The following is a 109,910-nucleotide window of genomic DNA, read 5'->3' on the forward strand; positions in this document are numbered from 1 at the left end:
GAGTAACTGTGTGCGTGTGTGCATGCGTGCGTGTACTTGGACTTTGTTAATTTACTTTCTCACATATAATTGCGTAATCATAACTCCGTCGGTCGAACGTACGCATACCGATTTTCAACCATGTGTAACATCAATCAGTATTTATTTCGCGAATAATCGAACCACATTACGTAGAATCTTAGCGTGTTTTCGTCCCTCTGGATATTAAAACCGATAAAAAAAAAAAAGAAAAGAAAAGACGCCTTTATCTCTGTCAATAAAAAAAAAACTGTTCCTAGAACCACCCGTTTTTTTTTTGTGTTTAAGCCTTGGACGTAAGATATATGCACGTAATCTAAAGTGAGTGGATAGAAAAGAAGTTTGCCGACTTTGCGATAAGGAGAACGAAAGTGTTATCCTCTATTCGCTTATTTCTCTTTTTACGAGTGGACATCATCGGTTACTACCAGCTCTGTAACCATCGAATATGCGGCGGTGTCCTATCGCAGACAGTATCAGTTTCCTTACGCGAATTCGGCAGGTTCTGAACCTTAGACTTCGTCCATATATTTTTACGTCCATGATTTAAACGTTATAATCGCCGTCGCACTTCTTTGAAAGTAACACAAGCTGCAACGGAAATGGTTTTTTTTATCTCCATGACAATTTAATTACTTTATCTTATCACGAATTTATGCCACTCGGATATGTGTTATCGGATAAACAATCGGTCGAGTAAATATCAGAGAAAACAAGATTTTTGTATGCGAGCATGAGAAAAATACTCGGAATAGCTTACTGTACTTACCATTCATCTTGCACGTCATCAGAATCTTTAATCGCAAGTTACGCAAGTACGATTGTGACGACTCACGCGAATGATACGGATGTACGATTCAGATAAAGAAGCCTCCGCTTTATTATCACTTTCGGAAGGTCAGATTATCGAGATATTAAAAAATGTAATTTTCCGGATTTTTTTTTTTATTTCCTGAACAGTGTTCCTGTAAATTTTTTCACGTTGATTGATATTAAAAATGCGTTAAAAAATTGCAACTAAATGCGTGAATGTCGATATCAAAATACATCTATCGTTCCTCTCATTTCACTCGAATGGCAGTGACAAAAGAAACGGTTGTCAAAGTTATTCGGGAGGCTGTCGTACATTCAGCCCTAATAAACGTAATCTGTAGTGTTCTGGAATAAGCGATTCGGTTACTAACGGCAGTCTCTGGGACGATCCAATCCAATAAACCAGACGATATCTTTTCTGATAAAGTTCTCGAATGACTTTAACGAACGAGAACAGACGACGAGATGTTAAGCAGGCGTCTAGATCTTGTTTCAAATATGTAACCGCGTTTTTTATTCTTTCGTCAAATAGCATTTTAATTTCGACGGATCTGGAGACTCGTTAGAATCGACTCGCTTATCTCGGGATCCAAATAAGGCTCCGTGAACGGTGGTTGAGATAAACGCCGGATGTTATCATGTTTTCTTCTTTTTGTCCAAATGAAATTTTTATTAAACACGGTTCTTCTGTAACATCGAGGACGAATTATAACATAAATAATCATCGTCGATCAGTATCACTTTTTCGCGCTCAACAATGAGTCTATTAGTAACACTGGAAGATAGTAGACTTGGCGACTCAAGGGTGGGGAACGGAGGGTGGCGGCAGCGGTGGTGATAGTGGTCTTTCTCTGCTCCCTCGGCTAGGTGCATCTACCTTTCTCTCGCTCTCTCATACATCTCCTCTCACACGCCTTTTTTTTTTTTCTTTTTCATTTTCGCTCCCTTTTTCGCTCGCTCGTTTTCATGTATTATCTCGCATAATATTCCGAATAATTTCCGTTCACTCAGCTACACAAGGTTTTGGTATACAACAATACCTTACCTAGATCTAGCCTAAATTGTATTTATCGTAGCGTGAAGCATCGTGGTGGTATGTACATACATCGCACGCGCGCGTACAACTATAATTAAATTCCGGGTTTTCCGTTTCTTCCTTTTTGCCTTTGACTCTCCGATACGGTTCCCGATATACCGTACACGTATTAAAATATACAACGGACAGAAATAGAGGGAAGAAGGGTAGTTGGCGGTAAAATGTGTCTAGCGTGCCTGCATTTTCTCGAGCGTAAAGTGAAGACGAGAATCGCTCCCTCATTGCGAAGCGGAAAACAAGATAAAAAAAAATTTAAAAAAAAAAAAAAAAGAAGAGGCAAACGAATCATCACCACCGCTCCCCAGCTCGTTCGTGCATGGTCTTCCGTCTTTCTTATTTCTTTTTAGCGACGCGAGTTTCCAGAAAATTGAAATTTCTCTTCCATGTTCGTTATCGCTTGTTCTTCGTTCTCGACGATGACAGTCGAGAAGGCTATTGTTTCCGATGATACTTCGTGGCATACACGTACAGATGTATTTCCAGAACGAGAGCGGCAGTTCAAGCAAACAATGACTCCTACAATTTCTTCCGTTTAACAAGATGTTCAATGGAGTTTAACAATCTCGACAATTTATTTCTTTTCTCTTTTTCTTTCTACTGGAAATACATCTGTATCATTGGGCTTGCTTGCACTTGTTTTTTAATAGAAAATATTGCGCAGTCGAAAATGGCAAGCGGGCGCTTTGGTGTCATATATTTTTAAAATTCGGTTAAAAAAAAAAAAAAAAAAAAAAAAAAGATTTGTATCCGAACGTAATTGTGGGAGAAGAGTTGACGACGGTCAATCGAAAAGCCGTGTGCGTACAAGGGGTATAATTGTCGGCTCCCAAAAGACAATCTACCCCAGGACTGCACATGTCCATCTGTTGACTACAGTTCCACGTGAAATGTGTACACGTGCGATCAGTTCATTTCGAAGAGCGCGAGGTAGCGCGAAGCTTATAATTTAACGCGAATTTCTACGCCAAACGCCCGCTCGCCTACTGAACGAACTTAATGGAATGTACAAATTATCCTCCGTTTACATGTCATTATCAGCGTACATAACTTCTCTCAGATGATCATTGATTTTGCCATACGATATTGTATATCTCTCACGCTCTCTTTCTCTCTAAATATGTGTACTGATGTATCTACTGGTACGTACGATATTTCGTCGGTTTTATACAAGCTTCACATATACCCGTTACTCCATTGACATACGACGTTTTTTTTTTTTTCTCCGTGATGGAAACAATGCGGAATTAAAATCGTGCAATTAAACGAGTGTCGGCCGCTGGCCTTTGCGGCTTTGACAACCCGGTTAGGTAGATCATTCTTTTTTAATTCCCCTGCCTTGTCCGCCGTGCAACGTATCGTTGTCCATGAATAACCGTGAAAATGTGAGATCCCGCCGTGTCCAGCAGCCTCTCCCAATTGACTTAATACTATCGTGTGTACCTGTTGATCAACTACTCGCATTCATACTTTTTTTTTCTTTTTTTTTTTTGGTTTTACTAAAATTTCATACACCACATCACTCTTCGTCTATTAGTTTCTAGTTGCACAATCTCCGTTCACGCGAGATCTTATTCGGTGCATTTTCACATTCTCTCGCTCGCTCGCTCTCTTTCTCTCTGCTAATTTTTGCCGTTTTATCACGAGCAATTTACACGTCGCTTACTCTTACATATTTCTATTCAGATGATATAATTTTGTTTCTTTAGTTCTCTTTTGTTCTTTTGTGTGATTCCTAATCGCGTACCTGCCTTTTCGCGATTTTGCATTTATAATATATTTATATATAATATATATGCATATATATATATATATATAAATAAAATTGTGCTAGATATTCTTTTATCAATAACATATTTTCCTTTATACACTCATAGAGCCGATTACTTTAACTGGTAATTCAATGTTGTACTAAGCTATAAATGATTACTATACAGTGAAAGAGAAATGTTCGACAATGGGATTAACACAGGAGATCTTTTTCTCTAAATATGTATATGTATTTCCCTGTCGATCTTTACTTTCCACGCTTTTTTCGCTCTTTTTTTTCCACTATACATTCATTGTTTTCATACACTGCAGCGTCAAAATGCGCCGTTACGCGTCCAGTGTCGCGAAAGAAAAGAAATTGGCCGCACTTGTCAATCGCAGCACCTTTGATATAATCATGCAATCTGTATGACAATAATGCATGGCGTGGTTAAATGTTCGTACGCTAAACAGATCAATCTTTCTTTCTTTTTTTTTTTTTTTAGTATAATATTACAGGGGGACGCGCAGAGATGAGCCGAGATGGTAATTAGATTAGGTATGCATGGAGTAACGTGATTAAGTAAAATATGTCGAAACAAATTTTGCAGCATAATAGTAGTCGGGGAGCGCTGTTGCTTGCAGGCGACATGTCTTGCATGGAGCCATGGCAGGTAGTAGGATGCCTCTACTGACCGTTTACTTGGTGTACAAGTAGATGGCGACGATCAGGCCGTAAAGACCCAATACTTCGGCGAAGATCAAAATTAAAATCATGCCGACGAAGAGACGAGGCTGCTGGGCGGTTCCTCTCACACCGGCGTCACCAACAATGCCGATGGCAAAGCCGGCTGCTAGACCGGAGAAGCCTACAGCTAAACCAGCACCTAAGTGGGTGAAACCACTATGCGAAAGAAAAATATCTTTGTTAATTACAAGAAGGTTTCTATTGCAAACTAGATGCGTTTAAAATTCTTTTGTCATTAATTAATGTAATTATAACCGTGTTTGCATCGTGTAAAAAGTACATACCTGTAAAGATCATATTTAGGGGCCCTCCCAAGACTGCCGGCAATAAGTACAGCCACTACAAGGCCGTAAATGGCAATAATACCTGCCATGACAACGGGAATGATGGATTTCATGATTAATTCTGGCCTCATCACAGACATCGCTGCGATGCCTGTGCCAGCTTTTGCTGTGCCATACGCTGCTCCAAGAGCTGTAAAACAAAATTAATAATTAGTTACAAATCATTAACCCCACAACATGAAATTAAAGAGAATTATATTCCGCTTTACGTATACGTACATATCTAAATCAGTGTCTGAGTTCTATATTCAGAGCTGGTGATAATCAATTACATAAAATTTTTAACAGTTTATTTTTACCTCTTGTTAAACAAAGAACGTTAAATATAATGATAATTCGACATTTTTAGGAGATTAAAATAAAGGAAAGCTATGATCTTCCTTTATCATAAAGTTAGAAAATAATTTTCTAATAAACATTTGCTATCTTCCAAAGTAAATATTCAAATGAGATTATCAGTACGAAACACGTGACGCGAAGAATCTTTCGACTCCGACGAGGAGATCGTAATAAAAGCTGCTGCGTTGTAGAGCAATTTTCTCCTTGGGGAAAAAAAATGAGAAAGAAAAAAAAAAAAAGGGAAAAAGAATTGCGAACCGTCGCGTACCTTTCAGACGCACGGTATAATTCGGCGGTTTCAGTCAGCCGTCGAGAGCGTGCCACGAGGATTATCGATCGAGCTCGTCGTGGGACGCAGTCCCAACGAAGAGACGAACAAAAATAATTCTTATCCCAGATCATTTTCTCGCTTTTCGCGAACGAGAAATGCTCGAAAATCCGAGTGCGAATCCAAGCGAGCGGAAATCGTCGCAGGTGTTCTCGTAGATCAAGTACACACCGGGTGTCACCCAGCCTGGGCTGGAAATCGCAGTCACATGATTCTCACGTTGGCAGTCACATGACAATCGAACAAGTCCCATCTCGTGAGTAGGGGGGCGTGGCTGGGAGAGGCGGTCATGTAATTCTTTTTTCTTTCTTTTTTTTTTTTTCCTTTTCCTGTTCGTCTCGTCTCGTACCTTTGGCCCTAATGCTCTGCTCTAATTACGTCGCGGTCACGAATCGCTTAATTAATCGTTTTACCGCGGACCTTATCGCGTGCGAACATATGCGCGTCTTATCGTATATAAATAAACACCTCGGGAGTCGCTGGTGGCCGGTCGATTTTGCCTGGCCTGCGGGAGGCGTAAATCAAACAAGTGGGCTCTTATTTTGGGATTGATTTCCCTTAGCGAAGGTTCTCCTTCGCGGAGAACGAAAAGAGAAAAGCTTGCGAGTTGCGGCTCGGTAAGGAGGCAAATGTCTGTGATAGTCGCGGATTGATTGCCAAATCGGTCCGCGATCATCAATTTGTATGCCTCGGAGCACGAAAATTCGTTCCTCGCATAAAATCAGTTGGGAAAGAAACGAGCGAAACCGATCAAGCTGAAGCTGGATACCAGGACGATCGACAGTTCTCGTTGATAGCTTTGATCAAGTATTCTTCGGAGAAACAAAACGGAGAGAATCGCGATCATCGGCGCCTCGTGATCTCGGGCTTTCGTCGGGGAAAAGGCCACGGGCGCACACGGGAAAAGGCATTCGTATTGATCTTCCCAACGGGTAAAAGCGACGCTCGCGGCGACGGCGGCGACGAAGGTGGCGGCGGCTCCCGGGGGGTGACCGTTTACCGCGAATTCGGGGAAAATCGTTAATTGTAAATCGATAGGCGCGTCGAGAGGCGCATTCGTTCCTCGCGGGTAACTTTCCTGCATGCACCAGGTGAGCCGAGCGAAGCGCGCGACGAGCAAAGACAATTTCTCAATAATTCACGTCGTAACGTTGAATTAAAAAAAAAGAAGAAAAAAAAAAGATGTTTTTTTCCGCAAAAGCACGAAGGGGCGAGGTGCAGAAGGTGCAGGCGAGGTGCAAGAGCCAGTCAGCAGCGGCGTGACGAAGAAACGCGTCTCGTGACACGCACGAGGCGCACGCCCGCCTCACGTACGTTCGTCCGTTCTCCGTCTGTCCGTCTGTCTTTCCCGTTCCGTCGCTTTCCCGAGGCTCGTGAAATTCCCGCGACCGCCGCTCGCCCGAGGTCAGCATTACGAAATAGCTGCGCCCGGATCCGGCGGCGGCTATTCCGCGCTAATTCGCGAATAAAACACTCCGCGGCGAGCTTCTTGGAAGGTCTTTCCTCGGGAACTGCCAAATCCGTGGGCTGCGCGAGCCGCACGAAAGAGCTCGAGGGCTAAAAGAGAAGAGAACGTAAAGAGAAAGCGAGAAAGAGGCGAAAATAGGCGACGTCGAGAACGAAATTATACGAAAGCAAATAGTTGAACGGGAGCCGATTCTCGAGATAAGATAACAGTTGAAGATCTGGTCGTCGGCGACTCCCGTTCGCGAACGGGCATCGTCGTCGTCGCTGGTCACGCGTTTCGGCGCGGCACATGACGTCGCCGCCACCCGCCGCCGACGCTGTTCGCTCGCGGAAAAAAAAACGGGTGCCTTCCGCACCGTTCTTCTTCTCGCGCGGGGAAGAGGATCGATAATCCGCGCGCGCCGCACCGTTCGAACACTCGCTTTTCCTCCGTCTTCATGCCGCATGAAGAAAATGGCGTGAGGGGACGACGACGTTCGGCGCCGCCGTGTCCACGGCGACGACGTCGAGGTACCCCGAACGTCGACGAGGAAAGCGCGATAGAAAAAGCAGGCCCGGTTGCCCTTCGCCGCCGAACATTGCGGACGAACGGCACGCGTCGTCCGCACGGGACGAACGGGCAAACGGGCGAGCTGGATCACGAGGTGGCAGGCAGAAACTTACCAGAAAATACGATGGCAGAGGCGGCGCCCATTACGCCGAAGAACGGCGAGTACACCGGGGCTTCTTCCGTACTCATCGTGGCTTAGGTATATCGGGTCACGGAGTTCGGCTCGACCGCGGGGGTATTTACAGGTTGCACCGGGGGGTGGTTGTACGGTCGCACGGGATCGTCGAGCGTCGTGCGATCTTCACGTCACTCACGTCGCTAAACTAGTGGCCCACTGTCAAATATGGCCTACCGAAGCACAGTGGCACGGGTCATGTGACGAGCGCGACGAGCGACGAGCGAGCGGTGGAAGTGGCGAGAGCCACCGCGGGGTGTCGCGTCCGCTCGGCGATAATTGGGTAGGCGGAGGCCCCGTCGACAAATCGCATCGTGCGTTTCAATCATGGTCCGTTGACGTTGGACCCGACGATTGGCCCGAGTGCAACGCGCATCGGCAGCGCGTCACTCGAACCAACTCTGACATCACCGGCACGCGAGCGCGTGACATGCGTCTTCCGCTCGACCAGCCGTCTTGCTGCTTCGTTGTCTCGTGTGGAGTTTTTATAAACGACTCCGTTTTAACGAGGCACGTTGCGCGATACGTCTTTCGCTACCACCCGACGATGTTCGCTCGACGTGCCGCGAATCTGTCGTTTCCGATAAACCTGCTGACTGGCACATTGACTCGAGGTGGTTCAACCGCCCGTGTCAGCCGAATCGTTAAAGATCAGGGTGGACGCCCCATACGATGATTCAGATAAAGAACTGGAAAGAAATTAATTATGCCAACGCGTTAAATCGTCTTTGTATTTATGAGAGAAAATATTTTATTGTAATACTTTTATTATAGTATTTCATATAATGATAATACTATCGCTGCGTTATTCGACTCTCGTCGAAAATTGTGCCGCGGCCTTGACTTCAATTACTCCGTTTACCGAAAAAAAAAACTCAAACTTTTTCGACGTGAGTCCCACTTTCCTTATTTTTATGTTTGAAACCTGAAATTAAATAGAAGTTTTTTGAATTTTTGTAATTGCAATTCTCGGAATAGAATTACGCCTTTTAAGGCATTTTTCTGATACTTTGATTAATAAATTCTTCAGATTTCGCGTATCTGCAATTTGAACCTTTGGACTTAAAGAAATCGATATCTTTGAAGACTGTTCTCAGAATCAGTAGTATAATTGTACAGTCCTATTTTACACTGTATTTAATATACTAAGATCGAGATGAAAAGTAAAATAAATGCTCTTACTTATATAGATTTCCTTCTATCAGATAGTTCTAAAACTTTTTTTCAATTGCGAATCACATGTCGCTTAATGTAGCTCGAGATACATGTTTGTAACGTCTTTACTATTATCCATCGTCGTTCGCTACATAAAACTTTTTGATGTATACATGGAGAGGTGTGGACGGTATTTCTCTACAGACGTAACATGACTAGTCGTCCTAGACGCGTAAATATGAAACTCTATATAGGATCACTGGAAGAACCTTTGGCTTCGCTCGTAACTTTCCTTATTAATATTTCACAACTATAGTCTTTCAGCTTGAACAACGACATGCTCTTCCCGATATGAATCAGTCGCCGACCAACAGCTTCTGACACAAGTATATATTAAAACAGTGCCGAACTCGATCTGAAAATTCCGCTCACTTCTTGGATTTAAGATTAATTTCTGTATAAGTGTCGGTAAAACTTGCAGCTCGAAAGTCATCTCGTCGCCGCAATGCCGACATTTGCCGATGCAACCACTTAGGGGATATAATAGCAATGGTGTAGAATTATCCCTTGAATAGCTGAAAGAATTAAAAAAGAAACACATGTAATATATAAAATATAAGAAACAATTTTTTTTTTTAAATTATAGATTACATATATCGCTAAAGATTTTACCGTAACAATTGTCCAGGATTTCTCTGTATTCTGCAAAGAAAATTATGGAACATTTCGTCACCGTGTTTAGGAACACTTTTTTCATATTTTTCTATGTCGGTTTCAATAGTTTTAGGATTTCCGGAATCCGGCATAAATTTGGTTGATGCGTCTGGATTGCTGTGCTGATATTCGACCAGCAAATCTCGAACGTGTTGGGATACGTCTGTGCTGCAATCCTCCTCGTCGACCGAAAGGAATATTTCGACGAATGAGTACTTAGTTTCTGCGTTCATAATTTGCAGCGGTAACGGTGTTACTTCGTGTAGTAAACTAACTAAATCGCATTGCGGCCGTGTTGGGGTGTCAATACACACGACTTCGCTTTCGTCTCCGTCAATTTCTGCTGAAGCTTGAGGAGAGTCTAAACGACCTACAGCACCGCCGCTAACTGGAGAATCTACACTGGCTGGACTGAAATATTTAAAACAAAACGAGATATATACATACTTTTTTTTTTACTATACTTTACAGACAAGTTGGCGCATGATATACACAAACCTGTTTGCGTTTGGATCATCCACACGCAACATTGACAATTCCTCTCGTATACCTTGGTCTATCTCATTATGCAGAGAAAAGTGGAATTGTAGCGGATCATTTTCTAACATGTTATTCCCATTTTGTTCCGATGCGTTATCATTTACATTATCCCCCCAGTCATCCGCATCTGACAACCAAGCTGTTGTGGATGGAACATTGACGCTCCCAGAATCCAGCACACTCGTTGCCTCGTCCTCTAAATGCTGTATTCTCAGGCACGTCCAGCTCTCATTTTGATTCCAGCAGTTCGAATTGATGCATGCGAATATGTATAACGTTCGATGATACTTTGAATTATCTAGTGGAGCATACAGTTGAAGCGCCAAGAGCTGATACAAGCCGCAGAGTCTGCATTGTGGCGACGATAGAGTATTCTTTCCATGACAGTTCTTGAAAAAAAAAAAAATGTATTAATTATTGAATGTATTAGATAAAGAATATATTACGTGCACAATTAAATATATGCTAAATTTGTTTCGACTCTAATTGATATTTTAAACGTACACGTGAAATAATATTGTTTATAATGACAGAATATTTTATATATAATTCGAGCCGATACTTTGCTGAACGTTTGGCTAGCGATTGCAAGCCGACCTAATAAAAAATGAGAAAACACGATGGAGGAAACAGTGATTTTCGCGAGGGTGTCTACTCACCGGATACCCGCCGATCTTGTTTGTCGCAAAGTTTAGCAACGATCGGTGCTTGTCGGTCACGTACTCGTCCTCGTATCCGAGATATACCTTCGTGCGATTATCGCAAGCCATTTAAGCCATTCGATCGGAGCTCTACATTGGAAGACCACGGATACGGAGCGAGGAACACCTGTACTGTATTCTCGTTTTACGTACGATCAGGACAGCTGACACGCATCAGTAACGCTCGACGCGTGCGCCTTTCTCAGTTTGCGCGTCTCCTTTATCGATTTTTTTGGACCTACCAGCGGTGGTCATCAGACACTGCTAAAATATTCTTGTTTCTTCGTGAGCTTTCCAACTGAAGAAAACCGCCTTCTGTCATTGAGCTCCCGACTTCTCCGAGCAAGCAGCATTGCCACGTGCACGTGCATTCGTAATAAAAATATCTGCGTCCCACTTTGCATCTCCTCTAGCTAACATAAGACAAATATATGTTTGGATGATGAAGAAAGAAAGAGAAGAGAGGAACACAGTGTAAAAAGAGCAATTCAAATAAAATTTTAGAGATCCTATAACTAGTTTTTTTACGTATGTGTATTAAACATTAAGGATAAAAAATGATCGTCAAGTTAGTATAACGCAAGTCTTTATTTTACACATTATTGTAAAAAAATAAAAGTCTACCAATACGTTTGCTTATCGTTAAATATCATTTTTACTATTTTTTGACTAATCAGTCTCATAGTATGAGTAGGTACCACAGATGTATATAAAACGCAAAGTATATTGTCACCATGTTTCACAGCATGACATTTGTGATATTCAGAACACAAATACGTTTCCTTCGCCCCGATAAATTTCCAAGTATCAGCAGCTGTGTTCTCGTCATTGCTTTCTTCGTGCTCGGTCGTAAGATCGAAAGTTTCGACTGCTTGATGATAAAATGTTCGTAAAATATCTAATATATGCGATCCTGTCGCACGATTTTTCGCGCACTGCGAGTTTCTACCGAGCACGAATTTTTCTATCTTGTAATTTGCCAACAGAAACCTGAAATATTCCCAACACGTTGTATTAATACAATGAAACAATTGTGCTGATAAAAACTTTCTTATTTCAATTACCCAAGGGTTTCATTGTCTAAGGAAATCGACGTAGGTAAATTTCGCGGATAACCCTGTTCCACAGTACATAATGTGTCCATGTTACTTTTCCAGCATTGAACTGCAAACTTCTCAATTTCTGTTAACTCTGGATTTGGCCCACACAACGCCAGAACTTCTACATGATTAATTAGAGTTACAGACACTAATCGAAAAGCTACCTAAACAGACAATTGTAAATTATGCCTAAATGTGAAAAATAAACTCATACAACTCTGATTGTATACTGAAAAGAAGATATGGCGTTTGCTGCGGCGACGGCAGCTAGCGAACGCGATTTTAGCGTCGTGTGCGTCGAGTTTCACATGTGCCGCATGTATTATATACCGCGCCGGCCGGATTGCCGAAGACTGATTTTTCCCCCGTTCTCTCATTCTTTGCTTCTGCCGCCTTGGGTTACGTACGCTAGCCGCTGTCGCCGCAGAAAACGCCATATCTGTTCTTCGGTGTACTTATTTTTATTTTCAGATTATCTTATTTTTTATTAAAAAATTTTTTATATAATTTAATAAAAAAAAAAAAAAATTTTAATAATATACATTTCTGTAGAAGCATACTTACATTGGGACTTTTATATGGTAAAAATACTGGAATGTCCCGTGTAGTGCAAATACTCTCTGTAACAATGGCTATTGTTAATAATTTTCGTTCTACAGGATCTAGTGACCACCAGGCTTCAGTGGCAGCTGCTACACAACCATGCACCAAAATACACCCATACATTGAGTCCAGGCATTCCATAAATCCTTCTAAACAAGTCTTGAATACATATTTATTAAGTATTATGTATAACTTTGTATCACATTTAAACAAAAAAATTTTAATACCTGAAGCAAATGATTTTCTGAAGATATAATGCATTCAGTCATATTAATCATATCAGTTTTTGTAGAAATTTTATCCCCTATGTTTAAACAGTCCATTAGTCTATCAATGATAGGAGTAGATAGACGTAAGTCCTTCTTGAGCCTCTCTATATTCTTAGTGTTTTTTATTTCATCAACACCAGTAAAAAGAACCATTGCGCCAAAAGTAGCATCTAAAAATTTGTTTAGCACATTTTTTGTTACTCCACTTGCAATTGCTATCAATATGATACACTGCTCAAATTCTTTCCATAGCACTGTCACATCTGGCAGATCTGTGCAGAGAAGAGAAATATCGTGCGATTTCAAGAACATGTGAACTCCATTGAGGGATGCAATTTTTGAGAACGTCATCTGCAAACAATTTTTAATTCTTAAGTTGCCTGATTTTTGTGCAAATATCTTTGTAAATATGTTTAAAAATATTCATATTTATTTCGATCTTTACCGTGTCGCTATCTCCTTTTTGGCGTGAAAACAAAGGAATTCCTCCCGAAGAGGTCAAGCACATAATATGTGCTGACATTCTTGCTCAAATTCCAATATTGCATTTAATACACTTGTATTATATTATTAATATTATTAATATCCTTGAACGTTTCAAAATTACACAAAGGCAAGTGGTTTAAGCGCGTCGAACGAATATAATTCTAATAATATCGATAATTTGTAAACTTTTTTTTTTAATGCACAATTTAAAAAATTAAAATAACAATCGGGTAAACAACAAAGGGGTAAAGAGCTACAAAATGATCACGATGCACAAAAATATGTAGTGAAGAACGTCGCGTGATAAAATAGCAATCAATTTTGGAGTTGGCGGATTGGTCAGAGCCGACGCGTGCAACGCAAGAGGCGGGTGAACAAGCGAATGAGTGATCCAATCCAAAATGGTCAGCAATGTTCGCGCCGGTTCCCGCTCTAGCGGACCTCGTCCGCGGTGAGCGAGCGGTATTCGGCATTCGGCGTCCAGCGGACTCCAGCGTAGTAACGTTGTGTTTCACGACGTCATGGATACGGTTTGGTATTGTTCGTTGATCGGATTGTTTGCCGACGTAGACGCGACAATGAGATGCAACTGATCGCGTCGCGGTGTCACAGGCATCGCGTTGAGTGTCGTCATCTATTTTATATGCCGTAAAGTTAACCATTGCCTGTCAGTCTTTTACCGGTTTCGATGCAGCTAGAAAGAGCAGGTACAGAACTGATTTCTTGCACGAGAAAATAAATTTTATTAATTAATTTTTTCCTTTTTCCATTGACGTTTAATGTACTGTTTTAGATTATTAATACTGTAATATATTCAGGAATTTCAAAATGGCGATGGCCTGCTAATGATCACTAATGAGAATACAATACTGTGTCAGAGAGACAGATGTAAGAGAGTAAGAAGAAAAAAGAAACGCGTGAACTTTTAATTTTGCTTAACACCAAAAATAATTATCTCTAATTTAAAACGCAACTGTCTTGGAGAAACTTGTAATTTATTATCCTTTGGAGAAAAGATTGTTTATATAAGAGATAAACAAGAGATATCAAGATTTCTTATCATGTGAGATTGGGGGTTGAATTTTACCTCATGTCACTTGATATTTAAAATGAATCTGGTGGTTGGATGTGTCAAAACAATAAAAAAGTGACAGAATTGAGTTCTGAGTGACATGTAAATCTTGACATTAATAAATATTGAGTACAGTAACAAGTTTACAAAGGTGCATCATGTTAGAAGACAAGATGGAACTTAACATTGAATTTGTTGATATGTTGGAGAACAGACGAAAAGATTGCGATTTATTTTGGGCAACGCGTCCTATGAATCCATTACTACCTCATATGTTGCCACCAGAATCAATCTACAACAGGGAAAAAATTATACAAGCTGTTTTACATGATCAACAAGTCAGATCTGCCATTGACATGATAGTAAAGACAACAGGTGTTAGGATTAAAGATGTCGAAAATAACGCCAATATCATGATAAATGAAATGGCTAGTAAAGCAGATCTGGCGACAGTTCGTTGGCTAGGTACACTTTTAATAAATTTTTTATTATTTTTTTTTTTTTTTTATATTAATAAATTTTTTTTTTTATTTTAATATTTATTTATATTAGTAAATTTGTTCGTTATTAAATGTCTTACATTTGTGCGCTTGATTTCAGGTATTTTTATTACAAAAGCCATGAAAAGGATGTTTTCAAAAATATATATAAACGAGTCCACCCTTGTTAACTTAAAGAAGGAAACACAGATATCTCAAGTACAGTACATTTATGTGCCATCGCACAGAAGTTACATGGACTTCATTCTCCTGTCGTACATCCTTTTTTCTTACGATATGGCGCTACCAAACATCGCGGCTGGCATGGATTTTTATAATATGAAAATTGTGGGAGAATTGCTGCGAAAAACCGGAGCGTTTTATATTCGACGTAGTTTTTCTAATGATATATTGTACAAGCAAATTTTCCGATCGTATGTTAACACTATTGTCAACCACAGCGATAGGGCTATCGAGTTTTTTGTCGAGGGTACGCGGAGTCGCAGCCAGAAAAGCACAATGCCAAAATATGGTAGGCGTGAAACAAGTTTTTTAATCGTTTTGAGTTATGAGTAAGTACCAAGTCTCACATCATTTTTCCACAGGTCTTTTGTCCATCATTGTAGAAAGTTTACTTCAAGGTGATGTACCTGATATACATTTTATACCTATGAGTATTAATTATGAACGACCACCAGAAGAATTATTGTTCGTTTACGAAATGCTGGGAGTACCGAAGCCAAAAGAAAGTACGAGCGGATTGTTTCGATCGCTCTCGATTCTACAGAAACCTTTCTCTCATGGACGTATTTTCTTTAACATCGGGGAACCTATACATGCTAGTAGATTCATAGATAGATCGTATCGCCAAACAAAAGTTCTACAGCCTTCTTTCAAGGTTCCATCACTCGTTGTAGAGAATATAGCATATCTTATAATAGAATCACACAAGAAAAATACAGTACTTATGCCGATCAATATTATCGCCTTACTTCTCAACGAGAGAATTCAGACGAAGCCGAAGGAGCCATATACGCTTGATTCATTAATAACAGATTATCGATGGTTAAAAAATTTCGTTATTGGATCATTGAATGCCTTAATGTGCGAAACTGAAACGTAAGTATTGATATCTAATTTTGACAACATGTATCTTGGAATTTAAATATAAGTAAATTTTAATAAAATATTAATTATTCTAAATTTTATTTATATATAAATACACATAAATTACTACTATTTCAATCTTTTTCAGAATATATTATATGATTTATTTGTTACAGTTCTGATAACGATAAAATTAAGCAAGAAATATTAGAATCCTTAAAACCGCACGATGAATTTCTAATGTTTGATTCATCAAACGTATTAAAAATCAAACAAAGGCATAAAGGAACGAAACAAATAAATTATTCAAACATCAAAGGATATCCTTTATCTGAACGAACTTTACAAATAGCAGTACCGGCCATTAATATTGCAATTTATATAAATCCGACTTTGACTTTTTTGGTGCAAGCTGCTCTCATTACTGCAACAATAGAAAACAATGGCACTCAAATCGGTAATGCAAATACAAATAGCAATATATATTTTTATTTATTTAACGATTCATAATGAGATACAAAAAATAATTGGGGAATGCGATAATAATTTTATCAGTCTTATGTTTCATTTGCAGATACAGCCTTGGAACGATATGAATTATTGAGAAGATTGTTTAGCATAGAATTTGTGATGCGTCCGATTGAAGATAAAGCTTTAATTAAAGCAGAATGGGAAAAATCATTAAATATATTGCTATCACAGAATTGTTTGCATACAGCGAATGACTTAATTTTTATAGGAAATAACACCAAATTGTTTTCCATTTTGCATAATGTTATATTACCTTTTGTAGATGTTGTGTACGTAATGTGTATTTTGTTATCTGAGGTAAGAAATTTATCTAAAAAAAACTATATTTAAATGAGATCTAGAGATTAAAATAATCTAGCTGATACGTTTTCTTTCCTTTGTAGTGGACTGAAAGAACGTCGTCAGTTGAACTCACAGATCGGACAATTCTCGTTGAAATGCAGAAAGAAGTAGAAAGATTGTTGTTCGAGACTAAGGATTGGTGCCAACATCCCTACTGCTTATCTCTCGATCTGTATAATACGACATGGTCTAGTTTATTATCGGAAGATATCATCGCATATCAGAAACATCTCAATACGTATCAAACGGATAAAGCAAAATTGGCGCGTCTTATCAGTATATTACGAGAGTTACCATTACGACGTCCCACGGAAAGCTACGTCGATGCGTTACCTTTAGTTATTTCAGCATCATCGATGGATGTACAAGCTAAGTTGTAACAATGGTTTATGAATTTAATACATCGAGACTAACAATATTTAAAATGGCGCTAATTATCAATTGATTTTAACTGCGAGATATAGTCGTTGATATATCGTTGGTGCATTTCATTTTAATTGAGACTATAGGATATGCTATTATCAGTAGACAAAATCAGGAAAGGGGTAATCTTATGTGAAAAAAATGGAGATAAAAAATATTCAAACTATATTTTTTTACATGAGGCTTTGTTTTCATAGCAGCAAAAAATAAATTGCTAATATATGTAGTTATAAGTTCTCAAGTTCTTTAATTCTTTTAAATTCGAAGTTTATTTTATTGGAGATAAAGCTTCATATGAAAAAATCTTTGTGTCCTATATTTTTTATCTACTTTTCATAGAATTACCTATTTTCCAGCTGTTTCCATCACCAGTATCGGGCTGTTTAATGATATAGTTTAAAGATCAGGAATGAAATTATTAATGTTGTCAAGTATCCTAGCGGTGTCGTCATCGAGATCGATAGATCTTTTTCTTTTGCCGAGAAATACTGTATTGGCGGTTGTAGTAGTCGTGGGCATGTTCATATTTCGGAGAAGAAGCTACAATAATTTTATTATCAGTAATATATATACCAAAAAAGAGTGCAATTTTATATAGCTAGTATTTATCACTGTCTCAAGAGATATTCCTTACCATGACTAATCGAACAAGGTAAACTGCAAATGTGAGAAACGATATGGCCATCAGTGTGCCTTCGATCGAAGGGAATCCTACGGAATGATCGTGCTCCTCGTGTTCGTCGTGCCCGTAATATTCGACACCTCTTACTTTGCGGCTCGGTGCCATAGCAGTGGTAAGGCGAGATTCTGTTTACGAATAAGATTACGAATATTATATGAGAACTGCGATAATGTATAAGATAAGAAGCGAACAGGACAAAATTTTACCTATTTCTGACATCAACGTTTTCTCAAACGTTTTAAGAAAGTGAAGTTTTCCCTCGTACGTCGGTGACTGCGATTGTAAAGTACGATGAACACTTTTAAGTATGTCTATGGGTAAGTACTGGAATATACCGTCGTTCTGCTTCGACGTATCATTTTCATATCTATCTTGCGTCGTTTTCTCTTTAGTATTTGGTGATGGTTGTGTTGTGAGTATATTAATCGTTGTACCTTTTGTTGGTGATATTATATCGTCTTTGTTATTTAATTTATCCTAAAATATTAACATATCTACAGTTTGAATAAAATTGTTTTATTTGTACGTTTTTTTTAATTATATTTCTACTGTTTATCCATTATCCATCTGTTACCTCAGTTTCAGTATCGGTGATCATTGTGATGTGAGTTGTATCGATGTCCATGAAACTGTCTGCGATTTGATCGGGAAATAAGTTTGTCGGTGCTGTCGACACCGAGAAGGAATTTATCTTTTTAATCTCCGTTTTTTTATTATTCATCACATGCGTGGCTTTAGTTGGATCACGATAAGTTTGGCTGTTGTTGAGTTGTCCAGTGGGAAAGCTAATGGTATCGGCGTCACCTCGTCTGAACTTATAAAACTGATCATGTTGCACAGAAGGTATCCTTGAAGAGTAACAGAAGAACATTGTTAATCTAGAGTAATTCAGAGAATGTGATGTAATTAACTTGCCTGTAGATCTTGGTGTCGTCTGAAAACTGCGGCATATCCACCCATTCTGCCACATTAACGTTTAGGAAAAATGTAATGGTATACAGAGCGCAAAACGCGTTGTGCACAAACATAGTTAAGCGTGATGTTATTTATTGCCGTACGCTATTCCACAAATGATTAGTAAGGTGCGTCTCATTCTCGGCGAGCGGGGTCTCTGATCGAGTAATACACACGAACTTTTCTAGTCCCTTCTGTATATACATCTGCAATTCGGAAACTGTCCTGTGGCTAGACATGCCGCAGGGGACACGCGCTAGAGGACACCATTATTTCCAGCAGAGATGTTCTGTTAGGATTAAAGAGAACGAAACGGCTGATGATGCTCACGCGTTGGGAACGGTTGTTACAGAAAAGGCCGCTTCCTTATGTCTCTTTCTTTTCTGTCATTTATCTCGCGTGACGCTAATTCAATTTGTCACGACTTGTCTTTCGGTCGCGACGATGATGGCGACGCGATACGATTTTCCAGGAAGAGATTTCAGAGAAGACGCATTTAGCGGGATATAAAGAAACGGAGCGTGTTACGTTTTAAATGAGATAAGGCAAATTTCGAGTTTATTGGTACCATTTTCAGATAGAAGGCTTAGAACGACATTGTACAAATTAAATATCAAAACTCACGTGGCACTGAAAAGCCATGGTAGTCTCTTCCACTCAATCTAACACATTGCGAAGAGACACGCATATATGAATCAGGTTGTCGCTTTGTTACTGCTACGGCAAAAATTAATATATAAATTCGGACTTTCACCTGATTTTGTGGTAATGTGATGTTTCTCTCCCTTTTTTTTTTTTTTTTTTTAGTATCATGTGATGTAACGTATTAATTAGTATATCCTCATACATCGCTGTGTCGATTTAGACATTTTTTTAATATGCAAAAATAATCCTAAAATATGGAGTAAACTGTAAGTAAAATTTGCGTGCAGTTACGTAAGAGTCAATAAAACTCCTTTTAAGTATCAACATTACTTATATCCTGCCTTCCAACCGCGAACGCGTAAAAGCATAAGATTAGCGCGATAATAAGTACAAGACATTACAATAATAGCATTTGTTCCTACGTTAGAGTATCTTTCTCCTTTTTATGCAAGAAGAACATTTAAATGCCTGGCATTAAATGCGTCGAGTATTGTAAATGCGTTCTTAATGAGCGCGAACCTGGTCGCGCTCGCACGACTTAAATATTACATTTGTTTAGCGTAATTGAACTCTTAAGTATATAGATGCATAATATGCGTAAGACATTGATCTACGATATTCTCTACAGATGAGATACGATAAACTTTTAAAAGTTATTATAAAATATAACAATTACAACGCTTGTTGGATGCGCGCGCGCTCTTATATCTCTTATATTACAAGTATATCGATTATGTTTATCGTCATTTTACATTATGGTGTTTTCATCAGATATATTTACTTTAATTGTTTTTATGGAATGTAAAAATCGCACTATTATGTCGTACGGTATAAAATGAAATAATTTTCTACCTTACTATTTATAAAGGTTGTTCAATTATAGGCCGTATTTTTAAGGGTATAATGCCAATTTACGTTCCATTGCGTATCCAACTATTCGGAGTCGAATATATTCTCTCTATAATAATTATTAAATATAGAAATATTTCCTTTCGGAAAAATTGCATCTTATCTTTGTTCAGTTATTTAACTATGAAATATTTTGAATATTATTATTTGAATAAATTAATTATTAAGCTGATGCAAGTTTTGTCATTTAAAAAAATTAAATTTTATTGTAAATTAAGTTATTAATTGAAGTTCTTTAAAGACGTTCAAAAAAATTGATCTCATTGGAAGAAGTTGAAATTGATTATTATATTTAATAAAAATAGCTTCGAGATAATGCAGTTTAGTTTCCGAGTCTTTTTAACAGAGTAACAAAACTTTTTTTTCTTGCACCATCTCAATAATTTTAATAAGTTTTGCACGCATATAATAATACTAATTTCTAGCTTTCTAATCTAAGTCAACCTCATTTATCATATTGACTACTGACACAATCATCGTTTCATGCCATCGATAAGCAGATTTTAGAAAAAGCGTAATGTAATCGCCACATTTAAGTATCCCTTTCATTCGACAATACATTTTAAAATTGTATAATCGTAAAGAAAAATATTTAACATATCCCTTTTTAAAGCTATAAAGTTTAGATTATTAATATAGAGATTCGTCAATTACAGTTAACGAAAATTGAGATACCATATCACCGTTTTACATTTCTTACGATATATTAAATTAATATATTTTTTACACTTTAAATTAACATATATATTATGATTATATTTTCTTTATATAAAGCATTTATCTCTTAAAAGAAACGCTTATAAACTTTAAAATATACCTATATAAAACAAATTTTAAGCTTTTAAAGATCTTTAAAAATTTCGATAGAATTTTTTTTTCATAATATCAAATTCTCGTCATCTTTCTTCTCAAGTATTTAAAACAGATCAAAATTATAACAATATAACATTACATAAAGATTAACGTTATAAAAATTTGTTTAACTATTAAAATTATATTGTCATATAAATTGTTTGATCGATATTAACTCAATATTTGATGTGCTAGTATAAAGATATAACATCAGTGGTTTTCTACTTTTATGCCCATAAAACATTGAAAATTGAGATTCAGAATAATAATTTGCGTATAATTTTGTTTTAAAATATTTAAATAACTTATAGATCAGTTATATATTCATTATTAATTTGTTATAAGAATTAATATAGATAAAGTTTTCAATTAAATTTCTTGATTTTAAATTGTAAGATTTAGTTAGTACGTACGAATAAGTTTAAATTATTGTTACATGTTAAAAAACAAATGTCCATAAAATATACAGTCACCTCAAAAAGAGTATGATAAAAATCAATAATAAATTTATAAAACACTTTAAATGCTTTATAAAATAACATTATTTTAAATATAATCTAAAATTAAAGCAATAAAAATGTCCATAAAACTTAATTTTAACGTAGTTTAAATAGCTTACATAGAGAAGATCTCTACAAATAAAACCTGAAGTAAATATTTAAAATGGAGTTTAATTAGGTAAGTACTAAACAGCTGCGGTATTTCAACCTAAATGTTTTACGAACAAAAATACTGCTCGTAGAGCATTTTTTACATAGCATTTATATGCTTATTACTATAAGTATCAATATATCGCGAATCAAAATTTTTTTGTGCTAGGACCATTTTATGGGAATGTTAACGTTATGGAAGCTTTCTGAATGTTATTTTCAATAATATTAAATATTTCAGAGAAGGTAGCAATATCCCGAAATAAAACTTCAGAATATTGATATCGATTCCATTCTAAAATGGAAAACGATATATTCAGAATATTGGCCGAAAGACAAAGTTGTATTAGTTTTTACGTACTTTTACTGAGTCAGGCACGAATAAACCGCCGTAGAGTAGCTCGAGCATATCGGGCCCAGCCTTTGTGCAGTGACAAGGAAGTCGGTAATGCCTCGATGTTCAAAACAGGCGAACAGTTCTGTCATGTCTCTTGATTATTATACGCCATCCAACGTGCGTCGTCGCTTTCATGAGTCAAGTAGCGATAGCCAATTTTCTGCTCCAATTTTCTTAAATCGCACCACGTTTGATAATCCTTAAAAATTTTTTTTTATAATTAAATAAAGATAATGATAAAATAAAGATAAGTAAATAAAATACCAAATTTATATTTACTTGTAACCACGCATGTTGCAAGCTTTTGTCTACAGTGTATCTCTTTCTCTGCTTAACTTGCAGAAGATTATTAATCAAATCAATAGCTGAAAGATGAAGAAATAACATGAAAAATTGTATAAAGATTTATTTTATAAAGAAACAATAAAAATTATAATTACCATCGCTTGAAATTTCTTTCCACGGCGTTGGCGGATACATAAAGGCGGCATTTTGAATCTGTTCATTAATATCCTCTTCCTCGTTAAAAGGAAAGGTGCCACTTAATGACACGTATATAATTACACCAACGCTCCACATGTCTAAAGATCGATTATAGCCTTTATTTCGCAAGACTTCCGGGGCTAGATACGCCGGCGTGCCGACGACGCTTCTTCGGAAGCTCTTCTCGCCGATTATCCGCGCGAATCCGAAATCACATAATTTCACCTGCGTAAAGTCCGTATCACTGCTCAGTAAGACGTTTTCTGGTTTCAGATCGCAGTGCACGATGTTCTTGCTGTGAAGATGTTTCAACGCAACCAGAATTTGAGTTACAAGGAACTTGGTTATTCTTTCGCTAAGTCGTCCCTTTTCAGAGCTTAAGATCATTTCTAGCATATCGCCTTTTAGTTTCTCCATCACCACGAATATCCGCTCCGGTGTCTCAAACATACGATCTAGATTCACTACTCCGCTATGCGACAGATTTTGCAGGATGGCTACTTCGTTTTTCAATTGGGCCTCTTGCTTGGTGGGAAAACGTAGTTTATCGATGACTTTGATGGCAACCGCACGACCACTTTTGCGATGAACACCTCCATAAACTATGCCAAATTGTCCAGATCCTAAAACCTCATCCGGGAAAATCTGATATAATTGTGACATATCAGTAACGTTTTCTTCAGGTTCAGTAGGTTCGGCAGATTCTTCTTGACCTGTAATATGAATATAATATTTCTCGTATCAATTATATATATATAAATTATATTTTAATATACTTTTAAATACTACAGTAATTAAATAATTAAAAAAAATTTAATTTAAAACAATAAAAGAAAAAAATCTTGTGTTATTATTTTGCACGAGGGGATACAGTAACAAACTAAATATACATACTATTTGACACAGTTACAGGCATAAGTGCTTGTCTAATAGTAGTTTCCCACGATCTAGCTATGTGAGCTCCGATACCACTTTCGGGAGGAGAGACTTGGCCGCAATTATCACCATATGATGGATCCTCTCCGACATAGTAATCGGCATTGGCAGTTTTTAGTTCAAAGCAATGCATTATATCTACAATATATAAATTAGGCAGAATGTGATAAATTCAACTGAGAAAAGCTCGAGTTTAACATTTGTCTTAAAAAAAAAAAAAAAAAAAAAAGAAAGAAAGAAAGAAAACTGCACTAAAAAGATTTTGTAATTACAAACAAAAACGTACATGAACGAGGCGTTTTAGCAGTTTCAATTGCTGTAATGTCAGACAATGGTATTTCCTTGTAATATTTCGAACCATTTTCACTTTGAAATAGCGTTATAGACTTCGTATCAAGCCGCCAATAATGTTTCTTTCTCTGAAAAGTTTTATAAATAATTTATTCGAATATGTAAATTACACTCGTATTCAACAAGTAATAATTTAAATATTTAGAAAATTTACAACAATACTATAAATACTTACAATTGGATCACGGTTTGTAAAATGCACCATCCAACCTTCTTTTAATACTTTAGATCCACGTTTTTTAGTATGTTTCACACTTTGTACTATCCGCATTAATGGAATGTTGTTACTTGGAGTAGAATTACAGCTATTTTTTTAAATAAAATTGTATTAGAAAAATATTAATCTTTACACAAAATAAAAATAAGATTTGAAAATATGGTTATTATAATAGAAACTTACCTTGATGGCCGTGATTTCTGATATTCATCATTAACAACGTCATCATTACATCGTGCATGGTCCTGCAAGTACGTATTTTCAATATTAAAAAGCATTATTTTGTGACTTTATTAACATTTGTAGAAAAGAAAATAAAAACTTACTACATAATCGCTGGGTATTTTATTCTCGTTATTTGTAAATGACGCGTTTTGTACTAGAGGCGATGATTCTGTGTCACTGTCAGCATCGGCTTCTTCGCTCTTAATATCACATTTGGTTTCTAGCTCACTGCCAACTCCGCTATCTGTGTATTCGCCTATAGAAACATTTTTAATTTGTTACATTATAGTATATACACGAAATTGTAAATAAATTGTTAAAAATTTGTATATAAAAATTCTTTCTACCTATATTATCTCGTGGATTTTCTCCAGTGCAGTCTTTTGGTATTTTATCCATACATTTTTTGTGCGTATTGTATTGACAATCTTTACACTGAAGGCCTTGCTTAAATATACCCTTTAGCAACTTTTTACAGTGTCCACATACAGTCGGACGTGTGTACGTGTGTACTACGAAAGTGTGCGGAATTTTTATTCGCGATGCGAGCTCTCGCTCAACCCAAACAGGCCGTCCTCCTAATATTGGCGAAGAGGACTGTTTTGGTGCCATTATACTCGGTATTGCCTACAAGATAGCATACATTTTATTCATACACACGAAGAAATTCGTAAATAAAAAAGAATAAGAAAAATATCAACCGTATTTATTGATTGTTTTTTAAATGAATACATTAAATCAAAAGCAAACGGTATACTTTCGCTCATACCAATGTACTATTATTTTGGCTCGTATTAAGTGTGCTATTTGAACTGTGATTATCGTCGGTATTGCTGGTCAGACTGCTAGTGGAACCCTGACTTGGCGATCTCGGCACATTTAGCATAGCCGAACTACGGCGTCTTTGACTTGCATCGGCTTGCGAACAGTTATTCGGTACTTTAATGACGCATCTTTTGTGATAGTTCATACCGCATCCTACAAAGTTATATGAAAGTTGTATTATTATCGAATAGCAAAGGTCCATTTAATGAAACGAGCATTTACAAATGTGGTGAAAGTTTCGGAGCATTTATTACGACTTTACCTTCGCATTTGAGACCCTGTCGGACCAGCCCAAATAGCATTTCGCCGCAAAAATCGCAGAATGTTGGTACTTTGTAGGAATGTACTGCTAAGGCATGAGGTCGAATGGGAATGTATTCATTTGGCACTTGTGCTGAAATATCAAAACGAGTTTTTTTTTTTTATAATTACACGTATCGCATGACGTGTCGTTGCGTCATTAGGAGCTTCTCTTACCAGTCAAAACGATTTCTATCAGTGTCTCATCAACTACTTCTGTAGCATTTGTGACCAACTGCAAAACATTTGTGGAATTGTAATCGTGCTTGAATAAAATTAATCTCTCAAACAGATGATTCAGTCCGTGTTCTGGACACTTGGTGTTTATAAAATCACAGGCGAGATCTTTCAGGGCCTTAAGAGTAAGCGTACTGCTGTCAACTGTGACAGTGTCACGTATCAGACCAAATTGGAATAAAAATGTAACTTCTGTCCCCTCCATGGTGCTTTGTGGCTTTTTTCCTGTAATGTATACATGAATCTGTAGATGTGCAAATTATTCACTGCTAATAACATTAAGAGTTAATATACTTTAACTGGGTTTGAGTTGTCACCTTAATTATCAATAAACAGTTAGGAAACTTTAATAGTTCTTCTCTTCAATGTATAAGGACATGTGTAACATACATTTAAGATTAAAAAACCAGAAAGTAAAGGCTTGTTTGAGAGCAAGATACATTTTGCAGAAAAGATATAAATAAATGTTATAAGTTTTACATAAAAAAACATCTGAAACAATCAATGAAAAACACATACATTTGGAAGATTATAAAAATAACCGAATAAATGAATTTAATTATAGTTGCGTTAAAAAATAATTAAATCACTCATTATCCTCTTTCTCTCTCTTTCTCTTCTCCGTAATGCCAAAGAATCATTTGCAGAGAAGGCTTTCACTCGCAATTTCCGTGCTGGTTCTTTCCCATGCCAGTGAATCATTCATCGTGCTACTCGAGCTTCCCGGTCGCGACGATGCCGAGTGACACGAAACGTTTCGCAGAGCAGTCTTAAAATGTTCTGATATTTTTACTAACGAAAAGTATTCTCGATAACGGCGGCTTATCCGGCACGGCAAGAGTTTCGTCATCGACCTGTGCAACACACGCCCGGTACGAATTCTCGCGAAGAAAGAGTAACGAGAGAAAGAGAGAAAAAGAGAGAGAGAGAGTCTGAGAGAAAGAGAGGGACCGAGGGAGTGAGAAAGAGAGAGGAATAGCGTAAAACGACAAAGAGTTGCGCGCACACGGACGTACTTTCCAGGGGGCAATCGACACCTTACGTACTTCCTCGTGCGCTCAGTCGGATGCGCCCAGGCTCCGGCTCCGGGATGCTGCGATTCCGCAAAGACCGCGCGTGCCCGTACGTCTCACCTCACCTCAGGAGCGCGACGGCATAATTGACAGAACGGATCGCGAGCGAGTCTGCGGCGTCACCACCGTTGTACGCGGCGTCAAGTCCATGCCTGACACACATTCGCCGATGACATTTTACAGTTATCTCCAGGTGGCCGACCCACCTTGGCGCGATGCCCACTCCGCCGGACTCGAGCACACACGGACACGAGAGGCCCAGTTGTCCGCACAGTTATCCGCTGCGGCGGTAGCCTCACTTCCGGCGAGGGAAAAGGAGGTGAGAGGGAAAGAGGCCCCTCGGTATAAATATAATTAATACTATGTCAATGATTTAGAAATAAGGTGAATTTCGTTGAAATTATATTAAAAAAAAATTTGCCTGACTTGACGCGTTGACATATACTACTGAAAAAAAAACCGGTCCAATTTACCAGTTGAGTCGTACTATTCCGCTCGAGTTGTTGATGGTGGCGGTTCATAGTAGTTGTTCTCGTAACTAAAAGAAAATTTTTATTATTTGATTGATTCACATTATACTCAAGATTACCATCGACACCGGCAAGTTACGATAATGATGAGAATCTATCGGCGCGTCAAACGTTTAATTTTTTAATTGCATACCTCGAGACAATCAAACGATTTTTTTTTTATTTAACGTGCAATAAATGAGCTAGCCCTTGTATTAACGAGTAATTTTTTTTTTTTTTTAGTTTATTTAGACAAACCACGTGGCAAGAGCGCGAATGCGCATGAGTCGTTTCGAAACCTGGCCTCTCAGCTGCCGACGCTGCCGTATGTGGAGATTGTGGAGCATGTGGAGTGGCGATTGTTGTTAACGTTCGTCGACACGCTGAGCTTTACTTCTATCTTGTCTCGAAGAAAAAGATCATAGAAGGACAATGGCACTCGAACTCGTTCTCAATTCGGCTCGTCCTTCGCTAGGTAAAATCTGGATTGATTGCATTCGACGTCACTTCCATCGTTTTTAATTTTTAGAAAATACTTTACAATGCTCTCTTGAAACAGAGAATACAAGCGACTGTTAAAACACATGGCTCTTTCCCTTTTTAATTAATTTTGGAGCTGCTTTCAGCTCCTTTGGAGTTTGTATTGTTTTAATTTAATATTTTTATCGGATTACGTCATGTCAGGTTAAGTCGTATGTGCTCCGATCAATTATCCCAGATGTTTTCTTACATACAATAAACAAAGACCATATAATAGTACTATGCAATAAGCGCGTATTAAGCATGACGTAAAAATATACAACAAAGTTACTCAGAACCAAATAATACTTGTTCAATAATGTCATCTAAATGTAATCTACATGCTGCATGATGCAACTTTGCTCCCCCTTTTTTTTTTTTTTTTACATACTATATTTAGCTCGTATAATTTAAGAAATTTAATATAATTATTACTTAATAATACAGACGAAGAAAATTTTTGTCTTTGTTATTTATCTGTGTGTTAAACTTTGTACAGATGTACTGGTAGTAGCTGAAGTAATTAAATCTGAAAACAATCAAGATATAATAATATCGTGGAATAAGAAAATTGGAACTTTGAAAGAAAGTGGAAGCAGAAATTGGAATGAGAATTTGAACGTTTGCTTGTATGATAAGGAGAAAAAAGTGTTGGGAGAAGGTAATAATGAGATCAGTCGATATTTGGCAAGGACCATAAATCCTGCACTTTATGGTATGTAATCTATAAATTTTTTTATGTGATTACTCAAGTTTAGAGTATCTTGCAACTGTAATTGCTAATATTAAATGTAGTTTTTTTTTCTATTAAAAAATTAAATATTTAAGATATATTCTGTTGAATTACATTATTTTTGTATAATTATTAGGTGGTATTTGTCCTCATCAGAGAACAGAAATCGACCATTGGATGTCTTATGCTCTGATACTGCAAACGAAACAAGGAGACAATACTTTATTGGATTATCTGAATAATATGCTGATAGTACGGACATGGCTAGTCGGCAATAGATTAACATTGGCTGATATTCATGTATTCACAGTTTTACATGACACAGAATATTTAAAACAGCATTCAGAGGATCGTTATGTCATTACTAGATGGTACAAGCATGTGGAATCACTTCCGGTTGTCAAGAACGCATTATCAATGATTGCAAATAATTGTCCTTTATCGAAATCGTTGTATCCTTCGAAACCAAAGGATACAAATTTGTTACAAGAAGAAAAGTCTGCTATCAAACAAACGAAAACGAGAAAACAAGAGGGCAAGTTTATTGATCTACCTGGAGCAGAAATGGGCAAAGTAAAGTATAATGAGAAGTAAATTACTTCGATTTTTAAATTCTTATAATGTTTTATAATTTGTTACCTATTATTTGTAGGTGGTGGTAAGATTCCCACCGGAAGCAAGTGGCTATTTGCACATTGGTCATGCTAAAGCAGCTCTTTTAAATCAGTATTATGCCGAGGCTTTTCAAGGACAACTTATTATGAGATTTGACGACACAAATCCAGCAAAAGAAACAGTAGAATTTGAGGAAGCTATATTGGAAGATTTAAGATTACTGCAAATTAAACCTGATCGTTTTACGCATACCTCAGATTATTTTGAGAAATTATTAGAGTATTGTACTACATTAATTAAGAATGGAAAGGCTTACGTAGATGGTACTCCGGCAAATCTCATGAAAGAACAGCGAGATCAAAGATTGAAATCTTCATATCGAGATAATGGTAAGTAAATATAAAAAAAAAAACAACATTTTTCTATCTTGATTGATTATAGTAATAATATTCTGCTTTTACAGCTGTTAAAGATAATCTCGCATTGTGGGAAGAAATGAAACGTGGTACCGAAGAAGGCCAAAAGTATTGTGTTAGAGCAAAGATCGATTATCAGTCGGCAAACGGATGTATGCGAGATCCAACAATTTATCGTTGTAAACCAGAAACTCATCCACGCACTGGAAATAATTACAAGTATTTATATTTTAAATATAATTATTTTAATAAAATATATATTAACTCATTGTTTAAAAGATTTAATAAGAATTTATAACAATTATTATGTATAAATTTTAATAATAGTAATATTAATATATAATATAAGCTGTGGTATAGATTAAACATCGTAATCTAGAATTATTGCTATTATCTATTAGGGTGTATCCTACATATGATTTTGCCTGTCCAATTGTTGACGCTATTGAGAATGTTACTCATACTTTGCGCACGACGGAATATCATGATAGAGATGATCAATTTTATTGGATTATTGAAGCTTTGGAATTACGTCGCCCATATATTTGGGAATATTCACGATTAAACATGACTCACACGGTTCTATCTAAACGAAAGTTAACATGGTTCGTAAATGAAGGCCTAGTCGACGGATGGGACGATCCACGTTTTCCGACAGTGAGAGGTATTTTGAGACGAGGAATGACAGTCGAAGGTCTGAAACAATTTATTATTGCACAAGGTAGTTCCAGATCGGTAGTTTTTATGGAGTGGGACAAAATATGGTCTTTTAATAAGAAAGTCATCGATCCAGTCGCGATTAGGTAATAAAAATGTGATTAAAAATTTGATACTTAAACCCTGTATCGATATCTTGTAAATATTTCATTTTTAGGTATACTGCATTGGATTACAATGAAATGATACCGGTTAATGTAGTAAATGCTAAGGAAGAGTGGTTAAATGTGCAAAATCATCCCAAAGATTCGTCAAAAGGTACTAAACGAGTACGAGTGGGCCCTAAAATATTAATTGAAAAAGAGGATGCTGAAAGATTAATTGAAGGACAGAACGCAACGTTTATTAATTGGGGTAATTTAATGATATCAAAAATAAATAAGAAATCTGGCAATGTAATAAATGTAGAAGCACGATTAAATCTGGAGGACAAAAATTACAAAAACACCTTGAAGATTACATGGCTGGCTGAATCGTTATCCAAATCTGATCCAAACATCAATGAATCAGATCCAATAAAATGCTATGCTGTTTACTTTGAACATATTATAAGCGTGCCAGTTTTGGGCAAAGATGACGATTTTAAAAATTTCGTTAACAAGGAAACAAGAGTAAAGAATTTTATCTACAATCAAGTAAACTGACAATTATAATATACATTACTAACAGCATATAAACATTTTTATTTCAGAAAGAAGTTCGAATGTTAGGTGAAGTAGAATTAAAACGTGTAAAAAAAGGAGAGATTATTCAACTGCAAAGGAAAGGATTTTTCATTTGTGATGTTCCGTATGCCGATATTAGTCCTTATTCATCTCGAGAACAACCTGTTATACTGTTCCATATACCCGACGGACATGCGACACCATCTTCTGTGGCGCCTGCAGTATCATGTAATCAACAGGTAAGATCAATATATCTTTGAATAAATATTATATGGTACATTATTATAAATTATATTTAATTTGTATTTCGCCTAAATAATGAACGATTGCGTTTGATTTATTTCATTAATAAAGATTAGTACTCCAAAAAAAGATAGTACAAAAGCAGAGACGATATCTGATGCAATAAAAAACCAAGGTGACAAGGTGCGAAATCTAAAAAGCTCAAAAGCTGACAAAAGTATTATTGATCAAGAAGTGAAGGCTCTCTTAGACCTAAAAAGTCAATATAAAAATGCGACTGGTCAAGATTGGAAACCAGGCAATACTACGGTTAGTGCTCAAAAAGAGACAAAAACAGAAAATAAAAATATTGCAAAAGCGGAGAAGATAGGCGAAGCAATAAACAAGCAAGGTGATAAGGTGCGTAATCTAAAAAGCTCAAAAGCCGACAAGAGTATTATTGATCAAGAAGTAAAAGCTCTTTTAGATTTAAAAAGTCAATATAAAAATGCGACTGGTCAAGATTGGAAACCAGGTAACACTACAACTGTTAGTACTCAAAAAGAAACAAAATCAGAGAACAAAGAACTTGTAAAAGCAGAGAAAATATCTGAAGAAATAAAGAAACAAGGTGACAAGGTACGAAATTTAAAAACTGCAAAAGCTGACAAGAGTATTATTGATCAAGAAGTGAAGGCTCTTTTAGATTTGAAAAGTCAATATAAAGATGCGACTGGTCAAGATTGGAAACCAGGTAACACTACAACTGTTAGTACTCAAAAGGAAACAAAATTAGAGAACAAAGAACTTGGAAAAGCAGAGAAAATATCTGAAGAAATAAAGAAACAAGGTGACAAAGTACGAAATTTAAAAACTGCAAAAGCTGACAAGAGTATTATTGATCAAGAAGTGAAGGCTCTTTTAGATTTGAAAAGTCAATATAAAGATGCGACTGGTCAAGATTGGAAACCAGGTAACACTACAACTGTTAGTACTCAAAAGGAAACAAAATCAGAGAACAAAGAACTTGCAAAAGCGAAGAAAATATCTGACGAAATAAAGAAACAGGGTGACAAGGTACGAAATTTAAAAACTGCAAAAGCTGACAAGAGTATTATTGACCAAGAAGTGAAGGCTCTTTTAGATTTGAAAACTCAATATAAAGATGCGACTGGTCAAGATTGGAAACCTGCAAATTCAGAGACAGCATCGAAAAGAGAAAAACGAAATTCTCCTAAGCCCGGAAAAACGTCAGAAAATGAAATCGCGAAAAGTGCGGACAAGAAAGACGTAGATACAAGTAAGACTGGAACGAGATTAGGGCTCGAGGCTAAAAAGGAGGAGAATTTCTTCGATTGGTACTCGCAAGTCATCACAAAAAGTGGAATGATCGAATATTACGATGTGTCAGGATGTTACATTCTTCGACCTTGGAGTTTCTCAATTTGGAAAATAATAAAAGAATATATCGAGAAAGACATAACGGCGCTCGGTGTTCAAGAATGCTACTTTCCGATTTTTGTTACTCGTGCCGTATTAGAAAAAGAAAAGGCGCATGTAACAGACTTCGCGCCGGAAGTCGCGTGGGTAACGAAATGTGGAGAAAGCGATTTGGCGGAACCCGTGGCTATACGACCCACCTCGGAGACTGTTATGTATCCAGCATATGCTAAATGGTTGAGATCGGACACCGAATTACCGCTTCGGCTTAATCAATGGAACAACGTAGTGGTAACTATTAATAGATCGGCTATTTTCTTTGCCCTAGTTTACTTTACGCTTCATTTCATTTATATGTTATTTATATACTTACAGAGATGGGAATTTAAAGATCCCAAACCTTTTCTACGTACCAGAGAATTTTTGTGGCAAGAAGGTCATAGCGCATTTGCTACTAAAGCAGAAGCGGAGGAGGAAGTGCTCATCATTTTAGATTTGTACGCTAGAGTTTATGAGGAATTATTAGCGGTGCCCGTTATTAAAGGTCGCAAGACTGAAAAGGAGAAATTTGCGGGTGGCGATTATACCACTACTGTTGAAGCGTATATTTCAACCAACGGTCGTGCGATACAAGGAGCAACGAGCCATCATCTCGGACAAAACTTTTCGAAAATGTTCAATATCCAGGTGGAAGGCATCGCGGACGGAGATGAAAAGACATTTGTCTACCAAAACTCATGGGGCTTAACTACACGAACTATTGGAGTCATGATAATGGTTATTACTGTCATAATACGTATACATATATATCACACATTACTGCGTAAGTTGTGAACTTTTCTAATGAACATATATTTATTTAGATACACGGAGATGATCAAGGTTTAGTGTTACCTCCAAATGTGGCACCTATACAAGTTATTGTGATTCCCTGCGGTGTAGTCGCAAGCATGTCTGAATCAAAGAAAAAGGAACTTCTAATTCAATGCAACTCGCTGGTCGAGCAATTGAGTAAAAAGGGTAATTTTAGAGTAAAGGGTGATTTTAGAAGCAATCGAACACCTGGATGGAAATTCAACCACTGGGAATTAAAAGGCGTGCCAATAAGAATAGAATTTGGTCCGAGGGATATGGACAAAAATGAAGTAACGCTTGTTCGAAGGGATAATTTTCAGCGTGTGGTTGTCAAAAAAGACGATGTGATTACATCGGTAACTTCACTGTTGAAACAAGTGCAAAACGATTTGCTATTAAAGTACATAAACATTTATACAAATTTTGTGTAACCGATAATATTCTTAATAATGTATACGATTAATAACATGCAATTTTATTTATTATGTAGAGCGACGAGCAAGTTGTACGATCATATTAAACTAGTAGAAAAATGGAGTGATTTCAATGCTGAGCTCGATAAGAAGAATTTATTGTTGTCACCTTTTTGTGGAGAACCGTCATGTGAGGACAAGATTAAAGAAGATAGTGTGAGGTAATATTTCTTTTTGTACATGAAATAATATTTTGTATAGTTTGAACTAATATTAAGTTAAATAAATTTTTAAATAGCTTTTTTTTTAATCGTGAAATATAAATATATACGTTTATGATTAATTGCAGCGAAAACACGGACACCGGAACATTAAGCATGGGTGCCAAGAGTTTGTGTATACCCTTTAAAAATCTCACAGTAACAAAACCACTCAGCGAAGTAAAATGTATTCACCATAGTTGCAAAAACAAGCCGACGTGTTATACACTTTTTGGACGTAGTTACTAAATTACGCATAAAAGTAGGTTTATATATATATCATATTTAATAAATTTATTGCGATTTTTATATGTGAATAATATAAAATTTATAATTTAAAATTGTCAATAAATCTTTTTTTTTTTTTTAATTTTTAAAATCTTTATTCTTATACAATATTTATTTTCGTGCAATATTTGTCATTTCTCTGTGGAAATTTATGCAATTAAAAATAACTGCGTCAACGTTTAGAAAGTTTAAAAATATTTTGTCAAATAATGAAATGTATAATATTTAAACGAAATTTATAGCACCATATATTTCATGGAAGATGTTGGAACAATCCATTGAGTATCGTTGAAAAATTGGTTTACAGCTTAGCGACGAGAAACTAAACGCGATTCGCGTAATCGATCTCGAGCGTTGATTGTTTTTCACTTTTCCAAATATAATGGCTGCACTCGGATGAGTCGCGGATTCTTACCTTCCTCCCGTCGCACACCAGGCACAAGCTGGTCCCGGGCTTGTCCAAAATTCTAGTGCTCGTAGCAATTTCAAATGACCGAGCGGATTCACATTGTCGTCGGAAGTCTTAATCCATTAACGAGTGAAGAAAAATTTCTTGGTGAAACCTGTAAGCATCTCTTACGTGTTGGGGAAGAAGAAGGTCGGCTCGACTGATCTATCTTGGAAGACTCAGTGATGAGGGGTCGATAAAAATTTATTGGCATGGCCACGCGACTTAGTCCTCGTAACTCGGAAGTGAACGCTCTTGAGCAGCGAGGCTATCTCATAGGCAAGAAGATAGGACAGGTAGTTCTTTGTTCTATCTTATCTTTTATTTGTATATTTTAACACCTTTAAGTTTTATTCTGTTCTTTTTATTTTTTATTCTTTTTATTTCTTGAACAATTCTCTTCATGTTGCTTGATTTTATTTTTATATAATAATCGAGTCAATTTAATGAAATTATCGTTTTCAGGGATCTTACGCGACAGTTCACGTGGCACATTACATCGATGGAGCGAGTTCCAAGAAGATGCGTCTGGCTTGTAAGATTTTCGATAAAGAAAAAGCACCAAACGATTTCTTGAACAAGTTTTTTCCCCGTGAGCTTGAGATTTTAACAAAGATAGAAAATCCGCATATTATTCAAGTAAGAGTGGCCAGGAAAACGTTCACTTGTCTTCTTCTAATTGATAAAGGAGATTTTTTTTTCTGTTAGAACTTCAAGTTCTTCATGTAAAAAGAAATTGCGTTTTATCATAATAATTAAGTTTATAATAAGAGATTAGTTAGTTTCAATGATTGCAATTAATGATTGTAATTTATAAATTAATTACCTTATGTTTAATTTTGGCGTATTAGTAATTTTAATCGGACCGACCATTCAACTGCAGGTACACAGCATCTTGCAACGCGGCCCGCGTGTTTTTATCTTTATGCGCTACGCTGACAATGGTGATCTCTTGGACTTCGTGAAGAACAACGGCATGGTACCGGAACAGCAGTCGCGGTTGTGGTTTCGTCAGATGTTATCCGGTTTACACTATCTACATTGCAAGAACATCGCCCACCGAGATCTCAAGTGCGAGAACATATTACTCTCGCGGAAGTTTAACGTAAAGCTGGCGGACTTCGGCTTTGCTAGATTTTGTATGGACCACGAGGGCAGACGGGTTCTCAGTCAGACGTACTGCGGCTCAGCGGCTTATGCTGCACCTGAAGTCGTCGCTGGTACTCCGTATAATCCAAAATTGGCAGATGTGTGGTCGCTTGGCATCATTCTTTTTATCATGCTGAACGGAACAATGCCGTTCGACGACGAGAATCCGCGAAAGCTTCTCAAGGACCAGATATCACGCAACTGGGTATTCAGGTCCCGCGTTCGTAACACCGTGTCCACGGTAGCGAAGAATATCGTCCGGCAGATCCTTGAGCCGGACATTACCCTTAGACTCACGCTTGAGAGGGTGCTAGGTCACGAGTGGGTGAGATCGAGGAAAGATAGAACGAACCCCCTCGTCGGAAGATTAGTCCACTCAGCGCCGCCGAGTCATACTCCGGTTATGGCAAATAATATTAATAAGTATAATATTACACGTAGATATCTGATTTTCTAGCTATTTTTTTTTATTTTATAATATATAATACAAGTTAAAATATAATATATTTTAAATGAACAGCCAGGAATCTTAATTGACACTCAATGATCAGATTTTGAATACGTAATAATGGATTTCTCAGCAATTACTACATAAACATTAATTTATTTTTAAATGCACAATTTGTTATATAATTTGTAAAATATTAAGAAATAATTGCAGTTGTTTTATATGAAAATAATTTCGAAGAAGTGTAACGATTGGTCGCTTGTACAATTTTAGATGTGTAGAGACGGTTATCCAGGCGAGTCGGGAGTCGGAAACGTGCCTGTTGTAGCGAAAGCATTACCTACATTCAAAAATTCGGAAAACCAGAATCAATCGCCCTTAAAAATCGTAAATGGCTCGAAGAAAGAGCCACAATTGTCTATCATGGTGGGATAAGAAGACTCACGAAGTTAATCGACAAGATATATAATTAAAAATACAAGAAATTGCAGCCAAAAATGTTAAATAATCATTTTTAGAACGTTTACTATCTTTACTAAGTGCTTTTTAATTTTCTATTGGAATTTGTAATTCACGAACAATGCGAATTTACGTGGATGTTGATAACATATTGTTGCTTAATAAAATTTATATTATTGCAACTGAATATAAATCCCTGTTGAAGTTATGGCAAAAATTGAATTATCTAATGTTAAATATTATTCAATATACAATTTACACTTTTTTAAATACTAGCTACTACAAAGCGCTGTTTTATAATTAATAAATTTTGGTGATGAACTACAGATTGCGGTTAAAGAAATCGATGTCATTGATCTTTCTAACTTAACTCTCTCGACGTTTTTGCGGCAACGGTAGCACTACGAGTTGCATGGTCCCGGATTTTTTTCGGAATTACTAAAATCGATGTCACGTTACTTCGCTCGCAGAGAGCCCAACTCGGAATCGCGGTTTCCACGCGTCCAGATACAGAGCCTAGTCCGTTTGAAGCCAGCGATTCAGCCTGCCGTCGGATAGAAAAGGCCATAGCTACACACTGTCTGTCCTTTATTCTTTCGCGGCATCGCCGGCAGTTATTACAGCTTCTCGGTAACATCGCCGAGTTATAAGATGAGAGCAGAGAGTTGCGAGAGTAATAATTTAGCTGAGAAATACATTAATAAGTTTATTGTACAGTTATTACCTATTAATATACAAAACTATAATCTTTTTTTTGGTTACATACACATATAACGAGATATCTTCTGTGAATGTAATATAACGATATAAGTGATATATTTCTTCTACCTCTAATTACATTAAAATAACAAATAATTTACACGATTCGATCTCTTGCGTTGTGAAGTCGAGTTCTCGGTTAGTATAGCACCTTGTGATACTGACACTCAATATGAGAGGGAGGATTATAAGAAATAAGTTTTTATACAACGTAAAAAGATCATGATAATTTAAAAATTGATTTAAAATTAATGTTTTCAAGATAGGCGTAATGTATAAAGTGTAAATCACCGAAACTACAAATAGTTTTGCGTTATTATTAACAAATTTGTTTTTGTTAAGTAGAGTTATCGAACATTTCTCGATATGTTTCGTAAGTTGTTACTTGTGCGAGCTTGATGTACCTGTTACAAGATTCAATTCTATTTGTTCAATGATAGAGTTTTCTAACTAAAAAAAAATTGCGTATAAAAGTATAATCTTCATTTTTGTAAAAGTATTGCAGATATTATTTACTTATAAAACTGTAAAAATATAAAAAAAAATTATTTTTTCTTTGAAAAGAACATGTGATGATTGTCAAAGTTTTCTTAATAATAAATATATCGGTAAAGATTTTTCAAAAGTAGTCTTCTGCCGAATAAAAATAATTGTGATCGCTAAATAAACTTTTTCGTTTACAAGTAGAAGGGATATAATATTCTATTTACAGCATACAATGTTAAAACACGATAAATACGACCAGATTTAAATATTATATTTTTACAAGTGTTAACCAGCATGCAAAAATTGTTGGTCTTTGAATAGGCATGCAACGAGCTCGATGCATGTAATGTATCGAGCGCATTTCATTGCTTTTCAGAATATGTTAGAATCCGTTTCGCTTTTATATTCGATTAAGCCCATCCACCGGTCAACTTGTGGAACATCTCCTCGTTTAGTGTTTGATTCGCTTCTTTCGAGCGCATCGACAAGAAGATGTAACCCCCTATAAATTCGTGAACAACTTTGCAGTCCGCTGACTGACATTCAAAAATAATATTCTCTTCCTCGAATTGTACCATCATGTGCTTTACTTCCCAATTAACGTTCCATGCCTAAAAAAAAATTTACGTTAATTTATCTACATGAAAACTTATTTTATATATAAAAATGTACAAGTAAATACGCACCTTCATAGTATTATACCTCCAAGTTTTTAGATGATCACCATTGTGAAGGTCCATTCGCATTAACCTATTATTGGCGATACCTAGCAACTCGTCTTTGCTTTTGCCTGTAAATCGTACAATGAAAAGCGAAATTCCGTACTCTGGCAAAGATTGCCAAGCTTTGATATAATTCAACTTCGCTTCGACAAGGTGCAGATCTTTAACATTGGCGTGTGCTTCTAAGATCCTCTGAACCAGCTGCGGGGGAAAAAAGTGTCAAAATGCGTAATTTAAATCATTATTTATTCGAATATAAATGATTTGTTACCTTTCCTTTAAACTTCTTTGCAAATCTCGGCGCGACGTAATCCTCTGGTATAATATCCAAGGCATTCGGATTGATGGCCGGTGCGGGCGCGGGCCTCTGCAGTTGTAGAAAAGCAATGATACTGTTGACTTCACTTTCGTACGACGCATCAGCGAGAGTACGGCCTTTGGCGGCTAATCTACACGCGGCCATCCATTTTGCGTATTGTTGTTCCTAAAATAATAAAGAATTACGGTAGAATTAAAGTTTGAAAAATAGTGCTTGAACGACATGCTACGTTAACATAAGCTGAACTTACGTTGTCGCATCTTATCCACATCTCGGTCATGCCTTCAGCGCTGGGCACTTCCAATCTGATCCCGTAGCGACTTTGCGATAAATGTACGTCTGGCGTGACCTCGCAACCGCGCAAATTGATAACATATACCGGTGATTCTGAACCGCCTGCCTCCTCTCTACTTTTGTAGAGCCTGAGTTGGAGATCGCGACACGTAAACCAATAACGTTTGAAGGCCTTCAATGTGAAACGTTTCGGCTTGAAGAAACGGAGCTCATCGCAGAGCTCGGGCACCTGCGTAATATCGCTGGGCCCGTTGCTGATGTTACTACCCTCCAGAGTTACTTGCAGGTCAGTTAAAGCCGCATCGATGTCGTCCTCGACAGGCGAAGACGCTCCGTTGCTATCGTAGGTGGGCTGCGGCACACTTGCCTGAAGATTCACTTGTACCTGAAACGGAAAGGCATAAGTAATATCGGTTGTCGATTTCTTATTCTTTTTTTTTCTTTCTCTGCTCAACGCTTGTCACGGCGACGAAGAAAGTGAGCGTGTAAGAGGTACAAAACATATTTTGTGGGTCGAGGCAAGATGATCGCATCTTTTCTTGGTCGCGTGACGGCATTGCGGCTGTGGTGGAGCACCGGTTGGGCGAAGCAATCGGTTCAAGGACGCGGCTATTTGCATGTATTATACACCGCGTGGGGTTCCTCCCTCGCGACAGAGCAGCATAAATATATCGAGAGCGGCCAAGAACAAACCGGTACGGTGGGTTGTGCGGATACAAAGAGTGGAAAGAATATCGAAAACCGAGATACAAATGCATCTAATGTCTTTATCCGCCCGCGCAATTTGCAACTGCCATATATTTAATAAGAAAATTTCCATATCACTTTCCGCGTGCACCACGCCTGAGTGTTTATTATCGTTTAATATTTTATATTAGACAGCTTATTTTACAAACGTCTTAAAAGCCTAAACGATATTTGTTAATGGACTGGTAAGACGGAGGTGTTATTTTCATCGGGAACATGATCGTTACCTGAAGCGCCGCAAACATCAACATCTCCTCCTCGGTACAATCGATCTCCTCCGCAAGCAGTTGCCACTTGGCTTGTTCGTAAATCATGTTAATGCGCACCGCATCGGTCTTCGGATTTAAGTCGTAGAAAGAGTAAAATTTGAACTTCAGCCTAAGCGTGTCAAATTCGCGAATGCCTTGCTCCATGATCGACAGGGAGGAGTCCAGCCAGGCGACGTTCATCCTCGCCCTTTCGATTAGGCTTTTCGGCTTGATTAATTTCACTCGTACTTCCGGCGAGATTGACGTCGGACTTTGCGCCAGGGATTCCGTTAGGCCGCCGTTCAACGCTTCGAGGCTCATTGTGCTGTTGTTCGCGTTGAAGGAACCAGTACTGCCGAAGCCGGATGAGTTGTTCCTTTTCCACGTGCCCGTATGCTAAAAATAAGCGTTAAGTTTGTAAAGTGCACAGCAAAACGAATGAAATAAAACAAGTAATTAACGCAATTGATAATTTCATAATTCTACATATCTAGTCGTGTAAAAATATACAATGGAAGCGAAAAGATTGAAAAGTATTTTTTGTACCGAGACGGGAGAGCTGATCGGCGTGCTATGATTTCTATTATTGGGCGTGATCGGCGCGCACATGAACGGGCTCGATTGATCTAAACTTCCCGTGGATCCTCTGGGACTCTGGCTCGCCGGTATGAAGGTATTCGTGTCAGCTGGCCAGTGCCCGTTCTTTTGATTCTCGATTTTCTTCTTGGCCGGTAGATCCTTCAGGTTGTACTTGAGGTGGTTCGGTTCGAGCGGTTTGCAGAACGAAAGCTCCTCCGGGTGTCTGATGCCTGCAATGTAAATTTGTTAATTAGTCCCGCGTTGGTCAAGTCTGCCGATCAAAGAGAAAGATAGACTGGCGCCTTAGCAAAGGCGGCGTAGAAACAATCGCGACATTCATTTTCTATATTTTTACGGGAGTAATTGACGCATCAAGATCGCGTGGAATGCATTGGAGTCTATTTATGAATATGACACCCCGATCGGTGTCCGTTTAGTGATTGGAGCCACCGACGGAATGTGTAAACGGTAGCGAGCTAAATCGGGCGGATCGTCGGGAGCTACGTTACAACGCAACGTTTCCCGAACGCGGAATCGTTTTGGGGTCATCGACGGAACGATAAAGCCTGTATCTCAGGCGGCACTTCCTCCTACTCGCGAGTCAGGTTTTATCCTCGCGGAATTATCGCGTTAACCCACTTCCTTGATTAAAAAGCAAGGCCCGGCAAAATCGACGGTTACGACGACGGTTTGCGCGACCTTCGCGTGACAGAGGCGAGCTTATCGCCTTCCATTTCACGTTGCCGCGCTGCAATATTAATTACCGCTGACACGCTCATCCACTTTCAAGTTGCGATGCGTTTGTAACGACAGAAAGCACTCCCGTCCATTTATCTGTCCCGATAATAAACGCGTAAAGCGCAGATGTACTCCCGGCGCTCTGAGAACGCGACGATTTCGCAATTCGGTGAGATTTCTTGCCCAATCGGCGGCTCGTCATCGAACGAACAACGTAAAGTCATTCGAATAATCATAGAAACGACCAAGCCGCTGTTGCAAAACGAATTACGTAATACCGTGTCGAAATATATGCCCGGAGTATCCCTCGCGTTTTCCTTGACGCGGATTCTCTCCTCGACGCCGAATACACGCCAAATTTTTTTTTTTCTTTTTTTTTTTGAACGTGTCTTTTACAATCTGTAACAAATTGACGTGTGCGACATTCTTTTCAACTCTTTCTCTCGTTCGTTCGAGTTAACGATGGCAGGCCGCCGCGCCAGTTTAATTGACTCGCATCAGGCTCGATTCGAACGCGACTCCTTAAATGGTGTCAATGGATCCGCTGCTCACCGAGTTCCTTGCACAAATTGATGACCGCGTTGAACGTCTTGACGGAAAAGTCGACGCGGCAGTCGAGGCACCGCATGTCCGGCAATTGGACCCTCAGGGTCTTGTGCATCGGAGTGAAGTGCAGGAGCGCGTCCGCCGCCACCCCGTACTGGTCCAGGGTGCTGCGCGTCCTGGTGAGCCAGTGATTCCGCTCCGGCCACCAAAGCGCGTGGTCCGACCAGTCCATCGCGATGTCTGTAACAATAAGAACAAATGGGAAATTAAAAAAAGGACGACGATCGCTCTACTGCACGAAATTCAGAAAGTTTCGTAGAAGTCAACGCCTGATTCTGGACTCGGCACGTTACGCGTGCCGCGTGAAGAACAAATGTATCATCGTCTCCTAATTTCAGAAAATGTCTTAAAGAACTTAACTCTGTACTTAATGCAGCCATTAGATGATATTAATATCCGGCATCTGCGTCGCTATTTTATTCTATTTCAATAATTTTCCGTGCTATTTTCTTTCGTGATTTCGTAAAATTAATTGCGGACACTTAAGTATCAGAACTATCACGTTACACTTGGCAGAATCATCTTGTTTTCACGGAGTGTGGAAACCCCGAGTTTATATCCGTCGGTCGAGGGCGTCTGAAACGGAGAGCACAAGGTTTATGTACGTCCGAGTAAATATACTTAAGGGCTCAGTGGCGAAACCGGGCGCGAAGACGAGGAGGGTGCCGAGTGAATCCAAGGGGTTTTTCGCCCTTGGTCGAAACCGCAGGGACCGCTCTCTCGCACGGCGGGAATGAGACATCCGTCGACGGAATTACGGAGCGGCACCGGGCGTTTACGCTTCGCCGAAAAGTCAATTTTCACAGCTGTTTGCGCGTTTCCTACGAGCTCGGTTTAACGATTTCGGGGTACCGGTGGTCGGATGCGGGTCTCCCCAGGAGGGAGGGCGGGAAGCATCGTTTAAAATCATCATTAAGCCGTGGACATGTGGGACTGCATCGCGCAGGGGGCCGGGACACGAGGGAGATCCCGAAATTGGACACGGATGAGAGGAAACGCGCGTGAGAGCGCAATTACAACCTAATTAGAAAAATTTACACGAAGAACGCCGGTAGACCTCGGAACATTGAATTCGCGGCCGTCGCCGCGGGCCCCGCGAGATCACAATAAAGTTTTATCGTTTCTTTTTTAAATTCGTGTCTTCGCCGGATCTATCGCGATCGCAGCTGCGATCTATAAATATTTCGCGGATCTCGGAACCGCTCGATCGTTAACAGCTTGTTTTTCGTTCGAAGGTAGCCCAGCCACTCCCGGACTCGCCCACGTGTTGAGAAGACGAAGAACAGATTCGCCTCTTGTCGTCTATACCTTTCTGATACCATCTGCGTCTTTTCTCGTTTAGCTGACAACAACGGCACGTGCTATGATAACATATCAACCGCGAGGTCGTGATTTATCGTTACGTGAAACGCGAGCTAGAGAAATATAGTTATGGTTAAAAAAAATAAAAGAATAATAACAGCAACTAGAAGACTGAGAGGAAAGAGCGCTTTACATGCGTATGTATAAAATCATGAAGAAAAAAATTAATACAACTCCTATGACAAATTATTTCTGATAAATTAACGCTCGTTTTCAGTTAATTATGTCGATTAATGCGTAAACAGGGACATTACATCCTCAAGTAAAAGAGCAAGCGGGACAAGCTCGACGTAAGAAAACAGCTGTCGCATAACAATAACTTACCGATGTACTACAAACATTGCGTACCGCTAGGAGCGGCACCGTGACACACAAACGGTTGAAAGCCACGTTTCTACGGTCGACCAGTCGTGTTCCCGTAGCCGGAAATGCGTCGTCGAAACGATGTCGGAATAAAAAAAGAAACGGGGGTGTCGGGGAGTTGAGAGATAACGTCGAGAGATTACGTGGGGAGGAACAAGTGCGAGCCATTAGGTAGCACAATGTGCGTTACTTTAAATAAGTATAAAATAAAGAAAAAAAAAAAAAAAAAAGAGAGAAAGAGTCGGAAGTGAGCAAATAGGTTTGATGAATACGCAATCACGGAGGGTAAAAATGGAGACGCCGCTGAATGCAGATTAGACCATTCGACTCGCGTGTGCGAATTGCTTTCGTGGCACGTTTCGGTAGCAACGACCGCGATATTTGCGCACCGCACCTATTAATACTCTCTTAAGTGTATGACGGGCTTCATACGCGACACCCAACACGTAAAATCTCAAGTACGGAGCAGAGCCCGTCCTGTTCTCGTTACGTCGTCGGAGAACCGCGGGGAAAGAGCTCATCCGGACGCGGTTCACGAGTCGAGTCTAGGTCCACGAGAGGAAGAACCGGTCGGCTTCCCGATACAAGAACCCTATTTTAGCATCTTCGCGTCTGGAGGGTCTGTCGCGAGGGTTCTCGTCAGGAAAATCCGACAGGCGCGCCGACTCCCTGATCTTTTGCCAGAAACGTGACGGATTGCCAAGCCAGACCGCAGAGCGTGGTCTTTTTTCGACAAATTAAATAATTTTGACGGAAAGGGAAAACAACGTGGAAACTGAAACAGGCCGGACGAAAATACGGCGCGGCTTTCTGGCCGACACATGGCCATGGAAGTCTCGTAGGAGGCCGATCCCCGACGGCGGTATTGCGAAGTTGTGTGGACGAACATCCGCTGTGAACGACGAAAGGCTTACGGGGCACGTGCGTCCTGTGTAAACTTCGAAGGAGCGTTTACAAACGCGGCTCGGTGCAAGGAGGGTGGGCTTTAATAAGGGAACAAAGCGGCGTACGCACGTGGCGGCGCCCCAACATCCCCTTTTTCCCTTTCGGCGATGCACGTTGCATAGAAGTCGGGATATAAAATTATGACGCGATAACGAGGCACTTGTAGTGATACGCAATGAAGGAAAGACAGCTGGACTCTCCCTCTTTGCCCCCCCCCCACCCCCTTTCCTTCCTGTTTCTCCTCTTTGCCGCGAATTCCAGCGCGAAATGCGAGAAGCCTCCTCGACATTCCCTGGTCCTCTGCATATTTCGCGTGAAGGGACGCGAGCTATTCAACACCAGAAAAGGGGATTGCAGGGACACGTGCTACCGAGCTTGTCGAGATTGAGAGGAAAGGGGGCAAGATTACCTCAGGGGTGAATCAAGGGGTAAAATGCCGCAGATTCAACGTGGAGCAATTCTGATGTTGCGCGACGCGCGAAGGTGAATTTCACGATAAAAGATTCGACAAATTATCGTAGCACGAAGTTAAGAATTAAAATAAAGCTCAGTCGAGATTTATCAGACAAATGTCAAGTGTGGATAAATTATCTTGATTGATATAAACAAAAAAGAGTAACAAAAAAAAAAATCAGAAGCTTGTATTTGCTATCTGATTTATTTAACAAAGATTTAAATTATATGCTCCATTGGAACGCGAGATACCGATGACTAGCATGTATGATATTACGTGATATCTTGTATCTTATCTTTTATACATTGCTAAAATATCACGTGCTGGATATGTAGAAAAACTACGCGTGTATATAACAATTCGAATAATATTAACGAATGGGATCTATTAATTATTAACTGCAAAATGGAATAGTACAAATTAATGGTAACGCGATTAGTTATGATATAATATCGTGAAATATAACTTTTTCGTGACGCAACAAATCTTCATTCAGCATTTGCGAAAATTCTCTGAGGTATTTTAAGTCCCGCCATATGGTCGAGCAACTTCTTCGCTCGAAGGGAAAGAAATACGAAGACTGAATCCGAGTCTGACTCGCACCCGAACGAAGGCGTTGTCCAAGTACCCCTCGCCACTCGTATTTCTCGTCCCTCTTCACTTCAAAGTCCAGGGCATGCTTCAACGTTGTCGAGCCACCCTCTTACGGTGTACAAAGACGCGAGTATACAAGCAGCAGTAGCCGAAGTATCGTACTGAGACTAGAGTACGGTTTCAGTCCCTTTTGGCTATTCGCCCGATTAACCGCGTCGCTTTCTCTTTGCGATTTTATAAACGCCGGAGCCGCAAGTAGCTATGAAATTGAATCGCGGAATAAAGCCTTGGAATCGGAAAAATAATAACAAAGCATTAAGTATAAAATCTCCAAGTAAAGAGTAATGGCAAACTCGAGGTTTAAAAAATGAGGGGGAAAAAAAACCAGATCTTTTTGCCATCGCTCTTTAATAAATAAATAAAAAAAAAAAAAGGATTATTCCCGCAGCCCTTGTTCGAGAATTTATTAACAAATTGCCTGGACTGGAAACGTAAGTATTAACAATTAACACCCGGGGGTTATTCAGTCGACGGCGAACGAGTGAGATATGCAAATTGGCGAACCTGTTGCGTTGAGTTCTATTTAAATCAAATCCCCCCTTGTATCGCCTTGTAGCATAATCGGATTTTCATGGTGCGAGCGACTGAATTGCGGGGGAACGGAGGGAGTGCAATCGTTTTGATTGATGTTGTGATTACGTCGCCAGTGGCGTAACGGCAGGAATGCGCGATTTTAATAATACCACGATACTTATCGTCTATTCCTGCGACTGTATTATACAACAGTGCTCCATGAAGAGTATACAATAAAATTAATATAAGAAAAATATGTACATATATGTCACGTATAAAAAAAAATTTGATTAACCGTTCTTTTCAACGTAAAAGTAGTAGAAAGATATTAAATTAATTTTATCAAGCTTTCTTTGACCAAATTAATGAACAAAAAGTTAATTACAAGATTCACAGACAAAGTTCCGCTTTGAGGCTGCGTGGAGCACAGAGAACATACGGCGAAGGGAAATTCAAAGACAGAGAGAGAAAAAGAGAAAGAATAAAAAAAAAAAAGCATTTGCTTTCATACGCTCTGGCTTAATTGCTCTAAAATAAGCGCTTACTCAGACGCGACTTCCACTCACTTTAATCCATTTGTAACGTCGCGATACGATGGTCCATATGTACCACTCGTAATTTAATACGAGTGTGAAATGGGAGATCGGCCGCGAAACGGTCAATTTATTTCGTAAAGAGGCGTTGGGAAGGCAACTTCGTGACGGTATTGTGTGCCAGAGATCTATTCGAAAATCTTCATTTAATTCGTTACCCAGATACAATTTCGCATCGTTCGCCGTATACCGTTCGGTTAATCACCACGTAATTCATATTACCTAAATTTTATGATTACTGTCTATTATTCCAGTGCCATTATTTGTCATTATTCTTTATTTAGAAAGGGACCTTTGGTAAATAAAACGAGTGCAAGGTTGAAGCAATTAGTAACAGGATGGTGCCCTGGCGCCGTGAACCAGCGTGCTCGTTCAAGGATTGAAAATGGGCTTTTTACCCACGAGAAATATCATTGTGCGTTCCTGGGAATCGCGTAATCGCACGGCATAACACGCTATGCAATTTTACAAGAGCGACATGCAACGGACGGTCAATTAGACGTAATTACCGCGTAACTGAAAGCAAAACAATCGCGCGGGGGCATATTTTCTTTTGAATTATCTCGCTGATCCGCGGCAGAGTAAAAATTAAACTTAATCAAAATAGAATTAACGTCATTTAATTTGTGATGCAAAATTTATTTTCACTGGATGCAAGCCACGGACTTTCCTATCGTAGACAGAACTTTATTCCGTACGGCTACGTAGTGAGGTGTCACGTGGTATTGATTGATAGCTCAGACGCGTGCAACAGGTGTCCGTTTAATGCAGCTTGCATCATCGTGCATTGAAATTACTATTCATGAAAGTAAAATGCACGGGACAATTCGTTATCAAGGAATAGAAAACGGCTGAAAATTATCTCGATTTATCTCTCGATCTGGATACCCCTAGCTTTCCGGTTAGGCTCAAGGGGATACTATTAAGGCGTTCGAAAGTGAGGTTTTAAGCGCACGTAGGAGTGCAAAGCGAATCCTTTCCTTTCTTGGTATGCTGGAGGTAGGTATCACCGTCATCAAGAGATCTTATGCACGCAACAGGTATCTGATTAAAAATGTTTCCCACGTTTCTTTCCCTGGCACCGTCAGAGACCCGAGATAAGTAAAGGAATAACGGACACGTTCGAATTTACCGGAAGGCACGAGTCTGATAAAAATACACCGCGAGTGTCCCTTCTTCCATTCGCTACGGAGCTTTTTGGACTTAACGCAAGCAGGGTGTGATTCCGAAATCGCGATCGCTGTTCCCCGCATTGAGAACTTTACGAAAGAATCCGGCGCCGCGGCGCGAATCGCGTAACGGCCATTTGTGAATAAAAATAATGAAAAAGGAAAAAGAACGTGTGGCACGACGATGACGCTGCTTGTATAAACTTCCTCCGTGAATGAATATGTATGTTGAATTTAATTACCGCCAAGGCCACGGCAACTGTTTCCATTGCACGCGCCGTCATCTCTATCGTCATTCTTAGATCTCATTCCGACGCCGTTCATTCTTCCAGAGTCTACGCATTGATTAGCGATCAGATTTTTTTTTTAAATAAAAGACGGCAACATCAAAAGCAGTAAAATAGCGCAGCGAAGAAAAGAAATGAAACGGGGTGTAAGTGATCTGTCATTGGCAAAGTTTATAAATAATTTTATAATTATTACGTTCTTTTTGTCAGGAACTCACTCTCGGCATTCAACGTCTACTTAGCAGCATTAAACTCTCTTAATATTTTTTTTTTTTCTTCTCCGGCTCTCCCTGTTAAGTGACGGAGAATGGAAAGCGAGCCCGGACTCGCAGAACGCGGAAGAATATTTTCCAGTGATCGCTATCTAATCGGGATCTGCGCAATAAGATTAAGATATACACAGTAACGTCTGTCTTGCATTAGATATCTAATCGGAGCTCGCGCGTGTTTGTTATTTAAAGTAGGCAGGATCGCCTTTAGCGATCGCGCAAGTAGAATGTTCAAAGATCCGCCCTGTAATTCGCAATATTTCAGCGATAGACAATAATTGAACTTACTGCAAACGTCTTATCGCAAAATGTCAGCAATTCCGACAGGTTTTTCAGCTAATTAACTTGCGTACGTATTTACAGGATTGCTTTAATACTTCGAGATAGGCATTACCAGCGCGATTATGTTTTCCCCTTTACTTCCAAGTTTACAACCTGAAGTTAAGAGAAAATTTATTATTGCTTATAATTCTCGTTAGCGTTAAAGTCGAATAAAACCAGACGAACGTAAAAAGATAATAAAAGCGGCAAAAGTGGTAACGTGCCATTAACGAGCAGAGCAGGAGGGCAGGGATCTTCGATCACGTATGAAAAAGACTACATAATGAAACTTCTGAAGCGTGGGAAGTTACCGGCAGTATGTGGAATCAGGTCAGGAACACTCCTTGCGTTCGATATTCGGTCCTCGTGAAATGATCAATATGTCAGTTTCACGTGAGGCACCCAGGAGGAAAGAGGATAGAAGGAAGAAGAAAGATGTTCGGCATGTGTCAGAAAAAAAAAAAAAAAATCTAATGGGAGATTGCCACTGACGTCTTAAACGAGAATTATGTAACGCCGCCAGATGTTGGCAGACACGGACGCGAAGCGTCGCTGGAAACACACGAGTACCTGGGTGGGAAGATACCAAAAGAGCGAGCGGTGGTGACCGTAGATAACGATGCAAGAACGTATCGATTCTCGCCGACGAAAACGTGGGCCGATATACGCGGGTGTGTCTAACGAATTAGACCAATTGGACTTGGTTATTGCAGAAGGGAACCAAGTTTAAAAAGTAATTCTTCACCGACAATTTATTTTTATTAAATATTACAGAGCGCGCCCGCCTTCGCTCTCGCTTTTTTCTAAAATTGAAAGTTGAAAAATACCGTTTTGCATTTAACAATTTACGGCAACAAACAGTACAGTACGTTTTCGCAATAATTTAGAGAAAATCCAAAAACTCTTTCAAACACGTTTTGGATAAATATTAAAAATTCTGTCAAATCGATTATTTGGCTTCCCGAATAACTGCGTTCGACCCGCGACGTTTCGACGGAGTTCATCGAATGACTCGAATTAATACGCTACTTATTGAATTAATCGCTTCTAATTAAGCCCTCATTCGAGAACGTGCTCGTTTTTCAATTACAATAGACTCAATTGAACTTCTTTTCTGTTCCGAAGTGATCTGTTAACTTTTATCTGAAATATAACTCGGAGTAACCTTTTTATAAGTTGCTTGAAGAAGATACAAAAACTCTATCGGTTCTAAATCCTAAATAGAAGTATCAACGCTGCCATAATTTCTTTGTAGAACATCTGCTCGAGCGGAAACAAAGGGAAACTAAATCGAAATCGTTTATGTTAAGACGCGTGAGTAATAATTACGCTCACGGACTCGATTTTAGATTCAGGTAAGGGACGTTCGTGTACGCGTCGCCCACACGTGCTATCACGAGATGAAAGATTGCAGGAAGTGCTTTTGCATAATCCTATGTATATTGCAGTGACGTACTCATATTCTGCGCTGAACGTAGCGGTCCTCAGAAACCCGCCTCCATAGTGAACGGAAAACTGCTTTACGCAAAAAATGCATTCCATATGTTGTAGCCATACGGTGTGCAACATAAGGAAACGAAGTTAAAGAACTCCGAGACTGCGCGCGTGCCGCAAACGCGTTTAAAAATCTCCAGGGTGTTTTAACGAAATAAGTAGAAACAAATCAGCAGTATTTAAATCCCAAGAGTCGGGATTTAAAATAAAATAAAGCTTTCTTTGAAATGTCTGAACATCTTGATATTTCGTTATTTTTTGTGTTTGCCGCCGCACAATTGTCAGCATGTTAAAATGAGATTCTTTTGTAATAAATAAAACTTTTTCAGGCTCGTCAAAAGAAGTATAATAGCAACGATAGAATTTTACAACGAAGAACTCGTGTGAGCGAATAGCTACACATGTACAATTACACGGATGACGAGGGACGGCGGGAACGGTTGAGAGTGCCGGTCGGAGAGAGAAAGGGACGAGAGGAACGTGTGGAAAAAAAAAAGCAGGAGTCCCACAAAGGGAGGAAGGAAGATGAACGAGGCGGCAAAAGCGAGCGGAGGGCGACATACGGAGGGGGCGGAACAGAGGACAATAAATGTCAGAACAACGACCTCCCGGTGGCTGGGTGGACAGCCTGTCGACCGTCGTAGACAAAATCGCGATACTCGAATTCGAAATTAATGAATCTCGCTCCCGCGGACATTGATGCATTTCTCATAAATAAAATTAATCTAGCTTACGTTCGATAAAAATATGAATGTATGTTTCATCAAAATAAAATATATATATAAAAAAAAAAAAGTTTTGTCTTGGGATTTTATTTCGATTGACAAAATTAATTAACATGGGAGAGTACATCCCTCTAATGGATGCACTAGTTGAGTGACTCTTTGTAAAATACCGCCCCGAGATACGGGAGAGGAGTTTCGTGAGGCGTTAACGAGAATTCGCAGAACGATTGCGAGATAGTTGCGTGACTTTTTCTCTCACAGGCGCGTTTTTTTTTTTTCGTTTTTTGATTTTTCCAAAACCGTCCGAGTGACTCTCGAATGAATATGGCGCCGTATGATAAATTTGGTTTATGGCGTTTGTCGCTCTCCTTTTCTTCGGTCCTTCCCCGGGAAACTGGGTCACAGTAAGTATATTTATAGAAAGGAAGTTCCTGTCGAAGGTGGGGGACGACTAGCAAGTCATGGAGGTGTATTATTGGAGGCTCGTGATAGCAGTCGCGGATCTCTTCTTCAAACAAATTTTCCGAGCCGCGTGCGCCTTAAAAAGGTGACTTGGCAGATGGTAAAAGACTGCTTTAAGAATGTTTCTCCTGCCGTTTATTACACGAGGCTACCGAAATATACTTTCACGATTATCTATTCCTGGCTGTGCACGCACGACGATGTAGACACGTGACTTAATTAGTAGCCGGCGATGATAATCCTCACGCACTTCGATGTAATTCAAATAAATAAAACAGCTCTTTAAAAATCCCGTCTGCGCGTTCGATAAATTCACTTTGAGAAAATTAACAATCCTTTGCTAATATTTTTTCTTTTTATTATATTTACGATCCGTCGGATATCGCGCCCACGATTAAAGCCTATTGTTGAATTTACATTTCTCGTTGCCTGCATGCATTCAGGGTCCTGTGACTATCCTAATCCCTCGACGCACGCGAGAAGGGTCGCACCGCGGGGGTGCGAGGGAATTCGAAGCGCGATCGCGAGACAAATCGATTTCACCCTCGGCTGCGGTCACAAAAGGTATTCCGAGCGGATCGCCGGTGTGCCGAGGAGGGGAGGTCGACCGTTTTCCGCGTGCGAAAGCGAGCGGAAAAGGCGGGGGAGATCGAGGGGGAAAATGTCTGGATAGGGGGACAAGTGCAATTAGTCGTTCCACGGGAAACGCGCGCGGTAATGAGACATAGCCGAGCCGCGTCGAATTCGCGCTTCCGGGATGTAATTCCGGCGCGCCGTTCCTCTTTCCATTCTTTCAAACTTTAAATAAAATAAACTCTCAAGTTTGTCAAATGGCAATGTACTCGCATGTTCATAAAATATTGCGGTAACACGGCCGGACGTTTTTCGCGGTGAAAGAAAAAAAAAAATCGCTCGAATCGCTTTTCTGTGATTTTCGTTGCACGAGGAAACTGCACCTCGAACGCTGACAACGCGCCGTAAAACACGCAGCTCGTAAAGACCCCGCGTAATGTCTCGTAGATAATAATCTAGCCACGAACCAATAAGAGAAAGGGGTTTTAACGTCGCTGAATATACCCGTGCCGCGAAAGTTGGCTCGGGGCTAGAGATCGAAGAGAACGCGATGATCACCATTTACTTTGCCTCCCGATCGACCGATGCTTCAACGCTCCGGTTCCTAATCTCGGTAAATATATTTCCCCGGAAGTCCGCACAGCTATTTTATTCCGGGAATTTTTCAGGCAATCCGTTATCTCGGGCAGTTGATTAAATTTCTCGTCTATCTCGTCACGCTAAGATACATGCTTGCGATAAGTCACGCGTGTGTCGCATCCGACTGCGATAGACGTTTGAAATTTTCATTCTGGAAAGCGCGAAGTAAAAACTGCAATTATGCGGAAGGAAATAATGCGCTTGTGTGCGTACGCAAGGATATCGGTCGCCGTATCAGCTCCGCGTATCCTTTAATTCAACGCCGAGTACTGTCAGCTTCCGCTGATGCGAGATCTTCTCATTCCCCGTAAACGGTGTTTCCGCTGCAGGACTTTGCTGAACTTGTCGCAACTTTACGAATCCTAATACTAGAAGCTGTCGATCGGTGTTTCATATTGGCCGAAGAAAAACGCGTAAAGCGTTTGATAATCGCGCGGCCGACTACTTCCGGAAACAATGATAACACCGTGCGATTGCGTGCATGGCCCCTTTGTTCCCTCCGCGACATTCGATTCAAGATTCCGTGAGTTCGCTGCGAGCGTTTATTAATACGTAGGTCGGCCGCAGTAATTACGCGATACCACTAGCGTTTTTCCATGTGCGCGGCACTCCGATTAATATGAATGGATCCCTTTCATACGAGAACCACGCGTTCCTTAACCGATAAACACTCCGATTCGTGTACGCCGAGAGGCCTCTCTCTCTGTCCGAGACACTTTGATGCCCGCTCTGTGTTTCTGCATCGTATACGAGAAACGACACGTGTAAAGTGGGAGAATAAATTTCAACGGAAACGTGAAATTTAACAAGCACGCGTTAAAAAAAATTTGACGTAATGGAATTTCTAATTAAAGAGTTTCAACGGTTGAATCTAAATAATTGAGAACCAGAGCATTCGACGCTCAGAAGAAGCGCCATGAATGGGCACGAAGGCGTCCGTCCGAGTGAATGGAAAGCGCGAGAGACAAGTTTCGCCCACACATCGGGACCCCATACAGGTAGACGGATAATGTACGCGTCGGTACACCTAGTTACGCGCTAATAGACGCCGCGGATGATGGAAGGAGGCCTTTGTACGGCGAATGTAGGCGAGAGTTCGCCGCGACTAATGAACAATTCATGTGAAACAAAATCGCGGAAATGGCCGAGATAACTTACTGTAATCACGTAGTAAGAAAAGAAATTTATCCGTAAGTCCCAAGCGTATTTTTTTTTTTTTGAGATATTTAAGTGATTTCGCTTTCGCGAACATTGGCGGAAAAAAAAAGATCCCGTAACGAGGAAAACCGTGTTATCACGAGCGAGCGTCTCGACGGTGGATCATTGCGAGGGAATGATTTAGATTGCACGCTAATTACTTTCCGCGAGACAAGGTGAAACCAACAGGTAGCCGCGTTAATGTGAAAGAAGTGTGCGATAAGATAAAGACCAGCAACAGGGCGATAATTGCGAGACATAATATTAGCACAGGCTGATAATTCGCGTACACAAGACTATACTTTCTCTTACTCAAATGCGTCGTTTTCCTCTTCGCGACGACAGATTCGGTCGTCCAAAAATGCCTAAAGCGCGTTGATTTAACAAGGCACTTAATTTTTTACGTTTTAAGTTATTCATTTTAATTAAAAAAAAAAAGAACAACCTAAAATAATTGCCTATATGCATAAATAATACCACGAAATCTTGGAGGTTCTCAGAGATGCTTCTGCCAACGTGATTTGTGAATCTTCGCGCACGGAAACAATTAAAATCTCAGCACGTATAATATATACCCGCGGATTAAGTGTCACGTGAGATTTTCTTTCGCTGTGACGCAATGCGTTAAGCCGCGTCGTTTCCTCGCGCGTTTGCTCGCCCGAGTCGCGGCAGCTATTTTCGCAAGACCGATCCATTACGCGGCGGACGTTACTCCTCAACGTCGACCGTAATGGCACTCCGCGTCGCGGAGTGCATCCGTCGCGCGAGTGCACTTTAAGCGCGAACCGCGGCGGCCGCTTCGCGCGCGATCCGGTATACGTTTCCTTTCCGAGAGATAAAACCACGTCGATCGAGCAGCTCGATCGAATTCGCGTATCGATTCAGGTTTCGCTTGGAACCTCGCGTCTGCCGCAATTGATAGAGAGCGGCGTTCTCCAGATTCCGCGGGGGACGAATGGCAAAATTCGCGGGCTCGTGACGAGGTCAGAGTGCGTCGCGGCCGGCGAAATTATGAAATTCGCGCGGACGAGCAAAATCGACGCGAGTTCCAGGCCTCGGGTGTATATCCGGTGCCAGCAGCGGCAGTTCGGGAGCAAAGGCACCACTGACGTCACCGAGCTATCTTTAAACCCGGTATCGAGTCCAACGTTCTGCACGCACGCACGCACGCACGCACGCAATCGCGTCCCGCGTAAGCGAGCGCGTGAGAGATCAGAAACGGATGCGGCGCGCTGCACCGCGCTGTGTATTCCCGCCAATGCCCGTACAATGTACCATTGTCTCAATCTTCCTTTCTCCTTTCTTCACGTAACGGCGCAATTTCGCGCGCTACTCTACGCACGCAAGCAAGGATAGCTGCATCCTTTCGAGTTAACTCTTGGAAGCGCAGCAACGTTAATTCGTCAATGATATTAAAAGAATAACTTCCGTCAAAAAATAAATCCTCGTAATTCGTATTAAAAAATTACAGTCGTTTTTCATTTTAAATCCCTTTTCTTTTTTTCCCTGTGGCCTTGCACGACTTAAAGACGAACAGTTTTCGTGAACTTTCATATTAAAATTGAAAGAAAGTGATTTCGAGATTTTGAATTTCTGGCCTCGCTGCACGCGCGCAACAATTGGCATAGACGCTGGTAAAAATCGCGAACGTTGAGTCACCGTGCCGTTTTTACTCGCGAAACTTTGGGTCTCGGCGAGCGGTTATTTAACGCGAAAAACAGTCGTGTCGAGTAACAATCGTGACGCAACTGCGCGATCGTACGTCGTAAAGTAAAACGTTAATCCGTCAATTTAAAAAGACGGCAATCGCTATTGCGGAAAACGGTGGGTGACGTAATCGTTTACAAAAAGTAAGCCCGACGAATGCGTCGCGAAATTACATCAAAAACTGGCGCAATTGATAAAATATTTAAGACCATCAAGGAGTTAACCGAAGTTACATGGCAAACGTATCAGATGCTACTTTAATCTTTTAATATAAAAGCTAATTAGAAAAGGACGAGACGAGTTGTTCCGGAAGGCGGAAGTCGGCGAGTCAGCTGGTTTTCTCGGTTAAAAAACCCATGATATGCAGAAATCGCCCCGTACACCGAACGGGAAGGAACATAATGCGGAGTCGTTCGCGTGAGTCATCCTCTTCCTGCTTTTAATGCGATTTCGGCGATCGCGACACGTAACGACCGTCTCGTCGACGTCTAATCGTTTCCACGTTAATCCGCAAGCGGATGCGTTTTGCGACCTGACGCGCGCCGGTCAACCGCAACATTAGCATCCCGGCATCGGTATAATTAGCGGAGTCACGCCGGGATTGCCTACGGATACTCGGCTAAGCGCCTTGCGATCGAAATGCGAGCAACTCCCGGCTGTTTGCTGTATCACTGCAGTCGAGGCCTTTACTCGAGTCTTAATGGACGGACGCCGGATAAAGCGGGATTATGCGACGTACAAACACGATACCATATGACTCAGGGACTCGGGCTCTATTTCAGCGAGCTTCGACCGCGAAACACCGGGAGAATTATTTCTCTCTTATTGATAATGCCTCTAAGGAAAAAAAAAAAACCGTGCACCTCCCTCGGGCCGGGATTAATCGCACCTGCCGAGTGTAATCGGTTTACGCTGATTTCCGCGGGCATCCGCGAGGCAAATTCGCGCGGAGCTCGTGCCCTCGTTCGAATGAAACTCGAGAGTACACATCAAGCCCGTACAGCCGTGGCGATCGCAAAAGAAACGAAGTAACGTCGTGCACGAGCGAGTGCCATCGGCCGGAACGACCACGGTTTGCTGTCGCAACGAACGATCGACCCCGATCGAGATTCGATCGACGCTCTCAAAGCAATAATAATGATAATAGTAACTGGATATACTATGATCCGCCGGCGTGGGAGGCTCGATCATGCTGATCGAGTGCATACCCCAGCGCAAAGTAGACGTTCACGTCGCGATTTTTATCAATATATTTTTGCCAATTGCGGCACGAGAGATACGACGGGGTTTAACTGCCCGCCTGCATTTTCTTTTTTTTCTTTTTTTCTCTTACTTATTTCTGGCTACTTCAAGTCATTGCTCGCGGTAAGGTCAGACTGTTATAGGCCGTATAGCAACGGTTCGATACGTTATGCTTGGCGTCGGGTGCCGAAGCATGTGACAGAAAACACATTCATCGCGTTATTGAACGGCCAACGAACGTCGGCGGTGCGTGCGTGTTGAGGCAAGAATCGATCTATATCTCACGCGCGACTTGGGGCGGCGAAGGATGATCAAGTCGGTCAGGACCCCTATTAAATCATCATCTGATGCGACAGCGCTGTTTACTGCTCGACCGGCGTTTCGTTTTAGAAAATAGATTCGAAGCACGACGCTGCAGCACCGATCTCGGATCACTGGTCACGCGAAGGAACGTGCCTCGAATAATAAACAGTTAACTTTTCTCATCTCGCAATTTTAATATCGGATTAATATTAAATATGTATTTTAAATAAATTCAGCGGTACGAGCACTATTTCTTTGTGCATTAGATTTATCGATCTTCATTATGCGGATACTACTTTATTTTATTTATATATATATATATTTTTTTAATAGGATTTTCGATATCAGGTGGACCAAGGTTACTAGTTTCGGCTGTTGACCGAAGAAGCGCTCTGATAGGCATATCCGTAAATAATCCCATTATTCCATCTCCCAGCTGAATAAGAACGTACGGACGGTCTAATTGAACGGAATGAATTACGGGGATGTCGGTAGTTATTCCATCGAATCAACTAGCAGGACGGTCGACTTTTCGCACATCGGTCCCCTTCGCGATCAACGAAACTGCATGCTCCGCGTATGCACTCTGGCTGGCAAGATAAATGACGGAGATACAAATCGCGGGGTAAATTATTAGCTTACGTTGCTTTCGAGCCCCGCGAGTCGAACCGATTACGAAAGAACTTGCGAATCGATACGAGCGCACGATTCAATTTTATCAAGGATCGCCGCGATAGAATGGCCGTTAGCGTTTACGCCCCTCGATAGATAGTTACAACGTTTAATCAGTCGTGACATAATGAGGAGAATTCCAATGACGCTGGATCGGCATATCGTGCCACCTGCGTTCCACTACTTATGTGTGGGTAATGTACGCGTCTTACTGTTATTTCATAAAAGCGTTTGCCGACGCCGACCTCGATCGGTGATATTTTTTTCCAACGAGCCCGGCGGGACTGATAATAAAGCTCAAATGTCTATCTTACTACATTAACCCAGTTCTGAACCGACGTGTCATTTGCGCGGGCTTTCTGCTAGACTCCTAAAAAATATAATTAAATTAGAAATCACTAATCGCGATTGTTCAACGCAAATTGAGCACGAGAGTTCTTCGGTTCTTTTTTTCTATTTTTTTTTTTTTTTTGTAAATAATATTTTTGAAACGAATACAATTTCTGTTGAGTCCTCGCAACGTCGTTCCCAAGAAAAATTCATAATCATAGGATGTGGGTCAATTGCTCCAAGTATTTCTCGAGACATTAGACGTAAAAAGAAACACATTAACGAGGGTGCGGTCTGTTTGATCTCGTCGTCCTCTAACCTACGCTAAGTGGGATTCTAAGTCGTCCCCGGGAAAAATTTCTATCTGTATCGCGCATATTTCGAGGATAACGATACCGCGTCTTCGATCGTAGCGAAAAGCATGAGTTATTCTGCGAGTGTCGGGTTTTCAGGATATCGCCGTTAAAAAAAAGAAAAAAATAGCTCTACAAGAACGAAAGAATATTAAAATTCTGTCGTATTACTTTTCGAAATATTCGAAAGACTTTTTTTTAAATCGTCTATTTATGCAAGGTTTACGTTTACGGTTGCAAAATTATGTATGAACCGTATCGACGACCGAGGATTTTTACCGCCGCTAAATTCGCATTAATCACTGAGAATTCGCGTCGACTTATAAGGCTCATCCTTCGTGCTGTTAAACCACAATAATGAAGTCACTCGGTCAAGGCTTTTCGAAGTAGCCGTCGTCGCCGTTTCCTCATCCGCTCGGCGCGTGTCGAATCATTCCAGCCTCTCATCGTCGTATCTCGAATATTTTCAGTCCGGAGGATTCCACGACTCTCGGTCACGTACAGAGTGTTCCTCGTACACGAATTATTCGGAAGGAACAACTATTGCGCCATTACCGCGGCATGATTCACTCGCGCGATTACGAAATCAGCACGTTCGTCACGTGGAGCGTGAAATCACGCGTTCACGGTGAAACTATTATTCATTTCCGAATAAAAAAAAAATTCTCGGTTACATGCCCGACGCGTAATTCGAGCTAAATTTAAATTCCTAAAAGTGCCCGTGTTAAAAAATAAAAAAATTCTCCGTTACATGCCCGACGCGTAACTCGAACTAAATTTAAATTTCCAAAAGTGTCCGCGTTGAAAAATAAAAAAATTTTCTAATTAAATTGATATGACATACCCTACATTCCACTTTATCACACGAAGATTTACTATCGAATCGAAGTATATAAATTTTTTTATATAAATAATGGAGAGATATTCGATGATAAACGCGCCTGATGCGTCGATCGTGGCTATTCGAGTGAAGAAATATAATTACTTATCCAGAACATTTCTCGTTTACTCGGCAATCGTTTGCTTACTCCGTCAAGAGAAAAGAATTTCATATAGAATTCTCCTCATGACTCACGATATTAATACGTAAGCGTAGTCGTCACGTTTCAAACGCAGTCGTGCGTCGTTGAAGATTATTATTAAAATAAGATTCATAACATTAACCCCGAATCTAAAAGAAAACGGACACGCAACATTTCCTTCCCTTCGGTTGCGCCGAAGATCAACGCCACTGGACGTAATGGCCAAGATTATTTTCTTTCAGTTGACAATGACGTATATTGAAAGCGACGCGTTTGTTCGTAGTCCAATTGTAATAAAAGCGACACAGTTGATTCTTAACGTCATCTTCAATTAACATGGTCGACGCTAACTGATCGAGTGGAGACCTATCGCAAACCTTAGCGGCGAGTAACAGCTGCGGGCGCGTTATTAGCATATCTTTGTAACGTCGAGATTACCGATGGAATTCAATGCCAATTATCGTCTCGTAGAAACATTCAAACGAATCGGACTTTGAAAGATCAAGGACTCAGGCAAAGGTTATCGCGCGGGAAGAAAAATCTTAGCAGAATACAAATAGCCGATAAATAAATTAAAAAAAAAAGAAAAAAAGTCGAGCATATCACTGAAATATCCGCGTAGCATTTTCAAAGAGCGTTCGGAGAACGGTGGCCTAATCCTCTTAAGTTCCTGCTGAGAAAAGAACGGAATCCTACGATCCAGTATCACGTGCAAACAGAATTAAATCGCTCTGTAATTTACGGGACATCCGCCGCACTCCCACTTTCATTCTCATTTATAATCGAGACGATACGCCGTACGTGCGCGAACAATACGTGATTTCGTCTGTAAAAGTCATAAGTTCTAACAGAAATGACAAACGTTTCCTCTTCCCGTGCCATTTCTCGACCGACGAGACTGCATCTTGCATTGGGAGACAATAAAAATTATTGTTATTCAAAATGCGTCGTGAAAATCGATCGAATTTAAATTAGAAAATCTAAGATCTATCGTATAGGAAGATCGTGACGCTTGCCGAGCGTTTTGCACGACTCGCGCGAAGTACCGTACGGGACAACGTTGTCTTCAAATGGCGAAACAGCCCAGGCCACCGTGGCACGATGCATATTTTCTCGAAGAGAGTCTCGCCATCCGAACCAGTTGAGAAACTATCCGGTTTCGACATATCCGAATCTACCAAAAACTGTATTTTTACTCCAAACGATTTTTTAACTACCTGCGTAAAGTTTTCGAGAAATGAGTAAAAGAATGTGTAAAAATTGTGCAACAATACGGAATCGTACGGTAGTTTTTGCGAAAATAACGTATCGACCTCGTTTGACAATCGCGCAAAGTAGCCGTCGGTATATGAAATTACGGTAATTCGATGCTGCACACGTAATCCGAGCAGATAATTCAGCTTAACAGCTTCGCGGTGAGCCGGCCTTCGGATTCAACCTTCGCCTGCTTGTCGCTTCAACGACGAAGGGAATCCACGTAAAAATTTCGCGCGTGCAATTTCTCCTCTCCTTCCTTTGCGTTTCTCTCGTTCAAGAATCTATCTTAATTACCGTTTAAAGTTAAAAAAAAAAAAAAAAGTTGCGACAACGATGGCTTCATTCTAAAAATGCCTTTTAATTAATTTCGGCGTATTTACGGTCGCATGCCACGAATTTCGAGCCGAGAGTCGCGGTAATCGACGACGAAAAGGAGACGCGCTCCGGACAGCATTGCCCGGGCTTCGGCTTCGACTTCGGCTTCGCGGAAGCGTCGCAAGAAGAATGCAGTCTTGTCGTCGAGTTACTGACGTACGGTACACCGGAGCTCGGGTATCTCGGATTTTTCTCCCTTCGCGACGGCACGAAACCACGTGTCCGGCCGGCGAGCATCAATTACACGAGACTGATTTCGATAACAACCGGGGCACCGAACGAGAACGCTCGTTAAATCCGCGCGGCCGATCCCACTCGGAATTTCAATTATCTCGCGGGGCACGGGCGATCTAATCTTCAGCGTGAAATCATATGAACGCGGAACAATAATGGAGCACAGGCCCGGCCGTAATTAAACACGATAAATTAAATCGCGATAGACATTTCGCGAAATGGGAAATTACCGTTTCGCAGCGCGCCGACGAATGTTGCATAACAAAATATGATACTTCGAAGACTCTTACGCAATGTGTTTACGCATTGTAACGCGGAATTTATGGAATGGACAAATCGGAATAATGGGAGTCGCTAAAAAAGGACAGACCACTCGAGGATCTCGATCCGTAGGCGCGACTCTCGCCGTTATCGTTACTGTAGCTTTATCTGAGTACCTCCTTTTTTTTTTTTTTTTTTTTTTTTTTATTAAGAAACAAGTGTTCGCAATTTAATTTTACACCCGAGAAATTGTTCTTTTAAAAGGGCAATATATCGAGGCATTTTAAAATCGCGGTTGCATTTTCGAGTGCGGTCTTAATTCGTGCAACATTAATCTTTTTTTTTTTCTCTCATCGAATTCTTTCAACGGCCCATACTTTTAAATCTCGAGGTCTTTTTTTTTTTCTTTCTTTTTGACAATGGCACTTGACTAAATATCGCCCAAGTACGCGTGACCTATTGCGACACGTCGGTTTGTGGCTACGTGCACTCCGGGACACCCGGTGTATTTACATAAGGCTCAGCCACACGTAGGCCGGTAATACACGTCGGTCCGGTTCGAAATCGTCTCGAGCGGCGAGACGTGGCCAGGAGAAGAGGAGAACCTGCATCGCCACGCTAACCTGTTGGGTCCAGCGCGGCGGCGAGGCAAAAAAAAAAAAAAAAGAGAGAAAAAAAAAGAAGGTAAGAGGACCAGTCAACAAAAGACATGGCTGCCGGATTTTTCTACCTGACTGTGCGCCATATACGACTGCCCTTTTCCCTTAAAATTCGACTATTTTCCTCGAATTTCTCAAGCCTAAGTAAATGATGTTAATACTACAACCTGAGCGGATATAATGCTAATCAGATGTGGCTCCAAGATAAAATTGACTAATTAATTACGAGAAGATTATTTGATATCGAGAATAAGGTAAATTAACATTGTTCAACTAAAGAATTTTTAGAAATTAATCGGTCGCGAGAAATAAATTTCATTCTTGGCTTACATGCGAGGCTTTTCTTTTCTCGACGACGCCCTTGCGAAAACGATTTCATCCCCCGAGGGTCGTGACGATTTCGCGGAAACGATTGAATAATGCACTCGCACTCGTTACCTCACGTTATAACGTATTCATGAGTCAGCGGTGATCTCCGCGTTATGCAGAGTCGTTAAGGGGATAAAAATTTCAGTCAGCCGGGTAAGAAAACGAGTAATAATCCCTTCAGTCTAAATAATAATTATCCTGCGCGAATAAAAATAAGAAAGAAGTTAAAAAATTATTTTCCTCAGCGAAGTGAGGCCTACCCGAAGCCGGAAAGTGCCGTTCGCTCGCACGGAATGTGCGCATAAACAAAATAAACTGGTTAAATAAAAATCTCGCAGACTAAACACACACCTCACAGTGTCCTTCAAAAATGTTTTATCGTCACAACGTTATCATCGTCGCGCTCTAACGGATCGATTTAGCTCGCCCAAGTATTTTTTTTTTTTTTTTTTTACGCGAAAATGCAAACGAAAGAACATCAGTACTCGCGCGAGATTATCGTTATCTCAAGGGAGAGGGGCGTCGTGCTCGAGATATGACAAGCTGTTCCTTATCTCGCGGCCGTTAGAGGTGAGCGGTGCGCTAAAATATTTCTCTAAGTTTTATTTCTACATATTATTTCATAAAAAAAATTTTTTCTTTTAATAAACGGATGTGTGTTCGCTCGATCTTGTACCGTCGCGTTTCAAGCCCCGCGTGAAAATTACTAGCATTAATTTTCCGCGTCGTTAACAACGGACCACCCAGTATACGGGCGGATACGGGAACCGGCTCGTTCAATCGATCGAAATTGGCTAATTCGACGAGGATAAAACCGTCTGCATCAGCCCGGCTAATTACCTGCACTATGCCGATGCAAGGGCGATCGATGTTTCCAGCCTCGTAAAATTAACCGGTTTGCCAGAAAAATCGCTAATTATCGGCGAAACCCATCGGACTTTTAAGTTAACTACATATTATTTTTGCGCGAGGTTGCAAAATTATAGATAGATCTTTCTTTACCACTTTTCCTCCGTTAAAATAAAAAAATTAATAAATAATTAAAAAAATAATTAAACCAACAATTTGACACTGATTCATAACGATTTGATTTTAATCGAATTTTGATCGCGTGGGACGTTTGATCTTCTGCATCTCTGCGGAGAGACGTTATTCGGAAGCGTCTGAATAAATTCCTTTTTGCATCGAGCGGTTTGTATCGCGGGATCAACATGCCTGCTACGCTACGCAATCAACTCCCGAATAGAACATTAAATTACAGTAACCGAGACAGATTTTAAGAAGTTTTGTGCCTAAAACTGGCACATTAGCCCAGTATATGATCTAAATAAAATCGAGCGGTCAGAGGTCCGTTCGAGGGTTAACGTGCAGCCGCGCGATGCATTGCACAGCGCCATTTTGCCGGCAACTTCAAAATCGGAGTGCCGTCGTCACCTTAGCACCGCCGACAAGTTCAAATTCCACCTGTCACGTCCGAGGTACACGCAAATACGACGTACGCTCCGATGCTAGCGCGCGAGGAACCGGAGGTCGCATTTCGCGCTCTCTCTCGAGCGAGAGGAGACGATGACGAGAGTAGTGGGGAGGGAAAAGAAGAGAAAGAAAGACAGAGAGATACTCACCGAGGTCTTCCACGAGGCGCAGCATGACACCGCCGATGTGCAGCTCGCCCTTGACGCGTAGACTCCTCTCGACCTGCAGATCCGTTACGTAGACGCGCAGCACCCAGCTGCCGTCCACCTCGTGGCCATCCGAGTACATGCCGGAATACATGAGGTCGGTCTCTTCTCCTCCCTTTGCGTGTCCTATGGTCCTCTTCGCCGAACGGCGGATGTCACTGCGGCAGGGAAATCGGTGCGAGGAGGTCCGGTTTCGCGCACACACCACGGCCGCGTTACGGCCGTCACTCGATCGCGCTCGGTCGCCCGAGAGTAAGAGAGAGAGAATCTTCTCGCGCGCGGTTCAACGCCTGGCGAACATGTCGCGCGCGCGAGCACCGTGCTCCGTTTCCTTCCACCGGCTCGGCGACGACGACCGTCGCACGCAACGCACTGCCGCGCGACGACTGCCTTCCCCCCGGATTCGCCTCTGCTGCGGGATACACACGTACGCACGCGGACATACACGCAGTGAACGAACGGCGGTAAGAAACGGAGTTTCGCGCGCGAGCCCACCGGCCGCGTTCGTTCGGAACTGCTCGGAGTAAACTGAGTGGAGTAAAGTTGGCCGTGATCGGACTTGCACGAATCGCGGCGCAATGTGGATCTCGGCCGTGTCCGGTAGTGTTCGGCCGCGCGCGTTGCCGCTCGAATATGAAACGGATTTTGCCCGATTTGGAAACGACGAGGACGGATATTGTCTGAAACCAAGCTGCGACGTATGCGACCAAAAAACGAGAGACTGAGTGACGCACCTGGACCGTTCTCTCGACATTTTTATGAATGTTCTCTCTCTCTCGCTCTTTACATAATTTAAATAATACACTTCATATTGACTACATCTTTTTCTTTTCGGATCGGTTGGATGAGGATGGATTAGTTTTAATTAAAGATTGTTCGTAGAAAAATCGAAAACAATATACAAAAACAATATCGACGGAGTTAAATAAAAACTAGGATTTTAAGTACAAATTAATTGGAATAAAGTATAGGACGCTGCAAAGCTATTTTAAAATTGAAGCACCCCGGCTTTTGTAAAATACCTCAACTGACTTTATTTTCGTAATCTACATTCATAGTACTGTAATGAATGAACGTATACATTCATCCATCCTAATCCAAGGTGAAAAGTGCCACGGTGCCAATGGACTGCGCCCTTCGTAAGTTTCTCCGCGACGAATAAACTCTCTCTTTGATTTCGACATAGAATAAATCGTTGGCCGCGACTAAGTCGCGCTAATCTATTACGAATGTTTTGAATTATTCTAGAAATTCATAAAAATATTCACTTTCGCGTTAAGCATTTACGTTTTGAGGAGGATAAGTGGTCGAGTTCAACATACCACGCTTCGCGAAGAGCACTTTTCACCTGGAACGCAGAGAAACGATACTTGCGCTGTGTTCTGCCGTGCAATTAACGATCGTTTCTATCTAAGAGTACAAGGAAAGAGTACTGCGATTCGTCATGTTACACGCTTACATTTCACGTCGTGCTTTTTTCTTTCTCTCCTACTCTCTCTCTCTCTCTCTATCTCTGACTCTTGTCGTGGTAAAAAAAATAGTTGGTATTAGACGCTGCTTCGTTTAATACCAACGGGTTATTTTCTTTCTTTTTTGTTTCTTACATCGCAGATATTATGTGTTGGACTGAAACATATTAAGGTCACAGCACACCTGGAGGGAATTGAACTTGCAGTCGCTTTACAGTCCGTAAATTCTTTGGTACTTAACACTTTTCAATGTTGTACTCTTAGATACCGCTAATGCGCTGCACAAGTTACTGAATCACAAAACAGAGGCATGCGCGACCTGATTTATTAATTAAGAGAAATAAGGGAAAGAGTCAGTAACTGTTAAAATTAATTACATTATAAACATACGAAGATCAGAGATGATACGCTTAATTAAAAATATTAAGACACCTTGTTATGTGTCACTCCATCGTTCGTTTTTAGCAATGCAATGACATCACGTAATCGCGAGTTATTACAAGATTTTGTAGTTGATTTTTTCCTAACAATTTCGTGACGTCGTTATTTCGCTAAAAATAAGATAGACTGGCACATGAAAAGATACCTTTATCGTTCAACTTCTATTGCACTGACTGATTTCGCGAGCGATAGCATCGACAGCTCCAACTTAATATCTTCCATTTCTTTGTGTATCACAGCCCTCTGTCACTGTGATAAAGAAACTTCAATTAATAGATCAACACTAACGACGACATCGATGCAACCGATCCGATAACTACTCCCGTCAGTTTTTGCGTGCGTGCGTGATCGAAATTCGGGAGCTGTTTGCCCGAATCCGATAATCCATCTACGTTTTTTTTTTTTTTTTTTTTTTTTGCGTAAGCAAAGACAAGTATCACGGGTGTCAGCGAGTAAAGCGGGCTTATAAAGAAACGGAGATGAGGTAACGTTAATTCGACGCTATTACGTCGATCGCATTTCAAGAAACGGTAGTTTAAATCGGACTCGAGCATAATTTATCGTCAATAACATTAATAGTCCTCCGTGTTAGATAATTATAAACATTTAACATGTAGCAGCCGTCATCACGACGTTAGATCTTTCAGGATGCGACAAAACCTGACACCATCGTCTTCTGCGCGCATATTCTCCACGTGTGCAATTTATTGCGCGAGTACAGCCAAAGTACTCAAGAATTATTTGCGGAATATCATATCCTCCTTCTTCACATCTTAAACAGAACAATTATTTTTTAAAAATCTTCGGAATTACGGCTGCTGGTACGATCTTTACACGTTGAGTTGTTTGAAATAATATCTGCAGTACACCGACATCATAGTCGGTGGCGCATCAATTTTATGCAATAATTTCTCCTCGTTTTCGGAGAATTTCTCCAACGATAAACTGTATTCTCTGTCGAAGACACCTGTAACAACAAGAATCACTGTTAGATGAACAATAAATTAAACTTGACAATTATCTGTAGTTAGATTAATCACTTCAGAAAGCATCCTATACATTTTTTTTAGAATTGCTTAAGCAAATTATGTAATGTTTTAATCATGTATATATAGTTTACCTTGGTCAATATTCGTTCTTCCTAATACAGTAAATGCCAGAAACAAGATATCCCTATATATAGAAAACGGATGATCGCCTGTTTGATGTTTACTTCTTTCTAAGGCCACTCTTATTATAGGTTCCGCTAAATCGTTGCAACGAACATACGTTATCACCGTCTGCATTAACCTAAAGCAAGCAAAATATTAACTGTAATTATTTCACATATCAGTTTCTAAAAAAAAAAAAATTATAATAATAATGATTAATTGTTATTTAATGTTCGTTTCTTAATATCTAGAATATATAAGTAATCTTCTTCGTTATTTATATTTATTCACTTTTGAAATTTAGTTACCATTCAGAGATTATTATCCCTGTAGTATAATAGTATAATTAATAATTAAAGGAAAATTAATAAAACTCACGTCCTATCTTCTGTGGAATTCGACTTCCACTGGAGATACATAGGCAAACGATCCATGTGCAATCGATCGTTGTCCCACATGGTTCTGACGCCCACTGATCCTAGAGTTCTTTGAAGTTCTGAGTTTTTATCATTACTTAACCAGAGATCAGGTAGATGACTCGTTAAATTAATTCTTTCGAAGTACCATATTAGATTCCAATACACTATTGGATGTTCTTGAATAAACCTATGCTTAGTAAGACATGCGTCTCCTTCTTGACTCAGTACACTCTCCAATTCTTTTCTCAAAACTAATGGATTTAGATACGGTACGGTTATCGGTTCCAACGATTCTTTTGGTTGATCTAATAATTCTATTAACGCTCCCATTAAAGGATCATTACTTTTCTCGCTTGCTTCACATCTAACGTAAAATAAATATTTTTTTAATGGTAATATTTATTAAAGTCGACATTGATTACGACATAGTTTTTCTCTTAGTTACCTGTAATCTAATATCGTAGCTGTGAGAAGAGGTACAGTGGCTTTGTCGCAATATTGACAGACTGTATTTAAGTTGGAATCTTCTGGTTGCCAACCAGCCATTATCTCCTCGTCGTACAGGATGGCAGCGCAATGATGGCATCTGCTAGCACTGGAAAGCACAAGCTCAATGGCAAGACGTTCCTCTAATTCTCTAGTGCCCTTTGGATAAAGACATTCCGCGAGTTCGTATAATGAACACAAATCTAAATTTCCATCACCTGATTAAGGAAAAAAATTAATACTATAGCATAGCATAATTATATGATATAACTATTAACATTTTTTGTTATATTCTTTACCTGATGCTCTTATCTCATTTCGATCTTGTATGGATCCATCGTTGAGGGAGTCCAGAGACTCGTGAGATATCCCATAAGCAATTTTCTGTTCGCGTTCCTTATTCTTCACCGGTGTACTTGTCGCTGAAATGGCCTCTTTTATTTCATCAAATTTTTTAACTACAGTTGTTGCAGCGGACTTTAAGCTATTCAGACCACCAAGTATTATTTCATTCGATTTTTTTCCTGTTAAACTCGACGGGCTAAAACAAAATAAAAAATTAATAAAAATATAAGAATTAAAAATTTAAACGTACGCGAACGAAGTGTTCCGTGTATTAAAGAAAGACGTATATTTAATACTTCGTAATAATATAGAGATACACAAAGACAGAACGCACATGTCTAATAAGCGTCTAGGCAATTAACATACATTACGTACCTGATATAGCTGGAGAGACTAAGAGATTCAATAAGTTGATTTGATGATATTAAATCCTTATTTTTAGCAAATGCCAATCCACCCGTGGAGTATCGTCTACATTTAACGACAAAACAACAAAAAACAAACTCAAACGCGCATGCAAAAAATAAATAAAATAAAAATAAACTTATATTATTTCTTTAAGAGAAATTAAAAATAATTACGTGAGATACTATATCATTACGGACAATGTGCATATTTTTAAATTAAACATACGCAGATATCTTACCCGAAACTAAGTTTAAGACTAGATCCTAAACTAGAGAGGCTGGATGTTACACTATCCTTATTCTGAGACCAAAGACTGCTTATTTCTAGTCTCTCTTTTTCTCTCTCCTGTTCCCCTTGCTGCGCCACTGAGTGAGGCATCGTCTCACTCCTCTGTAAATGCCCACCCACTGTCATGCCACTTTCATCTACTGCCTGATGAAACGTCGCACTACGTGGGAGGATATTGCTGTAAACACATATTTTATACATTTTCGTATTTAAAATCATATCCAAAAGTCTGCATTTTTTTTTTTTTTTTTGGAGATTACGAAGCATGTTTAATATAATTGGTCTCTGCATAAAGGAAATATTTTTGCTGTTCGATTTGCGATAACTCTTTACAAGTAACTGATAAAACTAATTTAATCTAACCAGTAACAGTCTCTCATTAAAAGTAATTACAAATTATAATTTAATTATTCTCCCTTGAATTAATTTTTAATAAAAAAATTTGTTTTAACTCTAATTTTTTAAATACTACTTCTAAAATTTATTTTTGTTTTTATCTAGATATTTAATTAATTAATTTTTTTTATTCATGCAAAAATACAATACGTAAAATCATACCTTCTAAATAAAAGCGGCCCTCCTGGTCTTTCTTCAGTCGTATTATTTAAAACGGTTAAAGTACTTGTTGAGCAATTTGAATCATTTTCCTCGGAAGGCGACACAATCGGTGTTTCGTCATTAATGAGAGCACCCAATGGGTCATTTTCCGTAACTGGTGTGCGTATGGGACTTTTTAAAGGCGATTCGACACTGCGCGTTAGCCTACATGGAAAATATTACATCTACATAAGCCTATACATGCAAATTAGCATTGTAAAATTCAATACGCAAAGATTAATTACGTAAGATTTGACAATGACAAAATAATCTACACAATAAATACTCGCTTGCATCTACGACTGTAATACTAATTGAAACAATGTATTCTAAACAAGCGACTCCAGCGTACAGGGCAAACCTGAGAGCGACACTAATGTTCAAGAACATATAATAAAATACCTTGGATTACTTGGCGTTTGTTCCAATTCGTCCGACTGTAACATACTTAACGCTGTTTGATCTTTTACTATACTATTTTGACGAAGAAGCTTAGCTTTTAATTCAAGTGATCCGAATCCAGGTAGATCTGACACAGAACTGCCTTTAGTAGCTGTCGAAAAAAAAAATTATTTGAGAATTTATGAAATTTAATTATTTTGTCTAAGAAAATAAACTTACAATCACTATGTGCTGCTTCAGTATCCTGAGAATGGGAACTGTCGAGACTAGACCGAGAGAGCGCGTGTTCCATTTCAGTCTTATCGGTGGTTAAAAAATCTACGTTAGAGCTCAATCGTCTTCTAGCGCTCTTTTTTCCAGCTTTTTTAAATAAAGCTGCACCGACAATAACATTTCGTAATTTGTTCCACATTAACTGACTGGAGTTTGTCATATCGGAAGGCCAAGTTGCCTCGAGAACAGCCTGTAAATTTTATAGAGAACAAAAATTAATTACGATAATTAAATAGCTTTCTATAAATATACGTCTCTTTGTATTGTTGCGTACAGACCTGTCGCCGCGTTCATGTCCGGATCCTCTCTCGGGCGCAACAGTATTATGTTAATTAAAACAAATTGATAATTTACCTTGTTGTAAAATCCGTACGTTAAAGCGTTAGGTTGAACACCACTGCGTTTCATATGGAACAGTAATTTTACAGCTAAAACTGGTTGCCCATACACTCCACAAAGTTGCATCATAGCTCTGTAGCATACCTGAAAAAAAAAGTAACAAATACTCGTTTAAAAATAATTAATTAATTTGTTTTAATATCGAATAGCATATAATAATATGTGTACCTCTTCCATAGGATCCAGTCGTAATTTTTGCATTTTGACTAATATCTCGTAAGCCTGATGTAATACTGCAGCAGGCTGGCTGGCGACTTGTAACATGGCTGGTAAATGCAAAAACCAAAGACTGTGACACGTACCGAGCAAGCATCTGCCCCATCTGTCGGGCATCGCGGCCTGAAAAATAAATATAACATATTAAATATACATATTTGCTTGCAAGAATGTTGTCATGTAGTCATTAAATTAATTTACTTGTTTTCGAGCCATCCTTTGAGCAACTTTGATTTCGTGCTTCGTTCTACGAGCCATAGGGCTCCCAGGTACCATACCAAAGGCACTTAAAGATGGATTTTTTAAACAAAAATTTTTCTGAGGCCTCATTAGATCCGGGTTCAACTTAAACGACTTGTATATTATTGGTGTTTGATTTGTTCCTGCTTCAGGTGGAGGTATAAATACTGTACGTTCACTATGTTGAGATTCGTCCAGTTCCAAAAGAGTTGCTAAAAATTAAGTAAACAATAAAAAAAAACTAATAAACATAAAATTTTATGTGTACACTAATTATATAAAAAAATATAGATTAATTTTATCCGTACCATTTTCATCTTCGATTCGTTCTGTACATTCATCGAAAAATGCTAATCCCGCCATATCCATATCAGAAACAAAACTTCTTTCTTCTATAAACCTATACAATTTTTTAAATTAAAATTAAATTAAGTATGATTACACGTCGTAAAAAAATATTACAATAAAAAAAAATTTACCTGATAAACATTTGCGTTCTGACGAGCATGGTGTAAAACTTAGCGTGAGCTTTATCGCGACTTCTTAAAAACGCTTGAATGTTAAACAAACTTGTTGGATCTGTCGTTCCTACAGTAGGCGCTTTTGTAATCGGTAACAAATAGCCTCGGTACCCTTTAAGAATCGTGGCCATGAATCTTAAGAAAGCGTCCTGTATTTCAAGTTCCAAAGCCTGCTCTTTTCGTTTTTGTTGAAACTCTCTATCCACACTGAAGTCTTCATCTCCTCTATCTAATATACAAATAATAATGTTAATTGTTAAAAGAGAAAGACAAAAAGTGTAAAAAATAACTTAATAATAGCGTACCTTTTTGGGAACAGCTAGTTTTTCCCCACGAAATTATCTTAGAGGATAAGAGCTCCAACCAATTTCTGAGTTGCCTAGCCGCCTTTTTAGGCAATAATTTAACATTTAGATATTTCTTATCATCGCATATCGCAATATTGTTTGTATCTAAATTAACACAGTTAACATCGGAAGGAGGATCGTATAAATCAAAGAACCTTGAATCCACGCCGATTAAGAATGGTAATGGTGCGTGCAATACCTGTAATTTAAATAGTAGATGCCTTTTCATTTTTTCGCAATCGTATAATAAAAAAAACGATATAAATGCAAACTTAATATATTACCTCAGCTAATCCTAAAGGACACAGCGGTATGTAAGGACACTGCCACTTGAAAGGAAACAGAATCATAGCGATGGCTTCGCTCACGGAAGTTAGTACGTCTGGACGTAAAGAGTGAACTAATATTTTTTGTTCCGTCAATATTAATAACAGTATCAATAAACAGTTGTCAGGTCCCAAATTAATCAATAATTGTCTGAAACTTGCGCCTGATCTAGGCAAGGCTAGATCCTCTGGTTGTGTCAAGATCAGTCTATCTTGACTACTGAGCTGCACTAAAATCCGTGGACGTTGCGGACTCGGGAACGGTATGTCGCATAAAAAATATGCGATATATTTTTCAATCGGGACACTTTGCGGCTTGTCATTCACCATACGATGCAAAAACACCAAAAATTTCTCGAACGTATCAAAGAATGGCCAGTGCGATAGTATACATATAGATTTACTAATATTCAACGATTGACTCGCGGGATCTGTGTATTGCAACCTTTCTAGCTCCAATATGTTAAGCTTTTTGAGTACACCGGATCTCTTAAACTTCATTTTCACTTGCGGTTTATCTTTAGTTATTTCCATATTATCTGCTGAAATAGAAAAAACTTTATTATACATATAACAAAAGAAAATATTACAAAACTCTCTTATTTTATTATATCTACGATTTTTTCAGAAAAATTAAAAACAAAGCTAGAATTATGAAATGTATTCATACCACTGTTTTTATTATTCTCAACCGTGTCCATAATCTCTTGACTATTTTTACAGTTTGAAGTATCCGGCTCCATTTGAAGTTCCTCATAAAAAGTTATTGCTGAACCGTAAATTTTTTGAGCAGCATCGGCAACTGTCAAGACGAACGTCGAGAATACGGGCTTAGGTTTACACGCCACTTTAGGCCAGCATTCTATAGTTGCGCCCATTGGTAGGCAAAACATGGCGACAGAATTAGGAAAAACGAAATTATTATAATCCACCGTGGGATATTTATAGAGTATCGTTGGTTTAAATGATACCAAATTGGCGCGATTCATAGATTTCTTATAGCACAAATATACGTCACTGCCCAGCATTCCCTTGTTCAAATTCTTATTAATGACGCAGAACGCGTGTGGCGGGCTCTCTCCTTTATTCGTCAAGATAACACATATGTCTGTGACCACAAGGGAATTACACGGCATCTTTCGACTCGCTCGTCTGTACGTTACAAAAATTTTTGAAGTTGAATTATTCACATTTGCCACATGACCCTTAGGGGTTTCCAACACCATTTCAGCATCTTGCATTATGCGTTCTTTTCCATCGTATATTACACCTGAAAAAGCAAAATAATATTTAGATATAACACAAAAAGCAAACACCAGTAATTTCAACAGCGTTTTAAAACTGATTACATGTTTCACAATATTTGTATATAATCTTAGATTTGAAATTCTTTCTTTCTTACCAATGTCAACTAAGGGAGGCTTATCGCGTCCTCTTCTATAACACAAGTAACACTCGTTTGTTCGTAAGCTTCCATGGTTTAAGTCTGCCGGGAAGCCAGATACAGTGCATTCCAATAGTGTGTAGCCCTCCGGACAGTGTTCTCCCAGTGCGGGAAATATTACGGCAAGATCCGTGATAGGAGGCGGCATGTGCATATCCTTGAGATGAGTGCCCTCCTGGCACCAGTCCTCCAGTTTATCGTTGGTTTCATTATCTTCGCTGAGCTCATCGTCCTGGCCGGGTAGACCGGCGATAACAAAATAATCCGCTACCCGTCTGTCATCCATATTTTCTGAACAGCGCGGACTATCAAAACATCCAAGATCCCGCTGATCAAATCCTGTTTTCGGTATACATTATATCGCAGTTATAGTGAACAGATATATACACATATCAATTCCGATAGCTTCTGTGCATGGCACTGAGCCGATTGCTTCGTAGCTTTTTTTGCCTGTGCGGCGTCTGTGATAACGTGATCTTTCGCGCGAGACTTGTTGTGCTTCCGTTATCTTGCGAGAGACGTAATCCTTCCTCGCAAGCCACAATGGTCCAGGCAGACGACTCTTCGACGCTTCAGACTATACGAAACATAGCCCTGGTTCTATGCTCCTTCCAGGCTTACTATTTTACAAAAATATTGTGACTATCCACCGACGTGTATTCGCCTCGATGCTGAAATATTCCTCGACGCCTGGCCGGCGTTATTGCTTAGACGGGGCTTGACCGAGCCTAAATCTCCCGGGCCGAGAAGGTGCGAAGGGTCGCTACGTCCGGGAAGAGACTGCGCCTCACCGAGTGGACGTCCGCGTGGTTCCTCGCGCGTCGTCGCGCATCCTCCCACCCTAGAGAACTCGCGAGACCGCCGCTTTACCCGTGAATGTCGACGTCCGTTGAAGAGGAGTCGGTCAGTCGTCCTGGCGATTGCATCCCTCCGCGAGGACGTCGGGGCTGCTATCGCGTGTTCCCTCTCTCTTTCCTCCTGCGTTCAAAACGGAGTCATAGGTTAGACGTCACGCACACGCGACGGCGGGCAGTTACACAAGCGCGCTTTGGCGGCGGACGCTGGGTGGCCGTGCTTGCCCCCTCGCCCCCGCAATGCCCCGCGGCGTGTATGTGTGTGTGACGTACCTGCAACGGAATTGCGTTGTTGTTGCGTCGCACCGGAACGCTGGCTGGCTGGCACACATGCAACCCTCGCGCTCTCGCTCCTCCACGCAGGAATCGGTTGTCAGATCATCAGATGGCTATCAGCTATAGTCTCTCCCTCCCCTCCCTCCACGCTCGCGGCCGCCTGGGCAAGATGGCCGACGACCCTGGCGCGGCTCCTTCGAAAGGGCTTCACGGCCCGGAGATCGAGGACGCCAGGAAGTACTTCCGCCTTCTGCGATACGAGCGCGCCTAATCTACGTCCGGAGCTTAAGGTGATGATAGTGTGATTATACTCTCAGCCTCTGCTCGCGATCGCCGCGAGACGCATCGAGCCTTTTTTTTCCCCTCCGCACCTGTTTGTCTCTCCTTGTTTTTATCTCCGTTTTTCTCCCTTTTATCGGGAATGGCAGCTGCCCCCGGGGTCACTCGCATCGCCGCGGATAAAGAGCGAATTAAAGCCTCGTGATTGAGAATTAATCGCGGGTATTTAATATTTGCACGTCGTAATCGGAATAGCATTGAAAATATTGAAATAAATACGTCTTTTTACCGAGAAAGTTAACTTATCGACGACTTGTATTATTAGGTCACTTTCGAAATCCTAGTTTCACCAGAATCCGCTACGAGCCGTCACCTGTACGTATATTGTCTGAAATTGGAGCCTCCAACTTTAGGCAGCGACAGGTGGAGTCATTCGACGTCAGATCAGACGTCTTATCATATTATTTTCTGATTTCTATATATTAACATTTACTTATAATTAGTGTTAGTTTATTTAATTTAATTTTATGTTAATCATTATTAAGTAAGATTTCGTAGATATAGCATTTTAATGTCGATCAGTATTCTTAACGTATTGTAATTTACTGTGGTAGTTGCAATCGTAAATAAGGTTATGTTTAACACAAACCTCGCGGATGTTAACAACTGTTTTTTTTTTTTAACTTGATATTTGAATGTGATTAAATATTTCAATACTTGATGAATGTATTTGTAATTATGGATGTATTTTCAGCCAGCAGAACACGAGAATGGCATCTTCGTGCATGATTTTGCGACGTGGCATTGTGACTTCCTGCGTTCTTAATGGGAAACGGAATTTTCGGAAATTTCTATTGTACGGCAAACGTGGCAGTCGCAATTTCAAAGAGCAACAAGTAAAAAATCCAGATCCTGATATACCAGTAGATAGTAAGTTGTTGCCTTTGATACATAGAATTTTTGCGAGTAAATTATCTTCACGAATGAACAGGATCCATTGCATAGAATTTTATTGCGTAGAATTCTTCGTTTTGTTTTACGGGAGTTGCTCCGATGGTTAATTACCTGAAATTTTAACTAGATTAATGCAAATATATGTATATATAAATTAATACAAAATGTTATACAAAACATGATGATAAATTACAGAAAGAGGCGTCAGAGATATTGGCTATAAAGCTGGCGATAAATTTATTGAAGTACCAGAGATGATTCCTCAATTAATTATTCCTTCACTGGAAGGTTTCAAGCTGAAACCGTATGTGTCGTATAAAGCGGAACGAATTACCGAGCCTGAATTTACTGCTCAGGATTTGTTTGATGTGGTATACTCTAAAAAGATAAAAGAAGACTTTGCAAATGGACAGTTGGACGAAAGTGGAAACCCATTAAATCCAAGTGAATACGAAAAGCTCACGCCGCAACAAGCCAAGGATCAGGCTGGGAAAACAGGCTGTGACCTTTTCGATGAGAAGAAACCCTTGTGAGTTCTAGATATTTTTTTTATTTTTTAATTTATAACGGTAGCTAATATAAGTACAAGTTCTTCCATGGATATGTATTGTCGAATAATAAAGGAAGCTCCTACGAATGCTGGAAACAGGTTAACTAGGTTCTCAATCTGCATATTTTATTTAGAACTCGCATGTATACATATGTCGACAATTTTGCAATTTACAAAAAGTAACTACTTACTATCGTATATGACTGTTGAAGTGATAGTATGTGCGCACTTTGCTAAACAGCATGAGAAACGAAATTTGTTATATTGTATATACGTATAAGCGCGACCTGCTTTCAAGTCGGGTTCTTTCTTAACTCTTTTTCTCTTTTCTTTATGACAAATTGTATTGGCAGTCAGTGCTTGATAGCAAATAATTACTTCCGCAAAACGGATTGTAGTCTTTATCTTTAAACAGATTACATCTTCTAAAACAATAGCTTACATATAAAACAAGTAGTATCACATGTAACTGTCGCTGAATCTTCCGTCGAAGTCGTACAGGTGTGTTTGTATTTTGATGAACAGGCGAAATTAATTTATTGCTACCAGACGCGGTACTGGATTTCTATTTTACGCAATCCAAAGTGTTTACGTGAGTCCAGAAAAGACAGGCATAAGAATTAGCAATAATCGCCGAAATTGATTTTCAATTCCTGAGAGATTCGTGGATACCTCACGTCGATGTCCGTTTGCAGATAGTGGATTTCGTTTGCGATTAGGCTAACTTAATAGTTATGTCTCACTTATTAAAAGACTTTTGAGCGAAGTTTGATTGTTTCCTGTCGGGTAAAAATTGGCGAAAAATTTGAATAGTAAAGTCGTTGTCAGTTGTGCGCGGCCGGTATTGCTTGCTACTGTCTAGATCACTAGGTTCTAATAATATATATACATATATATGTATGTATATATTTATATATATATATATGTATATTGTTTAAAGTGCTGTATTCATATCAAACGTACAAACGGCTTCGTAATCATTATTGTTTCTCGTCAATGTTTCCTAATTAATTAATTATAATTACGCAAAAAGCTCGTAAAATAGAGCTATCGAAATAGAAAATATTCTGCTTGGAAAAAAAGGTCATATTTAGAGGATATTGGTGAATGATTCATGAAAGATACTTGTATAAAAGTAGTGCGGCTGTTAATACAGTGGCTATAAATTTCCTACAAAAAGACAACATATACAAAATTCAGTTAACTTATGGTTATGTAGAAAATGATTACGCAAATGATTTATTTAAACATCTTTACAGAATGCAGCACTTCTGACACATTAACTACTATTTTTTTTTATCGCTAGTATTATTGTTTTTCGTTATTATTTTTTTTTCTCTATTCTCTATGGTCACCATCGTGAAGAGTGGAAGAGGAAAACATTTTTAATTTTGTACAATGGAGAACGTTCATTAAGAAAATGTGAGGTTCTTTCCAGCTCGCGTTGTTTCTCCACTCTTCGATTAAATTAATAGAAAAGCGAAAATGACATAGTACTTGCACTCCGCTGTCGAAACTTTAATTCTATTTCAGTCGCTGTTATTCCTTATCGTTGATATTTTTTTTTGTTTTTTTTTTGTTTCTTTTACCTTATTCTACAACATATTTATAATCTCGTCAACAATTTGAGCATTCGCATTTTCTCTCATTCATTGGCAGTACAGATTATTCTCTAAGGATTTATATCGCGTAAATTCGTAATATTTCGTTATTGGTTTTGTTTGTATGAGCAGTTACAAAATGAACGAGCGCTCTAAGCTTTCTAAGTTTTTGACTTCGATAATTAAAAACTTCATTGACAGTAATTTCGCAGTTCTCGTTCTCTCTTTTCTTCCACCTTTGTCGTGCTCTCAATAGCGGAGTTTACAAAACAAGTCATATGCCACTCGCCTTTCGATGAAACTTGGTGTTTCAGTTTGTTAATTATCAGTCTATGATATAATTGGATATTTGACTGGGTAGATTCAGTCATTTTAATAAGGCAGGTACACGTGTTACTGTATGATAAAGATTTCCCTGCATGAGAATTTTTTCTCGTCATACGTATATTAGTGGTTTCCAGTATGCTCATGCAGGCGTACAGTACAATACCGACATGTGTAACTTCGTGAAATAGTATATTAGCTAACGATTTACATGGAATATTGTACGCGGATTCTTTTAGCGCTTCGATCAAATCCTCGAGTGCCATATCATTTCGGACCAATAGAAGTACAAAATTGCAAATCTTTGGCATTCAGTAACATGTACCATACATCTAACGACGGAGATCTTGAGTATGTAAAGATGTATAATTATCATAGATGAACGAATGCGTTATTAAAGTCTTCGTATATCTTAGCGCTTCTCTATAAAATGCAAAATGATATGCAACTATGTTAATAAAAGTTAACGTGGAAAGACTAGGGAGGGAATACTGCTGATAGAGTTGATATAATAATTCAGCTGGCTTTTCATACGCAAGATCTCGAGGCAATTGCTAATGTGTAACGACAGGGCAGAGACTTATTCCATTGGATCCCCTACATTCTCGAAGATTGTTGAGTGCGGGTTGCTGGTGGCGGGCCATAAGAAACCACCTACACTGCCAGGTGGCAAGTAAGACGCACCTCCACTAAGACCAACCTAATGTTTCATATTGTCATCAGTTATTTAATGTCTGGCATGAATTCATCTTGTTCAAATTTTTCTATTTATATGCATATACTTGGAGAAAATATGTGCCAAGCAAAATTATATGAAAGCATTGTGGGATATAGACACTTCAATTTATAACATTTAATATTTTATAGTAAAATATAATTATATACGTATAAATATTTTATTAAAATTGATGTAAAAATAGAAAGATATAAAAATTTGAATTATTATCTTAGCAAAATATAGCATTATAAAAATATTGATCTCTTTAGATAAAAATTGAATTACTTATACACTTATGTACAATAATATGATTCCTCCACACATTAGAGCTTTCTTGTTTGAAGTGTGTATAAGATTATTAACCAGATGATAATTTCATCAAGGATGGTTCATGCAAGGCAAATTAGAATAAAAGATAACTGCTAAATTAAAGAAAAATAATCATTTATTTGCATTTAACATAAATAATTGTGCTAATAAATCGCAGGTACTAAACATTATAGGTACTAAATAACATTATGTACATTAACTCACTATTGTAAATGTAGAAACCATTTACAATAATGCCGAGACACTTCGAATTAAAAAAAAATCTTATCTTCTAAATTCAGTGAACTATGTACAAGGTTTTTTTTTACTTCTTATGGTGTCATTTTCTACAGTGTCGATTAATTTACTTTCTCTAAATAGAGAGTGTCAAAATCACAGTCCAATTGTAAAAAGCGCTCCAACAGTTATACATGTCGGTTCGATCGCACGTTTCTCCGATCTATCTATTTTTACTTCAGTAACTTTTTTTTATGAATTTACCTGCTGGCTCCATATCAGCGACCTCTCCGCCAACTGGCAATCCGCTGCCAAGCGGGACGGTAAACTCTTCCACCTTTCTTCGTCTCGTTTTCTATCTCTGTCGAAGTCTCTGTCTACGTGTCCTTGAGAAAGAGGCGGCAAAATCTGTGTACGTTGTGCCAGCTTGTAGCTGTCTTGCCTCGGTACGTGATCGGTACGTCTACTGGTGCCGCCGGCCGTGGAAACTGGAATCGGGGTCGGGCTACCGCCGCCCCTGTGCCGATGATACAAGTTACGCTTTTGCTGCAACATACGTTGTTGCACTAGAAGCTGCAGCTGCGTGCCCGAGTCGCCGCGTATCTTAAATTGCTGTTGATTATCGGGCGGTGTGGACGGTGGTCTAAGATGGACTAGATCCAGGTGGCCTCGTGCTTTACCCGAATCTGAAAAATTAACTTATTGCGTTATCGTAAATGTCGATCTGTAAGCGTTATCGAGCGAGCAAACAAGCAGGCGCAACGTACCTTGAATACTTCTTTGTTTGGATGGCCTATCGCTGACGCCTTGTTGACAGAATAGTAATCTAGGTCCACCATCGGACGCTCTTCGTCCCTGAGAGACTCGGGATATTCGACCTGTGATAGGGGATGGACTCTTGGGCGGTGGCGGCGTGCAAGATGGTAAGCTGCTCGTAAAACAATTCGTCCCTGTATAATCTGGCGGGCAGCCAGAATCGAAGCTAGACTCGAAAAGTTCCGACGATGAGCTACCGCTGCCGCCGGCCATGAACAAAGTCGTACGACTGGGTGGATCAATAGGATCCATAAGCGGGTTATCAAAATGGTGCTGATAATCACTTAATCTTCGATTGACTATTTGACTGTCAATTCGTTGACTGATATCGTGATCTAGGCCTAGTCTATGCTCTTCGAGTTTGATCTGCGCCTCGCGCAATTCGTCTCCGCTCGGTCCTTCTTCTAAATCGCCTTCCGCACTGCAACAACCTTCATCGGTTGAAGAACTCGTTGAGCTAAATCTCTTTCCTCCTCTGCTGCCGTCTTCTCTTGTTCTGTAACAAGATTTTTATCTCGTTATTATTTCAAATAAATACTTATTTTACCAGCGTAATTTTTGCAATGGTTGCGAGTAGATTCAAGAAGTAGCAATCAAGTATTCTCATCATTTCATCTTTTAGCATTAGTTCTTGAATTGTAGAAAATGTCGTTACAGAAGAGTTACACCATTAATTAATGTTGTGTCCTACTCAAATACGATTTTCTTCCATTAATATTGCTGTTTATTATTAGAAGCATAAAATAATGTAATGAGAAAAACAGGAAATTATTAATAACAGAAAAATTGAAAAAATAATAATGTGCTATTTACTCAAAATAAACAAAACTGAAATTTTAATTTAAAAAAATCAGGATTTAGGGTAAAAGATAAGAAAATGAAATGAGGAGTTACCAAAAATAAAGTGACAGCAATGTGCTTCCAATCCGACCTGTTCTGACAAAATCTTCAATACGTGCGTCACCCATCAATAAAGATCAACGTCCCACTAAGCTATCGCTGTAAATAAAAATTGATTAAATTAAGGCATTGCTTGTGCGACAATTACTCCGACTGGTAGGATTGGAAGTGACTAAAGTGAAATTGGTATTTAAAATCAAGTTCTTAAAAGACGATATAATAATATTTAATAACGTATGTCTACCTTGATTTAAATTTATCTTCTTTTGTTCTTGCGACTGAGGAGGACCAGCATGCATTATTAATGGTGCTACTGACGCGATGTTGCTTCAATCTTTCCAGCAGTAAGAAATAAATAGCAGCGTGGTGGTCATAACTGCTATTTCGTAAAGACTGTTAAAAGATAATATTTAAATTTATACAGTGCAATAGAAAATATATTAAAATAATATATTATTAACTACAGCGTAAAAATTTCTTATTTTTTCTAATTCGCTTAGCAATGCTATTGTTTATTTCTCAAACTGCATAGATGAATCTTATATATTCTTCATATAAAAAAATATTGTCTCACCTCTCTAGTGCGACTAATGTCTATTCCTAAACTGTGCATGAGTCGAAGTATTTGTTCATTTGGTTCCTGAATGGATGGCGATGGCCGCGTTACGATCACTGAACAAATGCTATCTGCTGTTCCCGCCATCCAACGGTGCCTTTTGATTTGTGGAATGGTGTATCGTTTGGAAGGCTCCAGCACTAACATTTTACGTATTAGGCTTTCGCAATCTGTGAACATAAATTTTGATGTATACACGATGCAATGTATTTAATATACGGAGTACATATTTATCTTATAGGCAATGTAATCACCTGTACTCATAAAATATGGAATCCTAAATCTGCCACTCAACACACGATCTCTTAATGATTGAAGAGTAGATCCATCGAAGGGTAGTGCACCGCACACTAACACGTATAATACGACGCCTAGGCTCTATAAATTCGAGAATATGTATTTTGAATGTGTGGTCAATTGATCCTCGTTTTACCGTCTTGACTTTATTTCAATTTTACTTACCCACACGTCGATTTCCGGCCCGGCATAGTGTTTCCCGCGAAAGACCTCGGGGGCAGCGTAGGGCGGACTACCGCACCACGTGCTTAATCGCTCTCCCGGGGCGAACCTGTTACTGAAACCGAAGTCGGCGATTTTCACGTTCATCTGGGCATCAAGAAGTAAGTTCTCCGCTTTCAGGTCACGATGCGCCACACCAGTTACATGACAGTACTCGACCGCGGAGAGGATCTGAGCGAAAGTCGCACGTGCTCTAGGCTCTCCCATTCTTCCGTATCGTGCGATGTAGTCGAATATCTCGCCCTTGCTCGCGTACTCACACACCTAAAATAATAATGGCTTATATACCAAGAAAAAAAAAAAAAAAGAAAGAGAAGAGTGCCGTAGAAATTTTCGTCATCCTCACCATGTAAATCATATTTTTCGTCTCCATAACTTGATATAATTTGACGATATGCGGGTGCTCCAGCTGCTTCATAATCTCGACCTCTCTGTAAACCTTCTCGAGATTAGTAGGATCCAACTGGGTCTTGTCAATTATCTTGATGGCCACCTGGGGAAAAGTACGTTAGATTTTTTTTTTCTTTCTCATGTCTTTTAATAAGAAACGTACCTCCGTTTTCGTGATTCGGTGTCGTGCCAGTTTCACGACGGCAAAATTTCCTTTGCCAATCGTGCCTTCGATGTCGTAAAATCCAACGCGGATTTGCTTTTTACCCTGTGTAGATCCAGTATCCATGTTTGCGTCAGTTTCTTCTTCAATTGCACGCTCTTACAATCCTTCCTCCTCTTCGCTGATCTGTAACAATCGAAGCAGGGCAGCTTTAAAAAAGAGAGCAGCATTTTCTCCCCGATTTGCTTTTTCTTGTTTCATAAAAGGCGCAAAATCTCAACAGGTACATCGTTCGGTAGTTATCTTTGAAGTCGATCGATCGAAGGCAAAAATCTTTTACCGCTTCTTTCGTTGCAGATAAAAATTAGCGAGGTGCCGTAAAGTGACAATAACGATAAAGTTGTCTAAAAATACGACGTTCGTATCGTTCGAGTGAAGAGTAAACACTAAACGTAATCTTTTACACATGAAAAAAAATTTTTTTTTAATAAGCTCTAGCTAATCGTATCGCCGTTCGTGCTTTTAATAACCGGTCGCCGTTCGCTCGAAAACGTCGATTTTCGTTACACGGCCCTTTGCGACCTTCCGCTCCGTCGAGCCCTCCGTTTTTTTTTACGCGCTCGTGTTTGCGCGAGCGATTACACGCAAGCGCGAGGAAAAATCGCAAAGGCCCACATCGAAAAGTCGGGTTTAACGGGACGTCGTTTCTTTTTTTCTTTTTCTTTTTTTTTTTTATGGCCCGCGTTTAATCGCGTCGCGGTTCTTTGACGCAAACATCAATATCTCCTCTCGCCTCCTCGAGGTATCTGCGGCCGATATCGGCCGCGACCGTCTAACTCACGATAATTATTTATCGCGTGTTCGCCGTTGACGCGAGCTCGCAAGGTCGATCCGACGTCGAAGGTAGCGACGGCGACGTGGTATCCCGGAAGAAAGGACGTCACGGACGCGGAAATGTCAGAGAAACAGCGCGAAAGAAGGCAAGTGGAAAGCAGACCTCGAGACGAGAGGACGCGTGCGTCGAGGACTCACCGCGAGTAGTAGTCCTCGGAGTACAAAGTCCCGCCCGCAACAAGTATAAGAGAAATCCTCGACTGACGTCACGGATCGACAACCGACCTCCTACCTATCGAAAGAGGGAGAGACGGAAAGAGAGAGACGAAAGACCGACGAGATCGATCGCCGTCGATACTATCCTCTCGGCAGGGTGAAGCCCGCGCGCGGTCGGACGAGGTCGCCGACGTCAGGACGCGAAATCCCGCTCGGCGAGGGACGACCGACCGTCGACGCGGACCACCCCGACGGGCGTCGCGCGCAACCCTTCCCACGGCCCTTCACCTACCTTGGACTCGGGCGATTACCGGTCGGCCGCCCCGAGGATCCCCCGGAGAACGCGCGGGGCGAGACGTGTGGAATTGACGACGACGACGACGACGACGGGTAGCCCGCGACGCTCCAAGGGTGCCATCGAGTCGACGAGTCCGCGGCCGAGTGCGCGTTCCCAAAAAACGGGTAGCCTGGACCTGAGGGGGGTAGGAGGAGGGATGTGTCCCCGGGTGTTCGCCACCCGCGGCGCGGACGGAGCGTAGCCAGAAGCGAAGCGGCGCGATACCTACGCGAGAGTCAGAGCGTAGAAGCTCCGCTCAGCGCGGCGGTTCGATACCGACTGACCGGCGGCCATGTTCCCACCCCCCCTCGCGCGTCGCGGCCTGCTCTCTCGGCGGCTGACGGCGGTGTCGGCGCCCTCGCCGCCCCCTCGTGCGCCCCCCGCCGCCCCGACCATTCTTAGCGGAGCATCCCTCTTCTTCGCTCTCCTCTTCCTCTTGATTTCTCTTCTCTCTTCTTCCCTCCGCCGCCTCCGTTCCCACCCACTGCTCACCCGCTTGGCTCCCACGTAACCTACGTCGGTGCGCCCGACGCCCACCGCCCGGCGATTACTACCGCGCTCCGCGCTCGCGCCCGTTATCTTCGACGATTGACGTCACGCGCGTATACGTGCCCCGGTGTCTGTCTCATCGTTAATTGTCTCGCGATGCGATTGTAACGACGAGGTAGCGACGCCGCGCGTCGGCACGTGACAGACCGTCTATGCGCGCCGCGAGACCGTCGCGTCGGCTCGCCCTCGGACGCGGCGATCAGCCACCGCATGCGGAACGGCGAAGGGCGTATGTCGCCCTCGCTCTTGCCGCCGGTCCACTCGGGCCACTTTGTGCAAAGTAGATTGCATAACACGGCCGGGTCGACGTCGAGAGATCGGACGTCGCGGCGTTTATTTACCTCGCGAATCGTGCTGGATTATCCCGCGATTGGAACGATTCTGGTCTCTGTTTCTATTTGCTTGTATCTCGTAATTTAATACAACAATTTTAAAGCTCTTTTTTTTTTAATCAATACGCTAGATGTTAAGAAAAAAAAAATAAAATAGGAACGCTGTTTACCCCTTCGTCGCGGAGGCATGCTAATCTTCGTTCTCAGGTCCGCCGTTTTGCTCTTCTCTCGTTTATCTCGCCTCTTAAGTCGCATAAGCGACGATTACTGTTGCCACTCGGCGGCTATCGATAGTAAAAGCTCGCGGTGGCAGTCGTTAAAACGCGAAAGTCGGAGAAACTTTTCGCCGCGCTTTCTACGTAATTTGTACATCGATACTAATTAACGAGCTGCAAGTACAATTTACATCTACGAGCCCGCGATTTTCTAAAGTTCTACCGCAGTTTGCGGTTGCATACTCGATTGGTGAAAATTAATTTATTGTAAGCTGACTGTAAGTCAATCAGAAAGATCGGAATATAAGTTATTTTATTCATGGAATGAATAAGCACGCGCAATTTACAATGGTCTTCTGAAGTCCCCCTGCGATTCGCGATTGCACTCACTCGGCGAAGATAAACTGACAAAAGATCGACGTCAGAGAAACGGTAGTTAAAATACAGAGTTTCGGCCTTCTATTTAACATATCGACAGCCACATCGTTTATATGCGAATAACGATACGCGAATCATGAAATTTCACGAGAAGTTTCCGGCACCGTGAGTTTCCTGAGACTGAAACATTCTTTCCACCCTTCGTTTCGCCGCGCAGCACTAGTACTTTTCAAACGTTTCAATCTGCATTCTCTTACCGCGAGGAAAAAAAAAATTTATAAGACACGTTTTTATACAAAAAGCTTATCGCGAAACTGAATGGCCATTCGTGAATGAGTTACACGCGATAATCATTCGCTAACGCAACGGGCAATCTTCCGAAATCTTTCTCGGAGTCCCTCGATTAGATTACGGTCGCGTCTATCTGGCGCAAAAATTTCAGACGACAAACAGCGGCACGAAACGATCGACTCCGGATCGACCGAGGAGCGCAACGAAAATAAAACCGAAGGTACTGGGTCGTTCTCTGCACGTTATAGCCGCGTAGTCATACGCTCGCGGATTGATAGTATAATAAATTCATATTGACGACGCGCGGAGAATAATAGCGATTTACTCGCCGGCGGGGACCGGTCGTTTTTTTTTTCTTTTCATTCGCCTCCGCCGAATGTAGAGCACCGGGTATTTCGGGAAAATCGGTGATTCGATCGGCATCGCGACCCTTTGGTGTCCGGCGCGGTTCTCGTGCGCGAGATGCAAGTTGCAGCAAAATGCGAGCGTCGCTCGGCGGACCGAGACGGCCCGTTACAGATTGCGTCGCCCACGGCCCGATTTTTCCCTTTCATAACTGCGATTTCACCGCGACGACGCAACGTCTCGCGTAAAAACGGTATGCACGACGAGCAGCGCGCGAATCCGCAGGTGAAGTTTCCTCCTGACCTTCGGCGAGGAGCGGATTGATCAGATTCATTCGTATTCCACTGGAGATCAATATTCATGAGCGCGGTTGGAGGCGCGATTACGGCACTTTAACTTCTTTCATTTGCATTACACTTATGAATATGGAATTACAAGCGATTATTTACGTTTCTCGCGTGTATGCTCAATTCGTCGGAGGTGGACGATATATATAATATGTAAAAAAAAAAAAAAAAAAAACGAAAATTGAAACTAATTAGGCGAAATGTGAAGGCCGAGCGAATCGCTGGGCGTTCAATTGGCAATGGAGGGATCTATATATCGTTAACTCTCCTTTTTCTCGTCGATATCTGCGTCGTTGCTTCGTGGAAGATCGGTAACTCGTGACGGCTAAACGACTCTCTCTGTTTGGACTAATTGACGTCAACGGACTTTGCCGATGAGCGCGCGTGCACTCCGCGCTTCCACGACTAGCAACCGTGAAAATGACTCGTAATTCCGCATTGAGTCCGCACGATAATAAAGCCGACGTGATACGTTCTTTCCTAGGAAACGCGAGGAGGGCCGCGTTATGCTTTTTCAACGATAACAATTAACGCGTCCGGAACAAAGGATCGTTCTCTCCGCGCGTCACTAACGCGACTCATTTTCCTGCGCTGAGTAGATGCGACCGTGAATTAGTCAGACTCATGTCTGACCCAGAAAATCGATCGCTTCAACGCGTACTTTCATTATTCTCATTTATCGAGAGCTCATAAAGTGTCATTAAAACGGTTAGAAATATCAATTATTAAATTATTAAAACATCCATATGTTGCTTCAATTAGTAAAAAAAAAAAAAAAATGAAACAATTACTTAATTACTAAGGTACTTTTTCTTTGTGTGCTATGTTTAATAACGAAGCAGACGGAATTCCCTTCCTACAAGACTGTCCTAAATAACTCGAAATCCGTGAGGATCTCGAAAGCGCTTGCACCAACGAAAGTTACCCGGATACTTTTGGGTTAGCAGGCTTAGCTCGGGAGCCTTTCCGTGGCATTTACGGCGTGCTTTCGTGATACGCGGTATTAAGCAAGAGCACGTTTCACGTCTATCTTGTCGAATTCACAGGTGCTCTTCCTCCGTTACGAATCGAATGCAACGTCGATCGTGCGGAAGAGCCGTTCCGCCGTTTTAACGGCGAGTCGCTGAAATTGCAGGGAGCGCGGAGGCGTAACTGTTGGCGATCGCAGACTGCCTGCGAAATCGGATGGAATTGCACACGTGTACAATGCGGTCGGTTCATGTATTCCACGTGTAATTATGTCCCCGATTGTCAAAAAGGATACAATCGCGAGACCAAGCGATAGATAAAAATTGCTGCTTTTATTAATATATTAATATATTAATTCGCCATCTAATCACGATTTTCTATCCTTAATATTACGCTTGAAATTAAAATTTTTAACCGCAGATATTTATTCTAAACCTAAAAGTGCTTTGTTTCTGGTATCTAGACGCTCCGAATTATAAAGCAGGCTGATCGATTGTCGAGTAAATAATTCGCGCAGTTATAATTGCGGCTCATTAAGCGGCTATCTTAAACCGAGCGAGCTCTATGTAAGCTCTATTTTATTCGATCGCTTAATAATTAATGAAATAACTGCTTATTAAAACATAGATGTGCGTCGTGAGCTCAGACCTCTTTTTCCACCGATCGGTTAGTTCAGCGAATGGAACGGTTAGATTGAGGATAATTGATGACGACCACGTCTGGTTTTAATCGGTGTCCCCACATAATTTCTTCGCTTTTTCTCTCTCTCTTTCTCTTTTTTTATTTATTATTTTTTTTTTTAGAAAATTGACGTCAATCGCGAGCGTTTTCGTCAGGGGACACTTTGTATTAATGCGTCATCGCACGTTGAAAGTCGCTCCGTGGATCTCCCATATTTTTACTTTCTCGTAAACGACGGCCGCGTAGATGTTTTTGCGGACACGCAATAAAACGCTATTTCGAGACGCGGGCTCCCTCAGGTGAAGTTCGCCGAGATCGGCGTTGTTCCAAAGTTCTCCCTAGCTGGGAATCGCGGTTCGCGCTCCAGTTTGCCACGCTCGCCTTCCGCTTCGCGAAACAAATCCGTATTTCGAACTACGGCTCTTTTTTTCCCCTCCCCCCTTTCTCTCCTCCCCAGTTCGGAATTTCGAAAATTCTATTTGCTTGCAAATGCGTCGCATAATTCTCGCGAATCCACGCGGAGCGCCGGCTCGCCTCTTTTGGTGGGCGATAGTAAGCTGCCGCTTTCCATGTACCTTTCTAAAGCTAGGCTTCTCTATGCGCGGAATTTCTATCGACCGCGATATATTGCTTTAAATTTCTCTTTATACAGGTTGTTGTTTGGGACACCCTGTATAAATACTCGTGTGCCAGCGTCGCGATTTCTCCTGAAGCTAATAATATCGCCAGCGAACTATACTCGCGAGTTATTGAAATGCATCGAGTGCATCATACGCCCTCGCTCTCCAATATTTTATTTCGTAATAACGTGATTTTCCCACGTGGAAAAAAAAATAGCTTTACGACCGGGATTACTGCTTTGACGTAATAGAATTTATTCATGAAAGTTGGCTTTTATTTAAAACTGAATATATTTCACGTGTCATCGTGCGACTTGGCCAGAAAAAAATTTCTAGTGTCATAACTAAAAATCATTATTAACATTTGTATTTGTTAGAATATCGGCAGGTTGAGTCAAAAGTTATTAATTTTTTTGTCGGTTGTTTGGATTAATATTAGACGTAAAAAAAGGAATATCGTAATCTTCGTTAATTGGTTATCTACCTCATTTAATTTTTCACACTCAGGCAACTTTGGTCGTGGCTACGATTTTTTTTTTTCCCCCGCACGAGAATAGAGCGGCGAGTTAATGTTTCCGCGTCACTTGCTCCTCGTCAGCATCTTCCTAACGTAAAGGAATGAGGAAGGATATCACCTCTCGCTTCTCGGAAAATAATGTTCTTTTTCTCGACGTGCATCCTTGATGTGACGGGATTCTCAGAATTCCGCGAATGTGTGCAGAAGGATTCCGAGAATATTAATTGCGTCTGCTCATTACGTGTGCAAGATCATTCTACAAGCACTCTCCCTTGCCGTAGGTCGCGGTCGAGAGGGATCTGCATCTCGAGTGCATATCTCTTAGCCCTTCGCAGTCGAACGGAATCGATATCGAGGCAAGGTCGAGGAAGAAAAAGCTCGTTACTGTCGTCACGATCAAATCCGGCGAATGTTCGTACGCGAAAGACTTGAAATCTCGCTTCGATTTGTTCTCTCGTCTCTCTCACTCCTACGTTTTTCTCTCTTTCCCTGACAGATCCTGCACCACCTACGCATCTCCGTTTGTCGTAGGTCGGATTCGGCTTGATTTCGCGCTCGCACGCGAGCTACTTCGGTGAATCAATAGGGCGACGGTGTTGCGGCGTACTCCGTCGATTTTTAACGCTTCGCGGAGTTCCTCGCGGAAGCAACGTGGAAGCCGGATAGCGAAGGAAGGAAAAAGTAAGATTTGGCCGACTTTTATGTCTGTTTGCTCGGAGATTCCTACCGTCGAACGTTCGGAGAGTATCGACATGGAAAAGTCGACATGCGACATGCTTGCACGCACCTATCAGTCGACTTCTTATTCATATTTTCAATTATATGCCCGTGTCAATATTCAATCAAGAAGCTATAAGCTTTCGAAAACGTTTCGGGAGAAAGGGGAAATTGAAGAACGAAATATTCGCTCTCGTAATTAGAACGATAGCACTTTCTCGTTAATGTTGCGATAGTGACGGTGGCGAGGAGTTTGAAAAATGTTCCGCCGCGCGAGAGAAAAAGAGAAAGGAAATTGGATGAAAAGCCAGCGGTAGAACGGAGGGACACCGATGAATTTCAATAGGATCTCTTCGGTAAGTTCGTCGGCTGCTCGCACGGTTCAATTACATTCGCTCCGGGTAAAGTCCGGGAAAGGAAGGCACCGCACTCGAGAGCGCGTGCTCGACGCCCGTATACACGTTCGCCTCTCGTCATTGATTATGCAATGGAGAACTGCGGCGGTTATCCGGTTCTTTTTCATCGCGTTGTCTGGTAATGAGATGATTCGACAAGCCACCTTTGTTCGCCACGCGGAATTCGACTTCTACTCTGAAAAAACCCACCGCGAAACAGCGACGAAACAGGCCAAGACCGAGGCTCGCAGATGCTTTCGAGCCGCGAGAAATATTTCGCGCGGCCGTGTGTCGAACGCAGTTAGCGGCAAATAACGGCAATTAACACAATAGGACGAGAGCGGTGGTGGAGTAAGGGCCACGACACGCGAAAATACTTAACTAGTAAAACTGCGGACTTAAGCGACCAACTGCAATCGCAAATCTATAATAAGCGGCCGCTTTGAGACGCAAGCAGCGCTAAAAATTCCTTATGGTTGGAACTTTAAGTTTTGCTGTTTTCGTGCTCAGTTCTAGCAAAAATGGAATCAAAAGCGGGAGAAAGAGAGAGAGAGAAAGTGAGAAAGACCCAAGACTTTTTTCCTCACGGCTCCATTTGACGTCACGACGCGGTAAAATAGTGAGCGCAGGAAGTAGCTCTGGCAATCGTAAAACTGCGACGCGACGATAATGTAAACCGTTGTTGCAAGTCAATATTTACACGGTAAGATATTAATTACTGGTACTGGAAGCGAGACCTCGCGCGCCTTCACCGCGTGACTTCCAGATTCGCTGACGCGGAAACTTTGCGGACGTATTTTCTCTCCTTTTTGCCGGCGCGCGGAAATTTTTCGACCAAAGCCAGAGTCGCTCGCTCTTTCCCGCGTGACCCGAAGGCGAATGCTGTTATGTCAGTAGTGACGCACACATAAAATACGACCTTATCTTCGGTATTAATGGCTGATATTGAACTTAAGATTGCGCGACGGCCGCTATTTTCGTTTCGGCGCGTGCGGCTTGCGTTGTCTTACGCAAACACGACGCGTTGCATTTATGCCGTACTAGGAACGGGTATCTACTTCTCGATTGTCCGAAAGTTACACGCTGAGGTGGCTTCTTTGAGATAGATCGAATTTCCGACCGAATTTCACGCGTGGAATAATAACGAGGAAAATTAACACGATCCTCGGCGAGAAACGGCGCTCTAAAGTACGAATAAAAAGTCGGAATCCTACCCACACGTATGTCGCCGTTTTACATATGAGAGATATAACATTTTTTTCGGACGATTTCGCGTGCCGATTGCGAACTGCACGAACGAGATCTCGCGCGAATGCATTCGGTAACTCGGCGGCATTTTGTAATTCAGCCCGCGGTATCTCCCCTTTTGCCATTCGCGACAAGCGTCATTGGGCGCCTCGCATCGACGTGTCTCTTCTGCGTAAATGCGCTCGGAGTGCGTCACGGTGAAAACTACCGAAGTACCTGGAGCACGGATAGCATACACCGAAAAGCTATTGACAGAAAAGCAGATAGAAATCGCGGAAGCGTCGCGTGACGTCTGCGTGACGAGCGCGTGAAGTTTCCAGCATAAATTGCTTTCCAGCGTCAAACCGTCGACGATCATTCAAAGAAGTTCTCCAACAAAAAATTAAAAAAAAAAAAATTAAATTAAAAAAAAAAAAGGAAAAGAATCAGTCAACATTTGAGATAATATATAATAATAAGCGGTACATACATTTAGCAGTACGTGAATGACCAATGCGCGACTTGCGCGACGATAAGAATTCTTAACGAGAAATTGCTGACGAGCGAGCGGACTTTTATAAATTTTTTAAAAGCGAAAAGACATCTCTTGATATAACGATATCTGCTGTTGGAGAGATAAACGCGAGAGCATGTGGATAGATATGTCTTTTACGCAGGCAGCTAGAAATATCTAGCCGCCGCTTTCGCAAATTTATTGCGGAACAAAGACAACGACCGCCGCATTCTCGACTCATTCTTATCGGCAAACGCGTGTAATTTACATGTAGGTCGCGTTACTCGTGCTGTGAGAAATTACAGAAATAGAAACGCACGTTCGTGAACAAAAGTGAGCAGAGGACGAGGACTCTTTAATTTCGATCGACGCCGCATTTCTTTGAAATTCTATTTTTTTTTTTTTTTTAATTAGACACGCGGTCTCCTGCGACAAAAGAAAAAAATTAATTAAAACGACACGAGCCGCGGGGGAGACAACCGGGGCGCGAGTTAATTAACGCGTAACTGCACTCGTCAGAAACGATCGGGGCTACGTTTAATCTGTAATCCGATTTACTATTGCACGTTCGCCGGCAGTAAACAACTTATTATTACATAATAATCGCAGCCGTGAGTGTGCTCGCTTTCTACCCGCCGCACGTTCTCGCGAGGGCAATTTCGACCGAATGCATTGCACGCCGAGGTCGCGAGCCATTATATTTTTAATTTGCCAGCCTCGCACTCTTCAACCTTTGGCTCACCGGTGCATGACGGACTCCGTGGTTTAACATACGTTTCTTATACTCTTTATTTTTTGCCGCCTTCGCCTCTATTTTTACGTCGATGCGTACCTTGATTTACGCACAGTTACTTATTTTTACACTGGATTTTTTTTTTCTCTCCGTTGAGTCGCCAAGAACATCCGTTTTAATAATCGTACGTCATTTTATTGGGAAATTTCAGGTTTTTTTTTCTTTTTTTTCTTTTTCTTTTTTTTTTTTTTATTTTCATAACTGTTTCAGACGTGAAGCAGACACGGAAAAAAAGGCGAATCGATAAAAGTGCCGATGTATTAAAGTGTATTAATACAAAGGCGCGAAATAATCAGCGATAATTATAGAGATAAGAATAAAAGGGACGGAAAGTTTATAATTAGTTTTGCAATTAGTCCTTCCGCTGAATGAAAAGAATTTATCGTTTCTACCCGTTTATTTATATCAGAGCTTGCATTTATCTTCTTTGAATTAAATCCTTCGATTTGCATTTCAACCTGCAGGAAAATGCCATTCAAATGATACGGTATTATATATGGTCGTCTGTTTTATTGCCGAAATAGCTGACCCTCCCCCCCTCCCCCTGCCCTTTCTCTCTCATCGGCTTTTCAATTCGCGCGTTACGTCACACTTTTAATCATACGATTTTAGAGCTATCTCGTCCGCAAAATAACAAACGAAACTCACATTTGCGGGCTATTTCCGCCACGGGGCAGCCGCATGGTGACCGTCGGCCTTAATGTCGCGGTAATTTCGTGAATCATCACTTTGGGTGACGCGGGAACACCGACGTGTCGACGGCATTATCGCATCGCAAACACCCGGACGATTTTCGCCGCACGTTACCGCTGCGGCACCAACATCTTCTCCGTACGCTGAACAAATAAGAGTGGCGTAAAACGGCCGGTTGCGGAAAAATCCCTGACGCGGGCAATCCGCATTTTTTTTTTTTTTTCGGAAACGCGCGTCGGAAGCTGAGCGCGGTTCTCCAAACTTTCTGTCACGCGAAACAGCAACCGGCGGACGTATCGAGTGAATCGGAATTAAAAGCGCAATAACGCAGTCGCGAGTAACGATTTTCATTAAGCGAAACTATGTCGGATTAATTGACGCGGCATTGACCCCGCAGTCCCCGTTCTTTTTCTCTTCTTTCACCGCGGCGGACTCGTAATTTCCTGTTTACGGCAGAGGCACATCCTTACGTCTCCAAGGTCCGTAACGAGAAGCGTGATTAGCATTCGCGAACACGCATTCGTGCATCCGTGATGCGTCTGCGTTCTCGAACAAATTAAAAAACGCTCAAATCGAAAGGGGAGGAATTAAAAAAAAAAAAAAATTGAAATCCCAGCTGGAAACTCCGCTTCCTTTGAAGCGCCCGTGATTTCACGCTTATTCGGATTTTCCGGGAGAAGAAACATTACAGCGTGCACGAGTCTCCGCATAATCGCGCGGAAAGGATGGATTTTTATTTCGATGATGTCGCGCGACGTAGGGTCGTACTTCGCGCGAACCCTTCACGTATTGTTTAACAGAACCGCGGATTCTCGACGAGAAACGACGGCTGTCCCTGTTAGAAGCTGTGGCCCGACGTACACGGCACTAGCGAGCTTTTCTACGGTCCTGCTTGACGTCATCGAATGACGTCAATCCCGGGACCCCACCAGGCTCCGCGGCCTCCTCTTTTGAAGCGCGCTTTATCGCGCCGACGTAAGAAGCATCGTTTGCCGCCGCCGTCACCTCGGCCCTCGAAAATTCCTGCGACACCCAATACCGTCGAGCGAGAGGTAAAAGGTGAAAACGCGACGGACAGAGAGAGATGCTCCTCCCTCGCGAAATGCCGCCGCGAAAATCGCGCGCGTCCTCCGGCGAGATTCACGACTTCTGGTTCGTTTTATCTAAATTTATCGCGACTTCGAAATTAAATCAGTCGACGTGGCCGGCTAGATGCTAGATAAAACTGATCATGCGAATCGGCGAGACACAATTGCGTCAATTCACGCCGAGATACAATGAGCGGCTGGTTAATCTCTCTCGTCGCGCGCGTTGAGAGCCTACACTTTTCACGCCTCTGTATCACTGCCTGGCTATCGAAATGCAGCCGACGTAAAAGGAAAAAAAAAACCTTCGTAATGTAAAAACGTGATGTTGACGGGGTAAAAATAATAGGCGACACCGGAGAGGCGAAGCGATCGCGTGCTTTAATTGATGAGGTACATCAAGCGCACCGTGTTGTACTAAGTAATTAACATCTCGCTCTAATGGCGAAATCCGCGGTCGAAGCCACCTCTCTCTGGGCGAGTCGACGCTGCAGCCCCGCGGAAAAGGATGTGAAAATAAAACGCGTAAAAAATTCATTAAAAAACATTATAGAAATGGAAATCAACGCGATGCCCCACGCGTCATTACTGTCATTAAAATAGATCTGAATTCAAGCTGAAACAGCTTATAGTTTTATTAAATTGCAAACACTTGCCAGGCAACAAGAATGCTAGACGCCGCAGCCGAAAGTTGTTTATTTTCGTATTTGTTGGAATATTGAGTGTAAAGTACGTGGCGACTCGAATTATAATTACAAATTCTGTCCCCGCGGCTTAGATTAAGTGCAAAAAAAAAACAAAAAAAAAAACATATATATGCGTCATTACAAGTGTTTGCCAATTATTTATGCACTTGAGTTATTTTTTCACGAACAGACGATTTTTTCGCCGGGGCTGCGAGATTCATTCTTTTTTGGCATGAGACTCCGGGATCGTTACTCACCGGCGGATCAATCAGAGCTTCGTTAACAATGTAAAATCCAGCGTGAGACGCGGATGCTCGTGTTCGTATACAACGATCCTCGACGATGTGATTTTAATTTGCTGGCTCGCGTCAAGCTTAATCGCGTTACATCGGCGACGATTCCGGGTGGCGATTATGTAAATCCGTGGCGAACTGTTGGCTTTAACCAGCCCGGCGACTTGTCATTAACATGCCATTAATCGAGTGCTCATTACGCGATCGTAATGAATTGTTAATAATATTATAATGCATCGCGGAATAACAATGTTACCTGTTGATTTTTAGATGCACGTAGAAACGAGATCTTGCCTCGTTCGCGCAGATTAATGCATTTTAAAATAACTTTTTTCAAGTCTAATTTTTTTCTTTTTTTTTCTTAATGTTAATTCTCAACAATAAATCATCTCTCCGCGAGGTATTATCGAGACACGACTTTTAATCCTTGCTAATCGCGTCAGGCGATCTTTAAGAAGGGTCACCTGATCATTCATAAGCCTTTTTTTGTTCTGCGTACAAAAAGTCCACCTACGTGAAAAGTGTGTGCTCGTCGCGGAAAATCTCTCTACAAGAGAAAAAGAGTGTTATACTTTTTGTACCATTCCTTCTTTTTTTTTTTTTTTTACGCTTCTCGGAATTGTTACAGCGCGCCTCTCCTCAGCGAATTATTACACGTTAGTTATCTGATGAAAGTATTGGAGGTTTTTTATTTCTTCATACTATATCGATCTGTTAAGCACGCACGTGATGCTAATCGTTATGTCAGCGGGAAAGGAAAACCGTGCCACGTGATACGCGGCGGCGGCAAAGAATATTTGTTAAAAGGCGTTAATAATAGACGCGCATACTTCTCGGAGTGTTCGAAGGAAATTGTTCTCATAATTTATACGTCGATCATGTGAACACGCATGCCTTTTTAATCCGTGCCGGCGCAACGAATTTAGCCTCATACATTTTTCACGAAATCAGAGCTGTTGCTGCTGACGTTATGTAATTTAAAAAGAAAGAGGAAAAAAAATCACGCAATAATGCATGCGTAATGAGCACACGCAAATCGATATTTTTTTCTTCCCGACGATCGTTAACATATTATACCGCTTAATAATGATTGCTAGGTAGCACAATTTATATTTAGCAAACATTTTTAACTCTTTTCTAGACAGTATTATTTATTTATACGAGACTGTACGTTTATTAAAATATGAAATTCAAAAAAAAAAAAAGGAAAAAAAGGAAAAAAAAAAAGAAAAAGAAAAAAATATGTGGGACATCAAGTGACTATTTTCTTCTTCGTTAACAGCAGATTAATCTCGCTGATTATCTAGCGTACATATTTAGATAGTGTCAAATGTAATTAATAGTCTCGAAACTAGAACATATAAATAACTATTTACGCAAGTGCAAGATACGTACGACAGGGCCGTAGCCAGGAGTTAATGTTGGAAAATGGAGATCTTACGCGATTAATATAACGTAATGCGTTTAAATTCGATGATTAATTAACGAGGAATCGACAGCTTTTCAATTCCTCAACAGTTTCAAATTCTCACAATCAGGGAAAGTATAGAATTCAAACGTACTTACAAGCTCGACTCGGACCTAAACTGGGAATAAAGTTTCGTAGTACGACGGCATTTCACTCGGGCTCTTCGAATTTTCCATAATTCGACAGCCATCGGTGGCCCATTTTTGTTAAGAAACAGATCAACTTCAATTTGCCCGGAAAGTCCATACATAGCGGGACAGTTCGCGGTAACTGGGGTATATATTCCTGCACTTACACGTAACTTTACCTATTTGTTCCATTCCTTATTTACGCGCCGACAATGCAGCGCGGCATTACAAATCCACGGGGAAACGGAATGCATCTTTGTAACTTTCGTTTTTTCGCCCCTTTATTCTCGCGGAGATACGCGGAGAAGCGCAGTCGTCTCTGAAAAGGATCCACGGGTCCACGAGAAATGTCAATTACCCGTAGCATCAGGGATGCAGCTTCTACCCTTCTCTCTTTTCCTCCACATCCATCAAACGTTTAGCTTAACGATTTTCACGTCCACGTGGAGCATTACTCGCGCGAGGTAATATTACATTACTCTAACGGAAATTCTAGCTCGGTGTACCGAGGTATGGGAGATTCGTAAACGCGCTGAGCTCTCGTCTCGCGAATTCTAAATGCACGTCGAAAGCCGAGAATATTAGATACGCTCGATACGGTATAACGGGTCGTACGTATCACGCTGCAATGTGTGCTCATGTGTGTGTGTGTGTGTGTACGACATTACGGCGATATCACGTGAGGGGCGCCTTCGTGAACAGATGCGATCTCGAGAACCTCCGACATGCACGACGTTCGATCCGTTCGCACTCGCGAGCCCCATGTTAAGGGGATTGTACGTACGAGAGTCGGGGGTGACTGCAAAGCGAAACCTTTTTGTTCTTTTCCGGCGCGCTGTGCGCAAAGGTTTCTCGACCGAGCTTCGCCTCGAACGTAACGCCGTAATGCAATTAGAAATTTGCATACCAAACAAAATCCCTTGCAATTTCTTTGGTTATTAAAGCAGCAATTACAGGCTGATAATATTTTCGTGCAATTAATTATGATTCTTCATTCTTCGATAACAAGATAATTAAGAAAAAAAAAAAAAAAAGAAAAAGGCCGTTGACATTAAAATTATGTCGTCCCAATTAAATTAATCGAAATGGTAATTAAACGAAATTGTTACACGTGCGTCCAAAATTCTCATTAATGTTGCAAATAATTGATGACTTCGGCACGACGGATTACCTCAAGCGCTAATGATACAGCATGATTTCAGCGGAATGCTCTGCATTTATATACACTCCTACTTAACGTTCTCAAGGCTGCGTTTACGCAGGTGATGGCAAAAAAAAAAAAAAAAGAAGTCGGAATAGATCCAACGCACACGTTTTCTTATACAAAGAGCAGATCGTGACGCGATGCGAGTGTATTTTTAATCTGTTCGCACGTAAGACACGCGTGTGCAGTATGCCGCAGTTGCACAAGCAAATCGTCATCTGCATGCTAGAGTGACGTTTTTGCATCTCTAACGTCTCCCCCGTGGAGTAGTGCCAGTCGAAATGAGACAAAGCGAAGAATAATGACGACCCGAGGAGCGGTCGCTTCCATCTAGGAATAGACTAAAATGTGAAAGGCGAAACGGCCTTGCTGACGCGGAAAAGGGTCCCGGGCATGGAAATAATTGCCTCCCGTTATAATAAATCTCCTCCCCCTCCATAATACTTTACAATCAGGAACTATAATAAATGTCACTGTAATTGTCCCAAATTATTCTCGTTTAAATTTACAAATATTTTTGAGATTTCAATAAATTAGAATTATTTGAAGTGACGCGCGACACAATAAATTCTCATTTATCGCAGCAAGTGATTCACCGATTCTTAGTGCATGCTCGTGCATAATTCCGCTTACGCGAATCTTAGAGTTCCGGTGATTGAGACTCGAGTTATCTATGCAAATACCTTGAAAGCGCTGACGGGGTTGATTTCTTATGCATTATATGATTCATTATATCGCTCAGGCTCACGGCTTTTCTCCGTGTCTATGTAAATGAGGTAGGTCTACATGAGTAAGAGAAAAAAAAGAGAGAGAGAGAGAGAGAGAGGTGTACATTAATTGTATCGTAGAAGCAATTTTTCATAAATCGCAGAATCAACGTGCGTAGTTTCGCTAGCAGACGGTGGGGAGAATATAAATCTGCAGATATTTTCGACTCAGTTTTTTCTGTCGTCGCATCATGTTAAATGATATCGCGCGCCTCACTAAATCTCGGTTATTCACCGTTGCTGAATTACGACTTGCCTCTGTGATATTTTGATCACGCCGATTTTTTATAGAAAACACGTCAGAACGAAATTATTTGTACACATATCAATAAATCTTTCGTTCAGTGTTGTTCAACTTCAATATTCATTTTAAAATTGTTTTTGTATTTTATTATTTTATTTATTTTATTATATTTTTTTTTAGAAAACGTGCTTAGTCAAAATTAACATATCAGCGCGTAATAATATTCTTTAAAAATGTGTAATCGCAAGGTAAGTAGCAATTCATATTATCAAACCCTAAAAATTTTTTATTAAAAACAATCAAGGATAAAAATAATATCGAGTCTTTGGAGGCGGATTATGACGTTCTGGTCTGAGTCTCTCGCAAAAATTTTTAAAGTAAAAAAAAAAAAAAAGCAAATGAGATGCTCTTGTACTTTTCATTTTAAATCCACCCTCTTCCGAATCAAAATGAATTCGACGCGCGTGCAGTTTTTGAAAACCTCGCGAGTCATCCGTTGCATCTTAATTTTGTGTACGAGCTCGTCGTTAGTGCACACACGTATGTGTCACGATAATTCCTGCTGGAGGAGCTCTAACGATTTTCTCACACGATAGAAGCGCGTCGCGTTAGGCTGACCAGAGGGTGGCATTTCCAATTATGGACAACGCTTTCAATTACTTAAGCCCGTACAAAAGACTTCGCTCGTTCGCCACACTAGCTGGATCGACCGAGTCTCGTGAGGCAAAATTTACACGCATAATAAATTAGCAAAATCAATTCTAATTAATATATATATATATATTTTTTTTTTTTGTGCCAATTTATTACTCTGTTACTTTTTTTTTATTTGTATTTAAAAGATATACCCTGGCATACCGGAGAAAAATTCAAATACACCGTGGCATGCCGGAGAAAAGGAAAGATTAAATGCGCCGGCGTGCCAGAAAAAAAAAAAAGATGCTGATTGGATTTGTCTGTGACTGCTGCATGCTTATTGTTCCGCTAACTCAATCTTGTTTTAGCGGAACATTAAAGAAAGGAAGATGTAACAGAGCAACAATTTCTTTTTTGTTACCAACTTTTTAGCAGTGGAAAGATGTAGTAGTTAAAATTAATTCTGCTCGCATTGTTCCGCTAACTTATCAGACGTGAAATTTACGGCGACAGCGCTGCGAACGTACCATCTTCGCATTTAGAGAGGTACGTGGAATTTATTGTCGGCAATTAGTCGCGAGCCCCGAACGAATGCGAGCTCAACGAAATCACTTTTATTTAACATGTAGAAGAAATGCGACGATCCGGGCACCTGTGGTGACATCTCGCAGCTTTGGATCTGCGTTTTATAGTAAGATTGATAACAAATGTAACACGATATATTTTTGCCTGAGTTAATTTGACGTTAATGACGGACGTCATTAAATTAATTTATAACAATAAAAAAAAAAAAAACAAGATTATAAAACAACTGCGGATTATCATCGACGAGAGAAGAGCACGAATTTCCTGCTATCGGTACAACGATAACAGCAGACGGTAGACTTCGATTGTCTTAATTAAATAAAATGTGATTATGATAGAACACGAGTTTTTTTTTTTTTATTATTTATCCTAATCAATCATCCTTGCATCGTATCCTGATTTCAATTCAACATTTGATAACTCGTCGGCAGGGACGATCGATCAACTTTGCAACGAGCGGACCTTCCGTTATCACGTTTTTCGTTATCGTTTGTTATCAATCGAAAGTGATCTGTCCCACTGTGGATATCAAGCTCTTATTTTTCTCGACGGATAATTACACTTTTGCGAATACCGTGCGTCGTCGGCGCGACGAAGATCGATATTATCCAGGACTGCCTCGATAGCCGCGAGCCCTCGCTGAAACGTTATATTTAGATGGACCCTTCCCTTCGTCGAGTGGCAATGTGCAGCTCGCTCAATTGCCGCTGGAAACCGATATTAACGTAGTTAGCGATGCTCCTTCTCGTGGAGCATCTTTGGGGCAGAAAGCGGCTTTATACACAACGCGAAACATGAATCCAGGCTGACGGCGAAACTCTCGCGACCTCGTGCAGCATCCGGTTGCACGTTCCGTCGCGCGAAATCGATGATCCAAGCGGTTTTATTTCAGATGTCAAGAATTAAATCGATAAGTATAAAAAAGTATTTATTATTTTTTTAAGTCAAAGGACGCACTTCAACGGCAATAAAAAATTATTTAAACTATTTTTTTTTGGGTTAATCCGTTCGCCGCATATTAAATATTTTCATCATTATTTATAGCGGTTGTATTATTGAGAAAATGTTTTCCACGTGCAGGAGAAAATTTATTATCGAATAGGTATTTAAATAGTTTAATTCATTCGGCGATAGGACGTATGATTTTTGTGCATCAATTAAACGGTAGTATGGAGTCGAACAGCAGATTAGGCGTGCACGTGAAATTTTAATCTTTCGCTATCCTATGTTATTATTGTACCTTCTTCGCCCGCGGCGTTCCATTTGTTTTTCGCCGGCGTTTCCGCCCGTTTCGCCGCAAATCCCCGTGCAAATTATAATCGCTGACGAGTCGACAGCACTTCAATATCGCGTTTGCATTGCTGCTGAATGATAAATTAATTCCAGGCCTCTAAGCGCGCAAACTGATGCTCCCAATTACCAGATAGAAGTGTGTAACCACGCGCTTATTAATTGCGACATACGCGTGTAATATCATTTGCGAATCGTCGAAAGCCATAACTCGTAGTCGATGTTAAATATTGAAGGTGTACGTTTGCGTGATTTTGATGGCGATACGTGGCGCGGAAACGAATAGGAAACCGGCCGCAGGAATAATTTCATCTGTGAATCTGTAACACGGAATCCGTAAACTTTTTTTTTTTTTTTTTTTTTTTTTTGAAGTTGCCATTTGTTCCCTTCTAACGTTCTTGGCGCAATCACATGCGCGTTGCAATATTACACATTGTAGATATCAGCTCGCGATTATCACGTGTTTCTAATTCTAGGAAAAGATAAATTGAATATCGGGATATTTTTTTATTTAGCATCCAGTTGTTAAACGTTACCGTGTACCATCGAATATTACAATACCGGAAATTGTTTTATGCGCTCTCGAATACAGTCAGAGAAATGGGTAAAACGTACGTCTGTACCGTGGAAAAAAAATTCACAGCGATGTTATCAACGAATACGTCCGATATACAATATTGCATTAATTTATGTCACTGTTGGAAGAGATATATAACAATGAAATTACGATACATCGCTGCCTCTCGGAGCCGCGCATTTCTGCCTACTTTTTTACATTTTTCTTCTTCATGCGCGAAATATTTTTTGTGGAAAAAAAAAAGAAGAAAAAACAAAACCCGAGTGTCGCCATGTCGACAAAAATAGGTTTCCGGAGATATTTGTTTCCGCCTTGCTGTGCTATCGACTGTTCTATCACATCGCTTCGCTAAATCTTTCCGGTGCTTCTATTATTGCTCACACCTTGTTAAAAATAAATGTAAAGAAAAACGCACGCTAACCGAATCGTGTATTAATAATTCCTTGGGTTGCGCAAAAATAACAGCTCGCGCAAATATTAAATTAATTTTTTAGCTTTTTTTTTAAATCGAAATAAAAGTTTCCCTCTATCTACATTTCCCTCTTTGTGACGCAGCGGTCATTTTTTGTTTTCCAATGATGGTCCGGACACGTGTACGTACTTAAAAAAAAAAAAAAAAAAGAAAAAAAAAAAAAATAGATATACCAGAGTTTGCAGCGCGAATAAAACAAAAAAAATGGTTCAATAATTAAATGGAAACCAAGAGCGTAAAACCTCTCCAGGGATCCTCGAGCGAGCGCTCTGACATATAGCCAGTACTTTGGGTTGATTCTTTCTCTGCTCGATGAGAGTCCACTATGTCGATCACTCATTCTGTCAGTCTCGCACCAGGTCGTTCGATATTTCTATTATAAGTCTGGGTGCAAGAGAAGTCGCAAACGCCGCGATCAAAGAAGAAGAAGAAAAAAAAAAAAAGATAGGGATACAGATCGCGAATCGAGAGATGGGTTCATCCTAACGATAAGATAATATTGAGATTTCAAAAAATTTTATAACAATTTTATGATAAAATATATGACACCAAGTACGTTTAGTTCCATGCAGAATTTGATTAACTCTCTTCTGTCGTTTATTTATTACAACGCGACTTTACGTATGCGAATTAAAAAAACGATAAAGTGATTAATTTTATAATACAAAACGAAGTGATCTTTACCTGGTCTAGGGGTTGCTCCGCAGCTGCTGGTGCAGGATGCTCTTGGGCCTCCTCCTTCTCCAAGGTGTTTGAAACGTGAAGCTCATCTTGGATCGTTATCTGAAACAAAAAAAAAATTTAACTGGTTAGTTTTTTACTCTAAATGTATACATCATCAATCGCAAAGACCAAATCAGTTAATCTTTTTATTCTAACTATTATTCACATGTATTATATGCCTACCGCTAAGAGATCTGAAAGATCAGGGTAAGAAAAGATTTGGATAAAACATAAAAAAAAATATATATATATATATATTAATAATTAACATAATCGAAATATTAGAGGGACGTGCAAACGTGAGACACCTCGCGCGCGAGGGCTACCTAACGCCGCCGAGATCTCGCCGAGAGATCGCCGTAGGTCCCGCGATTGTCGTAGGTCGCAGCGTGGTCAGCTGGACTATGCCGGGCAATGCCCTCGCACCGCGCGCGCGAGCACACATACGGCCCGCTGCTCGGTCGCTGGCGGAGGTATGAGTGGGAATAAAGTAGGTCACCAGCGCGTCCACTGCCCTATTTCACTGCTGCGTGGCCGGCTGTTTGCGAGACGGGCATCATGCCCGTAAAGGAGCGAACACAGCGCGCGCGAGCTCGACGCAGTGCCGTGGGCTTCTTGCTTGTCGCTCGCTCGCTATGTACCGCTAACGTGATAAACGCATACGGCCTGGTATACGGTGGAAATTCCGTGATCGTAATTAGTTAAAAATTAAAAATGTTAAACCATTTTTTGTACGTAAAAGAAATAAGAGTAAATGACGCGCGCAAAGCGCGCGCTCTGTAAGTTCTGGTAAATAAAAAAATAAAAAAAAGGAATTAAAAAATATAAAAAAAAAAATTACGGCTCCTAAAAATACTTTTTCTTTCACGATAATTAGATCTTAACATTTATTTTCTGACAAAATTTCGTTTCCCTGTTCGGAAAAGTTAGTTACAGATTTTACACTGTTACAGGCGTTTCTTTTACAAGTTCTTGCCGTCTTTGTCTCCTGTTTGTCAATTTTAGTTGGACAATCAGATAAAAGAAAAAAAAAAAAAAAAAATGCAGAGAGAAACTTTGTCTTACTTTCTTTTATCTTACAATTCTTTTATACTAATCGTTAATCTTTAAAAGCGCGCACTCCTGTTTACGAGTATAATAAAAAAATAAAACAAAATCTGAAATTTAAAAACAAATGGAAAAAGGAGAAGCTTTAAAACAAGTTTTTAGTTTCATTTAAATAATTTTCGCATATCTCGTCAAATATCAATTAATTAAATAATTAATAGGTAATCGTGAATATTTTGCACGGATACAATTTTCATACTTTCTTTTTTTATTCGTTTCTTTGTTAACGCAAACTACCACGGTCTATCGAGGATGACTGACGAGGTTGAGCGTAATTTGAGCGACAAAGCTTCGCGATCGGGATGATCGACGCGGGTCGTAACGCTAAATAACAAACCCGGCTCGTATTTGCGGCCGTGAGGACGTCAGAGTCAAGCCGGCCGACGTATAAGAAGAGCGATTTTATGTAGTTTCTTTACAGAACATCGTGGCGAAACGAGGGTCGAAGATCCTCTTAGCGTGTAACAAGTGGCCTCGGCGAAGTGCCTGCAATCATGCTCGCGGCGCTTAGGTGTGAGAAGGAGGGCACGGCCGTCGCTTTTGCGGCCTACAAAGTAGTTGCTGGCGCAAAGAAGGTGCTTGCGACGCACGGTGAAATAAATTCGATTTTCGGAGGAGCTCTCGACGTTTCAGGCGCTATTGTAAAAGTAAGTAAATACACGTGTAACGGAGTTAAGAAAGATTGACAGCTCTAATTAACCTGCGAGGACTCCGATACTTTTCAAAGCCACGATTGATTATTGCAGCTTCGCTGGCGATAATCAGGTCGCTCGGGATGACTTGGGAATTGATCTGACGATGCGTTACCCGTGACGATGACGTGCTTCGTTTTTTTTACCGCGATGTGGAAGAGCTCACCGCGCGCTTTTCTCGTTCCCGACGCACAAAATTCCGTGCTTAACTCGGCGAGCTTTCTCGCGTAGCGAAAGTGATATCGACCCGCGGCCGCGGATGCTCGGTGCTCGAAGCGAGCAATCGTCTAAAATCAGAACGCGACGGCCGACCGTGGAGGAGTTGCATATAACACCGGCAGCGGCAGCAACAGGCGACTTCTGGCCGACGTGAGTTGAGCAGATCTCGGCTTTCTTTTTCCATCTTCCTATTTTCCCTCACTTTCGTCCTTGCCCTCAGCCCTTCCCTCTCGTTCACGTCGTCTTTCACGTTTATTTCAATTTCTATTTTGCAGGACGGGAAGATAGCCAGACAAGTAGGCTAGTAAAGGCAAGCAAGCAAGCAAGCAGGCGGGCAGGCAGGTTTCCACGATATTGCCTCTCTTTCCGTGTGTATGTAATGTATTGATTGGAGGCTGGGGCTACAGGTGTCTTTTCGGCGCTTGCGCCGTGCAGAGGATATGAATAAGCTCCCTTATTAAAATACCCCATGAACTTGCGGGGCGAACCAATCGTTACCTGGGAAACTCTAGCCGCCTCTCGTTTTCTCCTCACCTGTCTATTTATTTCTTTCCTGCCTCGTCCTTTCCTCTCGCGTTTCCATGCAACCGTCGTCAAACTATTTTCTCCGACCCGCGAGCTCTGCCGGCGACCCTGGTGGCGTTTGCTCCCGAAGAAACAGATGCGCTTATTTTTTTTTTTTTTTGCACCTCCCGGGACGGCAAGAGGAAAGGGGTGTAGGGAGCCGCGGCGAGTGAAAAGGGAACCGTGGCGACACAAGTTTCGAAGCTTTCGCGCCCCTCGCGAACGATCGATCTCGCATTTGCTCCCCGTCGTGCGTTTTTCGCTCGTTCGTTCCGCTCGCCGACGGACGTGCGCGAACGGACAAGTCGGCAGCACATCCCCGGGGGGTGTATCAATCGGGGCGCGTTATTTCGCTAAAACTTTACCGGGTGCGAAACACCATTTTGCACCTACGACGTCGGCACCCGAGATGCGCGGTGACTTCGCCGCGCGATTTCTTTTCGAAAAATAGGGCACCCGGGGCGCCGTCTCCGAGAGCGCCAAGTGGAACGTGTTAAATCGAGAGCGACTTTTTACGTTTCACGTTAGACGTGACCGTGAATTAATCAGACCCGCGCTCGTAATCCTGGAACATTATCGACGCGCTGATGCGCCATTACAATAATATATTACGTCTCGATAGGGATAAAAATAATCGCGCCAACTAATCGTGGCGTATCATTAATTTTGACGCAGCGTGCTTTCTGATCGGCGATTCGCACGATTCGTCTCTTCTCGCTCATTTCGCCAGTCAGCTGGCGTAATGATTCAGGGTGCACAAACTTTTGTAAATCGCAAGGATTTGTAAAATCCGAGAGGGCCGTATTTCAATCGCTCTTCTTCTCACCTCGCCCGCCAGCTGGCTTCGGGCTCCTTTTTTCTTTCTCTTTTTTTTTTGTCCGCCTTTCGGGAGCAGGTGGGACGTCGCCGGCGTTCTAATGGACGAGTGAATCCCGCGCGGACATGAAAGATTCACGAGCAGACGCGCTTCGCCGTTGCAACTTTTTAATTAGACGATTTTTCCGGTCTTATAGTCACGTATAAGCAATGCGTCGCATAATTGACGCGTCGCAGTTTAATGAGTGCCGGGGAAAACGTCGGAAAACACATCGTGGACTCCCACGGGACAAACGTAATCTGGTTAAGTTTAACGAGCGCGAACGGGATAGATTTTTGAAGGAGAGATGTTTTTCCATTTTTGGTTTTCTTCGGCGGTTAGATGCGCTGGCAGTACACCGCAGACTTATCTCATCCATTACGGAACGTAGCCTGTCGGCCTAGTAACGTTTTAGTGTCTTTTAGCGCGATGCTAAAGTTTGATTCATCGTGCGGTCTACGTAAGCGAAATCGCTGCCGGAGAAACAACCATTCCATTCGCTGTGTATTCGGCAAATAAGCAAATGTTTACGCCGCGTCTTGGACGGAACAAAGATTTAACGCTCTAGTTACGCGCCGCTGAAATTAACCCGACAGCACGCCCGCACCTTGGCAATTTCATTTCTTCGCACTCACTTCGAAGATGCCTAATCGGGCATAAAGTTCCAAAGCTGCCCGGAGAGACCCCGATCGTCATTTCCTAATTTTTGCATTCCGCCTTTAGGAGAAAATCCCAGAACTTATTCCGTGAAGTAATTCGGATTAAATTTATAGAAAGTTATTTTATGAGAGATATAATTTACGAATCTCGCGATTTAAGCGCGCGCAAAAAAAAAAAATTGCGATTACAGGGTACGCTCTTGGAGAGGATAATATTATGAATATCTCAACGAGAATGGTAGAAACATTTGCACAGTTTACAGGCGGTATTAATTAATTAAAATGTTAGAGATTTACCATGACAGTGTCTCGTAAATGGAAACGCGGATATTCTCCCAGGAATATTATCGATAAACGACGACGATTCCCTCGGCAGGATGTCATCAGG

The 109,910-nt window shown here is 40.7% G+C and overlaps 12 protein-coding genes across 28 annotated transcripts; 4 read left to right on the top strand and 8 right to left on the bottom strand.

Annotated features, from left to right (window-relative positions):
• Nucleotides 1-1,472: 1,472 nt before the first annotated feature.
• On the bottom strand, nt 1,473-7,814 carry LOC139106356 (vacuolar H+ ATP synthase 16 kDa proteolipid subunit). Its single transcript, XM_070663070.1, has 3 exons — nt 7,563-7,814; nt 4,706-4,895; nt 1,473-4,577 (listed from the first exon to the last, which is right to left on the bottom strand). Exons 1-3 carry the CDS (start codon nt 7,636-7,638, stop codon nt 4,373-4,375), a joined length of 471 nt encoding a protein of 156 aa, XP_070519171.1. The 5' UTR covers nt 7,639-7,814; the 3' UTR covers nt 1,473-4,372.
• A 547-nt stretch (nt 7,815-8,361) lies between these two features.
• Trus (programmed cell death 2 like trus) lies at nt 8,362-11,055 on the bottom strand. Of its 2 annotated transcripts, XR_011546336.1 has the most exons (5): nt 10,693-11,055; nt 9,992-10,422; nt 9,452-9,904; nt 8,807-9,354; nt 8,362-8,549 (listed from the first exon to the last, which is right to left on the bottom strand). XR_011546336.1 is itself a non-coding variant. In XM_070663057.1 (4 exons), exons 1-4 carry the CDS (start codon nt 10,801-10,803, stop codon nt 9,090-9,092), a joined length of 1,260 nt encoding a protein of 419 aa, XP_070519158.1. In that variant the 5' UTR covers nt 10,804-11,055; the 3' UTR covers nt 8,710-9,089. The 2 variants fall into 2 exon arrangements, 1 of the variants encoding a protein (XP_070519158.1); XM_070663057.1 differs by lacking the exon at nt 8,362-8,549 and having other exon boundaries at nt 8,710-9,354.
• A 248-nt stretch (nt 11,056-11,303) lies between these two features.
• Fy (fuzzy planar cell polarity protein-like protein) lies at nt 11,304-13,549 on the bottom strand. Its single transcript, XM_070663058.1, has 5 exons — nt 13,152-13,549; nt 12,665-13,057; nt 12,399-12,596; nt 11,799-11,998; nt 11,304-11,724 (listed from the first exon to the last, which is right to left on the bottom strand). The coding sequence occupies exons 1-5, from the start codon at nt 13,227-13,229 to the stop codon at nt 11,355-11,357; spliced, it is 1,239 nt and encodes a 412-aa protein (XP_070519159.1). The 5' UTR covers nt 13,230-13,549; the 3' UTR covers nt 11,304-11,354.
• Nucleotides 13,550-13,672: 123 nt separating this feature from the next.
• On the top strand, nt 13,673-18,353 carry Dhap-at (dihydroxyacetone phosphate acyltransferase). 2 transcript variants are annotated; one of them, XM_070663055.1, is made up of 7 exons: nt 13,673-13,899; nt 13,986-14,729; nt 14,865-15,275; nt 15,349-15,862; nt 16,027-16,307; nt 16,425-16,678; nt 16,765-18,353. In XM_070663055.1, the coding sequence occupies exons 2-7, from the start codon at nt 14,423-14,425 to the stop codon at nt 17,101-17,103; spliced, it is 2,106 nt and encodes a 701-aa protein (XP_070519156.1). In that variant the 5' UTR covers nt 13,673-13,899; nt 13,986-14,422; the 3' UTR covers nt 17,104-18,353. The 2 variants fall into 2 exon arrangements, with proteins under 2 accessions (XP_070519156.1, XP_070519157.1); XM_070663056.1 differs by having other exon boundaries at nt 14,011-14,729.
• LOC139106353 (uncharacterized) lies at nt 15,931-18,883 on the bottom strand. Of its 2 annotated transcripts, XM_070663060.1 has the most exons (6): nt 18,744-18,883; nt 18,403-18,676; nt 18,035-18,305; nt 17,781-17,953; nt 17,492-17,686; nt 15,931-16,893 (listed from the first exon to the last, which is right to left on the bottom strand). In XM_070663060.1, exons 1-5 carry the CDS (start codon nt 18,854-18,856, stop codon nt 17,543-17,545), a joined length of 975 nt encoding a protein of 324 aa, XP_070519161.1. In that variant the 5' UTR covers nt 18,857-18,883; the 3' UTR covers nt 15,931-16,893; nt 17,492-17,542. The 2 variants fall into 2 exon arrangements, with proteins under 2 accessions (XP_070519161.1, XP_070519160.1); XM_070663059.1 differs by having other exon boundaries at nt 18,403-18,798.
• Nucleotides 18,884-21,863: 2,980 nt separating this feature from the next.
• On the bottom strand, nt 21,864-27,248 carry Pkd (serine/threonine-protein kinase D3). Of its 6 annotated transcripts, none has more exons than XM_070663048.1 (14): nt 26,856-27,248; nt 26,127-26,301; nt 25,750-26,034; nt 25,535-25,666; nt 25,217-25,425; nt 24,795-25,074; nt 24,549-24,703; nt 24,406-24,467; nt 24,181-24,310; nt 23,941-24,073; nt 23,613-23,792; nt 22,676-23,431; nt 22,515-22,600; nt 21,865-22,434 (listed from the first exon to the last, which is right to left on the bottom strand). In XM_070663048.1, the coding sequence occupies exons 3-14, from the start codon at nt 26,012-26,014 to the stop codon at nt 22,321-22,323; spliced, it is 2,502 nt and encodes an 833-aa protein (XP_070519149.1). In that variant the 5' UTR covers nt 26,015-26,034; nt 26,127-26,301; nt 26,856-27,248; the 3' UTR covers nt 21,865-22,320. The 6 variants fall into 6 exon arrangements, with proteins under 6 accessions (XP_070519151.1, XP_070519149.1, XP_070519147.1 ...); XM_070663046.1 differs by having other exon boundaries at nt 26,826-27,248; XM_070663047.1 differs by lacking the exon at nt 26,856-27,248 and adding an exon at nt 26,400-26,810.
• A 437-nt stretch (nt 27,249-27,685) lies between these two features.
• Nucleotides 27,686-34,616, top strand: Gluprors (Glutamyl-prolyl-tRNA synthetase). The gene is made up of 13 exons (XM_070663033.1): nt 27,686-27,866; nt 28,410-28,625; nt 28,780-29,216; nt 29,296-29,647; nt 29,722-29,893; nt 30,076-30,477; nt 30,549-31,002; nt 31,083-31,295; nt 31,411-33,009; nt 33,094-33,495; nt 33,582-33,973; nt 34,064-34,207; nt 34,336-34,616. Exons 1-13 carry the CDS (start codon nt 27,824-27,826, stop codon nt 34,493-34,495), a joined length of 4,986 nt encoding a protein of 1,661 aa, XP_070519134.1. The 5' UTR covers nt 27,686-27,823; the 3' UTR covers nt 34,496-34,616.
• Nucleotides 34,617-34,702: 86 nt separating this feature from the next.
• Tssk (Testis-specific serine/threonine kinase) lies at nt 34,703-37,242 on the top strand. Its single transcript, XM_070663071.1, has 4 exons — nt 34,703-35,278; nt 35,448-35,621; nt 35,866-36,531; nt 36,853-37,242. Exons 1-4 carry the CDS (start codon nt 35,195-35,197, stop codon nt 37,012-37,014), a joined length of 1,086 nt encoding a protein of 361 aa, XP_070519172.1. The 5' UTR covers nt 34,703-35,194; the 3' UTR covers nt 37,015-37,242.
• A 489-nt stretch (nt 37,243-37,731) lies between these two features.
• On the bottom strand, nt 37,732-65,526 carry LOC139106349 (unc-112-related protein). Its single transcript, XM_070663054.1, has 8 exons — nt 64,963-65,526; nt 42,483-42,716; nt 41,160-41,422; nt 40,593-41,009; nt 39,575-40,003; nt 39,277-39,489; nt 38,970-39,206; nt 37,732-38,894 (listed from the first exon to the last, which is right to left on the bottom strand). The coding sequence occupies exons 1-8, from the start codon at nt 65,111-65,113 to the stop codon at nt 38,694-38,696; spliced, it is 2,145 nt and encodes a 714-aa protein (XP_070519155.1). The 5' UTR covers nt 65,114-65,526; the 3' UTR covers nt 37,732-38,693.
• Nucleotides 65,527-66,028: 502 nt separating this feature from the next.
• Nucleotides 66,029-76,051, bottom strand: Crag (DENN domain-containing protein Crag). 4 transcript variants are annotated; one of them, XM_070663035.1, is made up of 20 exons: nt 75,919-76,051; nt 74,750-75,769; nt 74,018-74,617; nt 73,306-73,886; nt 72,980-73,220; nt 72,633-72,903; nt 72,462-72,553; nt 72,115-72,365; nt 71,866-72,036; nt 71,653-71,781; nt 71,245-71,488; nt 71,026-71,176; nt 70,585-70,788; nt 69,977-70,204; nt 69,706-69,801; nt 69,285-69,526; nt 68,945-69,203; nt 68,459-68,863; nt 68,050-68,219; nt 66,029-67,896 (listed from the first exon to the last, which is right to left on the bottom strand). In XM_070663035.1, the coding sequence occupies exons 2-20, from the start codon at nt 75,075-75,077 to the stop codon at nt 67,760-67,762; spliced, it is 4,800 nt and encodes a 1,599-aa protein (XP_070519136.1). In that variant the 5' UTR covers nt 75,078-75,769; nt 75,919-76,051; the 3' UTR covers nt 66,029-67,759. The 4 variants fall into 4 exon arrangements, with proteins under 4 accessions (XP_070519136.1, XP_070519135.1, XP_070519137.1 ...); XM_070663034.1 differs by having other exon boundaries at nt 73,306-73,889; XM_070663036.1 differs by lacking the exon at nt 69,706-69,801 and having other exon boundaries at nt 73,306-73,889.
• Nucleotides 76,025-77,808, top strand: Mrpl41 (mitochondrial ribosomal protein L41). 5 transcript variants are annotated; one of them, XM_070663069.1, is made up of 4 exons: nt 76,025-76,211; nt 76,526-76,623; nt 76,955-77,130; nt 77,350-77,808. In XM_070663069.1, exons 3-4 carry the CDS (start codon nt 76,971-76,973, stop codon nt 77,685-77,687), a joined length of 498 nt encoding a protein of 165 aa, XP_070519170.1. In that variant the 5' UTR covers nt 76,025-76,211; nt 76,526-76,623; nt 76,955-76,970; the 3' UTR covers nt 77,688-77,808. The 5 variants fall into 5 exon arrangements, with proteins under 5 accessions (XP_070519170.1, XP_070519168.1, XP_070519167.1 ...); XM_070663067.1 differs by lacking the exon at nt 76,526-76,623 and having other exon boundaries at nt 76,075-76,211; XM_070663066.1 differs by lacking the exon at nt 76,025-76,211 and having other exon boundaries at nt 76,606-76,704.
• Nucleotide 77,809: 1 nt separating this feature from the next.
• LOC139106348 (MAP/microtubule affinity-regulating kinase 3) lies at nt 77,810-105,555 on the bottom strand. Of its 2 annotated transcripts, none has more exons than XM_070663051.1 (10): nt 105,387-105,555; nt 84,298-84,483; nt 84,091-84,237; nt 83,688-84,008; nt 83,480-83,603; nt 83,184-83,395; nt 82,854-83,002; nt 81,661-82,205; nt 81,158-81,579; nt 77,810-80,329 (listed from the first exon to the last, which is right to left on the bottom strand). In XM_070663051.1, the coding sequence occupies exons 2-10, from the start codon at nt 84,421-84,423 to the stop codon at nt 80,210-80,212; spliced, it is 2,166 nt and encodes a 721-aa protein (XP_070519152.1). In that variant the 5' UTR covers nt 84,424-84,483; nt 105,387-105,555; the 3' UTR covers nt 77,810-80,209. The 2 variants fall into 2 exon arrangements, with proteins under 2 accessions (XP_070519152.1, XP_070519153.1); XM_070663052.1 differs by lacking the exon at nt 105,387-105,555 and adding an exon at nt 85,640-85,959.
• Between the last annotated feature and the right edge of the window lie 4,355 nt (nt 105,556-109,910).

Source organism: Cardiocondyla obscurior, linkage group LG11 (genome assembly GCF_019399895.1).
Source record: "Cardiocondyla obscurior isolate alpha-2009 linkage group LG11, Cobs3.1, whole genome shotgun sequence".
Taxonomy (NCBI): Eukaryota; Metazoa; Arthropoda; class Insecta; order Hymenoptera; family Formicidae; genus Cardiocondyla; species Cardiocondyla obscurior.

Bases quoted from the DNA above. Each gene is read 5' to 3' on its own strand.
- LOC139106356 (XM_070663070.1), bottom strand. From the start codon at position 7,638: ATGAGTACGGAAGAAGCCCCGGTGTACTCGCCGTTCTTCGGCGTAATG. The intron at 4,896-7,562 runs GTAAGTTTCTGC...TTTGTTTTACAG, and splicing joins CTCTGCCATCGTATTTTCTG to CTCTTGGAGCAGCGTATGGC. The intron at 4,578-4,705 runs GTATGTACTTTT...TCTTTCGCATAG, and splicing joins CCTAAATATGATCTTTACAG to TGGTTTCACCCACTTAGGTG.
- Trus (XM_070663057.1), bottom strand. From the start codon at position 10,803: ATGGCTTGCGATAATCGCACGAAGGTATATCTCGGATACGAGGACGAG. The intron at 10,423-10,692 runs GTGAGTAGACAC...TTTTTTTTCAAG, and splicing joins ACAAGATCGGCGGGTATCCG to AACTGTCATGGAAAGAATAC. The intron at 9,905-9,991 runs GTTTGTGTATAT...TAAATATTTCAG, and splicing joins GATGATCCAAACGCAAACAG to TCCAGCCAGTGTAGATTCTC.
- Fy (XM_070663058.1), bottom strand. From the start codon at position 13,229: ATGTCAGCACATATTATGTGCTTGACCTCTTCGGGAGGAATTCCTTTG. The intron at 11,999-12,398 runs GTAAGTATGCTT...TTGTCTGTTTAG, and splicing joins TACCATATAAAAGTCCCAAT to GTAGCTTTTCGATTAGTGTC. The intron at 11,725-11,798 runs GTAATTGAAATA...GGAATATTTCAG, and splicing joins TTAGACAATGAAACCCTTGG to GTTTCTGTTGGCAAATTACA.
- Dhap-at (XM_070663055.1), top strand. From the start codon at position 14,423: ATGTTAGAAGACAAGATGGAACTTAACATTGAATTTGTTGATATGTTG. The intron at 15,276-15,348 runs GTAGGCGTGAAA...ATTTTTCCACAG, and splicing joins AAGCACAATGCCAAAATATG to GTCTTTTGTCCATCATTGTA. The intron at 16,308-16,424 runs GTAATGCAAATA...TTTCATTTGCAG, and splicing joins AAACAATGGCACTCAAATCG to ATACAGCCTTGGAACGATAT.
- LOC139106353 (XM_070663059.1), bottom strand. From the start codon at position 18,798: ATGTGGCAGAATGGGTGGATATGCCGCAGTTTTCAGACGACACCAAGA. The intron at 18,306-18,402 runs GTAACAGATGGA...TTAATATTTTAG, and splicing joins TCACCGATACTGAAACTGAG to GATAAATTAAATAACAAAGA. The intron at 17,954-18,034 runs GTAAAATTTTGT...ATTCGTAAACAG, and splicing joins AACGTTGATGTCAGAAATAG to AATCTCGCCTTACCACTGCT.
- Pkd (XM_070663050.1), bottom strand. From the start codon at position 26,014: ATGGAGGGGACAGAAGTTACATTTTTATTCCAATTTGGTCTGATACGT. The intron at 24,704-24,794 runs GTAGAAAGAATT...ATGTTTCTATAG, and splicing joins AAATCCACGAGATAATATAG to GCGAATACACAGATAGCGGA. The intron at 24,311-24,405 runs GTAAGTTTCTAT...TTAAAAAAATAG, and splicing joins CAGAAATCACGGCCATCAAG to CTGTAATTCTACTCCAAGTA.
- Gluprors (XM_070663033.1), top strand. From the start codon at position 27,824: ATGGCACTCGAACTCGTTCTCAATTCGGCTCGTCCTTCGCTAG. The intron at 29,648-29,721 runs GTAAGTAAATAT...CTGCTTTTACAG, and splicing joins ATCTTCATATCGAGATAATG to CTGTTAAAGATAATCTCGCA. The intron at 29,894-30,075 runs GTATTTATATTT...ATTATCTATTAG, and splicing joins CGCACTGGAAATAATTACAA to GGTGTATCCTACATATGATT.
- Tssk (XM_070663071.1), top strand. From the start codon at position 35,195: ATGGCCACGCGACTTAGTCCTCGTAACTCGGAAGTGAACGCTCTTGAG. The intron at 35,622-35,865 runs GTAAGAGTGGCC...ATTCAACTGCAG, and splicing joins AAAATCCGCATATTATTCAA to GTACACAGCATCTTGCAACG. The intron at 36,532-36,852 runs GTTATGGCAAAT...GTACAATTTTAG, and splicing joins CGCCGCCGAGTCATACTCCG to ATGTGTAGAGACGGTTATCC.
- LOC139106349 (XM_070663054.1), bottom strand. From the start codon at position 65,113: ATGTATTCCGGCATGTACTCGGATGGCCACGAGGTGGACGGCAGCTGG. The intron at 41,423-42,482 runs GTGAGCAGCGGA...TTTACATTGCAG, and splicing joins CAATTTGTGCAAGGAACTCG to GCATCAGACACCCGGAGGAG. The intron at 39,490-39,574 runs GTAAGTTCAGCT...TTATTATTTTAG, and splicing joins TGTGGATAAGATGCGACAAC to GAACAACAATACGCAAAATG.
- Crag (XM_070663034.1), bottom strand. From the start codon at position 75,077: ATGGATGACAGACGGGTAGCGGATTATTTTGTTATCGCCGGTCTACCC. The intron at 72,554-72,632 runs GTAAATTTTTTT...AAAATTGTATAG, and splicing joins AGAACGCAAATGTTTATCAG to GTTTATAGAAGAAAGAAGTT. The intron at 72,366-72,461 runs GTACGGATAAAA...CTTAATTTTTAG, and splicing joins ACGAATCGAAGATGAAAATG to CAACTCTTTTGGAACTGGAC.
- Mrpl41 (XM_070663065.1), top strand. The intron at 77,131-77,349 runs GTAAGTTGTTGC...GATAAATTACAG, and splicing joins TCCTGATATACCAGTAGATA to AAAGAGGCGTCAGAGATATT.
- LOC139106348 (XM_070663051.1), bottom strand. From the start codon at position 84,423: ATGGATACTGGATCTACACAGGGTAAAAAGCAAATCCGCGTTGGATTT. The intron at 84,009-84,090 runs GTGAGGATGACG...TTATTATTTTAG, and splicing joins CGAAAAATATGATTTACATG to GTGTGTGAGTACGCGAGCAA. The intron at 82,206-82,853 runs GTAGACATACGT...ATCTTGTTACAG, and splicing joins GAAGATAAATTTAAATCAAG to AACAAGAGAAGACGGCAGCA.